At 37.0% G+C, this 142,949-nt stretch overlaps 7 protein-coding genes and 2 long non-coding RNA genes across 38 annotated transcripts; 4 read left to right on the top strand and 5 right to left on the bottom strand.

Annotated features, from left to right (window-relative positions):
• Nucleotides 1–23,935: 23,935 nt before the first annotated feature.
• On the bottom strand, nt 23,936–80,514 carry LOC127942360 (proteinase-activated receptor 1-like). 9 transcript variants are annotated; one of them, XR_008149290.1, is made up of 5 exons: nt 71,858–71,993; nt 70,811–70,906; nt 68,683–68,748; nt 66,951–68,400; nt 23,936–24,066 (listed from the first exon to the last, which is right to left on the bottom strand). XR_008149290.1 is itself a non-coding variant. In XM_052538053.1 (4 exons), the coding sequence occupies exons 1-4, from the start codon at nt 80,423–80,425 to the stop codon at nt 67,310–67,312; spliced, it is 1,317 nt and encodes a 438-aa protein (XP_052394013.1). In that variant the 5' UTR covers nt 80,426–80,497; the 3' UTR covers nt 66,824–67,309. The 9 variants fall into 9 exon arrangements, 8 of the variants coding, with proteins under 8 accessions (XP_052394013.1, XP_052394012.1, XP_052394018.1 ...); XM_052538053.1 differs by lacking the exons at nt 23,936–24,066; nt 71,858–71,993 and adding an exon at nt 80,362–80,497 and having other exon boundaries at nt 66,824–68,400; XM_052538052.1 differs by lacking the exon at nt 23,936–24,066 and having other exon boundaries at nt 66,824–68,400.
• On the bottom strand, nt 23,936–88,281 carry LOC127942362 (proteinase-activated receptor 1-like). Of its 3 annotated transcripts, none has more exons than XM_052538068.1 (3): nt 88,122–88,279; nt 51,025–51,120; nt 23,936–25,519 (listed from the first exon to the last, which is right to left on the bottom strand). In XM_052538068.1, the coding sequence occupies exons 1-3, from the start codon at nt 88,183–88,185 to the stop codon at nt 24,426–24,428; spliced, it is 1,254 nt and encodes a 417-aa protein (XP_052394028.1). In that variant the 5' UTR covers nt 88,186–88,279; the 3' UTR covers nt 23,936–24,425. The 3 variants fall into 3 exon arrangements, with proteins under 3 accessions (XP_052394028.1, XP_052394029.1, XP_052394030.1); XM_052538069.1 differs by lacking the exon at nt 88,122–88,279 and adding an exon at nt 52,080–52,232; XM_052538070.1 differs by lacking the exons at nt 23,936–25,519; nt 51,025–51,120 and adding exons at nt 84,001–85,094; nt 85,377–85,442 and having other exon boundaries at nt 88,122–88,281.
• On the top strand, nt 29,062–36,251 carry LOC127942355 (uncharacterized). Of its 7 annotated transcripts, none has more exons than XM_052538044.1 (5): nt 29,062–29,679; nt 29,862–29,907; nt 30,036–30,068; nt 30,161–30,586; nt 30,658–32,632. In XM_052538044.1, exons 1-5 carry the CDS (start codon nt 29,656–29,658, stop codon nt 31,293–31,295), a joined length of 1,167 nt encoding a protein of 388 aa, XP_052394004.1. In that variant the 5' UTR covers nt 29,062–29,655; the 3' UTR covers nt 31,296–32,632. The 7 variants fall into 7 exon arrangements, with proteins under 7 accessions (XP_052394004.1, XP_052394006.1, XP_052394005.1 ...); XM_052538046.1 differs by having other exon boundaries at nt 29,065–29,679; nt 29,862–29,903; XM_052538045.1 differs by having other exon boundaries at nt 29,069–29,679; nt 30,661–32,632.
• LOC127942363 (uncharacterized) lies at nt 52,961–64,258 on the top strand. 5 transcript variants are annotated; one of them, XR_008149292.1, is made up of 10 exons: nt 52,961–53,226; nt 53,525–53,555; nt 53,647–53,789; nt 53,889–54,241; nt 54,341–54,391; nt 54,648–54,819; nt 54,963–55,088; nt 58,058–58,268; nt 60,485–60,565; nt 61,832–64,258. It is a non-coding gene; the product is annotated as an uncharacterized LOC127942363 (long non-coding RNA). The 5 variants fall into 5 exon arrangements; XR_008149294.1 differs by lacking the exon at nt 54,341–54,391 and having other exon boundaries at nt 53,889–53,939; nt 54,099–54,241; XR_008149291.1 differs by lacking the exon at nt 54,341–54,391.
• Nucleotides 69,965–93,746, top strand: LOC127942364 (uncharacterized). 3 transcript variants are annotated; one of them, XR_008149297.1, is made up of 6 exons: nt 69,965–70,049; nt 87,633–87,666; nt 90,555–90,645; nt 91,085–91,290; nt 93,027–93,083; nt 93,310–93,746. It is a non-coding gene; the product is annotated as an uncharacterized LOC127942364 (long non-coding RNA). The 3 variants fall into 3 exon arrangements; XR_008149298.1 differs by lacking the exon at nt 69,965–70,049 and adding an exon at nt 78,479–78,544; XR_008149296.1 differs by lacking the exon at nt 69,965–70,049 and adding an exon at nt 86,663–86,743.
• LOC127942361 (proteinase-activated receptor 1-like) lies at nt 88,751–118,754 on the bottom strand. 6 transcript variants are annotated; one of them, XM_052538065.1, is made up of 4 exons: nt 118,500–118,753; nt 99,842–99,937; nt 99,600–99,716; nt 88,751–91,427 (listed from the first exon to the last, which is right to left on the bottom strand). In XM_052538065.1, the coding sequence occupies exons 1-4, from the start codon at nt 118,561–118,563 to the stop codon at nt 90,457–90,459; spliced, it is 1,248 nt and encodes a 415-aa protein (XP_052394025.1). In that variant the 5' UTR covers nt 118,564–118,753; the 3' UTR covers nt 88,751–90,456. The 6 variants fall into 6 exon arrangements, with proteins under 6 accessions (XP_052394025.1, XP_052394023.1, XP_052394026.1 ...); XM_052538063.1 differs by having other exon boundaries at nt 88,751–91,275; nt 99,448–99,716; nt 118,500–118,752; XM_052538066.1 differs by lacking the exons at nt 99,600–99,716; nt 99,842–99,937 and adding an exon at nt 91,667–91,762 and having other exon boundaries at nt 88,751–91,541; nt 118,500–118,754.
• LOC127942357 (uncharacterized) lies at nt 102,543–107,971 on the top strand. 2 transcript variants are annotated; one of them, XR_008149289.1, is made up of 8 exons: nt 102,543–102,781; nt 103,646–103,863; nt 104,172–104,334; nt 104,484–104,564; nt 104,653–106,068; nt 106,188–106,320; nt 107,037–107,080; nt 107,869–107,959. XR_008149289.1 is itself a non-coding variant. In XM_052538050.1 (8 exons), exons 2-8 carry the CDS (start codon nt 103,648–103,650, stop codon nt 107,918–107,920), a joined length of 2,034 nt encoding a protein of 677 aa, XP_052394010.1. In that variant the 5' UTR covers nt 102,543–102,781; nt 103,646–103,647; the 3' UTR covers nt 107,921–107,971. The 2 variants fall into 2 exon arrangements, 1 of the variants encoding a protein (XP_052394010.1); XM_052538050.1 differs by having other exon boundaries at nt 106,188–106,249; nt 107,869–107,971.
• On the bottom strand, nt 110,399–116,993 carry LOC127942356 (uncharacterized). 2 transcript variants are annotated; one of them, XM_052538049.1, is made up of 17 exons: nt 116,156–116,993; nt 115,879–115,993; nt 115,622–115,757; nt 115,225–115,296; nt 114,689–115,069; nt 114,490–114,591; nt 114,187–114,419; nt 113,920–114,098; nt 113,381–113,471; nt 112,950–113,297; nt 112,701–112,818; nt 112,449–112,540; nt 112,256–112,373; nt 111,867–111,971; nt 111,577–111,777; nt 111,264–111,437; nt 110,399–110,878 (listed from the first exon to the last, which is right to left on the bottom strand). In XM_052538049.1, exons 2-17 carry the CDS (start codon nt 115,948–115,950, stop codon nt 110,661–110,663), a joined length of 2,640 nt encoding a protein of 879 aa, XP_052394009.1. In that variant the 5' UTR covers nt 115,951–115,993; nt 116,156–116,993; the 3' UTR covers nt 110,399–110,660. The 2 variants fall into 2 exon arrangements, with proteins under 2 accessions (XP_052394009.1, XP_052394008.1); XM_052538048.1 differs by having other exon boundaries at nt 115,879–116,993.
• Nucleotides 118,755–121,458: 2,704 nt separating the features above from the next.
• Nucleotides 121,459–131,638, bottom strand: LOC127942359 (proteinase-activated receptor 1). The gene is made up of 4 exons (XM_052538051.1): nt 131,314–131,638; nt 130,211–130,294; nt 126,492–126,614; nt 121,459–124,283 (listed from the first exon to the last, which is right to left on the bottom strand). The coding sequence occupies exons 1-4, from the start codon at nt 131,570–131,572 to the stop codon at nt 123,085–123,087; spliced, it is 1,665 nt and encodes a 554-aa protein (XP_052394011.1). The 5' UTR covers nt 131,573–131,638; the 3' UTR covers nt 121,459–123,084.
• Between the last annotated feature and the right edge of the window lie 11,311 nt (nt 131,639–142,949).

Raw genomic sequence — 142,949 nt, forward strand, 5'->3', positions numbered from 1 at the left:
AAATCACAGCTCTGTGAATGTAGAACCAAGATGTCAGTAGTCAATAATCACTTGGATTCAGCCGAAATGTTAGTTCAGGTTTTGTTAATTTGTTAATTAATTTATTAAGAGAAACAGGGGGTGACATGGGTGATAGATAGTTAGATAGTGTGACCATCAAGCCTTTAAAGATGAGAATAACCTCATGTGGGGTGACCATATAACACACACATACACAGACTAACGGTTAGAGTTTTTTTACAGGAATTTATTTTACTCATCAAGAGAGCATTTATTTGATCAAAAATACTGGAAAACATGTAATATTGTGAAATATTATTAACATCTTTCTATTTTAATATACATGAAAGTATAATTTATTCATGTGATGTGCAGCTGTATTTTCAGCATCATTCCTCCAGTCTTCAGTGTCACATGATCTTCAGAAATCATAATAATATGATGATTTATTATTAGAATTATCAACAGTTTTGCTGATAAATATTATTTTGGAATCTGTGATACCTTTTTCAGGATTCTTTGATGAATAAAGTTAAAAAGAAGAGCATTTATTTAAAATAAATAATATTTTCTAACAATATTCACTACAATTCAATAGTTTGGGGTCAGTAAATTTTTATACTTTCTTTTTTTTATAAGAAGTTGTATTCTTTATTAGATCTTAGAATTTTTTATTCAGGATGAGATAAGAAGTTATATCAAAGATTAATATTGTTAGAAGAGATTTATATTTTGAATAAACGCTGTTCTTTAAAAAAAAAAATACATCGAAGAATCCTGAAAAAAGTATCGCAGATTCCAAAATAATATTTGACTATTTGACTATTTGAATAATATAATTATTAATAGTTCTGATAATAAATCAACATATTTTCATGATTTCTAAAGATCATGTGACACTGAAGACTGGAGGAATGATGCTGAAATACTGCTGCACATCACAGGAATAAATTATATTTTAAAGGATATTAAAATAGAAACCATTATTTTATATATTTTATTTTGATAATTTTGAATTATTACTGAAATACAACCTTTTTTTGTTTCAAACAGTTCATTGAACAATAATAAATGAAGTACCTGAAGCTGACAATGAAGTAAATGTATAATAATTAGCAAAGATGATTAATTTAGCGCTGTAAACGCGCGTGTGAGGGAGGCGGAGACGCGCCGCGGAGCGTCAGACGCGCGTGAGGACCAAACACAGCAGAACGGTAGGAAACTTCACTCCTCTTATTATTTCACTTTTACTATAGCGATTTATTTTTAGATACGTGATCTGAGTCTTTCATAGAGTTGTAGAGTTATTAGAGTTAGAGAAATAGTTTTTTTTTTTACATTCTTTGGTAGAAGTTTTCAGATCGGCACTTCGGAGCCTGTTCGCGACTAGGTTGATTCAGATCGGCACTTCGGAGCCTGTTCGCGACTCTTTTGATTCAGATCGGGACTTCGGAGCCTGTTTGCGACTCGGTTGATTCAGATCGGGACTTCGGAGCATATTCGCGACTCGGTTGATTCAGATCGGCACTTCGGAGCCTGTTCGCGACACGGTTGATTCAGATCGGCACTTCGGAGCCTGTTCGCGACTCGGTTGATTCAGACAGGCACTTCGGAGCCTGTTTGCGACTTGGTTGATTCAGATCGGCACTTCGGAGCCTGTTCGCGACTCGGTTGATTCAGATCGGCACTTCGGAGCCTGTTCGCGACTCGGTTGATTCAGATCGGCACTTCGGAGCCTGTTCGCGACTCGGTTGATTCAGATCGGCACTTCGGAGCCTGTTCGCGACTCGGTTGATTCAGATAGGCACTTCGGAGCCTGTTCGCGACTCGGTTGATTCAGATAGGCACTTCGGAGCATGTTTGCGACTCGGTTGATTCAGATCGGGACTTCGGAGCATGTTTGAGATTTTTTTAAATTCAGATCTGGACATCGAAGCAGGAAGTGTTTGTCAAACAGTTAATTGGTGATGAATGGATATTTGGACTTGAGGCTTTTTTTTTTTTACCTGTCAATTCAGCATACATGGACACACACACAAAGGTGGACAAACTCTAGACTTAATCATCAGTAGGGCTCTAAACTTTTCATTCATTGTTATTAAGGACGTAGTGTCACGGATCACAAGAGGCGAAAAGTGCAGGCAGATGGGAAGACTTTAATTATACGTCACCAAAATAAACAAAAACACAACTGAAACCAGAGGAGCGTTCAAAGTTATGAGACATAGACTGAAGTCAGATTCCCAGTGAAATGCTCTCAGACAGCAAATGCAATGAGTTTGCATCCTTTTCTAAGAAGATCATCAATATCAGGAAGGCGATTAGCACATCCTCAAGTAATGCAGAGGTCAGACAGATTCAGCCAATATATAAAAAAGATACTATGTCTATTTTTGAACCAATTCTGGAAGACATAGTGCAGCACCTAAAATCTTCAACCTGCTATCTTGACACACTTCCCACATCTTTTTTCAACAGTGTGCTTAACTGCTTAGAAGCAGATCTCTTAGAAGTGGTGAACACCTCACTTCTTTCTGGGACATTTCCAAACTCCTTAAAGGGGGGGCGAAATGCTATTTCATTCATACTGAGTTTTTTACACTGTTAAAGAGTTGGATTCCCATGCTAAACATGGACAAAGTTTCAAAAATTAAGTTGTACGTTTGTTCCCAAAATACTCCTTCCGGTTTGTCACAAGTTTCGGAAAGTTTTTTTAGAGTATGGCTCTGTGTGACGTTAGATGGAGCGGAATTTCCTTATATGGGTCCTAAGGCACTTCTGCGGGAAGAGCGCGCGCTCCCATATAGCGAGGCTGAGTAGCACAGACATTTCACTGATCAGAGCGAGAGCGTCGTGAAAAGTCACAAAAGAAGTGTGTTTTTGGTTGCCAGGGCAAGACAACCCTGCACAGATTACCAAAAAAAAAAAAAAAACAGCATTAAGGGACCAGTGGATGGAGTTTATTTTTACAGAGCATCAACAGAGTTGTGCAAGTGTTTTTGTTTGTTCCCTGCCTGGATCTGATTCTGGATCATAAATAAACGGCTGAATCTGACTGTAAGCCATGGTTTGTTTTGGATGATGGGTTTTCCCTCACTGTAATGTCACAGCTTCCACATGCTCTAAACGCAAAAGCCTATTCGCGCTCCTGATTCTTTAGCTCCGCCCACACGTCCACGCCTCATCAAGACAGCATTTATTTGATCAAAAATACTGGAAAACATGTAATATTGTGAAATATTATTAACATTTTTCTATTTTAATATACATGAAAGTGTAATTTATTCATGTGATGTGCAGCTGTATTTTCAGCATCATTCCTCCAGTCTTCAGTGTCACATGATCTTCAGAAATCAGAATAATATGATGATTTATTATTAGAATTATCAACAGTTTTGCTGATAAACATTATTTTGGAATCTGTGATACTTTTTTCAGGATTCTTTGATTAATAAAAAGTTAAAAAGAAGAGCATTTATTTAAAATATAAGTATTTTCTAACAATATTCACTACAGTTCAATAGTTTGCGGTCAGTACATTTTTATCCTTGCTTTTTGTATAAGAAATTGTATTCTTTATTAGATCTTAGAATCTTTTATTCAGGATGTGTTAAATTGATAAGAAGTGATATCAAAGATTAATATTGTTAGAAGAGATTTATATTTTGAATAAACGCTGTTCTTTAAAAAAAAAAAATATATACAGCGAAGAATCCTGAAAAAAGTATCGCAGATTCCAAAATAATATTTGGTAGCACAACTATTCATAGTTCTAATAATAAATAATCATATTTTCATGATTTCTAAAGATCATGTGACACTGAAGACTGGAGGAATGATGCTGAAAATACAGCTGCACATCACAGAAATAAATTATATTTTAAGGGATATTAAAATAGAAACCAATATTTTATATGTTTTATTTTGATAATTTTGAATTATTACTGAAATACAACCTTTTTTGTATCAAACAGTTCATTGAACAATAATAAATGAAGTACCTGAAGCTGACAATGAAGTAAATGTATAATTAGCAAAGATAATTAAATTAGCGCTGTAAACGCGTGTGTGAGGGAGACGGAGACGCGCCGCGGAGCGTCAGACGCGCGTGAGGACCAAACACAGCAGAACGGTAGGAAACTTCACTCCTCTTATTATTTCTCTTTTACTATAGCGATTTATTTTTAGATACGTGATCTGAGTCTTTCATAGAGTTGTAGAGTTATTAGAGTTATTAGAGAAATAGAGTTATTTTTTACATTCTTTGGTCGAAGTTTTCAGATCGGCACTTCGGAGCCTGTTCTCGACTCTGTTGAATCAGATCGGGACTTCGGAGCCTGTTCGCGACTCGGTTGATTCAGATCGGCACTTCGGAGCCTGTTCGCGACTCGGTTGATTCAGATCGGGACTTCGAAGCAGGAAGTGTTTGTCAAACAGTTAATTGGTGAGGAATGAATATTTGGACTTGAGGCTTTTTTTTTTACCTGTCAATTCAGCATACATGGACACACACACAAAGCTGGACAAACTCTAGACTTAATCATCAGTAGGGCTCTAAACTTGTCATTCATTGTTATTAAGGACGTAGTGTCACGGATCACAAGAGGCGAAGAGTGCAGGCAGATGGGAAGACTTTATTTATACGTCACCAAAATAAACAAAAACACAACTGAAACCAGAGGAGCGTTCAAAGTTATGAGACATAGACTGAAGTCAGATTCCCAGTGAAATGCTCTCAGACAGCAAATGCAATGAGTTTGCATCCTTTTCTGAGAAGATCATCAATATCAGGAAGGCGATTAGCACATCCTCAAGTAATGCAGAGGTCAGACAGATTCAGCCACAATATCAAAAAGATACTATGTCTATTTTTGAACAAATTGATAGCAACATTCTGGAAGACATGGTGCAGCACCTAAAATCTTCAACCTGCTATCTTGACACATTTCCCACATCTTTTTTCAACAGTGTGCTTAACTGCGTAGAAGCCGATCTCGTAGAAGTGGTGAACACCTCCCTTCTTTCTGGGACATTTCCAAACTCCTTAAAAACTGCAGTTGCAGATATGCTCACTGAATATAAACCTAACAGAGCACTCAGATCACAACCCATGGTTGCAACCCATTAGGATCAAGTCCGTTAGAAATACCAAGGGTTCACACAAAACAAGGGGAATCTGCTTTTAGTTTCTATGCCGCTCGCAGTTGGAATCAGCTTCCAGAAGAGATCAGATGTGCTAAAACACTAGTCACATTTAAATCAAAACTTAAAACTCATCTGTTTAGCTGCGCATTTATTGAATGAGCACACTGTGCAATGTCCGAACTAATTGCACTATATTTTCACTGCTTTTTTTTATGTAAAATAATTTTGTAACTGTTTTTAAATTCATTTTAAGTAAATTGTTAAATCATTTTAAAAGTTTTAAAATAGCTTTTTTTTATTTTTGTTATAATTTTTATTTATGATTATTTTACTTTTTTTTTTGTAAAGCACTTTGAATTAGCATTATGTATGAAATGTGCTATATATATAAACTTGCCTTGCCTTGCCTTGCCTAGTGTGTTAGTGGGCGTATGTATATATATATATATATATAAAACACACATACACACACTACCGGTCAGAGTTTGGGATCAGAATGATTTTTAATGTTTTTTACAGGAATTTATTTTACTCATCAAGACAGCATTTATTTGATCAAAAATACTGGAAAACATGTAATATTGTGAAATATTATTAACATTTTTCTATTTTAATATACATGAAAGTGTGATTTATTCATGTGATGTGCAGCTGTATTTTCAGCATCATTCCTCCAGTCTTCAGTGTCACATGATCTTCAGAAATCAGAATAATATGATGATTTATTATTAGAATTATCAACAGTTTTGCTGATAAACATTATTTTGGAATCTGTGATACTTTTTTCAGGATTCTTTGATGAATAAAAAGTTAAAAAGAAGAGCATTTATTTAAAATATAAATATTTTCTAACAATATTCACTACAGTTCAATAGTTTGCGGTCAGTACATTTTTATCCTTGCTTTTTGTATAAGAAATTGTATTCTTTATTAGATCTTAGAATCTTTTATTCAGGATGTGTTAAATTGATAAGAAGTGATATCAAAGATTAATATTGTTAGAAGTGATTTATATTTTGAATAAACGCTGTTCTTTAAAAAAAAAAAATATACAGCGAAGAATCCTGAAAAAAGTATAGCAGATTCCAAAGTAATATTTGGTAGCACAACTATTCATAGTTCTAATAATAAATAATCATATTTTCATGATTTCTAAAGATCATGTGACACTGAAGACTGGAGGTATGATGCTGAAAATACAGCTGCACATCACAGAAATAAATTATATTTTAAGGGATATTAAAATAGAAACCATTATTTTATATGTTTTATTTTGATAATTTTGAATTATTACTGAAATACAACCTTTTTTGTATCAAACAGTTCATTGAACAATAATAAATGAAGTACCTGAAGCTGACAATGAAGTAAATGTATAATTAGCAAAGATGATTAAATTAGCGCTGTAAACGCGTGTGTGAGGGAGGCGGAGACGCGCCGCGGAGCGTCAGACGCGCGTGAGGACCAAACACAGCAGAACGGTAGGAAACTTCACTCCTCTTATTATTTCTCTTTTACTATAGCGATTTATTTTTAGATACGTGATCTGAGTCTTTCATAGAGTTGTAGAGTTATTAGAGTTATTAGAGAAATAGAGTTATTTTTTACATTCTTTGGTCGAAGTTTTCAGATCGGCACTTCGGAGCCTGTTCGCGACTCTGTTGAATCAGATCGGGACTTCGGAGCCTGTTCGCGACTCGGTTGATTCAGATCGGCACTTCGGAGCCTGTTCGCGACTCGGTTGATTCAGATCGGCACTTCGGAGCCTGTTCGCGACTCGGTTGATTCAGATCGGCACTTCGGAGCCTGTTCGCGACTCGGTTGATTCAGATCGGCACTTCGGAGAATGTTCGCGACTTGGTTGATTCAGATCGGCACTTCGGAGAATGTTCGCGACTCGGTTGATTCAGATAGGCACTTCGGAGCCTGTTCGCGACTCGGTTGATTCAGATTGGCACTTCGGAGCATGTTCGCTGCTCGGTTGATTCAGATAGGCACTTCGGAGCCTGTTCGCAACTCGGTTGATTCAGATCGGCACTTCGGAGCATGTTCGCAACTCGGTTGATTCAGATCGGCACTTCGGAGCATGTTCGCGACTCGGTTGATTCAGATCGGGACTTCGGAGCATGTTTGAGATTTTTTTTTTAATTCAGATCCGGACATCGAAGCAGGAAGTGTTTTTCAAACAGTTAATTGGTGATGAATTAATATATGGACTTGAGGCTTTTTTTTTTACCTGTCAATTCAGCATACATGGACACACACACAAAGGTGGACAAACTCTAGACTTAATCATCAGTAGGGCTCTAAACTTTTCATTCATTGTTATTAAGGACGTAGTGTCACGGATCGCAAGAGGCGAAGACTCATATGCAGGCAGATGGGAAGACTTTATTTATACGTCACCAAAATAAACAAAAACACAACTGAAACCAGAGGAGCGTTCAAAGTTATGAGACATAGACTGAAGTCAGATTCCCAGTGAAATGCTCTCAGACAGCAAATGCAATGAGTTTGCATCCTTTTCTGAGAAGATCATCAATATCAGGAATGCGATTAGCACATCCTCAAGTAATGCAGAGGTCAGACAGATTCAGCCACAATATCAAAAAGATACTATGTCTATTTTTGAACCAATTGATAGAAACATTCTGGAAGACATAGTGCAGCACCTAAAATCGTCAACCTGCTATCTTGACACATTTCCCACATCTTTTTTCAACAGTGTGCTTAACTGCGTAGAAGCAGATCTCTTAGAAGTGGTGAACACCTCCCTTCTTTCTGGGACATTTCCAAACTCCTTAAAAACTGCAGTTGCTGATATGCTCACTGAATATAAACCTAACAGAGCACTCAGATCATTAGGATCAAGTCCGTTAGAAATACCAAGGGTTCACACAAAACAAGGGGAATCTGCTTTTAGTTTCTATGCCGCTCGCAGTTGGAATCAGCTTCCAGAAGAGATCAGATGTGCTAAAACACTAGTCACATTTAAATCTAAACTTAAAACTCATCTGTTTAGCTGTGCATTTATTGAATGAGCACACTGTGCAATGTCCGAACTGATTGCACTATATTTTCACTGCTTTTTTTTATGTAAAATAATTTTGTAACTGTTTTTAAATTCATTTTAAGTAAATTGTTAAATCATTTTAAAAGTTTTAAAATAGCTTTTTTTATTTTTGTTATAATTTTTCTTTATGATTATTTTACCTTTTTTTTTGTAAAGCACTTTGAATTAGCATTATGTATGAAATGTGTTATATATATATAAACTTGCCTTGCCTTGCCTAGTGTGTTAGTGGGCGTATATATATATACGTGTGTTTTATATATATATATATATATATATATATATATATATATATATATATATATATATATATATATATATATATATATATATATATAAAACACACGAGCATTTATTTAAAATATAAATATTTTCTAACAATATTCACTACAGTTCTTTATTAGATCTTAGAATCTTTTATTCAGGATGTGTTAAATTGATAAGAAGTGATATCAAAGATTAATATTGTTAGAAGAGATTTATATTTTGAATAAACGCTGTTCTTTAAAAAATATATACATCAAAGAAACCTGAAAAAATTATCGCAGATTCCAAAATAATATTTGGTAGCACAACTATTAATAGTTCAAATAATAAATCATCATATTTTCATGATTTCTAAAGATCATGTGACACTGGAGACTGGAGGAATGATGCTGAAAATACAGCTGTACATCACAGAAATAAATTATATTTTAAAGGATATTAAAATAGAAACCATTATTTTATATGTTTTATTTTGATAATTTTGAATTATTACTGAAATACAACTTTTTTTTTGTTTCAAACAGTTCATTGAACAATAATAAATGAAGTACCTGAAGCTGACAATGAAGTAAATGTATAATAATTAGCAAAGAATAATTTAGCGCGTTTAAGACGCACGTGAGGACCAAACGCAGCAGAACGGTAGGAAACTTCACTCCTCTTATTATTTCTCTTTTACTCTAGCGATTTATTTTTAGATACGTGATCTGAGTCTTTCATAGAGACGTAGAGTTATTAGATAAATAGAGTTATTTTTTACATTCTTTGGTCGAAGTTTTCAGATCGGCACTTCAGAGCCTGTTTGCGACTCTGTTGATTCAGATCGGGATCGGAGCCTGTTCGCGACTCGGTTGATTCAAATTGGGACTTCGGAGCCTGTTCAGGACTCGGTTGATTCAGATCGGCACTTCGGAGCCTGTTCGCGACTCCGTTGATTCAGATTGGCACTTCAGAGCCTGGTCGGGACTCGGTTGATTCAGATCGGCACTTCGGAGCCTGTTCGGGACTCGGTTGATTCGGATCGGGACTTCGGAGCATATTCGCGACTCGGTTTATTCCGATCCGCACTTCGGAGCCTGTTCGCGACTCAGTTGATTCAGATCGGCACTTCGGAGCCTGTTCGCGACTCGGTTGATTCAGATCGGCACTTCGGAGGATGTTCGCTGCTCGGTTGATTCAGATCGGCACTTCGGAGCATGTTCGCGACTCGGATGATTCAGATCGGCACTTCGGAGGATGTTCGCCACTCGGTTGATTCAGATCGACACTTCGGAGCCTGTTCGCGACTCGGTTGATTCAGATCGGCACTTCGGAGCCTGTTCGCGACTCGGTTGATTCAGATCGGCACTTCGGAGCCTGTTCGCGACTCGGTTGATTCAGATCGGCACTTCGGAGCATGTTCGCAACTCGGTTGATTCAGATCGAGACTTCGGAGCATGTTTGAGATTTTTTTTAATTCAGATCTGGACATCGAAGCAGGAAGTGTTTGTCAAACAGTTAATTGGTGATGAATGAATATTTGGACTTTAGGCTTTTTTTTTTTAACTGTAGACTCAGCATGTAGCTACATGGACACACACACAAAGGTGGACACACTCTAGACTTAATCATCAGTAGGGCACTAAACTTTTCATTCATTGTTATTAAGGACGTAGTGTCACGGATCACAAGAGGCGAAGAGTGCAGGCAGATGGGAAGACTTAATTTATACGTCACCAAAATAAACAAAAACACAACTGAAACCAGAGGAGCGTTCAAAGTCACGAGACATAGACTGAAGTCAGATTCCCAGTGAAATGCTCTCAGACAGCAAATGCAATGAGTTTGCATCCTTTTCTGAGAAGATCATCAATATCAGGAAGGCGATTAGCACATCCTCAAGTAATGCAGAGGTCAGACAGATTCAGCCACAATATCAAAAAGATACTATGTCTATTTTTGAACAAATTGATAGCAACATTCTGGAAGACATGGTGCAGCACCTAAAATCTTCAACCTGCTATCTTGACACATTTCCCACATTTTTTTTCAACAGTGTGCTTAACTGCGTAGAAGCAGATCTCTTAGAAGTGGTGAACACCTCCCTTCTTTCTGGGACATTTCCAAACTCCTTAAAAACTGCAGTTGCTGATATGCTCACTGAATATAAACCTAACAGAGCACTCAGATCATTAGGATCAAGTCAGTTAGAAATACCAAGGGTTCACACAAAACAAGGGGAATCTGCTTTTAGTTTCTATGCCGCTCGCAGTTGGAATCATCTTCCAGAAGAGATCAGATGTGCTAAAACACTAGTCACATTTAAATCTAAACTTAAAACTCATCTGTTTAGCTGTGCATTTATTGAATGAGCACTGTGCAATGTCCGAACTAATTGCACTGCTTTTTTTTATGTAAAATAATTTTGTAACTGTTTTTAAATTCATTTTAATAAATTAATTTTTTAAATCATTTTAAAATTGCTTGTTTTACTTTTGTTATAATTTTTCTTTATGATTATCTTACTTTCTTTTACTTCTTTTACTTTTTAGTGTGTTAGTGGGCGTATATATATATATATATATATATATATATATATATATATATATATATATATATATATATATATATATATATATATATATATTAGTGCTGTCAAAATTAGCGCGTTAACGCATTCGATTAATTTGAAATATTTAACGCGTTAAAAAAAAATAACGCAATTAACGCGGTTGCAGTTTTTTTTTATTTCCAGTTGTGGCCTATGTGTGTTCAACGTGCAAAGAAATATGGATAAGACCAAGGAAGGACTTTTAGACGGAAAGTTTCAGTATAAAACTCTGCCGGATTACTCTTCAGTCTGCCACAAGAAACATTACTCTTCATTTAGTCTGCCACAAGAAACAGCAACATTAAAATCATGAACTCAAATGTCATTGTTTAAAAAAAAAAAAACAATGACTGTAACAGTGCGTAAATCAGACCTTTCTGTAACGCTAACGTTAATAAGCTTAAACAAAAATAACGAAATAATTGTGTAGCGGAGTATTTTTTGTACACAGTGCCGCGAACTGTCAATCACTCCTGTGCGCGTGCATCACTGTCCTCCTCGCAGCTGCAGCAACTTGCGCTCTCTCTCTTCATCAAGCTTTAAAACAAAAAGGGAACAAAAAGATCATATTGTCTTTGTGCATAGGCTATTGATTAATTAGATAAATTAATATCTAAATTTGTGCCTTGCCGTCTACGGTATTTGTTTAGAACTTAGAAAAAAGATGCTGCAGCCAATGAACAGCCAGCGGGGGCTGCATGACGACTCCACCTCCGCAGACAGTTTTTAATGTTTATCAGACAATAAATACTCAAGATTTTGCTTTAGTATAACTCACAACGAGTTTCACACACCTTCTCCGGCCACGTTGAGTTGTTGACACTTAACAGTGGGAAAAGCGACACATGCGCTATTCACTTGTGTAACTTAAGGGTGAATGGGTAATGTAGTTTCTGCTCTGGGTGGGATGAATTAGGAAGCTTGCATTGTGAAGGGCGCTCTGAAAATCGGCAGTGCAGGTAAAAGATTAAAACCTCTATTAAAACAGATATCCAAATGAGCGTACCGGTACGCTACAAGCACGTTCTGGGCGCACGGAGAGGTGGCCGTACGCTCAAGAGCTATATTTGGAAGTGGCTGTACTGAGTACCCGTGCATACCGGCCCACTTAAAGCACTGGCAATGACTATACTTTGGAATTTTTTTGCAGTCCACTTAGAATTCAACATGGAAATCATTTTTGTTTTTTATTGGCATTGATTGTTTTGAAATTCAAATGGTACTTACATGCCTGTGTTTTTATTTCTGTAATAAATATGGCTTTCAAGCCAACAGTTAATTTGGAGGATATTGATGGTTTATTGCAGGTATGTTGTTTACATGAGAAAATCTGTGTTACAAGTTAAACAAAAATTCCAATAAACAATCATATTTTGAATTTAAATAGTTTCTTTGTCTTGAGTTTACATTAATTATTTACATTTTACATTTACATATCCAAAAAGTTTCAGTCTTTTAATTGCGATTAATCGCGATTAATCGCGATTAATCGCGATTAATTTTAAAAAATTGTGCGATTAATTAGTTAATTTTTTTTAATCGATTGACAACACTAATATATATATATATATATATATATATATATATATATATATATATATATATATATATATATATATATTATATTATATTTATAGCCCCAGAGGATGTTATAATTTGGTTATATTTTTTTTATTTCAAACATCGCTGATTGTTTCTCAATTCAACTGATTGTTTCTTCAAGCCAACTGGAAAATAGTCCATGAGGCCAGAATCTGTAACAAAACACAGCACAGTCAATCCTTTAATTGGCTTTAGTGCAAAACAAATCCCATATGACAACAGATCTCATTTACTATAACAACTACAGATCACCAGGATAATAAATTACTGTATCACTATTTTACTGATGTATCTCTGACGTACTTAACGTTTAATGTAAGATCCGTAAATGAAGGAAATTCACTGAAGTCCACCATGATTTCTGATTAACTGTCAGTTTCAAGAATTGTTCAATTTAAAATCATCAAACTTTAGAATCTCTACATGGACAGATGCAGCCATGCAGTGTTGTGCTGAAGAAAGTGATTTCTTATGTGTGAAGATGGAAGGATGTGCTTTAAAATGAGGTGACATCACTGAAGTCTTCAGTGTGTGAGATGTGAAGACAGATGTTGATTGGTTTGGGTGTGACTTTCCCAAAAGTGTTACCAGAATCAATTCATTTTCTGCTCTGCAAAACAAACCCTCACATATTAATACATATAGTCAACTTGTTTCTATGTCTTTGTATTTATGATCAACAATATATTTTGTTTTTCTTGTTTTCATTTATCACTTTGATACATTTCAAAATAAATAAATAGTGGTGCAAATTTGCTCAGTCCATGTGTTTGTATATATATTGCATAGATCTGCAAAACATATTACACGCAGCACAAGGAATACTTAATGGACATACTATTAACAATAGCACTCCTTTTAACATTGCGCACTGAAAACAAATCTATAATAATATAAAACAAATCTATAATAATATAAAACAAAACTATAATATAAAACAAATATATAAATAATTCACAATGAAGGGGAAATTACACAATGCATTTCAGCGCCTTGTGGTCTGAAGATATGCACTTTCCTGACCATACATTGAAGCATGTGGTTAGAACACAAATGCCCACAGAATGTGTAAGAGCCCAAGTGATGTTGCATGTAATGAGCAGATCTGGAAACTTGAGGCTAATGATAGTTTCTTAGAGGAACCATTTATGTGTGATGGGAAATTTTCTTTTTGGGACATCCTGAAGTGATCTGCACGTTCGCAGTGACTGTGCACCAACACCAAGAAATTAGACAATTTCAACCAAAACTTTACAAATAATATTACATATAGTATCTGCAATTCATAGTGACTGACAGGAATGTAAAGTAGCTACTCTGTTAATTTGATAACAGATACACTTTGATGATAATTCTATACTATTATTACACATACTGTAAATAACTGATGTCTCTGCTATCCCAAACCAACCCAAACATGTTAAATGAATCGCAGCATAACTGTTCAACAAGGTGTATTTTATTAATTATTGGAAAATACCTCACAATAATAATAATAAAATAGATGAGCCAAATCAATATGTATTGTAGTATTGGGTATTCAATGAAAAAACTAAACAAAAAAGAGAAAACAATATTTAACTGTGACACTAAGAACTAACTGCTTGGTGACGATAATTTATTACGTGACGTAAATTATTACTGTTTATCAAAGTGGGATGAGTGATGAACGTCCCAGGACTCAAGCTCAGGTTGAAACACAATGAACTCATACGGCTTTATTATAACTAATGATGAATTACTCATGGCTTTGGTGTAATACATTTTAGGATATAGCTAATCTTTTAAGTTTAAAATGCATTATACACAATTGCATGTGTATTTACATTGATTAGACATATTGATAACCACCAAGAAGATTGCTTTCTCACAGCCTCTGTGTGACGACGCTTGTCACGATCATCAGCTGAAGTGCCCATGAACTCTAATAGAGGACACTCCACTCAGGACTATTGCATTTGGTGTCCATTCCCATTTCCAACTCCATTCCCCAGAATCCCATGGTTAGGGCTAATCGCCACCAGGTGTTCCCCATTATCAATCCCCTATATATACTGTGTTTGGACTCTCAATGATTGTGAAGTCATGTTTAGTTCTGTCTGGCATTTTCTGAGCGGTTTGTTTCTGAGCAGTTTGTTCCTTCCGTGTTTGATCTTGGATTGTGTACATGACTGTGATTCTCTGCTGCCTGCCCCGACCTCTGCTTGTTTCTGTTTTGCTGATTTTGGATATCCCCTGACATACCTGATGCTGTTCTCTGATCTCTGCCTGTTTGACCACTCTTTAAAATAAAGTACTCCATGTAGATCCGAACGTCTCGTAGAGTGCAATCAGTGATTAAATGGCTTTAGTCAAATGTTATTAAAGATTTTATTTATTTTTTATTTATATATTAATATAAATAATGTTATGTATTGAGCAATATTCTCCAATACTTCCACTGACACATAAATGGTACATATTGTTAATATATTTGTGCATACAGAGACAATGAACAGCTGCACTTTATTCCATGTTGGTTAATACTGGAAAATAAACAAGCAAACAAAGGATACAGCTCAGAATATAGATAGATGCTGTTGAGATCTGCTTCTCATTTAATTTTTTCCTGTGAAGCTGTAGTGCAGTGAGAAGTTTTTATGTGTGTGACAGCATTTTTGCTCTCTTTTTTGCTTTATTGCACCAAAACACAGAGCGGATCTGCTTCCTGCATTGAGACGAGCCGTAGTAGTACAACATAGGATCCAGAAAAACACTTGCACTCCCCAAACACACTGCCAACAGGTAAGCCGCATATGATGAATCTCGGTGGCCTCCATTAGCTAAACGATAACAGTGGTACAACATGATGCCATTGGTTGGAGCAAAGCACAACACAAACTCAGTCAGCACGGTGACAGCCATAATCACAGCTCTCCTTCGGCTGCCTGAAGATGAGGATGATGTAGTTAAGAGATCAGACTTTACACTTAGTGCATATATGATGGTGATGTAACTCACTAAGGTGATGACCAGAGGCAAGAAGAAGTAGAAGCAGGAGAGGATGGAGAACAGGTACACATAATACATTACTGTAGTGTAATTTTTGCGTAGCACATCATGGCACGTGATCCCCACATTTTCAGTCTTAACTGTTTGTCTCACTAAGAGAAGTGGCACTGTACCAGCGATCGCCAGCAGCCAGACCAGCACACATATGTATGTGGCTTTCCTTGTGCTCCTCCAGGTCAGAGAGGGGATGGGAAACACCACGGCCAGCAGCCTGTCCACACTCATGCACATCATCAGCAGTATGGAGCAGTACATGTAGCAGTAGTAAGCTGCACTGATCACACGACACGCTGCCTCACCGAACACCCAATTTGAAGCATTCAGCTGGTAGTGGATCTTCAGAGGCAGCAGAAGAGTGAAGAGCAGGTCCACACACGCCAGGTGAGACATGTAGATCACAGCTGGTTTCTTCACTCGAATCTTACAGGTGAATGCTACCAAGGCCAAAGCATTCAGGGGCAAACTAATGAGGATGATGATGATGTAGAATGAGGGCATAAAGCGTGTGACCTGCAGGCCTTTGAGAAAGTCAACAGCCTCGTCTGAGATGGACAATATGTCATTACTGTTCTTATTCTTAGGAGTGCCTGGAATCCCACCTGGACCATCTGAATTGTTTTGATGACCTGTAACCAACAAAAAACACCACAAGTTCTCAAACTACTACCAGATAATAACAAAATCAACTTTAATACATGAACAGCTACATATGTTGAATGACTCAAGGAATGGTGTGGTTTGATAATTAAGTCACTGCGCCCAGAATATTATAAACCTGAAAATGTAACTATTATATGAGCCAATTTTGTATGCATTTGTACAATGTTAATCATACAAAAACATAGCATTATTACAAAAAAGGTAAGTGTGCACACTTAAACATAACTGTCAGTGGTTATAGTTATGAATTGCTATAAGATTGTGTTGCATATTACTCTGTGTTAATGAAGAGTCCAGATTAACGATGTTTTTGTTGCAAGATGGTGGAACACAGCCAGAATCTGTAATCAACACAAAAGACCATTAGTGAAAGCTCACATATTACCATCAGACAATAATTAGGAGGCGACATTTGCTAAAAGGCTTTGATGGAATTTATGTAATATTAAAGTAATTGAAATTCAAGGTTCAGGATATTTATAGTGCATAAATACACTTTATGATACTTATGAGGGATGATAAATAAAATATGATACAGCAATTGGCAATGTTAAATGAAACCTTCACCACTAATAGAAACCAACTAACAATAGTGCTTTATTGTGAAATAAACTTTCTTCATGGCAAACAAAATCCAATGTAAAACATATTATCTACCTGAAAGTAGCTGTTGCTCTCATAATATATAAATGAAAATGAATAACTATTTCTATCACCAATCTATATTATATACAGCACAGTGTTGTTAATATATATAACTAACGTTTTTGTAACTGAAATTATACTGCAATAAAATAAAATCTAAATATTAGATGAACAATATAAACTAAGAATCTTAAAATGTGTTCACGACATGTAGTTTCACAGTATATTTCTACATTCAGATGATATTACAGGCAGGCTTGGCAAAAATGTATATTTCTTCATACAGAAATATGTAAGCAGAAAAGCTGCTTGTAACACAACCTGTAACAATAACACCAACAGTGAAAGTTCTTGTGAAACTGCATTGCAATGGAGTAGTTTATTGAAGGGGTAATCCACAAATGTAATCCAAAGGGCAGGCAAAGATCAAACACAAAGGCAAACCAAAACAATGACAGGATCAGGCTAATTCGGTTCTCTGAACACGTCTGTTGTTGATGATTAGTATAAAATTCAGTTTGTAAAAATTGATGCGTTTCAGAAGGCGGGTCATAGAGGAGAAACAGTAATGTACGATATGTCGAAAATAATGTGTTTATCGAACCTTAAACCACATAAACACATTTCATTACACCAAATAATGTTTTTTTTAGCAGCATCATATATAAAATGGGTTATATATCGATATTCAAAACCACAATTATCAATGCAGCAATTGGCTGGTGGCAAGACAGCAATGTAATGACAATATGTAATTAAAAAACTGACGAAAGACTTGACAAATTTGTAAACTTTTATAAGGAAACAGCCAAGCTCACAAAACTGCATAATGTTACAATAGATAAATTAAATGTGCACTTTTTTTTATTTTGATAATTTTACATGATTACCAAATATTTATCTATAGGCTATTTATGTTTTCTGTACAGGCTTTACATTTTTATTTCAATGTAGCAATTAGCAACTCATTTAATTTAATCTTTGAAACAGGTTTGTTTTGTGCCAGCATTAATTAAAGTTTCAAGGGTCAAGACCATGTTATCTGCATCTAAAATAAAACTGGCAGCGAGTAAAACTGGCAGGGTTTACAGTATTATAGGCTACATAATATTATTAGCATATATTATAAACCTGATTTGCTGTCAATAGTAGTGAGAACACCCAAAACAACATCAAAGTTGCTGCTAGTGTGAATGCAGGTTAATCCATAAAACAGGCAGAATAACAAAGACTATATATAACAGGCTTAAAATGAAAGATAACACATACAAAGCTTAGCAAACAATTCTTCTTCTTTCGGTTTTATGGCGGGTAGCACCAAAGTTAGGTGCATTATCGCCACCTACTGTGTGTACCAGAGTTTACCCTTTCAAAACGTAAAAAAAAAAAAAATTATTTAAACAATTAACCGACTGTTTTTCTAAATTCTGTTAATCAGCTCAGTTCTCTAAAGATACAAAATTAAACTCTCTTATCCATAAATAAATATTGTTTCAAGATTTGGGTTATCCCCTTCCATCTTTCGAAGTTCATTTTTCATCGTTTCTTATTCATTATTATATTTTTGACAAACACAAATAACATGATCTACTGATTCTTCCTTTTCACAATGCTCATAATCCTGTAGGATGTTTATTATTTTTAAGGTTTTATTCAGTTTAGTATGCCCAACCCTTAATCTTTTTAAAATATCTTCCTCTTTGGTGCTTCGTTTAGTTATTCTCACTACTCCTACTTCTTGTTGTATTTCATAAAGTTGACGTCCTGTATTTCCTGTATCCCATTTATGTTGCCACTCCTTAGTAGGATATGCTTTAATTATTGCTTAGCAAACAATGGCAGTGAGAACTGGGTTTATAGAGGGTGAGCTAACCATGCTAATGAGACACAGGTGCAAACAATGAGTGCTCATGAGACATCAGGGCTGTGTTCAGCACCCGACAAAACGTTGCACAACGTTTTTTAAACAGAAACGGTGATGAGTTGAACACACTGTTCTGATGACGCAAGTGTTGCAACTATTGCAGCTGAGAAGGCCATTCTTTGAAAAAAAAAAAAAAAGGCCATTATTTGTGTTCTTTGTGAAGAATTTTCGGAGCCATCTATTTAGCCTCACATACTGACTTTATTTGTAGTTCATACGGTTTTAATACCCTGTATTTTCTTTCTCAATTTTAGGAAAAACACTTAATTACCATTGTTTATTTCTATACCAAATGTCATACACTTGCAATGAAGCTAAAAATATAAACAACTACATCATTATGTTGATATCCTATATTTTTACAATAAAACTTACGACAAACATCTCTTCTAATATCCTCAGTTGTTGTGTATAACGAGCTGCAACGAACACATTTGTACATTATTTTCCTTGAAGCCATTGTGCGAGTTCACTTTAATACCGCGTGCTTTATATACATGTTGCTGCTGATTGGACTGCAGTTCTGACACAACCACCAAACAAGAGAAAACGCATCTCAAACCCCGTTGCACACCGGTCACATGACGTTCAATCCGGAAACCGTAGCAAAACGTTGCGCACCGTTTTGAACTTGAACATGCCCCAGAGGATTGTGGAGAATTAAGGAAGTCCTGGATAAAGCTGGGATGGAGTGCCCTCTAGTGGACAACCATGTAGAAGATTTCTTTATCACAGTTTCAGTGTTAAAGGGTAAAATGAAAATTCTGTCTGTATTTACTCACCCTCACGTAGTAAAACAACAACAACAACATATGTTTATTCATCTTCATCTTTTAATGATACCTGAGAGTTTTCTGTCCCTCTATTAGAAGTTCACACAACCAAAACTCAGAAAAGATCCAAAAAGCTCATAAAAGCATTGTAAAACTAATCCATATGAATTAATTTTCTGTATGTTGTAGGTTAGGTGTGGAATTTTAATTGGAGGTACAGAAACTCAGGTTAACTCTCAGGTTACAGTATTTTTTATTTTGTGTTCCACAAATTTATCAGTCTTTTGGGTTAGGAGCAACATGACAGCAAAATCTACCTGGTGACCCTGAACCGAGATCATCAGACATCTGCGTTGAAGACTCGCCGTCATCAGTTGGCTCATCAGTCTGTTCAAAGCTGCTTACAGAGCTCTCTGCAACCAAACATGTCAAAACACCATCAGTGAAAACACAGAAGCGGGAATTGGGTACCATTTGCAAAGAGGCCTTTACAATGTCAAGCTTAAACATTTCCATTAGCAGCCCATCTCTTAGCTTTTGGATCACTTTTAATTTCAGGCAGATTCTTTAACGATTCTGAAGACAAAAGAAAACAAACTCATAAGACAGGCAGACTCATAGAAAGCATTACTAAGACTTCACAGTTTACAGGAAATGACTAGATGTGACCCAAATGCAATGAAGCCTCTTTATGTAAAATATAATAAAAGCAACACTATATTTTTTTAATGTCAATGCATCATAAATAATTAATATGAAACTCTAGCATACATAACACATTCAAACAGCATGCAGAACTTGTCAGTGGCGGGACATTTAAAGGGATAGTTCACCCAAAAATAAAAAATCTGAAGATATTTTTAAGAATATTGGTAATCTAACAGCTACTGTTGACTTCCCTTGTATGGATAGAAATTATGACATTTCTCATAATATTTTCTATTTTTTTTTTACAGAAGAAATAAAGTCATACAATTTTGGAACATGAGGGTGAGTTGAAAGAAAAGTTGAAAGAAATTTTATTTTTTGGTAAGATATCCTTTAAGTGCAGTTTAACCTTGTTGTCCCAGGACAAATAACACCTCACTGGGATTAAATGTCAGTTTAAATTAGTTGTTTACACTTGTTTTATAGGTGAAGCACACCTATATTAACCTGTATACATAGAACAATTGTTACTATGTTTTTTTGTATAAAGACAATATGGTATTTGAAGTTAATATGGTAATTGGCGTACATAAAAACACCATATGGAAATTAAGCCAATTTAGATTAAAGTAAAAAATAGCATAGGAAATTAAAATGATACCATAATATATGAAAATTTTTGCCAATTTAAAGTATAAAATCAACACAAAACAAGCTTACACAGATAATATGGTCAAGGTTTCATCTGCACAGTTAAACACTGTCAAAAGACTGTAATTAAAAGGCAAACTTCTGTCATGCACAGCTGCACTCATGTACTTACCGTTAAAGGTGGCAGTATATGCATGCAGAAGTACAAAGAAAAACAAAATAGTTTTGATCCCCATGAATACCGACCAGGGTTCACTTTCAAACTGTAGATGAGTCTCAGTACAGACAGTGCTTCTTCACTCTCTGAGTGCTCAGTCTCTTCTGTGAAGACAGTCTTGGATTTAGATATGATGACATCACTGGACCCTCCACCCTCCACTGAGCCTATTTATTGCTATTCATTGCTACAACCTACAGAGAAAATGAGAAATCCAGCTTTAATTGACAGACATCACAGCTCCAAATGAGAGATAAACAAATCATAGTTTATTTGGGCCTTTTCTCTAAAGCTCCAATATTATTTCATTATATATTGCCTTGATGTGCCCGAAGGCCTTCAGTATTATCAGTTCATTTGGCTGCCAACTTTGTAATTTTTGTAATTTATATCAGCATCAGTATATGCAAATGCATTTTTAATCCAATTCTGTTTTTTATTTTTCCTTTTTTATTCCTAAATGTTGCTCCAGCACCCAGTCGTTCACATGCTGCCTGCACACATCTTGATAAACCTTCTTCATCAATATGATGGGTGTCTCTTGGCCAATTTTTAGCCGTTTTTCCATCTACTGTAAAGTTTTCGCTCTGTTTCACTGCACAGCTGATACCGCCAGCAAAAATCTAGCCCTCAACACATATGAACACATACTTTATAAAACGATCATGTATTTTCATTTGAAAATGTAACTTTAAAACATATTACAGTGCATGTGGCATTAACTACCAAACAGCCATGCACAAAAATGATTAAAGAAAGTGACTGAATGATAATTTTTGCTTGTTTTATAATGTTTTGAAAGTGAATCAGCATCCACATACAGTGTAGTTGAATCCATTGTCCATCCTCATAGCTGTTGTTTATATTGCTAATATGGATAATGAAAGTTATGTGCTGTTTTCTGGTAATTTGTTTCTGTTTGTACTTGAGCATAGAAAGAGGTTTGTAGAAAACAGTTAAAAATTCGTAAAAATTCATATAAGAATTCAGGAGATTAGTAAGCCATGAAAGTCATAGTAGACCTAATTTTAATTACTACTGATGTTCTTATCACATGTATGCACTAAAATAATAGAAAGCAAGAGAGTTTTGACCCCCATGAGCACTGATCAGATCTACTAGACTTTAATGTCATCAAATGTCAGAATCTGTAGATGGACCCCCTCTGGACTGTTTATTGTGGTTTCTCCCTCTGTGTCCATATTTGGTTGTTGCTGTTCTCATTATTAGTTAATCACCTCATTATGTTTACCTGTCTGGCCCTCATTATTTGCTCTATATTGGTTCCTATCTCTTGTGTTATAGTTTGTCGGTTATTAAAAGGATACTCCACCCCAAAATAAAATTTTTGTAATTAATCACTTACCCTCATGTCGTTCCAAACCCATAAAGCTTAGTTTCTCTTCGGAACACAATTTAAGATATTTTGGATGAAAACCGGGAGGCTTGTGACTGTCCCATAGAGTGCCAAGTAAGTTACCAGCTGTCAACAATTCCTTTTTTTAACAGTCTCTGGCTCTCCACATCACTCTAAATGCTCAGCTGCGCCACAAGGATGCACTGTTTCTATGTGTATTTATGCTTTGATTTGAAAGAAAACAGCGGATCCTTGTGGTTTGGCTATTATTATTTTTGTCTTCGTCCTCGTTCGTTCGTTCGTTCCCTCGTGCACCAAACCATTACAGAATAACCGACCAAAAAGTTGCGATACCCCTCTCAGTTTTATTTCCACTTTTCCACAGTGTTTTATTTTCAGTTATGGATTATTTAAAATCTCCTTCCCCTTCTTTAACTCTGACACTATCCAGATGTCCTCCTCCTGCTGGACCGCAACCTGGACAGCAGTCTCTGCGGATTCTTCCTGGCAAGCTTCAATGAGGTGTGGAGAGCATGGCTATCTGGAGGTGGACCTCGGGAATCATTCGCCGCTTTTGTGGAGTGGGTGCTGGTGAGCAACAAATCGCCTTTGAGCATCATTATCGCCAAGGAGCATCTCACCAGTCCCACTCCAGAACCAGAGCCCAGCAAACCATCACCCCGCTGTGCGGAGCCGAAGCCAGAGCCCACCACGACAAAAGAGTCATTACCGAAGAGAGCGACAGAGCTAAGGATTGCCTCTGAGCTTGAACGGGACGCATCTGACCAGGTGCGAGAGCCGGCAAATGAGTGTGCACCAGTGGCATATGCAAGGGAGCCTGAGGGCTTGGAGGAAAGCTTCGCCCACTGCACCACCACTGAGGGTGAGCTGTGCTGAACTCTGAGGAATCTATTGACTTTAACATGGATTTATTAACATGGTCCCTGACTCTGCCTCAGCCGGTCAATCCTTCGGCTCCGCCATGGCTCCTAGCTCCCTCGTCTCCACCATGGCCCATCAGTCCACCAGCTCTTTTTGTTAATGCTTAAAAACCAAAAAGATTCATATAGTCCCAATGCAATTGAAGAAAGTTATCTTATGTTTTACAAGTGTGACTGGGTTGCATGCAATGCCATATTTGCTAAAATGCTTAAGAATGTTTGTACTTTGTGTTTATCAGCAGCTTAGAACAATCAGATTTTATCCAAATATGATCAAAACATAACAGGATTCATTTATTATAGCTTTTGAGCATCATGTCAAGAAATAGGCCTATAAACAGGCAATTGTACCACTTTAATGAAAAAAAAAAAAACACCAGGTTGACATGCATTTAATACGTGTTTATACTTTATTTATTTTATTTTTTTCTCTATGCCAGATATATATATATATATATTTTCCCTCCACAAAGAAATCTTTATATGGACTACTATTTCACTTCTAGTTTGTGGAAAAAAGACCTCATTTTACATATCAACGCTTTTCGATTACGCAGCAACATTGCTGAATAATGACAGTGTAAACTATCACAGAGTACACATATTTACAAACAGACGTCTTAACAGTATAATAGCCAAAGCAACCCCCTGAAGTTTATAAATCAAAGACAGTGTGAAAAAATTACATGTGACATTAAAAAGTAGGGGAAGTACAACCTTAAGTTTTGCAAAAGACATCTATGATTAGGCAACAGTTACACATCCCTTCTGCTTTTGAACAGACAAACGCAACAAGTATTAGCATTTTAACAATTGATGCAAGATATATATCATATAATATATTCAAAATGCAATTTATGGAAACCACATACTGTACTTGATCAGTTTTTTTCACACTTTACCAAAAGCCTGTCTTTAGTAGCATCTGTGGATTTTGTCTGTGTATTACATGGTGAGGTTGTTTTTTCCCTCCTAAACACAGAGCTGATCTTCTGTCTGCTCTGAGACGAGCCGTAGTAGTACAGCAGAGGGTCCAGAAAAACACTTGTGCTCCCCAAACACACAGCCAACAGGTAAGCCGCATATGATGAATCTCCCTGGCCACTGTTGTTTCCAGTAGCTAAAAGATAACAGTGGTACCACAGGAAACCATTGGTTGGAGCAAAGCACAACACAAACTCGGTCAGCACAGCGATAGCCATAATCACAGCTCTCCTTCGGCTGCCTGAAGATGAGGATGATGTAGTTAAGAGATCAGACTTTACACGAAGCGCATATATGATGGTGGAGTAGCTCACTAAGGTGATGATTAGTGGCACAAAGTAGTATAGGCAGGAGAGGATGAAGAACATGTACACATAATACATTACTGTAGTGTAATTTTTGCTTAGCACATCATGGCACGTGATCCCCACATTTTCAGTCTTAACTGTTTGTCTCACTAAGAGAAGTGGCACTGTACCAGCGATCGCCAGCAGCCAGACCAGCGCACATACATATGTGGTTTTCCTTGTGCTCCTCCAGGTCAGAGAGGGGATGGGAAACACCACGGCCAGCAGCCTGTCCACACTCATGCACATCATCAGCAGTATGGAGCAGTACATGTAGCAGTAGTAAGCTGCACTGATCACACGACACACTGCCTCACCGAACACCCAATCTGAAGCGTTCAGCTGGTAGTGGATCTTCAGAGGCAGCAGCAGGGTGAAGAGCAGGTCCACACACGCCAGGTGAGACATGTAGATCACAGCTGGTTTCTTCTCTCGAATCTTACAGGTGAATGTTACCAAGGCCAAAGCATTCAGGGGCAAACTAATGAGGATGATGATGATGTAGAATGAGGGCATGATGCGTGTGACCACTGGGCCTTTGAGGAAGTCAACAGCCTCGTCTGAGATGGACAATATGTCATTACTGTTCTCATTCTTAGAAGTGCCTAAAAACGCACCTCTATGACGGAATTCGTTTTCAATACCTGTAACCAGCACAAAACAGCACAAGGAAAGTTATCACACTAATACCAGACAATAACGAAATCAACTTTAACACATGAACAGCTACACTGAATGACTCAAGGAATGGTGTGGTTTGATAATTAAGCCACTGCGCCCAGAATTTTATGAGGAGGCGATTTTGTATGCATTTGCACAATGTGAATCATATAAAAACATAGCATTATTAAAAAAAAAAAGTTAAGTGTGCACCCCTAAACATAACTGTCAGTGGTTATAGTTATGAATTGCTATAAGATTGTGTTGCATATTACTATGTGTTAATGAAGAGTCCAGATTAACAATGTTTTTGTTGCAAGATGGTGGAACACAGCCAGAATCTGTAATCAACACAAAAGACCATTAGTGAAAGCTCACATATTACCATCAGACAATAATTAGGAGGTGACATTTGCTAAAAGGCTTTGATGGAGTTTATGTAATATTAAAGTAATTGAAATTCAAGCTTCAGGATATTTATAGTGCATCAATACACTTGATGCTTAGGGGAAGTCGTGGCCTACTGGTTAAAGGATTGGACTCCCAATCGAAGGGTTGTGAGTTCTAGTCTCAGGCCGGACGGAATTGTGGGTGGGGGGAGTGCATGTACAGTTCTCTCTCCACCTTCAATACCATGACTTAGGTGCCCTTGAGCAAGGCATCGAACCCCCAACTGCTCCCCGGGCGCCGCAGCATAAATGGCTGCCCACTGCTCCGGGTGTGTGCTCACAGTGTGTGTGTGTGTGTGTGTGTTCACTGCTCTGTGTGTGTGCATTTCGGATGGGTTAAATGCAGAGCACAAATTCTGAGTATGGGTCACCATACTTGGCTGAATGTCACTTCACTACACCTCACTTGAGAAAATAAGAAATAAATTGAGAAATAAAATATGACACACCAATTGGCAATGTTAAATGAAACCTTCACCACTAATAGAAACCATGAATAATCAAATTTCTATCTCACATCTTTATTATATACAGCGCAGTGTTTTCAACTGAAACTAACATTAAACTATTAAAAAATATTTTTTGTTACTGAAATGAAACTGGAATGAATTAAAATCTAAATATAAGATATAAACTTAGAAATTTGACTGAAATTTAAGTTGAACTGGGAAAATAAATGAATAAACTGAAAAAAACCTAAAGATAAATATAGATATAATAAATAAAAAAAAAACACAGATCACAGTTGGTTTCTTCTCTACACTCCTTAAAGTGAACTTCAACTCCAAAGCATTCAGGGGCAAACTAATGAGATGAAGGTGTAGAACGAGGGCATAATGCGTCTGACCATCAAACATTCAAGGAAATCAATAGCCTCATCTGAGATAGCAAATGTGTTCAAGACATGTGGTTTCATTGTCTTTTTTTATATTCAGATGATAATTGCAGGCAGGCTTGAAAAAAAACTTGCATTTGTCCATCCTGATCTATGGAAGTAGAGCTACATGTACACTAACTAAACCTGTAAGTAGTTCTTATAATACAGCTTCTGTCATGATGATTTATGACTTTGACCTTTGACCTTTTGACAGGTTGAACTTCCGGTAACCTTATGATGGATGGGCGGAACTTTCCGACTTCAAGGGTTAACCTATGACCTTTCCAAGCATCGATCATGCGGTTTTGACAGAAAGTTTTACCCTATTGACCTGTTAGTTCTAAATCATGGTTTTGACGGCTAGTTTAAACGGAAGATGAAAGACTCCCCACACATCGATCATGCGCTTTTGACAGAAAGTTTTACCCTATTGACCTGTTAGTTTTAAATTAAAACGGTATATGAAAAACTCCCCAATCATCGATCATGCGGTTTTGACAGAAGTTGTTTGAAGTGTGTGTCAGTTAGTTTGTTTGAAGTGTGTGCCAGTTGTTTGAACTCTGTGTCAGTTAGCTTGTTTGAAGTTTATCACAGTTATAAGGTTATGTGTCTGTGTGTGTGTGTGTGTGTGTGGTTATAAGGCTTCTCCCCCTCCCATTACATTTATGAGCGGTGTATAAATGGGGTCGGTGTGTTCTACATTTTATATATATATAAAACATTATATAATTTATATAATCTCAAACAATTAAAGATTGAAAACACATTTTAATTATTTCACATTTATATATATATATAAAACATTATATAATTTATATAATATAAAACACATTTTAGTTATTTCACATTTATATATATATATATATATATATATATATATATATATATATATATATATATATATATATATATATATATATATATATATATATATAAAACATTATATAATTTATATAATATACATAATCTAAAAAACAATTGAACTAAGGTTGAAAAGCTTACTAAAACAATCCACCTACCTTATTTAGACAGAAGCTTCAGCTTTGTGAGAAACGGGACTCCAGCTCCATCTGTCGGACTCTCTCTGAATGATAGCACACGGTTGATCCGCGCTCGTGCCTCAGGAGAGATACGGAGAGATAGCGCGCCTGCAGGCGCGCGCTCGTGCCCCAGGGAGTGAGACAGAGACTTTGTAGTACAACAGTACAACAGACTTTCAAAACACGTAGTTCTTTATATAATATACATATTCTAAGGTTGAAAAACATTCTGTTCTTTTAAAAAAGGTTATAAATGAAACCGTTATAAAAAAATATACTGAAACCGACTGTTTTCAGATAAAACGAGATCCATGTTTAGAGAGCTGAAAGGAGTTGTTTTCACATCACCTTCCTGACCCGCAAGTATTCACAGCGTCTTCGTTTGCACGCTACACTTCACTTTCTTCCGAATTTACTACAAAATCATAATATCTTCAAAGACATTGCTAATTAAAACTAACGTATCTCACGAAGGAGTACCATGTTTTTGACAGTTTCTGACGGCTGCATCTGTGAATTACGGTGGGCGAGCGGCTAGCATCTCTTTGTACCCGTCTAATTTATGACGACTTGAGCGACCCTGGTTCAGTTTCCCACCTTTCGAACAAGTTCATTCATAGAACAAGGATGACACCTAGTGGTCACTCAACACCGATTTTCTTTCACAGCACCCCTTATAAACCTATTTATACGCGTTACAAACCATCACTTTGAAGCAGAAAAACTTTTTGGACGACTCTCCAAGACATTTGCTTTCCAAGACAACGGATCAAAGTGAGTATTTTATCATTTCATGTTATCTGATGGTAGTGATATTAATAAAAAAAAAAACAATTCATTGATCAAATTATGTTATGCTATCTTACAGTCTATGATGGTTTTAAACCATATTTCATGACATTCCTGTAATCTTCTTCATGTTAAGCAGATTACACAGACATCTGCTGATAGTGTTATTTTAAAAAAACTATTCGTCGATCAAAGCCTGTTATGTTATTTTAAAAAAACTATTCATCGATCAAAGCCTGTTATGTTATTTTCACAGTCTATGGTGTCTTATTATTTCATGACATTCCTGTAATTTTCTTCATGTTAAGCAGATTACACAGACATCTGATGGTAGTGATATTTAAAAAAAAAATTCATTGATCAAATTATGTTATCTTACAGTCTATGATGGTTTTAAACCATATTTCATGACATTGCTGTAATTTTCTTCATGTTAAGCAGATTACGCAGACATCTGCTGATAGTGATATTTAAAAAACTATTCATTGATCAAAGCCTATTTTTACAGTCTATGACGTCTTTATGTCGTCTTAATATTTCATGTTAAGCAGATTACGCAGTCACATGCTGATAGAGATATTTTTAACAATATAAAGTATGTGTTATTTGATTTAATATCATGAATGAAAAAAAAAAACGAAAAAAATACTTTTAATTTGCAAATATGACGCCATCCTGTTAAAATACTTTTATTTTGAAAATATGACGCCATCCTGTTAAAATACTTTTATTTTGAAAATATGACGACGTCCGGTTGACGCGCGCTTAGTTTTGCCTGCTTCAATGCTACGTATAGGATATCAGAAAAAACAATTCTGGTCCGTTAAATCTACGTTTTGCCACTCCGTTATCCGTTTGTCATCTATGAAGACGACATCGCGGAAGGTGTAAGCGTAACTAAGCGTGACTCAGAAAACCATTTTTCCCGTTTGCTAACTGTTCGCAGTGAAACGACATATGAGGATATGATTGTGAAATGGCTCCCCCCGGTGAGTCTGGATGAAATGACGCCGTTATAGTGAAAATTGCGCCATCTGCTTGCGGTTTAATGTTATGACATCACGATTTCTTTGTCACAGTGTGTGTATGTGTGTGTGCTCCATTAAACTGTAAAATAAAAACCCTCTCCATGTGTTTGAAATCATAACACTTTTTATATTTTTTATCACAGGTTCAAATATTGAGCGCCAAGCCTTTGACGCTATTAATACACGTAAGTACGTATTAACTATTCTTTTTATAAACTAAAATGAATGTATTTTAATTTTGTATATTATTAATTAATTTATTTATTTATTTATTATTTTTTATCATAATTTTTTTTTTTTTTTTTTTTTATTCACAGAGGCCGCGATTGATCCAGACAGCGCAGCCGATGGTAAGACAAGATCCGTCTCCATAATTTTTTATGAAAAATTTAAAATTTAAAATTTTTATGTTTATGAGGAATCTAATTATTTTATTTTTTAGATTTTATCCAATTCATCACACAACCCGCCTTTCAGACAGTTATCGATCTCACGCAAGATGGCGACGAAGATCCCACCGTCAACGTAACAGACAACATCCCGCCTGATTCCGCTCCGGCCCACATCGAGAATCCAATAGGATCCTGCGACGAATCACTCCCTGGACCCGCTGACGAACCAGCGAGAAAGAAGACTAGAAAAACGAATCGCCCCACCTCTCCGGGCAGTCCTGGACCGTGTGACGAACCACCAAGAAAGACTTATCGTTTTACTGCGGTGGTCCGACCTGAACCGAACGGCGAACTTCCGAGAAAGACTTATCGTTTTCCCCCGGCGATCAGTCCTGAGAGCCCTCCAGAGAGGAAAACTCTCTGTCCGGTACCACCGAACAGCCCGGCGACCAGTCCTGAGACCGATCTGTTTTATGGTAAGACTAACTACATTATTTGCATTTAAACCAGATGGTGTCAAACATTAAGATTTTTTTTTAACATCCAGCAGACTCGAGTAGAAGCCATAAGGATGACGTGACTACCTGGGGCATGTCTCAAATCGATGCCTGGGACCAGAGTTCTTGGACGAGCGAGCGTGACGAGGTGTCTACCACCAACGCGGGTCAAACGCCATATCCTTCTCCCTCACCGTCGTCGGAAGAAGTAGAAGTGGAAGAAGTGCCGGCGCCTCAGCCGGTTGACGAATCATTCGATGATCTGCCTCCGTTTCATAGCCCCATTAATTCGATTCAGTCATTCGGTCAAGTGTTTCGCGATGCGCAGGTTGACATAAACAACAAATATGTCGAACTCCGCGACGTACAAGATGATATTAACAACAAATTGATCGCGTTGGGCAACGAGTCTCGCGACAGACAAATCGAAACCCTTAGCAGATTAGACGCGCTGCACGGTGAGCTCCGTGCGTATCACCTCGAGACACGCAGTCGATTCGATGCTCAGGATCGCTTTATTCAGGATCTGGCCAATGAAATATTCCAACGCGTCAATGCTATGAGATCGACGATTGATCGGCAGTTTGATAGAAATGATCGTACGGTGACTCAATACCAAAGGGAATTGATGCTAATATTGCACCACCTCATTCTCACCATCGTAGATGAGACCGCGGAGTCAAACTGAATATAGACGTATTCAGAGTAATTCTTATATTCCGTCTATACTTTGTTTACATATAATCCGATATTTCAAGTAATTCTTATATCTCACGTCTGCTATGATTGTTTAAATATTTCATGTATGCTTTTTATACTTTGTTTTACATATATAATCCGATATCTGCTTTTATACTCTGATTTTGTCATATATGCTTTTGTATTCTGATTTTGTAATAGTTCATGTATGCTTTTTTATACTCTATGAAATGTGTAATAGTTCATGTATGCTTGTTTTAACTCTATGATTTTGTAATAGTACGTGTTTTGGTCTGAAATCAAAAAAAAATGGACGACTTACGTCAATCAGACCAATCCTCCACAGAACTGACGCCGGACGAGATCGAAATGCTAAGTTTACTTCCGGACTCTTTAGAACAGTATTTGTTTAATCAAGAATCCCCTCCTATTTTGGATCTTTTTGAATTAGCCGTAAATCCAAATATGAATTTGTTCGACCCTAGCTTAGCTATGCTTAGCCTAGACACCGACCCCATTGTACAACGCGGAGGTGTTTTAAACCCCCCACCGGCGCCGTGTAACGAGGCTGATCCTGACAACACAGACCACCCTGACGGTGATGAAACTCCGCAAGCGTCCACATCAGGTAACGTCGACCCTACTACACAGACTCGATTAAGCCGTACAGACGTTGACAGGTTGATTCGCGAGGGTGGCGACGTTAACGGATATCATGTTTTACCACGACCTCGTTTCAATAGCGTGACATTGAGAAGGACTACGAATCTGAGAGAGATTAACTCTACAGATTTGGCCTCTTACCACGCCCGCTTACACGACATGCTTACCGGAATTGTGAATTTCGCTAGGGAGTTTGACCAAAATTCTCCGGTGATCAATATCACATTGACGGCTCCCAGTTTACAGACCCCCGTTAGCGGGATTTTAACCCGCGGTAATAATTACGACGTGGATGGGTTTATGGATCAAATCGAAAGAGTTTTACAGAGCAACGACCGGTTACTATCTGACCAAACCGTAGAATTTGAAGCTTCCGTAGCCATGAACAGACAAGGCGGGGGTCGTCGTCGGAAACTCACGGACTTGGCTGTTGATGAGGTGATCAAAAGGAAAAAGACGAGTTTATTTTGTCCGATCAATATTTCAAATAATTTGTGCTTCTCCATCTGTCTCGCCCGTTTTCTAAACCCCCAACACCCCGAGAGCGAGTTAGAAAAACTGGCTTCCGTCATCCAAAACAGCGTCGGCTTCTCAATCCAAGACCGAATCGGTCTCGGCGACATAGCCTCGTTCGAACGAGCGCTAGACATTAAAATCGTCGTATTTCACAGATCTAACGCCATGATCTTAGAAACCTACAAAAATTCAGACGAACCCCATCCAAAAACGGTCTTTCTGTATCTCCACGACAACCACTATTACATGATAACGAGTTTGAAGGCGTTCCTCGGTTCACCATATGTGTGTCCATTTTGCTACAAATCTTACACCAGCCTCAGAGACCATCGATGTAAGCACGTCTGCAACATCTGTTTCGACGCGGGGTGTTACAGGTTCCCTGTAAGAATCCTACATTGCCCCGATTGTTTGCGTTACTGTAAATCGGCTTATTGTTTCGAAATGCATAAAAAAAACCCACCTCCCGGTCAGGAATACCCCGCCTGCGATATGATCAAATACTGCAAACTATGTAACCGACGTTACGACGTTAAACCGGGCAACCAGAAAACCAAACACATATGCGCCCCAGACAAATGTGTGCATTGTCGAGAGTCTCTGACGGACGATGGAGCACATCAATGCTTTATACAACCTCTAGAGCTTAAGGAACCGTGTGAAAAGTATATTTTTTATGACTTTGAATCGCGTTACGAAAACGGACGCCACGAGGCTAATTTTGTCTGTGCCATGACGTTCAAAGGTCAGAAATTTACCGCCTACGGCACGGACTGTATCGCTAAGCTAATCAAGCGCTTCAGACAACCCCGATACAAAGGCTACTGCTTCATCGCTCATTACGCCTCCAGATTTGATGCCTTTCTAATTCTGGAGTATTTTTGCAAAGCGGGGATCGTGCTCGAGGTCATAATGCAAGGGTGCAAACTACTCCTGATGTACGACGACGCATTTGCCCAACGATACATCGATAGCTACTCATTTTTCCCATTCGCTCTCGCCAAAATGCCCGCGGCGTTAGACTTGACGACGACTGAAAAAGGCTATTTCCCCCATCTTTTCAACAGGGTTGAAAATGAGAACTACGTCGGACCGTACCCTGACAAAAAGTTCTACAACTACGAGAACATGTCGGATAAAGCCCGAGAAAAGTTTGACGCGTGGTACAGCACGGTGAAGGGTGAGCTCTTTAATTTCAGGAAAGAACTGTACGACTACGGCGTTAACGACGTCGTGTTATTACGTGAAGGCTGTATGAAGTACAGGACGTCATTCCTACAGTGCACCCAACTCGACCCTTTTGGGTTCACGACGATCGCCAGCTGCGCAATGGGGGTCTTCAAAACACATTATCTCGCCAGAAACACGCTAGCCCTGACGCATAACAAAGCGTACATCCATCAGAATAAGTCCTACTCGAGCGGATCGATCCAATGGCTCGAGTATATAAAAAAGACGCGAAACGTGGACGTTCATCACGCCGTAAACCACGGCGAGGTATCGATCGGTAAGTACTTTTTAGACGGCTACTACGAGCAGGACGGCGTCAGGCACGGTTTAGAGTTCTCGGGGTGTGTTTTTCATGGACATTGCTGTCGCTTTGAACCCAATCAGACGCACCCCCTGTCCGGAGTACCCTACGGGGTTCTCAGGAACCAGTTTGACGATAAGATTGAAATTCTCCGGAACGCGTACGGTTTGCAAATCGAGGTTCTGTGGGAATGCGAATGGAATCGGATGAAAAAGACAGATCCCTCCGTGATAGAATTTATGGCCAATTATTCCGCCCCTGAGAGGCTGAATCCTCGCGAAACGCTCTATGGAGGCCGCACCAACTCCTATAAGCTATACCACAAAGTGAGCGGCGATGAGAAAATAAGATATCTGGATTTCACCAGTCTGTACCCTTTCTGTCAGGCCAGGAAAAGCTACCCGATCGGTCACCCCGAAATCATTTTCGCAGATTTCGAACCGATTGAAAACTATTACGGGCTTATCAAAGCCACCGTGTACCCTCCCCGCAACTTACTCCATCCAGTCCTTCCTTTCCGTTCGAACGGGAAGCTGACGTTCGCGCTATGTAGAACCTGCGCTCAAGACCAAAACCAGACCTCGAGCTGTACCCACACGGACCAGGAAAGATCGCTCTCGGGCTGTTGGGTCAGTATCGAGCTTTTAAAAGCCATCGAGAAGGGCTATGTGATAGCCAAGATAGACGAGGTTTGGCATTTTCCACAACGGTCAGACACGTTGTTTGCCGAATACGTAAAGACCTTCTTATGTTTGAAACAACAAGCTTCGGGCTACCCTCCGAACGTCGTCACGGATGCTGAGAAAGAGGCTTACATTAGTGACTATTTTGAAAAAGAGGGTATTCAACTCGACCCGGAAAAAATCAAGTACAACGCCGCCCAAAGGGCGATCACTAAATTAATTCTGAATAGTTTGTGGGGACGCTTCTCTTTAAGACCAAACTTACCTCAAACGATTCTGGTGCGCGAGCCCGAAGATTTCACCAGAATCGTTTTTGGCAACACCGACACCTTGACCTATTTCTCATTCGTCTCAGACGACGTAGCTCTAGTCCAGCATAAACCCGACAAGGACGATGTTTGCAAGGCGCGCGACGTCAATGTTTTTGTAGGCGCTTTCACTACAGCGCACGCACGACTGGAATTGTACGAATTGATGGACAGACTAGGCGAACGACTGCTATACTCCGACACCGACAGCGTCATATTCGTGTCTAGGGACGGCGACTGGGAGCCTCCTCTGGGTGATCATTTAGGGGAGCTGACGAGCGAATTGGACCCCGACGACCACATAACGACCTTCTGTGCCAGCGCTCCCAAATCATACGCGTTTGAGACGGTCAAAGGTAAAGTCGTCATGAAAGCTAAGGGCATAACTCTGAATGCTAAAAATTCCAAAGCTATCTGTCTCGAATCCCTGATTGGTCTGGTCGACAGGTATGTGACGTCTCACGATAGATCCAAATACATCCTGGCTCATACGGAAAACATTGTGAGGGATAAAAAGACTCTCACATTACAAAACAAATCAGTCGTTAAGAGGTTTAAGGTCGTCTACGATAAACGTCGGCTTTTAAGCGATTATACCACGCTTCCTTACGGCTACTGATCAGATGGCGATGCACAGAGGTTCTCAGGATGTGTCCGATTTTGATTTCAGACTTCAACACCCTTTCAGCTGCGTTGTATCTGGACCGTCCAATTCCGGAAAGTCTTATTTTGTGAAACTTTTGTTGGAAAAAGGTTTGAATATCATTTCGAAGAAAATTGAAAACATTGTTTGGTTGTATGATTGTTGGCAAACTTTGTACGATGATTTACTTCAATTGTATGACATTAAATTTATACAAGGAATACCCCAGAGTCTGAATGATGATGATTTACTGCCTGTTACCACCGCCAACCTTCTCGTCGTCGACGATCTCATGGAACAAGCTAGCGCTAACGTCGAACTGCAGCGCGTGTTCACTCAATACTGTCACCATCGTAATCTCAGTTCTATTTACATAGTGCAAAATTTATTCGCGCAGGGAAAGTCGAGTCGAACCATCAGCTTAAACGCCAATTATATGATCCTGTTTAAAAATCCTCGGGACGTCCATCAAGTGGCGATGCTAGGTCGTCAAATGTACCCCGGAAACACGAAATACTTTATGGAGTGTTATCACGACGCGGTCGACCGACCTTTCGGATATCTGATGATAGACTATAAAGCGAAAACTCCGGAGCAGTACCGTCTCAGAACAGGATTGCTTTCAGACCGTCAAGTGGTTTATATCCCGAAAAAAAGAAGAACGTGATCGCCATGTCCGCGAGGCTTTGTAAGCATCTGCCGGTGTTAAAAATGCTACATAAAGCCACCCCTAAACAACGACGGCTTATATTACAATCGGCGTCCGACGAATTCATTTTAGCGCTCTGCGAAGTGGCTCTAAACATCCTCTACGGGGTCATTCCGGTCAGCAGGCAACAGTACCAAAAACTGAAAAAGAGAAGAGCGGATATTAAATTTGTAGCCGATAAAAAAATCGGCATAGCGGCCAAGAAACGAGTCTTCAACCAGAAGGGAGGGTTCCTGCTGCCGCTCCTCAGCGTCGCCGTGCCGTTTCTCACGAGCTTGATAGCGAAACGTTAGGATGGAGTACGCCGAAAAGATGTATTTAGTCCCTCATCATCAACTGGATAAGCTCAAGAGTGAAAATGCTCGCGAGAACATTCAACAGACCGTGGAGAGCGATTTGGACGCCGCCATAAGAAATATTTTACGCCGCGACGATTTGAATCCTTATGAAAAAGTCAAACTTTACAGCCAAACCCTGAACAGGTTTTTGACCGTCGTTAAACAAGGGGATCGTGAGAGCGGTGTTTTAACGCTTTCGTTACCCCATCTTGACCCCGGTCCTAAAGACGAATCGCCGACTGCCGCTAACGTCGAAGACGGTAAAGCCGAGGAGACCGTCGTCGCCGAAGTTCTGAAGAATGTTCCGTCGAGAAGCGTAAAAAACAGCAGATACATATTAGACAAGATGTCTAAAGCTAAAGGACTAAGCTCGTGGAACGAATCCGGGGAGTTTGTGTTCAGGGGTAAAGTCGTACAAGGTTCGCACATGGTCGATTTGTTAAAAAATGTTACGGCTCCGCAAAACGTTAGGGATGAACGGAGACCTCCGGGATGGTCGGAGTTTCTACGCGCCTTTGGCGAATTAAACATCCCTTTTTCTACGGTGCCGAACCAACAGGTCAGACGTACGATTAACTCTCTAAAGAGTAAACCCTTAGAACCCCCATCACCGTCCGTTAGACCTTATAAAAGAAAAAAAGGGAGGAGATATTCACCTCCCTCGGGTGGAGATTTTGAAGACTCGCCGTTTAAATCGCCGACTATCGACCTACGACAATGGCTGGAAATGTAACGACTCCTTAGATCGAGCATTCATTCATTTGTATCTTATGATTAAATAAATAAAAGACGATGAGAAATATAATGGTTTAAGCTTTTTTTTATTTATACGTCAAACATGTCTGCACACAATGAACGCACGATAACATTTTATCATTACAGACATGCGGTCTCAATCTCTTCACAAAGAGGGACACCATTTTATCATTTCTAATATAATCATCGGTGTATAGTTTCATCACGTGGCTATAGTCGCGACCTCTGGCTAGATGATATAGAAAAAACACACAGTGCTGTCCGCAGGTATCCGATGAATAATCCTGGACGCGTCTGTCGGAGTATAATACGTCTACGTCGTTGACGTCTAGAAAGTTATTGATGCTGATTGGAAAGCGGGGGCTGTCGGGCGGATTGCCGAAGCTGTCGAAAAAACAAGCCGTCCCCTCTCGCGCTAAATAAACGGCTAGCCAATGCTCCCCCCGCGATCGAGAGGGGTGGGTATTAACGATGCAGAACGACGGTAAGACCCCCAACGGTTTTTTGGGTAGTTGATCGCTCGGCAGAACCCCGAGAAAATGAGTCCCGCACGCTATTTTATCCGCGATAGCTGTGAGTTGTAGCGTGTTCATCTCTCAGTAGTGATCGATCAGTACCTGTCTACGGTTAGACACTTCAATGAGGCTGTCGAATACGGCGTAGATTATTAAATTAACGGTATTCGGCAGAGCTTGTCTGAAACGAGCTTCTACTCTGATGTTCCCGGACTTGATGAGGGAAATGTGCTGACCGCAGTCCTCGTCCGGCGTCAGGTTAAATGCGTAGAGCGTGTATCCGTTCAGGAAATCATTCCTGCTGATACAGAGCGGTCGATCTTTAAGGTGTCTCCCGGTCGTCATCGCCAGCTGATAATATTCGCGCACCGCCAAACCGGCGTCGAAATTAGGTTGTAGGGGCTTGGCGGGAAATTGTTGACCGTCCACGTAGACCGCTAGGAATTCCAGATTGTAATGTTTGAACGCGAATGGATTTTTCTCGTAGGAGCCGGTGAATGCGTCGTTATCGACCATACCGATAACGATAGACTTTGGCAGCGTTCCTAGAAACAGATTTTCTTGATTGGAAACTCGAGAGCCCGCGGGTATGGAGAACGATTTTAGACAGACCCTGTCGATGGGGTACTTGGCCGTGGTCGAGAGCAGCGTTTGGGCGTGAGCCAGTCTCACCGGGGGTGATACGGAAACTTTTTTGACAAATAGGGACGCAGCCGCTATATGTAATTTGTAAGCCAAGTCGTCGGACCTCATCAGACAGAATTCATCCTTAGCCCGTATGAACCGTAATTTTAAATCCAATCCGTTAATTAAAAGTTTCTCTTGAAAGAATATATCGCTGTGTATGGGGGCTAACAGTTCCACCTCGCTGCTTCGGCCGGTGTAGAGCGATCTCTTCGTCAACCCCTCGTTACGACCTGCGGGGTCATGTACGTCCATGTGACCGGCCGTGTCTTTGTGAAACAGCCCGGCGCTGAAAATACTTTCCAACGTATCTTTACCGTAGTTGAGCAGACTTTCGATGATGCAGCGATACGGATGAGTTCCGGAGCTCTGAGATATCAGACGGTCGCCGAGGGTTACGTCGACCTGTGAAAACATGGTAGCTGCCAGGTAATTTATCGGTCCCACCTTAGCCGGGTGAGCGATATCTGCTCCGTCAGGCCCCGTGATTTTCACCCGTAGATAGAGCATCGTGTTGTTAAGATCCAAATAATCGTCGCCGTTGCCGGCGATAAAAAACTCCAACGGTGCAGAGTACGATATGGCCGATAATGGGGCTACTTCTAAATAGCCGTTTTTCTCAATAACGGTCTGCGTCAGCGGGACCGTAAATAGGTCCAACTCGGACTTGATGCACTCCCCCGACATGCGATGCAATAACGCCATGTTAGAAGATGGTTTTTACGACTCTCTTGATCGACGCCTTTCGTCTAACACCCGCCTTACGCTTTCTGCGTACGACTGAGCGTTTCTTCGGTCCGAGTGTTGTTTTCTTCTTTCCCCACTGACCACGCCTCCTCACACCGGGTGGTTTAGACATCCTCTTACGGGCCATGACCATCAGACCGGATCCGTCTTGAGCTTTATCGTTATGAGACCGCGTCAATACGTTTGAGACGACGTCGGATACTATATTTTTAGCGGCCGATTTTAGATGGGGTTTCGCGATGCTAAATCCTCTTTTTAACAGAGGTACAGCCATCCTGAACAGGCCTCTGAAAAGACCCCCTAACCCCGCTCCGTACATAACCCCTCCCCCGGCATAGCCCGGCAAATCCCCGCCGGCCTGATTTCGGTAGTAGCTGACGTAGTCGGCGGTCTCTCCGGGTCTATAATAAACCATTTTTCGGTTTAAAGTGTAGTTTTACGATGACTTTCCCGTAAGAAAATGGTACTCTGCGGTTTTGATCGTCCTTCAGCTCTATGGTGATGTCGGTGATGTGATCCTTGCTGATCGATGCGTAATGTGGGTTGTCGTATCTAGCAATGACCGAGTCGTTGCTTTTACCCGATATATGTACGCATCTCAAAAGAGGAACGTAAGAATCGCCGACCGTTTGATATTGGATAATATCCGTGTAGACGTACATCGTGTAGAACCCCCCGTTGATATCGCATTGATGAGGGGCGTCCGCGACGGCGTTTACGGTAAAATCTGGTTTTTTATGATAGTTTAAACCTCCTAGAGGTTTTAGCGTCGTTCCTAAAATAGTGGCTAGCCTCCCTCGAAAACTTATCGAAATGTTGGGTTTCGCGGTCAGATTCACCTTGTTTTTGAATTCGTCGAGACTCAAAACGGCCGCCGGTGCGGTAAGTTGATTTATAGCACGCAGGATTGTACGAATGTTTGCGTAGTACCCGCCGCTTATGTGTAATTTCGTAATTGCAGAAAAACCGCTATAAGGGCCTTTGGAGGTCTTGCTATCCGGGGGTTCCGGGACCGTATGTAGGAAGAAATGACCGTCTTCGTCATCAAAGTTGTACCAACTTCTAGGATATTCGATTTCGGCGAGTCCGACTTCCCATTGTCCTTTCAAGTCTATAGCTTTTGCTAACCTGGTCGTATAGGAGGATATGCGATTTTCAGGATAAACCGACGACGACGCATTGCACGGTAACGTGACGTAGAACCCGTGATCGTCCATGGCGGTCCTTCGCCGGTATGATCTCGTCCGTTAAACGACGGGGTGTTTTAAGTCCAGCAGAGTTTTTTTATCTATGTAACTATTAAATTTTGAAGGCCACCCTAGCCATTTCACTAAAACGAGCGTAGATTTCCCTTGTTTTTTCTGGCCTAAAATCTTTTCCACCTTAAAAGATTTGTTTTTACTCACAATTATTTTTTGCAGCTCTTTTTCGTAAAAAACCCCCTCGATGACATCGCCGTCATAATCGGTGAGTCTGTAGACCGGGGGTTGACGCGGAATACGCGAGGATACGGTGAAAAATTCCTCCGTGTAGTTCTGCTCATAACCTTTCGCGAACGGACCTCTCACTTTAGAAATCCTGACGACGTCGCCGACTTTGAAATTAAATACGGATCTCTCGGTCTTCTTTATATCGCCGTACAAGTTTTGAAACACTTGATCCTCGTTTACTTTACCGACGTCCACGGGTCTCATTCTGATACTTCGATGATAACTGGTATTGTACCCCTGCACGATGTCTTGTAAAACATCTATGTATCGACGGAAATTTGTAGCCGTTAAAAATCGCCACATACGACTTTTTAAGGTTCTGTTAAATCGTTCCACGACGCTGGCTTTCAAATCGGTAGCGGTAGCGAAATGATTAATGTCGTGCTTTTTCATCACATCTTGAAATTGTTTGTTAAAAAATTCCTTTCCCTGATCCGTCTGCAATTTCTGAGGCACGCGGCCCTCTTCGAGGATAGACTCGAACGCACTAGCGACCTCGAGACCGCTCTTATTCTTCAACACACGAACCCAGGCGTACTTGCTAAATACGTCTATGCACGTCAGCAGATATTTATGACCGTCGTTATCCTTAGCGTAGGCGATCATGTCGACGAGATCGGCCTGGAACTGAGTATCGACCCCGTACACGACCACTCTGTTTCGTTTGTATTTTATAGGCGCTGGTTTGTGTAATGTGTAAGCGTCCTCACCAGCCAGCCATTCTGAGACCTGTTTATCGCTTAGACGGACCCCGGTGTCTTTCAAGACGGCGTCTTTTAATCGTTTTTTACCGCCTAAAGAGCCAGGGTTGGAGGGGGTGTAATAAGCCTCTTTCATAAGCTCCGACATGGTGCCGTCGCAACCGTCAAAAAGAATGACGCGTACAAGCGGTTTGAATCAATCTTTTATTAAAAAAAAATGTTACAGGATATAATAAAAGATAGTAAACATGGATATAATAAAAGATAGTAAACATGGATATGATAGAAATACTATAAGTAAAATGGATATAATAAAAGATAGTAAACATGGATATGATAGAAATACTATAAGTAAAATGGATATAATAAAAGATAGTAAACATGGATATGATAGAAATACTATAAGTAAAATGGATATAATAGAGGATAGAAAAGATAGTATAAGTAAAATGGTATTAATACAACATGTAAAAATAATACATACTCTCTGATTAAAAAAAGAATGGGGTTAATACGATTCAACATGAAAAAATGGATATAATGATGTTACATACACAGACTAAAATGTACAACGGTTATAACAGGGGTGTTACAGGATACAAAATGGATTAATAATACCGTCAGTGGTAATCTAACCAGAAAAGAAAATCGCGGCAGGCCATCATGTTTTTGTCAAGGATGTAATCTACGTACATTACGACAATTTTGTCCACGTTTGTAATCACTTCGACGATTTTGACAACGTCGTCCTGATCATCGGAGTCATATTCTTTTGATTTCTTCATTAGCTCGGTGCAGACATCTGCCACGTAGGTACAAGTACTCAGCAGATCGGTGATCTCGAGCGGGGATCGTGATTCACACAACATATCTAGAACCTGTTTTATCATTACGATGGGTGGATCGTTACCGTCAACACATTTGTCCGTCAAATAGTCCCACGAGCTAACCAGTCCTCTTATATACGCCATATTTTTCTTTAGATTTGCCTCGCGCACGGTATCGTGACACGGAGTATCGGGGTGGGATGCGTCCATAATAATCTTGCTCACGAGATTCGTCATCTGCTCTCTGTAATGGTCTTTAAACAATAATTCCATACAGTACTTTAGGCTACAGGCTACACCCATGTTGGAGGCGGTTTGGTCACTGGCCATTCGCGTTTGGGAGATTTTCCCAGAGATCAACGACGTCGCCGACTATTTCCTTGCAGGGTTTGTCCAGAAGTCTCGCCCTGATTTCTTCCACCTTGGAGACGATGAATGGTTCGTCTTTTAATTCGCGCAGAATAGTCCCGACTGTTCCTTGAATACGATGGGGTTGAGATTTTAACCCGCACCGCTCCAGGAGGGTAGTGATGATGGAATGAAAAGAGGGTTTAAACAGCCTGCCCGAAAGTTCGTCAAAGTGTGTGTCGAAGTAGTAGTTGGGAGGGTCAAACAGACAGGAATGTTGCAGCTGACTAGGATGGTCAATCGCGCAACCCTCGCACTCGTCCTTCTGCTTATCGTTGATGAGATGTTGCAGTAAAACCACGGTCGCGGCTTTCACGATTTTGAATCCGACGTCGGTGAAACATCCGTCTACGACGTCGAAGTCAGGATTAGAATGAGGAAGGGTTCGGTCGAATGTAGAGGAGTCTTGCGATTGGACCCCTAAACTTTTGTCCCCTCCACGGGGGCTGGGACTCCCGATCATCAGATCCGAGTCTAAGCTACGTTTGATAGGTGGTCCGAAGTAGTTTTGGAGGTCCGAGGCTTCAGCGGTGACGATGTTGTTGGGAGCCCAATCGTTTTCAAGGCACGATTCTAACTCTATGCGCCGTCTGACCGTTTTAGCCGAGACCCAGTCGTTGTGGAGGCCCGATGGACCGCCGGCGTCAGTCGGAGTATGTAGGGTTGCGTCGTCGGGAGGGTCGAGAATGCTGTCGAAAGAGATACCGCAGCTGCATACGTGGTCTTTGGCCATGGTTTATAAATGATGCTCGGGAGGGTCGAGTCGCGGTATTTTATGATCGCTGTGGAAAAGGGGAGGGGGCGTTGGAGCGCTTCAGCCTTGATTTATACACGACGCTTGACGAGGTCCGACCGTGGAGCTTTAGAATGGTTGTAGTGAATGGGCGGGGACGGCAGAGAGTATGTGCTGCTCCGAGCACATCTCTCGGGGTGGAACAGTTGCACTTTAATTTTGTTGTATCCGTCATGCATGTCACACCATTTGAACATTTTGTTGATGGTTGAAAAAAGCCTATTCAGTAGATCCAGATCGCACCACTTGAACAAAAACTGCATTTCATACAGATCGTGATGCTCGTTAGGCAGGATGCGTCCAAACCGTGTGTTGTTGAGCTTTGTCTTGTCTTTACAGCAGAATATGTAAACAGAATCATTCGGTCTCTTTTGAGTATGGTCACCCACCACACGGTACCGGACATTCGGGGTCGTCCCATCCCACTCCGCCACGTACAAAGGCTCCTCGCCGCCGTCATTCAGATCATTCCAGACACGTTTGTAAAATAGAGACCAGTCTTTTTCAGGAAATACCAGACACTCGTCTTCCCCAGCCTGAAACTCACCGAGGCCGTCGGTGGTGTAGAGCGTAACAACTCGAGTTGGTTTGTGAAATTTGTATCCAAATACGCGGTTACTACGCATCATAAATTCACCTTTAGTCCATTCTGAAATTTCATGGAGAAAACTTGTCAAACGGACGTGTCCGAAAGGTTTTCTCGGCGCCATAGTCAGGCTATTCAACATCCTGTTGCTCGGCCCCAAATCTGCCGATTGAGGGGAGGATAAACCATCCATGCTCATGTAGCTCATGTTTCCCTTTCCGGTGATGGGTGTAGAACACACCGACCCCATTTATACACCGCTCATAAATGTAATGGGAGGGGGAGAAGCCGTATAACCACACACACACACACACACACACACACACATAACCTTATAACTGTGACTATCTACTAACAAGCTATCTGGCACAAACTTCAAACAACCGGCACACACTTCAAACAAACTAACGGTCAATAGGGTAAAACTTTCTGTCAAAACCGCATGATCGATGTGTGAGGAGTCTTTCATATACCGTTTTAATTTAGAACTAACAGGTCAATAGGGTAAAACTTTCTGTCAAAACCGCATGATCGATGTGTGGGAGTCTTTCATCTTACGTTTAAACTAGCCGTCAAAACCATGATTTAGAACTAACTAGGTCAATAGGGTAAAACTTTCTGTCAAAAGCACATGATCGATGCTTGGGAAGGCCATAGGTTAACCCTTGAAGTCGGAAAGTTCCGCCCATCCATCATAAGGTTACCGGAAGTTCAACCTGTCAAAAGGTCAAAGGTCAAAGTCATAAATCATCATGACAGAAGCTGTATTATAAGAACTACTCCTGTAACAAGAACACCAACAGTGAAAGTTCTTGTGAGGCACATCATATACAAACTTTTATAAAGACTTTAAATGAAATTAACAATGGTCATTGAACTGCAAAGTAGCAAGAAGTTAGAGAACACAAATAGTGTAGTTTGTTGAAGGGGTAATCCACAAACGCAATCCTAATAGCAGACAAAGGTCAAATATGCAAACCAAAAACAATTACAGAATAAGGGGCTGGAGCAAACGTAGTCATCCAGAAAACAGTAACACAACAAGACCAGGAACCAAGACACAGGAGAACAAGGCACAGAATTGCAGACACACATACATAGCAAGGTCTGCAAGTGAGAACCAGGCTTATATAGGCGGAGCTAACCATACTAATGAGACACAGGTGTAACCAATGATTGCTGATGAGACCATCAGAGGATTGTAGAGAACAAAGTCCTGGATAAAGTGGCAGAAGGCTGGGATGGAGTGCCCTCTAGTGGACAACCAGGGGACCTCAGCAGGTGATCAGAACAACAAGGCAATCAAAGGCTAGACTTACAGTATGTATAAACTCTGCCAGAGGATTTCTTAACACAGTTTCAGTGTTAAAGGTTAAAATGGAAATTTTGTCTGTATTTACTCACCCTCAGATGGTAAACAACAACAGCAACATACATTTATTCATCTTCATCTTTTAATGATACCTGACAGTTTTCTGTCCCTCCATTAAAAGTCCACGCAACCAAAACTTGGAAGATCCAAAAAGCTCATAAAAGCATTGTTAAACCAATCAATATGAATTTGTTTTCTGTATGTTGAGATTCAGGTGTGGACATTTATTGGAGGAACAGAAACCTCTCAGTGGCAGAGTGACAGTATTTCAAATACATGTTTTTGTATTTTAAATTCTTAAAAAAAAAAAAAACATCATGTAGTTTGAATCAGGGTATGGTCCGTGTATCATCCGATCATTCAATTATTCCATTTAATCTGGCAAACCAAAAACGAAATAACGAATCAATATTTTGTTTTTCTGTTTTTCTGTATGAACCAAATATGAAAAACTGACGTTTGTTTCATTGCTTTCAACTCGAAACGGGAAATATAATAAACAAGGAAACCAAAACGAAATAATGGATCAAATTTACGTTTTCTCAATTGTTCTTTATTTGTTGTAGTAGGTCTAACTATTTCCCACGGTGCCGTCCTGCTTGCTTTGCGCATGCGCAGTGGATAGTTTCAAAGGAATTGCGCTTACTTCCGCGTATTCATCGCGGGGATAAAGAACACGTTTTTTTTAACGATCCCAGGCATAGTTACAGTATGTCCAATAACAGTACAACACGCTCTAATAGATTATATTGGTTAATATAATATAATCAATCAATCAGAGATGGTTTAAATGTCCTTTGAAATCACGCTAACCTCTTGTTTTGGTATGTTTGGCATTTTAAGTAGATAATTAATTAAAACATTTATATTAGCAGATTATTTTATTAATAATGAGATCAATAAAAGCAATCAAAACGATATATATATATATATATATATATATATATATATATATATATATATATATATATATATATATATATATATATATATATATATATATATATTTCGTTTTGGTTTTAGGACAGCTTTGATTAAAAGATTTGATCCACTTCAAACGTTGACTACTTTATACACACACACACACACACACACATTACATTGTGTGACAAGTAGTAGTTTTCAGATGTGAATGGGTGGGGGGTATTTTCTTGACGTCATCAAACCAAAGTAATGGCAAGCGTAGACTTATGTATCATTCCTGAATCCTGATATGAATCAGTCTTTGAAAGACCTATTATTATAGACAGTTCAGTGACAAATTATTAAACATAAACACTTGAATTTATTCCTTAAAGAATCTGAATCTTGGACGAATAGATTGAATAAACGGCTTCTTTATTAACACAGTGACTTACCGACTTATCATAAAGTAGGCCTATCATTTCATTTTGTCATTACATATTTCTTTCTGTGTTAAAAATGTTGTATTAAACATTAATCTCATTTCATTATGCAGTTGTAATTGCTATGTAAAGGCATGTCTGATCAGCATTAAACTGTAAACAGGCCTAATACATCTAAAATCAACTTCAGAAGCAGCTATCTCTGAAGGCTTAATTAATACTGATTTAATTATTACATGTATTCCAATTTAACATTATCATTATCATTAAGAATTTAACATTAAGGCTGAGATAAATACAAACTCGATTCTCAAAAAGTTGGGACGCTGTACAAATTGTGAGTAAAAAAGGAATGGAATAATTTACAAATCTGATAAACTTATATTTTATTCACAGTAGAATATAGATAATATATGTTGAAAGTGAGACATTTTGGAATGTCATGCCCAATATTGGCTCATTGTGGTTTCATGAGAGCTACACATTCCAAAAAGATTGGGACAGGTAGCAATAAGAGGACGGAAAAGTTAAATGGACAATTTGCAACTTATTAGGTCAATTGGCAACATGATTGGGTATAAAAAAAGCCTCTCAGTGTCTCTCAGAAGTCCAGATGGGCAGAGGATCACCAATTCCCCCAATGCTGCGGCGAACAATAGTGGAGTAGTATCAGAAAGGAGTTTCCCAGAGAAAAATTGCTAAGAGTTTGAAGTTATCATCATCTACAATGCATAATATCATCCAAAGATTCAGAGAATCTGGAACAATCTCTGTGCGTAAGGGTCAAGGCCGGAAAACCATACTGGATGCCCATGATCTTCGGCTCTTAGACGGCACTGCATCACATACAGGAATGATACTGTAATGGAAATCACAAAATGGGCTCAGGAATACTTCCAGAAAATATTGTCGTTGAACACAATCCACAGTGCCATTCGCCGTTGCTGGCTAAAACTCTATAGGTCAAAAAAGAAGCCATATCTAAACATGATCCAGAAGTGCAGGCGTTTTCTCTGGGCCAAGGCTCATTTAAAATGTACTGTGGCAAAGTGCAAAACTGTTCTGTGGTCAGACGAATCAAAATTTGAAGTTCTTTTTGGAAAACTGGGACGCCATGTCATCCGGACTAAAGAGGACAAGGACAACCCAAGTTGTTATCAGCGCTCAGTTCAGAAGCCTGCATCTCTGATGGTATGGGGTTGCATGAGTGCGTGTGGCATGGACAGCTTACACATCTGGAAAGACACCATCAATGCTGAAAGGTATATCCAAGTTCTAGAACAACATATGCTCCCATCCAGACGTCGTCTCTTTCAGGGAAGACCTTGCATTTTCCAACATGACAATGCCAGATTACATACTGCATCATTTACAACATCATGGCTGCGTAGAAGAAGGATCCGGGTACTGAAATGGCCAGCCTGCAGTCCAGATCTTTTTTGTCGCATCATAAAGAGGAAGACCTAATTGAGCAACTAAAAGCCTGTATTAGACAAGAATGGGACAACATTCCTATTCCTAAACTTGACCAACTTGTCTTCAGTCCCCAGACGTTTGCACTGTTATAAAAAGAAGAGGGGATGACAAACAGTGGTAAACATGGCCTTGTCCCAACTTTTTTTAGATGTGTTGATGCCATGAAATTTAAAATCAACTTATTTTTCCCTTAAATTGATACCTTTTCTCAGCTTAAACTGAGAAATTGTATTCTGAAAAAATATATTTATATTTAGGCCTAATACTGTTTAACCTACATTCTGTTTAAATGGTTAATAAAAATGATTTGTGATAGAAAATGACACTGATAGAATAATTTCTGGTGAGTGCATGTTTAAAGTAAATTTAATTTCATTTTTCAGATTTCAAAATTAAATAAAAAAAGATGGGGATGAAACCCTGATTTAATGCTGATTCTTCACCAAAACGACAGTCTTCTTTAGGATATTCATTTATTTTATGTGAGAATTAAGAATAAAAAAGTCTGCTGGCAGAGTTTGGAAGAATACAAATCATTAAAGCACAAAGATCTGCATTTATCTTAAAGTAATTAGTTATTTTCCTACATAGCTGCTAAATATAATTTTTCACTTGCTGCCTTTCCAACCTAAGGAAAAAGTAATAGGAATAATTGTTGCCAATTCAGACGAGATCTGATAAAGCCATGGATTTACAATAGGCCTACTAAGTGTATAGTTATTTCAACCCTGATACTACATCAATAATTTGATAACTGAAGAACGGCACACAGCAGTAGATAAGCTGATGCTAGGTTAAGACATAACACAAGGAATAAATTAATTTGTTTTATTTGTACAGATTGCAATGTAACTGTAAAATAATGTAAACATTTAACTTCGTAGTTCTGTGCATACAGTATTTGTTTACATGTGCACTGTTTGTGTTTATTGCTACTAGAACTTACATTTCAGAGTACATCTGTGCAATAAAGGTGTTCTATTCTGTAAATTCAGTATAATGAAAGGGTATAATATATTTAACTGATACAGTAATTGTCAGGTAGAATACTATTACAAACATTATTACAGTATGTCAACCATTGCCTTTTGAATTACATTATTACCTTTAAAATTGTTATATTGCAAAGCTAAATATATATTACATGCAGTACATGCATCTTCAAGAAACATCTAAAAACACATCTCTTTCATCTTTGACCATCGAACTCTAGCACTGTCTATTCTAATTATATTTTAGCTAATTTGTATTTATTTATTCTAACTGCTAGTTTTTCATCCAACACTAGCTTTCTGTATTCTTTTTCAATTCTTTCTATTTGTTTTTTTTTTTTTTTTTTTTTTTTTTTGTATTGTGTGTGTGTATGTATTTATGGATGTGTGTTGTATATATATAGATAGATAGATAGATAGATAGATAGATAGATAGATAGATAGATAGATAGATAGATAGATAGATAGATAGATAGATTGTATTTAATAATTAATGATCTACTTAAAATGCAACAAGTGGTTAGCGTGATTTCAAAGTACAATTAGACCATCTCAGATTTTTATTATAGCGTGTTGTATTGTTATTGGACATTCTGTAACTATGCCTGTGATCGTTAAACAAAAACGTGTTCTTTATCCCCGCGATGAATACGCGGAAGTGAGCGCATATTGGTTACAGTATATCTACAGTATATAATGTTCCAGATATAATTGTTTGCGCTCTGTTTTAACACTGGGTTTTGTTATAGGCATAAAACATAAATATTTGACTGAAACTTGTCTATTAAAATCTGTTTGTATGAACTTTAACTTTGAAATATTTTAAATGTTGCCCCGCCTTTTACTTTTCAAACCTCCTATTTTCTAAGATATAATGCTGAGAAAACACGGAGGAACTTTGTGCTTCGCGAGCTACCCATTGTGTGTTGGGCGCTCAGCGACCTACTCCTTTGAAACTATTCACTGCGCATGCGCAAAGCAAGCAGGACGGCACCGTGGGAAATAGTTAGACCTACTACAACAAATAAAGAAAAATTGAGGCAACGTAAATTTGATCCATTATTTCGTTTTGGTTTCCTTGTTTATTGTATTTCCCGTTTCGAGCTGAAAGCTATGAAACAAAAGTCAGTTTTTCATATTTGGTTCATACAGAAAAACAGAAAAACAAAATATTGATTCGTTATTTCGTTTTTGGTTTGCCAGATTTAATGGAATATTTGAATGATCGGATGATACACGGACCAAGATACCCTGATTAGTTTGCATTTAAACTTTTAATCTGAGTATTTTTAAATTTTCAAAAAACAACAAAAAAAAAAGTATCAACCTCCTTAATAAACTGCTGATTTCCTGAAGGAATGGACAATATTACTATTTTGTATTTAAATAGCTTAAAAAAATCAAATTTATTTTGTATTTAAATACATTAATCTTAGTACATTTTAGTTTTTAGTATTTCTGTATACTTGATAAAGGTAATCAGAAGTCTGATTAAGTTTGGCAAAAAGTATTTGATGTATTTTGAAACTACAAAAATACTAAGATTAAATTTATTTATATACAAAATAGTATATTTTGAAATACTGCCCATCTCTTGTTACACTATACATTTTTTTTATTTTGTGATTATCTACCTGGTGACCCTGAACTGAGATCATCAGACATCTGCTTTGAAGACTCGCCGTCATCAGTTGGCTCATCAGTCTGTTCAAAGCTGCTTACAGAGCTCTCTGCAACCAAACATGTCAAAACACCATCAGTGAAAACACAAGCTACTAGACAATTTTCTACATTTGCAAAGAGGCCTTTACAATGTCAAGAGTAAACATTTCTGTTAGCAGCCCATCTCTTAGCTGTTGGATCACTTTTAATTTCAGGCAGATTCTTAAATGATTCTGAAGACAGAAACAAAAACTCATAAGACATGCAGAGTCAAAGCATTACTAAGACTTCACTGTTCACAGGAAATGACTAGATGTGATCTAAATGCAACGAAAGCTCTTTATGTAAAATATAATATGAATAAAGTGGCATAACAGCAACACTTTGATTTGTAGATATCAGTGCATTGTAAATAATTCATATGAAACTCTAGCATACATAACACATTCAAAAAGCATGCAGTACTTGTCAGTGGCGGGACATTTAAAGGGATAATTCACCCAAAAATAAAAAAATCTGAAGATATTTTTAAGAATATTGGTAATCTAAAAGCTACTGTTGGAACATCATGAGGGTGAGTAAAGTATGAAAGAAATTAATTTTTTTTGTAAACTATCCTTTAAGTGCAGTTTAACCTTGCTGAATTTAAATGTCAGTTTAAATGAGTTGTTTACACTTGTTGTTGTAGAAACACACCTATATTAACCTGTATACATAGAAATTTTTTTTTTTTTTTTTTTTTTTTTTTTGTATGGTGGCAATATGGTACTTGAAGTTAACATGGTAATTGGTGTACCATAAGAACACCATATGAAAATGAAGCCAATTAAAAAAAAATAGCATAGTAAATGAAAATGATACCATAGTATATGAAAATAAAGCCAATTTAAAGTATAAAATCAACACAAAACAAGCTTACACAGATAATATGATAAGGTCAAGGTTTCATCTGCACAGTTAAACACCGTCAAAAGACTGTAATTAAAAGGCAAACTTCTGTCATGCACAGCTGCACTCATGTACTTACCGTTAAAGGTGGCAGTATATGCATGCAGAATTACAAAGAAAAACAAAATAGTTTTGATCCCCATGAATACCGACCAGGGTTCACTTTCAAACTGTAGATGAGTCTCAGTACAGACAGTGCTTCTTCACTCTCTGAGTGCTCAGTCTCTTCTGTGAGGAGAGTCTTGGATTTAGATATGATGACATCACTGGACCCCCCACCCTCCACTGAGCCTATTGCTATTCATTGCTACAACCTACAGAGAGAATGAGAAATCCAGCTTTAATTGACAGACATCACAGCTCCAAATGAGAGATAAACAAATCATGGTTTATTTTGATATTTTCCCCAAAACTCCAAAATTATTTCATTATATTATGCCTTGATGTGCCTAAAAGCCTGCCTTCATACAGTATTAAATATTTTCAGTTTATTTGGCTGCCGGGACAACTTCTGTAATTTTTGCAGTTTATATCAGCAGTATATGTACATTCATTTGTAATCCATTTTTGTTGTTGTTCACAGGCTACCCACACACATCTTGATAAACCTTCTTCATCGTTTATGATCCATTGGTTGTTAACTAAATATTACACTATTCAGTGCACTTTTGCTGTAGGCCTATTTTGACTGTTTTCTAAAATATGATGTTGATGAAATGAGAACTCTCATGTTTTGTTTTATTTTATTTGTCACATTTATACAAATTGTAAGTACAGTAGATTATAAAAAGGGGAAGTTACACTCATCAGCATTGCAACATAATGAGTGTTTACATATTGCAAAAGAAAGCATGACTATACAAACTTTACAAACACCTTCATTTTTTAGATACAAACTAAAGGCATTTTAATAAAAATACAATTTTTTCAAATTTCAAAGACACAATATGATTGTACCCAGTCAGCACATGTACGTCTGGCCGACGTCGGCCCAATATCGAAACGTCGGCCTCTATACCTAAAACATCTATAAAACATCGGCCTGGCGGAGGCCGATATAATTTGGTCAGTGCTCTGCTCTCCAGCTCATCAATCGTCGGCCCTGAGTTGGTTCACGACTGCGGGCCGATGCCGCGCTTATCTGTGTGCGCGTGCCCAGTATTCGTCTCTTTTAGCCACCCAGAGAGAGAGAAGAGGATAATCCCAGCGACAACTGAGACTTTCAGGTAACGTTACGATTTCACTTCAGCTTAATTAGACAAAAAAATACTACTTTGTTAATTCTGTGACACTGAAAAAGTACTAGTAAGGCACACGGTGTGTTTTATACAGTCTATGGGCAGCTGAAGAGTCTGGCTCATTTTCAAATAATGTTACTATTAACTTTTTGAGTCAACGGTCACGGTAACATTAATGTTAACGCCTTAATGCGTTTTCAGAAGTTTCTCGGAGGGAAAATGTAAAAGCGGGTTATTAAAGAGAAGTCCTGACTGCTTTTTCACCGTGTTTTTCACTCTTTTACAGGCTTCCAGAAATAATCCGGTGAAATAATATGGTGAGCTATTGTTGCTTCTGAACTACAAAATGATTTTTAAATTTATTATTGAATGAGACTGTACATTATAAATGTAATGCTTTAACTCTAGATGTTTCTTTGTGTAAATGCTGTGTGTGCGTTGAGTCCTGCGAGAGCGGGGAGCAGAGTTGCCATGGAAACGGGGCATCAACACAAAAACCGTTACTGGCAAGCAGTAATCTCCGTCTCTTGCTGTAGTTTACACTGTTTTGGGTAAGTTTAGTCGCTAAGATCACACAAATATTATATACAAATGTTCCTGACACGTTTCTTGCTTGTTATTGACATGTTTCAATTAAATGTATTTTATAGAAACGGTTTAGTGTCTTCGGAAAAGTCCGTTATCACTTTAGCAGTTTTCAGGTAACGTTAGGCTAACGTTAACTATATAGATTGAGCTCTTGTTGATGAAACTCTGGGCTTTTAATCTAATCTTCGATTTGATTAAAACAAAAGGATTTTTAAATTAATTATTGAATGATTATTGAACGAGACTGTACATTATAAATGCTTTAACTCTAGATGTTTGTTTGTGTAAATGCTGTGTGCGCGTTGAGTCCTGCGAGAGCGGGGAGCAGAGTTGCCATGGAAACGGGGCATCAACACAAAAACCGTTACTGGCAAGCAGTAATCTCCGTCTCTTGCTGCAGTTTACACTGTTTTGGGTAAGTTTAGTCCCTAAAATCACACAAATATTACATATAAATGTTCCTGACACGTTTCTTGCTTGTTATTGACATGTTTCAATTAAATTTATTTTATAGAAACGGTTTAGTTTCTTCGGAAAAGTCCGTTAGCATTTTAGCGGTTTTCAGGTAGGCTAACTATATAGATTGAGCTCTTGTTGATGAAACTCTGGGCTTTTAATCAAATCTTCGTGTGTGTATGAGATATTTTGATGCCACTTTGAATGTTTTGCTGGTGATTTGTCAGTATGTTATTGGAAAAGGCTTATTTACTGAATCGATGACGTCACTTACAGTGAGAGTGTAATCGGCTGAAATCAAGTTCACATGAGTTTTGATATTTCATGATAAACAGATATTAATACAAATTGTTCTGTGATTTCAGGAGGACAGAAATAAACTCTACAGAACAGAAGTGAAGCTCCAAGATTTCAACATTTCTGAAGGGAGATTCTGACTTAGAAATACAGGTGACCTGAAGAAGCTCATGAAAAAACATGAATATGCCTTTTTCAGAATACATTTCACCAATTTTAAGAAGTCCCTGACATCATAACGTAAGTCACACTCAACCTAAAACTAAAAATATAGATTGTGTTATTTTAAGATTATATTTTTAGTAGTAGAATATGTATATTACATGTTATTATAATTGTTATATATTATTCTGTCTTTTATCTCCATTTCACCTCTACTCTAGCTTGTTTCCTTCTAATGAACCTGGAACTGTAGAGTAAATATTGTTGACTCTGTGTCAGATTGCTTGTTTTGTTCCTGGATTCTTCAGTGATGACGATCAGAGTCTGAGTGAACCTGCTGTCAGACAGTGAGTACCGTGAGGTTTCAGTCAGGGCCTTCAGTAAACAACTGTTAGATACCTGTACACATCTTACACATCTCTGTTACAGCCAGTGTTGGGTGTAACGCGTTACAAAGTAACGCGTTACTGTAATAATATTACTTTTTTCAGTAACTAGTAGTGTAAGGCATTACTCGTCTGAAAATGGTAATTTTATTACAGTTTTCCCAAGCTAGTTACTTGCGTTACATTTGCCAGTAGCACCTTCATCACACACACAAGGCACACAACACAGAGAACAGAAGGGAAGGGAAGGAGGGCGTGAATGGAACAGTGATTGGTCTGGGTTTGGCACGAGGTATCATTTACCATCACTGATTGGTCGACAGCCGGCAGCAGAGCGGCACGCTCAGACAGATGGGGAAAAATGGAAGCGTCAACAATGGCTAGCTCTTTTTCAGAGGAAGGTTCCCAGCAACAGAAAGCTAGTTTCGACGGGTGGAGATTCAGTAATTATTTTGTAGGAGTGCTCCGATCACGATCGGCCGATCGTTAATGCGCATCTCAGTAAAGCCGGTTCTCTAATCAGCGGTTTATTCCATCAGGTGCGTGAACCATATGTTCATAAAACCGTGCCAATAAACGCTGAAAATGAACTGGATTTGCGCATCTTCTCAGTTAATAACGGCTCTGTGTAGTAACAGCTGCTCTATGTGAAATCACGCACCTGATGGAATTAACCGCTGATTAGAGAACAGGTGTACTGACGAGCAGTAATATAAGTGAGTTGTGTAAACAGTGATTTATGTGACTTCAATTATTTCTTATTAAACTGAAATCGAAAAGTAAAAAGTATTTTTTTGGAAAAACCAAATCCTAGTGTTAGTCTTCATATGCTGATGAATAGTGTTAACACGGATATAGAAAAATAAGGAGTGCAAGAGATTGATTCCTAATGTCAGTTTATTTTTAATTAATACTATAGTAGTTCGGTTCCCTTTACATCTTTAACTACCCGTTAATTTATCAATTGAATGGGTGACCTATCCTCATTAATAGAGCAAACATTTGTCCCCCCTGAGAGAATTGGCAGGAGCCGCCACTGATAAAGACCCTAAAGAACACTCCTCCTTTGTATGTTCTCCCTCCATCTGATGCATCTCAGGCAATCATAGAGTAATTAAGAAAAAAAGATGTAACTAGTAATATAACTAGTAATATAACTAGTTACTTTCTCCAGGGAGTAATAAAGTAAAGTAAGGCATTACTATTTTTGAGAGTAATATGTAATATGTAATATATTACTTTTTTGAGTAACTAGCCCCAACACTGGTTACAGCTAACTCAGCCATATGTGTAAAGGTGTGGTCACACTAGCCTTTGAACGTGCAAAATTATTTCGGACGCCGCTGCGAATATGGGCGGGAGCAAGATATAACGGTTTCCCCTTATCACAACATGGGTTAATCTGTGCTTTTACTGTGTCTTTGGCGATGGCGTCGAAAGCGTCTTATTATATTGCACTCTGTCTCTCTCTCTCTCTCTCTCTATAAATATACACACTAAACAATAAAAAAATATAGAACGTGTCCTCATTCAAATGTGCCATCTGTTTCCATTGACACTGCGAACCATACAGATTCTTTTTTAATTATCTTTTAAATATGTATTATATAAAATAGGATGCTGCGCTACGGCTAAAATTAGCACTTCATTTTTTAATTTCTGTACAGAGAGGTCACGCAGTGACGTATCATTCATCTACTGGTCCCACGACTTCACGTGATGCGAATTCGCAGGTCAAAGTTCACCAAACTTGAACTTTCGAATGCAGCGAAATGCGAAAATTTTCGCATGAGCCTGCGTTTCCGGTCTGACGCATTCGCATGCGTATGAATGGAAGTCAGTGGAACGAAAAGTGCAGTGTGACCGCCCCTTAATGCACATATTATGCCCCACACAGGCTCTCAACAACAATGACGGGGCTGATCAACAACTTCAGCAGTAGGCTAGATTAGTGTGGGTTAAAGGGATAGTTCACCCCAAAATGAAAATTTGCTGTTAATTTACTTTCCCTCAGGTCTTCCCAGGTGTGGGTGACTTTTTGGTAACAATTTATAATAAAGTTCAGTTGTAAGTCACTTTTAAGTGAGTAGTTAATGATGAACTAATCATTTACAAAACATTCATAAGCGCCTAATAAGTGATATACTAATAATTTGTCTTTTTGTAAATTCATTTTAAAAGTCATTTACAAGTAATAAGATTATGATTAACTAATTATTTACAAAACATGATTTAAAAAAAAAAAAAAATCACGAAAAAAATCAAACAGATCCTTAATTTTTAATAGTTACTAGTTAATATATTATGAATCACTTATAAATCATTGAAATATCAACATTGTACTATTATCTCAATAAACATTATAAATCATTTACAAAGCTTTCTGCACCCCCCAATCTAAGGTGTAAACTACTCATCAGTTGTAAATGTTTTACAACACACACACACACACATATATATATACACACACACACACACAAAATCAACCAACCTGTAACCGGAAAGTTTACATTTACAACTGATGAGTAGTTTACACTTTAGATTGTGGGTGCAGAAAGCTTTGGAAGTTATTTATAACTTAATCTACAGAACATAGATAAAAATATTAACATCACTTATTAATCATCTATGAACACATAGTCATGTTTTGTAAATGATTAGTTTACCATTAGCTAATTACTTTTATTACATGGCTCTGTGGGTACTTGATTCTGATTGGTCAGTTGCGACATTCCGATGCATGTTATCCCTGGATAAAAACCTGTAAAATGTAATAACACAGGCTCATCCGGGTAACAGTAGTTGGTGCTGTACTCTTGCTTTAACTATTTTTTTTTATTGGTGGAAGCTGTGCATTTGTTTAGCTAATAAATTATAAAAACTGTGTACAACAGTTGTGTACAATTGTTTAATTATGTCATCCTGGTTAGGGTTGGCCTGATTGACGATGCCATCGTCCATCGCCGATGGCTGATAGACATCACGATGCTGCGCCGGAAACAGCATCATCAGCTCCAGTATCTCGCCCGTGCATCTGTTGTCATGCGACAGAGAAGTCACGTTCTATAGACAGTTTCTATAGACAGTTGTGAACGTGCTGACAGCTGGTTGCCCAGGCTATGGATTAAAGGTAATACTGTTGTAAGTAGTGTTCATTTTCTCCTAAATACCGATCATTTCGCTTCATTAGACCTCAATGTATCACCAGTAGCCACCGGTATTGATTTGGTCTTTTTTTTTTTCTGGACATCCACACAGCACCACAGTATTATCAACTAGAGATCAACCGATAGTGGATTTTTCCAATACTGATAGCTAGTTTGGACCACACTGGCCGATACCGATTTATAAACCAATAGTTTTTAAAATGAATACTGAACAAAATGGATACTGAATGAGAGCAGCGGTCTGCGGTCACGCTGCGGGTTCCCGGGTTTGTGTCCGTTTTCGAACCATTCCATGTATTTCAACTGTAGAAAAGGTTGTTCCGAGCCGAAACTGACTTCTTTCATATTTGTCGACCAATATACAGAAAACTACATCAGTATATCATCATAAACACAAACTTTTTTGTCTTACATGAATGTAAACAGATGAGAAAGAAAACACACACGTACAGTATTTTTGTTTAAAGAGACAACAGCCTAATAAACGCGCTGTTTGTCATTAATGTTAATCAAAGAACAAAAGAAACAAAAGAAAATCATTCACTGATCTCGACTGAATATATTTAATAACTTTAATTGATTATTCTTTATTTTATTTATAAAAAGAAAACTATGCAGTGTTTTTAAACTTTTAATTACAGTTTCTGTACCTGAAATTTTGTTTAGTTGTATTTAGGATATTGCTAATTGATTTGTTTGTTCATGTCTTACTACTGACTGGTTACTTGTCTTTAACACTTTAATATTTTTATTAATTAATTGTTTTTGCTATGGTATTTTTTTTTTTTTAAGCACAGGCAAAATTCCTCTTGCAGTGTTTTGTAAGCTGATGATTTTTGCTCATGTTATTCAGCTGCAACAGAATGCTTTGTAAAAAGACAGAAACATGTTTGACATCTAAATGTTTGACTCAATTTTTTTATATTGGATTTTTTATCTTATTGGAATCGAAACTAGGAATCGATAAGCAGAATCGATAAAATCGATAAAATTGGAATCAATAAAATTCAAACGATACCCAACCCTACACACCGGACGCGTCACATTTTATTTGCTGCTATTTTTTTTAGAAGTGACAGTTATCACACACACCGGATGCGACACATTCAATTCAAGCAGCTGTCTAAAACTGTTTATTTAATCACCAAACGGACATAAGTTTGCTTCAGGAATGAACTATGTGGCACATGTGTTTAAAGTTCAGTGTTAAAAAAAAAAAAGAGCAAACGGAAAGAAAACGCGCAATCTGTATTACAGCTTTCTATATGAAGCATACAGACTGTATTAGAGCCACAGAAAGACCAACGTTTTTGCTGTAAAATGCACAATACATAATTCATAGCCTAAGGTGAAGTCATTATGTAAATTTACAATGATTTGAGATTAATATAATGTTATTTAATAGAAAACTATGTGAACGGCTGCATTTAAACTCGCGTATGAAGTTTCCCACTCTGTGCAGCGCACAGTGTCACATGGCAAAACAAACGCAACACGGAAAAATATCTCCATGGATTTTGCAGATAACCGATAGTTCTACAAATCAACTATTGGTGCCGATTAACCAGCAAAACCAATTAATCGGTCGACCTCTGTTATAACAATGTGCATGATACAATACTCATCAAATAATAAAGAACTCTTTTCATGTCCCTTGACTCAGATTAAAAAGTAATCACGGCCAACAAAATAACTTGTGCTTGGTGTAAAAATGTTGCTGGCCTTCAGTTTAGGTGTAGGTCTTCCTTTCTCAGTTGTAGGTCTTCATTTCTCAGTTATTCTCTTTTTTTCTGCAAAATAGCACCTTAAAAAAGCATTTTAGTAGATTGGCAACCAGGTCTGTAGGCTGTATTTTCTTTTCATTGAATTTCACTTTCGTACTTTGGAAATCCCTGACTAAAAGGGCAGTCTAAGTCACGTCTCTAGACCCAGAGGGTGTGCTGTCATTGAATGTCAAAATTTGATTGGCTGATGATTCTGTCACTAATGTTCGTAACAAATCAGATGTGACTTCTTTCATCAAAAGGGTAGCACAATCTGTAGTGCTGGCCATAGACTTTTTTAATGTAGGATATTCCAGGTCAACCTCAACTAAACTAATCACAAGCAATGTGTGAACATTACACAAATGTAAATGATAACTAAATAGTCTTTAAAAGCTTTTTTCACACAATTTTGTTTTTTTTATAGGGCCAGCAGAGCCCTGCTCACCCTGACGGCCCACTGCTGCTGTCAGACAACATCTCCAAGATGCTATAAACTGCAGGACCAGTAAGTACAATCTTGAACATACACAACTGTATCATAAGTTTGGGAAGGTATGGTTTTTTGTGTTTTTGAAAGTCTTTTATGGCAACCACAGTTTAATTTATGAAATGAATACAGTTCACTACAATTTAAAATAATAGTTTTCTATTTGAATATATTTAGAGAAGTAATTTATTCCTGTGATGGTAAAGCTGGATTTTCAGCATCATTACTCCTGTCTTCAGTGTCACATGATCTTCAGAAATCATTCTTATATTCTGATTTGCTTCTGAAGAAACATTTCTGACTATTATCAGTGTTGAAAACCGCTGTGTTCCTTCATTTTTTCAGGATTCTTTGATGAATAAAGTTTTAAAACAGTACAGTGTTTGAAACAGAAATGTCTGTTTTAACTTTTGATAAATGATAAGACCGTGATAATAATTAAAAATGTTTATTGAGCAGCAAATCAGAATGATTTCTGAAGGATCATGTGACACTGTAGACTGGAGTAATAAAAATTAGCTTAGATCACTGAAATAAATTACATTTCACAATATATTCATGTAGAAAACTGTTGTTAAATTGTAATATTTCACAATATTACAGTTTTTTTACTTGCTTTTGATCAAATAAAGGCAGCCTTGGTGAGCAGAAGAGATTTTTCTCAAAGAAGTAAAAAAAAATCGTACTGACCCCAAACTTTTAACGGTAGTATAAATTACAAATATAATGTTCCACCTTCCACCACTGAAATGTATATTCCATTCTAAAGAGATGCCTGTTCCACAAATATTACATTTACAGGGATCACATGAAACACTTCATCAATAAACTGATTTTTGAGAGCATTAGTGGCAGTGTGTCGATTTTTGTTTATTGATTGGTTAATTGGAAGTGGATGTGCGTTTATTAAACCTACTTGTGATTAAATCAGATATGTACATAGCAAAATAAGCTCAGATTGAGGCAGCAGCATCTATGGTGCATGGCCTGTAGTGAGGTCACTAAATTCTAACACCAATAATTTATCAAAGTCCACTAAAGGAAGTAAAACCTATTGGTATTTTACTTTGAAAATAGCCTTCCAAATAATATTTGGGGCTCGGACACACTTTTTTTTTGTTGTTTAAATTAAATTAAAATACATAGTTTAGAATTCACACAACACATCTAATAACCATGCACTCCAGTTATATGTGATTAAATAAATAATATTTTGTCTGAAATAATATGAACAGCAGCAGCTATTCTAAACTTTCTCCTTTTTATTTCCTGTCTCTATCTCAGGATGGCCACCGCAAGGTTTCTAGAGATTACAGCAGCTCCAGACTGAATCCAAACTCACTCGTGAAGACTTCAGATGAGACCAACGCTCACAAAGACTACAGACGACAACTGTACATGAACACACAAAACAAATATTATCCTTATTTTGCCTATAAGGGTAAATTTGATGATTTTCAAACTGCTTTATTGTAACGTCTCTTATATCTGTAAATGAACAATATTTACTCTCTGAGTTATGTGGACCTACATGTCCCCTTTTATTTGTAAGCATCACTTTAAAAATGTTGAAAGATAATGTTAATGTTAACTGAATACAAAACTAGAGACTTGTTTAGTAAGATTTTATCAGAAAATATTTTTGAACTTTTATCATGCAATTTAAAACATTTTAATTGCTTAATTAGTATTGTTTGCCTGGTTTTATTTTGTGTTTATGTAACTCTTTTTAAAAAGTTCTTGGCATAAAGTTAGCATGCGATGCTGACAGCACTGAACACATGACTTTTTATTATGAACTAGATGGTCTTCTCAGTGAGTCTCAGTCATCTCTGGCTTTTTAAACTGTAACCTTGAAACATGCATTTCTGTAAACCTACTTTGAAATAAGTATTGTCAAAAGGTGCTATACTCATACAACATTTAACCAGAGATGTATAGTAACGAAGTAGAACTACTTCACTACTGTACTTAAGTACTAAAAGGCGGTATCTGTACTTTACTAGAGTATTATTTTTTTCTCCTACTTCCACTTTTACTTCGGTACATATTTTCGCTGAGTTTAATACTTTTACTCCGATATTTTTTTTATGTGCTGCATCGTTACTCGTTACAATTATAATAATGTTACGAATCATTCCATTACAAACCACTGCCAGAACTGTAGATGGCAGGTTTGATGAAGCTGCCACATCATTGAGCGAATCAAGCGAGACTGCGCGTGCTGACTGAACTGCTGTGAAGAGAGAGATGAACACCGAGCCGAGCCAGATAATTTCTCGTTCACGAGTCAAGAACCGGTTGCATCGGTTCTCGGGTGACCAGTAACGTTAGTTCTTTCTGACAGTTCGATTCAATAAACCAGTTGAAGAAAACAGTTCACCGATTCTTTTGCGCTCGATGCAATGGCGTCATTGGCGTTGTCTGCACATGGGCTCATAACATTAACACAGAATCAGTTCAGAATCAATCACCAAAAGAATCAGTTCGGTTCCAGACGCTCTGTGTGTCGGTTTGCTTCACGCTAAATCACACATGCGCAGTATCATCAGCTCCTCGGTTCACGAATCGGACGCGTCTGACAGAAACGGTTCTTGACTCGTGAACGAGTCATTATCTGGCTCGGCTCGGTGTTCATCTTCAGTTCTCTCTTCACATCAGTTCAGTCAGTCTACTGTTTGAGTCAATGAATTACTCCGGGATATTGGTTTGTTTTAACTCAGAGGGAGTGTCAGACACATTAAACAAGTTAACAGCTTAATTCATCTGTGGATTAATGCGTATTGGAAACGCGAACCGTTTAAAACGATTCAGTTCGATTTGGTGAACTGTTTCAAAAAGATCCGGTTACATCGAATGATTCGTTCGCGAACCAGATATCACAAACTGCTTTGTTTTTAACTGTCTTACAACAGACACGGAAGAGAAGACAATGCTGAATAAAGTCATAGTTTTTGCTATTTTTGGACCAAAATGTATTTTCCATGCTTCAAAAAATTCTAAATTACCCTTCTGATGTCTTATGGGTTTGAAACAACATGAGGGTAAGTTATTAATGACATCATTTTGCAAATTGGGCTAACTAACCCTAGTAACAGTTTTTTGTTTACAAGAAGTTACAGTCAAAGGATTTGTGATTGTCCTTTAGGTTAATCATTTGAAATAGTAAAAACAAAATGTTCAAACTTTTGACTTCTTTCTTTAATAGCTACATAACACAATACTTCTACTTTTACTTTCAGTACTTGAGTAGTAAATTTTAAAATAGACTACTTGCAATACTTAAGTACAAAAAATGTTGAATACTTTAGTACTTCTACTTAAGTGTGGTGCTTAAAGAGCACTTCTACTTCTACTCAAGTCACTTTTTTGATAGAGCACTTGTACTTTTACTCAAGTATGGTTCTCTAGTACTTTATACATCTCTGCATTTAACCATGCAAGTACTGTAGTAATGGTTATTTTTGTTTTTAATATGGGTTTACTGCAAAAGCTGTAGTAAAATCATGGTGATTGTAGTAAAACTATGGTTGATTTTGTTTTTCTATGGTTTTACTGCAAAAGCTGTAGTAAAATCATGGTTAATGTTCAAAAGACTACAAATAATCCCGAATTATCCACTTTTGATCAAAGCATCTGGTAAATGTTATTGTATTTGTACATGTAATATGAAATAAATGAAAATATTAATAAAGTTGCGTCTGTTCTTGAGAGTGGTGTGTATTGTTTTATTATAAACCAGCGGCGGTAGCCGCGGGTGGTCCGTAAAGATGAGCAAAACGCCGGTGAACCGCGTCCACGCAGAGCGGCCGGGATGTATCGTACCAGCATCGGCCGGAGAGCATATCCGATCAGAGGCCGACGTCGCCGAGACATCTTGCCTATTAGCAAACGCTCCCTGAGCGATATCGTCCCGATGGAATTTTGTAGGTCGGCTCGACATCGGCACAACGTATGTGTGCTGTCTGGGTATATATGCTATAGGATATATTATTGTACACAGACAAATATTACAAATATTCATATCAAGCAGTCATTTAAAACTGGCACTTGAAGACACTGAACATCAATTATCTGACATTTTTTAATTAATCTTTAGAACAAAACAATAACCATCATATCCCAGCTTAAAGTGTTCAGCTCAGGTTAGAGGTTTTTTTTTTTGACTAGTTGTGTTTGTTGGTATAGTTGTGCTTTTTGTCTTTCTCCAGCAAATCAGAGAGCTTTCCCCTCCTCGCTGCTGCCTCTGGTGGCTAAACAAACACATTGGTACAGCAAGATGCCATTGGTTGGTGGTGCAAAGGACATTACAATCCCATCAGCACAACTATAGCTGTAATCACAGCTCTCCTTCGCTTGTTTGTGGATGATGTTGCCAAACAATCAGACTTTACACATAGCACATATATGATGGTGGAGTAGCTCGCTCAAGGTGAAGCCCAGTGGCAAGAAGAAGTGCAGGCAAGAGAGGATGAGAACAAGTACACACACAGACGTGTGTGATACAGTGTTCATTTAAAAAAAAAAAAAAATGTGATTTAGTTTTAGTCATAGGCTTTTGACAAAAATGCCATATAGTTTAAGTCATATATTAGTCATAAATCTACAGTAAATTTAGTCGGCTAAAATCTAATGGGTTACAATGCAATTATTAAGCATTTCTCTACGATTGATAAATTCATTATATAGGTTTAGTGATTTATCATAATAGACCGTTTTAACTGTGGTGACACACAACATGCCTTTATGTTAAAATGAAATAAAACCACTTCTCATAAAGATCAAGAAGATGTTCTTCCAGATGAATGAAACACCAATGGTTATACAGGCTAATTATGCACACTTTATAGCAACTTGTTTATCATATTCTTCATTCTTTCAAGCAGACATATTCATTTATATAAATACATTTAGATTAATCTTTAGGGCTACTAAATTTCTTCAGTCAAGAGCAGCGTGTGATTTTCTTTCTTTCTTTTGTTGCTTGATTAACATAAATTATTATTATTTTTTTTCCCCTCCACGAAGAAATCTTTACATGGACTACTATTTCACTAGTTTATTAAAAAAATAAATCAAGACCTCATTTCTTTGAAAATCATTTGACCTTCCCTCATTTTACATATCAATGCTTTTCCAGTTCTCAGCAACATTACTGAGGAATGACTACAATCAATGTAAACTACAATCACAGAGTACAGATATTTACGTATATAAGTCTTAACAGTATTATAGCTAAAACAACCTGCTGAGGTCTGAGTCAAAGATCGTGTGAAATAAAAATTAAGTGACTTTAAAAAATAAGGAAGTTAAACCATATCTAAGTTTTGCAAAATACATTTATGGCTAGGCAACTGTTACATGTTCCTTCTGCTTTTGATCAGACAAACTCAACAAGTACAGTAGTAGCATTTTAACAATTCATGCAAGATATCATTTCATTATAAAACATCAAAAATGCAAGTTATGGAAAACAAAAAGCCTGATTTTAGTAGCATCTGTGGATTTGGTCTGTGTGTTACATGATGAGGTTGTTTTTTTCCTCCTAAACACAGAGCTGATCTTCTGTCTGCTCTGAGACAAGCCGTAGTAGTACAGCAGAGGGTCCAGAAAAACACTTGTGCTCCCCAAACACAAAGCCAACAGGTAAGCAGAATATGATGAATCCTCATCCTCACTGTTGTTTCCAGTTGCTAAAATATAACAGTGGTACCACAGGATGCAATTGGATGGAGCAAAGCACAATCCAAACTCAGTCAGCACGGCGATAGCCATAATCACAGCTCTCCTTCGGCTGCCTGAAGATGAGGGTGATATAGCTAAGAGATCAGACTTTACACGGAGCACATATATGATGATGGAGTAGCTCACTAAGGTGATGATTAGTGGCACAAAGAAGTAGACGCAGGTTAGGGTGAAGAACAGGTACACATACAGCTTGTAATGGATCTGCACATCATGACAGGTGATGCCCACATCCTTGATCTTGAATGTTTGTCTTATTGAGAGAAGTGTTACTGTACCAGCGATCGCCAGCAGCCAGACCAGCACACATACATGGGTTGCATGCAATGCCATATTTGCTAAAAATGCTTAAGAATGTTTGTACTTTGTGTTTATCAGCAGCTTAGAACAATCAGATTTTATCCAAATATGAACAAAACATAACAGGATTCATTTATTATAGCTTCTTAGCATCTGGTCAAGAAATAGGCCTATAAACAGGCAATTGTACCACTTTAATGAAAAAAAAAAAAAACACCAGGTTGACATGCATTTAATACGTGTTTATACTTTATTTATTTTTTTTTTTTCTCTATGCCAGATATATATATATTTTTTCCCTCCACAAAGAAATCTTTACATGGACTACTATTTCACTTCTAGTTTGTGGAAAAAAGACTTCATTTTACATATCAACGCTTTTCGATTACGCAGCAACATTGCTGAATAATGACAGTGTAAACTATCACAGAGTACACATATTTACAAACAGACGTCTTAACAGTATAATAGCCAAAGCAACCCCCTGAAGTTTATAAATCAAAGACAGTGTGAAAAAATTACATGTGACATTAAAAAGTAGGGGAAGTACAACCTTAAGTTTTGCAAAAGACATCTATGATTAGGCAACAGTTACACATCCCTTCTGCTTTTGAACAGACAAACGCAACAAGTATTAGCATTTTAACAATTGATGCAAAATATATATCATATAATATATTCAAAATGCAATTTATGGAAACCACATACTGTACTTGTTCAGTTTTTTTCACACTTTACCAAAAGCCTGTCTTTAGTGACATCTGTGGATTTTGTCTGTGTGTTACATGGTGAGGTTGTTTTTTCCCTCCTAAACACAGAGCTGATCTTCTGTCTGCTCTGAGACGAGCCGTAGTAGTACAGCAGAGGGTCCAGAAAAACACTTGTGCTCCCCAAACACACAGCCAACAGGTAAGCCACATACGATGAATCTCCCTGGCCCCTGTTGTTTCCAGTAGCTAAAACATAACAGTGGTACCACAGGAAACCATTGGTTGGAGCAAAGCACAACACAAACTCAGTCAGCACAGCGATAGCCATAATCACAGCTCTCCTTCGGCTGCCTGAAGATGAGGATGATGTAGTTAAGAGATCAGACTTTACACGAAGCGCATATATGATGGTGGAGTAGCTCACTAAGGTGATGATTAGTGGCACAAAGTAGTAAAGGCAGGAGAGGATGAAGAACATGTACACATAATACATTACTGTAGTGTAATTTTTGCTTAGCACATCATGGCACGTGATCCCCACATTTTCAGTCTTAACTGTTTGTCTCACTAAGAGAAGTGGCACTGTACCAGCGATCGCCAGCAGCCAGACCAGCACACATATGTATGTGGCTTTCCTTGTGCTCCTCCAGGTCAGAGAGGGGATGGGAAACACCACGGCCAGCAGCCTGTCCACACTCATGCACATCATCAGCAGTATGGAGCAGTACATGTAGCAGTAGTAAGCTGCACTGATCACACGACACACCGCCTCACCGAACACCCAATCTGAAGCGTTCAGCTGGTAGTGGATCTTCAGAGGCAGCAGCAGGGTGAAGAGCAGGTCCACACACGCCAGGTGAGACATGTAGATCACAGCTGGTTTCTTCTCTCGAATCTTACAGGTGAACGTCACCAAGGCCAAAGCATTCAGGGGCAAACTAATGAGGATGATGATGATGTAGAATGAGGGCATGATGCGTGTGACCACTGGGCCTTTGAGGAAATCAACAGCCTCTTCTGAGATGGACAATATGTCATTACTGGTCTTATTCATAGTGCCTGGAAACCCACCTGGACCAGGGAAATTGTTGTCATTACCTGTAACCAGCACAAAACAGCACAAGGAAAGTTATCATACTAATACCAGACAATAACGAAATCAATTTTAACACATGAACAGCTACACTGAATGACTCAAGGAATGGTGTGGTTTGATAATTAAGCCACTGCGCCCAGAATTTTATGAGGAGGCGATTTTGTATGCATTTGAATCATATAAAAACATAGCATTATTAAAAAAAAAAAGTTAAGTGTGCACCCCTAAACATAACTGTCAGTGGTTATAGTTATGAATTGCTATAAGATTGTGTTGCATATTACTCTGTGTTAATGAAGAGTCCAGATTAACGATGTTTTTGTTGCAAGATGGTGGAACACAGCCAGAATCTGTAATCAACACAAAAGACCATTAGTGAAAGCTGACATATAACCATCAGACAATAAATATGAGGACACATTTGCTAAAAGGCTTTGATGGAGTTTATGTAATATTAAAGTAATTGAAATTCAAGCTTCAGGATATTTATAGTGCATCAATACACTTGATGCTTATGAGGGATGGTAAATAAAATATGACACACCAATTGGCAATGTTAAATGAAACCTTCACCACTAATAGAAACCATGAATAATCAAATTTCTATCTCACATCTTTATTATATACAGCGCAGTGTTTTCAACTGAAACTAACATTAAACTATTAAAAAATATTTTTTGTTACTGAAATGAAACTGGAATGAATTAAAATCTAAATATAAGATATAAACTTAGAAATTTGACTGAAATTTAAGTTGAACTGGGAAAATAAATGAATAAACTGAAAAAAACCTAAAGATAAATATAGATATAATAAATAAAAAAAACCACAGATCACAGTTGGTTTCTTCTCTACACTCCTTAAAGTGAACTTCAACTCCAAAGCATTCAGGGGGAAACTAATGAGATGAAGGTGTAGAACGAGGGCATAATGCGTCTGACCATCAAGCATTCAAGGAAATCAATAGCCTCATCTGAGATAGCAAATGTGTTCAAGACATGTGATTTCATTGTCTTTTTTTATATTCAGATGATAATTGCAGGCAGGCTTGAAAAAAACTTGCATTTGTCAATACTGATCTATGGAAGTAGAGCTACATGTACACTAACTAAACCTGTAACAAGAACACCAACAGTGAAAGTTCTTGTGAGGCACATCATATACAAACTTTTATAAATACTTTAAATGAAATTAACAATGGTCATTGAACTGCAAAGTGGCAAGAAGATAGAGAACACAAATAGTGTAGTTTGTTGAAGTGGTAACCCACAAACGCAATCCTAATAGCAGACAAAGGTCAAATATGCAAACCAAAAACAATTACAGAATAAGGTGCTGGAGCAAACGTAGTCATCCAGAAAACAGTAACACAACAAGACCAGGAACCAAGACACAGGAGAACAAGGCACAGAATTGCAGATACACATACATAGCAAGGTCTGCAAGTGAGAACCAGGCTTTTATAGGCGGAGCTAACCATACTAATGAGACACAGGTGTAACCAATGATTGCTGATGAGACCATCAGAGGATTGTAGAGAACAAAGTCCTGGATAAAGTGGCAGAAAGCTGGGATGGAGTGCCCTCTAGTGGACAACCAGGGGACCCAGCAGGTGATCAGAACAACAAGGCAATCAAAGGCTAGACTTACAGTATGTATAAACTCTGCCAGAGGATTTCTTAACACAGTTTCAGTGTTAAAGGTTAAAATGGAAATTTTGTCTGTATTTACTCCCCCTCACATGGTAAACAACAACAGCAACATACATTTATTCATCTTCATCTTTTAATGATACCTGAGAGTTTTCTGTCCCTCCATTAAAAGTCCACGCAACCAAAACTTGGAAGATCCAAAAGCTCATAAAAGCATTGTTAAACCAATCAATATGAATTTGTTTTCTGTATGTTGAGATTCAGGTGTGGACATTTATTGGAGGAACAGAAACCTCTCAGTGACAGAGTGACAGTATTTCAAATACATGTTTTTGTATTTTAAATTCTTAAAAAAAAAAAAAAAAAAAAAAACATCATGTAGTTTGCATTTAAACTTTTAATCTGAGTATTTTTAAATTTTCAAAAAACAAACAAAAAAAAAGTATCAACCTCCTTAATAAACTGCTGATTTCCTGAAGGAATGGACAATATTACTATTTTGTATTTAAATACCTTAAAAAAAAAATCAAATTTATTTTGTATTTAAATACATTAATCTTAGTACATTTTAGTTTTTAGTATTTCTGTATACTTGATAAAGGTAATCAGAAGTCTGATTAAGTTTGGCAAAAAGTATTTGATGTATTTTGAAACTACAAAAATACTAAGATTAAATTTATTTATATACAAAATAGTATATTTTGAAATACTGCCCATCTCTTGTTACACTATACATTTTTTTTATTTTGTGATTATCTACCTGGTGACCCTGAACCGAGATCATCAGACATCTGCTTTGAAGACTTGCTGTCATCAGTTGGCTCATCAGTCTGTTCAAAGCTGCTTACAGAGCTCTCTGCAACCAAACATGTCAAAACACCATCAGTGAAAACACAAGCTACTAGACAATTTTCTACATTTGCAAAGAGGCCTTTACAATGTCAAGAGTAAACATTTCTGTTAGCAGCCCATCTCTTAGCTGTTGGATCACTTTTAATTTCAGGCAGATTCTTTAATGATTCTGAAGACAGAAACAAAAACTCATAAGACATGCAGAGTCAAAGCATTACTAAGACTTCACTGTTCACAGGAAATGACTAGATGTGATCTAAATGCAATGAAAGCTCTTTATGTAAAATATAATATGAATAAAGTGGCATAACAGCAACACTTTGATTTGTAGATATCAGTGCATTGTAAATAATTCATATGAAACTCTAGCATACATAACACATTCAAAAAGCATGCAGTACTTGTCAGTGTCGGGACATTTAAAGGGATAGTTCACCCAAAAATAAAAAAATCTGAAGATATTTTTAAGAATATTGGTAATCTAACAGCTACTGTTGGAACATCATGAGGGTGAGTAAAAAAAATTTTTTTTTTTTTTGTAAACTATCCTTTAAGTGCAGTTTAACCTTGCTGAATTTAAATGTCAGTTTAAATGAGTCGTTTACACTTGTTGTTGTAGAAACACACCTATATTAACCTGTATACATAGAAATTTTTTTTTTTTTTTTTTTTTTTTGTATGGTGGCAATATGGTACTTGAAGTTAACATGGTAATTGGTGTACCATAAAAACACCATATGAAAATGAAGCCAATTAAAAAAAAAATAGCATAGTAAATGAAAATGATACCATAGTATATGAAAATAAAGCCAATTTAAAGTATAAAATCAACACAAAACAAGCTTACTCAGATAATATGATAAGGTCAAGGTTTCATCTGCACAGTTAAACACTGTCAAAAGACTGTAATTAAAAGGCAAACTTCTGTCATGCACAGCTGCACTCATGTACTTACCGTTAAAGGTGGCAGTATATGCATGCAGAAGTACAAAGAAAAACAAAATAGTTTTGATCCCCATGAATACCGACCAGGGTTCACTTTCAAACTGTAGATGAGTCTCAGTACAGACAGTGCTTCTTCACCCTCTGAGTGCTCAGTCTCTTCTGTGAGGAGAGTCTTGGATTTAGATATGATGACATCACTGGACCCCCCACCCTCCACTGAGCCTATTTATTGCTATTCATTGCTACAACCTACAGAGAGAATGAGAAATCCAGCTTTAATTGACAGACATCACAGCTCCAAATGAGAGATAAACAAATCATGGTTTATTTTGATATTTTCCCTAAAACTCCAAAATTATTTCATTATATTATGCCTTGATGTGCCTAAAAGCCTGCCTTCATAGAGTATTAAATATTTTCAGTTTATTTGGCTGCCGGGACAACTTCTGTAATTTTTGCAGTTTATATCAGCAGTATATGTACATTCATTTGTAATCCATTTTTGTTGTTGTTCACAGGCTACCCACACACATCTTGATAAACCTTCTTCATCGTTTATGATCCATTGGTTGTTAACTAAATATTAAACTATTCAGTGCACTTTTGCTGTAGGCCTATTTTGACTGTTTTCTAAAATATGACGTTGATGAAATGAGAACTCTCATGTTTTGTTTTATTTTATTTGTCACATTTATACAAATTGTAAGTACAGTAGATTATAAAAAGGGGAAGTTACACTCATCAGCATTGCAACATAATGCGTGTTTACATATTGCAAAAGAAAGCATGACTATACAAACTTTACAAACACCTTCATTTTTTAGATACAAACTAAAGGCATTTTAATAAAAATACAATGTTTTCAAATTTCAAAGACACAATATGATTGTATATATGCTATAGGATATATTATTGTACACAGACAAATATTACAAATATACATATCAAACAGTCATTTAAAACTGGCCCTTGAAGACACTGAACATCAATTATCTGACATTTTTTTAATTAATCTTTAGAACAAAACAATAACCATCATATCCCAGCTTAAAGTGTTCAGCTCAGGTTAGAGGTTTTTGTTTGACTGGTTGTGTTTGTTGGTATAGTTGTGCTTTTTGTCTTTCTCCAGCAAATCAGAGAGCTTTCCCCTCCTCACTGCTGCCTCTGGTGGCTAAACAAACACATTGGTACAGCAAGATGCCATTGGTTGGTGGTGCAAAGGACATTACAATCCCATCAGCACAGCTATAGCTGTAATCACAGCTCTCCTTCGCTTGTTTGTGGATGATGTTGCCAAACAATCAGACTTTACACAGAGCACATATATGATGGTGGAATAGCTCGCTCAAGGTGAAGCCCAGTGGCAAGAAGAAGTGCAGGCAGGAGAGGATGAGAACAGGTACACACACAGATGTGTGTGATACAGTGTTCATTTAAAAAAAAAAAAAAGTGATTTAGTTTTAGTCATAGGCTTTTGACAAAAATGCCATTTAGTTTAAGTCATATATTAGTCATAAATCTACAGTAAATTTAGTCGGCTAAAATCTAATGGGTTACAATGCAATTATTAAGCATTTCTCTACAATTTATAAATTCATTATATAGGTTTAGTGATTTATCATAATAGACCGATTTAACTGTGGTGACACACAACATGCCTTTATGTTAAAATGAAATAAAACCACTTCTCATAAAGATCAAGAAGATGTTCTTCCAGATGAATGAAACACAAATGGTTATACAGGCTAATTATGCACACTTTATAGCAACTTGTTTATCATATTCTTCATTCTTTCAAGCAGACATATTCATTTATATAAATACATTTAGATTAATCTTTAGGGCTACTAAATTTCTTCAGTCAAGAGCAGCGTGTGATTTTCTTTCTTTCTTTTGTTGCTTGATTAACATAAATTATTATTTTTATTTTTTTTCCTCCACGAAGAAATCTTTACATGGACTACTATTTCACTAGTTTATTAAAAAAATAAATCAAGACCTCATTTCTTTGAAAATCATTTGACCTTCCCTCATTTTACATATCAATGCTTTTCCAGTTCTCAGCAACATTACTGAGGAATGACTACAATCAATGTAAACTACAATCACAGAGTACAGATATTTACGTATAGAAGTCTTAACAGTATTATAGCTAAAACAACCTGCTGAGGTCTGAGTCAAAGATCGTCTGAAATAAAAATTAAGTGACTTTAAAAAATAGGGAAGTTAAACCATATCTAAGTTTTGCAAAATACATTAATGGCTAGGCAACTGTTACATGTTCCTTCTGCTTTTGATCAGACAAACTCAACAAGTACAGTAGTAGCATTTTAACAATTCATGCAAGATATCATTTCATTATAAAACATCAAAAATGCAAGTTATGGAAAACCAAAAGCCTGATTTTAGTAGCATCTGTGGATTTTGTCTGTGTGTTACATGATGAGGTTGTTTTTTCCCTCCTAAACACAGAGCTGATCTTCTGTCTGCTCTGAGACAAGCCGTAGTAGTACAGCAGAGGGTCCAGAAAAACACTTGTGCTCCCCAAACACAAAGCCAACAGGTAAGCAGAATATGATGAATCCTCATCCTCACTGTTGTTTCCAGTTGCTAAAATATAACAGTGGTACCACAGGATGCAATTGGATGGAGCAAAGCACAATCCAAACTCAGTCAGAACGGCGATAGCCATAATCACAGCTCTCCTTCGACTGCCTGAAGATGAGGGTGATATAGCTAAGAGATCAGACTTTACACGGAGCACATATATGATGATGGAGTAGCTCACTAAGGTGATGATTAGTGGCACAAAGAAGTAGACGCAGGTTAGGGTGAAGAACAGGTACACATACAGCTTGTAATGGATCTGCACATCATGACAGGTGATGCCCACATCCTTGATCTCGAATGTTTGTCTTATTGAGAGAAGTGGCACTGTACCAGCGATCGCCAGCAGCCAGACCAGCACACATACATGGGTTGCATGCAATGCCATATTTGCTAAAATGCAAGAATGTTTGTACTTTGTGTTTATCAGCAGCTTAGAACAATCAGATTTTATCCAAATATGAACAAAACATAACAGGATTCATTTATTATAGCTTCTTAGCATCTGGTCAAGAAATAGGCCTATAAACAGGCAATTGTACCACTTTAATGAAAAAAAAAAACACCAGGTTGACATGCATTTAATACGTGTTTATACTTTATTTATTTTATTTTTTTCTCTATGCCAGATATATATATATATATTTCCCTCCACAAAGAAATCTTTACATGGACTACTATTTCACTTCTTGTTTGTGGAAAAAAGACCTCATTTTACATATCAACGCTTTTCGATTACGCAGCAACATTGCTGAATAATGACAGTGTAAACTATCACGGAGTACACATATTTACAAACAGATGTCTTAACAGTATTATAGCAAAAGCAACCCCCTGAAGTTTATAAATCAAAGACAGTGTGAAAAAATTACATGTGACATTAAAAAGTAGGGGAAGTACAACCTTAAGTTTTGCAAAAGACATCTATGATTAGGCAACAGTTACACATCCCTTCTGCTTTTGAACAGACAAACGCAACAAGTATTAGCATTTTAACAATTGATGCAAGATATTTATCATATAATATATTCAAAATGCAATTTATGGAAACCACATACTGTACTTGTTCAGTTTTTTTCACACTTTACCAAAAGCCTGTCTTTAGTAGCATCTGTGGATTTTGTCTGTGTATTACATGGTGAGGTTGTTTTTTCCCTCCTAAACACAGAGCTGATCTTCTGTCTGCTCTGAGACGAGCCGTAGTAGTACAGCAGAGGGTCCAGAAAAACACTTGTGCTCCCCAAACACACAGCCAACAGGTAAGCCGCATATGATGAATCTCCCTGGCCACTGTTGTTTCCAGTAGCTAAAAGATAACAGTGGTACCACAGGAAACCATTGGTTGGAGCAAAGCACAACACAAACTCAGTCAGCACAGCGATAGCCATAATCACAGCTCTCCTTCGGCTGCCTGAAGATGAGGATGATGTAGTTAAGAGATCAGACTTTACACGAAGCGCATATATGATGGTGGAGTAGCTCACTAAGGTGATGATTAGTGGCACAAAGTAGTATAGGCAGGAGAGGATGAAGAACATGTACACATAATACATTACTGTAGTGTAATTTTTGCTTAGCACATCATGGCACGTGATCCCCACATTTTCAGTCTTAACTGTTTGTCTCACTAAGAGAAGTGGCACTGTACCAGCGATCGCCAGCAGCCAGACCAGCGCACATATGAATGTGGTTTTCCTTGTGCTCCTCCAGGTCAGAGAGGGGATGGGAAACACCACGGCCAGCAGCCTGTCCACACTCATGCACATCATCAGCAGTATGGAGCAGTACATGTAGCAGTAGTAAGCTGCACTGATCACACGACACACCGCCTCACCGAACACCCAATCTGAAGCGTTCAGCTGGTAGTGGATCTTCAGAGGCAGCAGAAGAGTGAAGAGCAGGTCCACACACGCCAGGTGAGACATGTAGATCACAGCTGGTTTCTTCTCTCGAATCTTACAGGTGAATGTTACCAAGGCCAAAGCATTCAGAGGCAAACTAATGAGGATGATGATGATGTAGAATGAGGGCATGATGCGTGTGACCACTGGGCCTTTGAAGAAGTCAACAGCCTCGTCTGAGATGGACAATATGTCATTACTGTTCTCATTCTTAGAAGTGCCTAAAAACGCACCTCTATGACGGAATTCGTTTTCAATACCTGTAACCAGCACAAAACAGCACAAGGAAAGTTATCACACTAATACCAGACAATAACGAAATCAACTTTAACACATGAACAGCTACACTGAATGACTCAAGGAATGGTGTGGTTTGATAATTAAGCCACTGCGCCCAGAATTTTATGAGGAGGCGATTTTGTATGCATTTGAATCATATAAAAACATAGCATTATTAAAAAAAAAAAGTTAAGTGTGCACCCCTAAACATAACTGTCAGTGGTTATAGTTATGAATTGCTATAAGATTGTGTTGCATATTACTAAATGTTAATGAAGAGTCCAGATTAACAATGTTTTTGTTGCAAGATGGTGGAACACAGCCAGAATCTGTAATCAACACAAAAGACCATTAGTGAAAGCTCACATATTACCATCAGACAATAATTAGGAGGTGACATTTGCTAAAAGGCTTTGATGGAGTTTATGTAATATTAAAGTAATTGAAATTCAAGCTTCAGGATATTTATAGTGCATCAATACACTTGATGCTTAGGGGAAGTCGTGGCCTACTGGTTAAAGGATTGGACTCCCAATCGAAGGGTTGTGAGTTCTACTCTCGGGCCGGACGGAATTGTGGGTGAGGGGAGTGCATGTACAGTTCTCTCTCCACCTTCAATACCACGACTTAGGTGCCCTTGAGCAAGGCATCGAACCCCCAACTGCTCCCCGGGCGCCGCAGCATAAATGGCTGCCCACTGCTCCGGGTGTGTGCTCACAGTGTGTGTGTGTTCACTGCTCTGTGTGTGTGCATTTCGGATGGGTTAAATGCAGAGCACAAATTGAAAAAAAATGACACACCAATTGGCAATGTTAAATGAAACCTTCACCACTAATAGAAACCATGAATAATCAAATTTCTATCTCACAACTTTATTATATACAGCACAGTGTTTTCAACTGAAACTAACATTAAACTATTAAAAAATATTTTTTGTTACTGAAATGAAACTGGAATGAATTAAAATCTAAATATAAGATATAAACTTAGAAATTTGACTGAAATTTAAGTTGAACTGGGAAAATAAATGAATAAACTGAAAAAAACCTAAAGATAAATATAGATATAATAAATAAAAAAAACCACAGATCACAGTTGGTTTCTTCTCTACACTCCTTAAAGTGAACTTCAACTCCAAAGCATTCAGGGGCAAACTAATGAGATGAAGGTGTAGAACGAGGGCATAATGCGTCTGACCATCAAGCATTCAAGGAAATCAATAGCCTCATCTGAGATAGCAAATGTGTTCGAGACATGTGGTTTTATTGTCTTTTTTTATATTCAGATGATAATTGCAGGCAGGCTTGAAAAAAAACTTGCATTTGTCCATCCTGATCTATGGAAGTAGAGCTACATGTACACTAACTAAACCTGTAACAAGAACACCAACAGTGAAAGTTCTTGTGAGGCACATCATATACAAACTTTTATAAAGACTTTAAATGAAACTAACAATGGTCATTGAACTGCAAAGTGGCAAGAAGATAGAGAACACAAATAGTGTAGTTTGTTGAAGTGGTAACCCACAAACGCAATCCTAATAGCAGACAAAGGTCAAATATGCAAACCAAAAACAATTACAGAATAAGGGGCTGGAGCAAACGTAGTCATCCAGAAAACAGTTAACACAACAAGACCAGGAACCAAGACACAGGAGAACAAGGCACAGAATTGCAGATACACATACATAGCAAGGTCTGCAAGTGAGAACCAGGCTTATATAGGCGGAGCTAACCATACTAATGAGACACAGGTGTAACCAATGATTGCTGATGAGACCATCAGAGGATTGTAGAGAACAAAGTCCTGGATAAAGTGGCAGAAGGTTGGGATGGAGTGCCCTCTAGTGGACAACCAGGGGACCTCAGCAGGTGATCAGAACAACAAGGCAATCAAAGGCTAGACTTACAGTATGTATAAACTCTGCCAGAGGATTTCTTAACACAGTTTCAGTGTTAAAGGGTAAAATGGAAATTTTGTCTGTATTTACTCCCCCTCACATGGTAAACAACAACAACAACATTTATTCATCTTCATCTTTTAATGATACCTGAGAGTTTTCTGTCCCTCCATTAAAAGTCCACACAACCAAAACTTGGAAGATCCAAAAAGCTCATAAAAGCATTGTTAAACCAATCAATATGAATTTGTTTTCTGTATGTTGAGATTCAGGTGTGGACATTTATTGGAGGAACAGAAACCTCTCAGTGGCAGAGTGACAGTATTTCAAATACATGTTTTTGTATTTTAAATTCTTAAAAAAAAAAAAAAAAAAAAAAAAAAAAAACATCATGTAGTTTGCATTTAAACTTTTAATCTGAGTATTTTTAAATTTTCAAAAAAAAAAAAAAAAAAAAAAGTATCAACCTCCTTAATAAACTGCTGATTTCCTGAAGGAATGGACAATATTACTATTTTGTATTTAAATACCTTAAAAAAAATCAAATTTATTTTGTATTTAGATACATTAATCTTAGTACATTTTAGTTTTTAGTATTTCTGTATACTTGATAAAGGTAATCAGAAGTCTGATTAAGTTTGGCAAAAAGTATTTGATGTATTTTGAAACTACAAAAATACTAAGATTAAATTTATTTATATACAAAATAGTATATTTTGAAATACTGCCCATCTCTTGTTACACTATACATTTTTTTTTATTTTGTGATTATCTACCTGGTGACCCTAAACTGAGATCATCAGACATCTGCTTTGAAGACTCGCCGTCATCAGTTGGCTCATCAGTCTGTTCAAAGCTGCTTACAGAGCTCTCTGCAACCAAACATGTCAAAACACCATCAGTGAAAACACAAGCTACTAGACAATTTTCTACATTTGCAAAGAGGCCTTTACAATGTCAAGAGTAAACATTTCTGTTAGCAGCCCATCTCTTAGCTGTTGGATCACTTTTAATTTCAGGCAGATTCTTTAATGATTCTGAAGACAGAAACAAAAACTCATAAGACATGCAGAGTCAAAGCATTACTAAGACTTCACTGTTCACAGGAAATGACTAGATGTGATCTAAATGCAATGAAAGCTCTTTATGTAAAATATAATATGAATAAAGTGGCATAACAGCAACACTTTGATTTGTAGATATCAGTGCATTGTAAATAATTCATATGAAACTCTAGCATACATAACACATTCAAAAAGCATGCAGTACTTGTCAGTGGCGGGACATTTAAAGGGATAGTTCACCCAAAAATAAAAAAATGTGAAGATATTTTTAAGAATATTGGTAATCTAACAGCTACTGTTGGAACATCATGAGGGTGAGTAAAGTATGAAAGAAATTAATTTTTTTTGTAAACTATCCTTTAAGTGCAGTTTAACCTTGCTGAATTTAAATGTCAGTTTAAATGAGTTGTTTACACTTGTTTTTGTAGAAACACACCTATATTAACCTGTATACATAGAAAATTATTATTATTTTTTTTTTTTTGTATGGTGGCAATATGGTACTTGAAGTTAACATGGTAATTGGTGTACCATAAAAACACCATATGAAAATGAAGCCAATTAAAAAAAAAATAGCATAGTAAATGAAAATGATACCATAGTATATGAAAATAAAGCCAATTTAAAGTATAAAATCAACACAAAACAAGCTTACACAGATAATATGATAAGGTCAAGGTTTCATCTGCACAGTTAAACACCGTCAAAAGACTGTAATTAAAAGGCAAACTTCTGTCATGCACAGCTGCACTCATGTACTTACCGTTAAAGGTGGCAGTATATGCATGCAGAAGTACAAAGAAAAACCAAATAGTTTTGACCCCCATGAATACCGACCAGGGTTCACTTTTAAACTGTAGATGAGTCTCAGTACAGACAGTGCTTCTTCACCCTCTGAGTGCTCAGTCTCTTCTGTGAGGAGAGTCTTGGATTTAGATATGATGACATCACTGGACCCTCCACCCTCCACTGAGCCTATTTATTGCTATTCATTGCTACAACCCACAGAGAGAATGAGAAATCCAGCTTTAATTGACAGACATCACAGCTCCAAATGAGAGATAAACAAATCATGGTTTATTTTGGAATTTTCCCTAAAACTCCAAAATTATTTCATTATATTATGCCTTGATGTGCCTAAAAGCCTGCCTTCATAGAGTATTAAATATTTTCAGTTTATTTGGCTGCCGGGACAACTTCTGTAATTTTTGTAGTTTATATCAGCAGTATATGTACATTCATTTGTAATCCATTTTTGTTGTTGTTCACAGGCTACCCACACACATCTTGATAAACCTTCTTCATCGTTTATGATCCATTGGTTGTTAACTAAATATTACACTATTCAGTGCACTTTTGCTGTAGGCCTATTTTGACTGTTTTCTAAAATATGACGTTGATGAAATGAGAACTCTCATGTTTTGTTTTATTTTATTTGTCACATTTATACAAATTGTAAGTACAGTAGATTATAAAAAGGGGAAGTTACACTCATCAGCATTGCAACATAATGCGTGTTTACATATTGCAAAAGAAAGCATGACTATACAAACTTTACAAACACCTTCATTTTTTAGATACAAACTAAAGGCATTTTAATAATTCCTAATTTAATAATAGTTTTCAAATTTCAAAGACACAATATGATTGTATATATGCTATAGGATATATTATTGTACACAGACAAATATTACAAATATACATATCAAGCAGTCATTTAAAACTGGCCCTTGAAGACACTGAACATCAATTATCTGACATTTTTTAATTAATCTTTAGAACAAAACAATAACCATCATATCCCAGCTTAAAGTGTTCAGCTCAGGTTAGAGTTTTTTTTTTTGACTAGTTGTGTTTGTTAGTGTAGTTGTGCAGAGAGCTTTCCCCTCCTCACTGCTGCCCCTGGTGGCTAAACAAACACATTGGTACAGCAAGATGCCATTGGTTGCAAAGGACATTACAATCCCATCAGCACAGCTATAGCTGTAATCACAGCTCTCCTTCGCTTGTTTGTGGATGATGTTGCCAAACAATCAGACTTTACACAGAGCACATATATGATGGTGGAATAGCTCGCTCAAGGTGAATCCCAGTGGCAAGAAGAAGTGCAGGCAAGAGAGGATGAGAACAGGTACACACACAGACGTGTGTGATACAGTGTTCATTTAAAAAAAAAGTGATTTAGTTTTAGTCATAGGCTTTTGACAAAAATGCCATATAGTTTAAGTCATATATTAGTCATAAATCTACAGTAAATTTAGTCGGCTAAAATCTAATGGGTTACAATGCAATTATTCAGCATTTCTCTACAATTTATAAATTCATTATATAAGTTTAATGATTTATCATAATAGACCGATTTAACTGTGGTGACACACAACATGCCTTTATGTTAAAATGAAATAAAACCACTTCTCATAAAGATCAAGAAGATGTTCTTCCAGATGAATGAAACACCAATGGTTATACAGGCTAATTATGCACACTTTATAGCAACTTGTTTATCATATTCTTCATTCTTTCAAGCAGACATATTCATTTATATAAATACATTTAGATTAATCTTTAGGGCTACTAAATTTTTTCAGTCAAGAGCAGCGTGTGATTTTCTTTCTTTCTTTTGTTGCTTGATTAACATAAATTATTATTATTATTTTTTTTCCTTCCACGAAGAAATCTTTACATGGACTACTATTTCACTAGTTTATTAAAAAAATAAATCAAGACCTAATTTCTTTGAAAATCATTTGACCTTCCCTCATTTTACATATCAATGCTTTTCCAGTTCTCAGCAACATTACTGAGGAATGACTACAATCAATGTAAACTACAATCACAGAGTACAGATATTTACGTATAGAAGTCTTAACAGTATTATAGCTAAAACAACCTGCTGAGGTCTGAGTCAAAGATCGTGTGAAATAAAAATTACGTGACTTTAAAAAATAGAGAAGTTAAACCATATCTAAGTTTTGCAAAATACATTTATGGCTAGGCAACTGTTACATGTTCCTTCTGCTTTTGATCAGACAAACTCAACAAGTACAGTAGTAGCATTTTAACAATTCATGCAAGATATCATTTCATTATAAAACATCAAAAATGCAAGTTATGGAAAACCAAAAGCCTGATTTTAGTAGCATCTGTGGATTTGGTCTGTGTGTTACATGATGAGGTTGTTTTTTCCCTCCTAAACACAGAGCTGATCTTCTGTCTGCTCTGAGACGAGCCGTAGTAGTACAGCAGAGGGTCCAGAAAAACACTTGTGCTCCCCAAACACACAGCCAACAGGTAAGCAGAATATGATGAATCCTCATCCTCACTGTTGTTTCCAGTTGCTAAAATATAACAGTGGTACCACAGGATGCAATTGGATGGAGCAAAGCACAATCCAAACTCAGTCAGAACAGCGATAGCCATAATCACAGCTCTCCTTCGACTGCCTGAAGATGAGGATGATGTAGTTAAGAGATCAGACCTTACACGGAGCACATATATGATGATGGAGTAGCTCACTAAGGTGATGATTAGTGGCACAAAGAAGTAGACGCAGGTTAGGGTGAAGAACAGGTACACATACAGCTTGTAATGGATCTGCACATCATGACAGGTGATGCCCACATCCTTGATCTTGAATGTTTGTCTTATTGAGAGAAGTGGCACTGTACCAGCGATCGCCAGCAGCCAGACCAGCACACATACATGGGTTGCATGCAATGCCATATTTGCTAAAATGCAAGAATGTTTGTACTTTGTGTTTATCAGCAGCTTAGAACAATCAGATTTTATCCAAATATGAACAAAACATAACAGGATTCATTTATTATAGCTTCTTAGCATCTGGTCAAGAAATAGGCCTATAAACAGGCAATTGTACCACTTTAATGAAAAAAAAAAAAACCCAGGTTGACATGCATTTAATACGTGTTTATACTTTATTTATTTTATTTTTTTCTCTATGCCAGATATATATATATATATTTTTCCCTCCACAAAGAAATCTTTACATGGACTACTATTTCACTTCTTGTTTGTGGAAAAAAGACTTCATTTTACATATCAACGCTTTTCGATTACGCAGCAACATTGCTGAATAATGACAGTGTAAACTATCACGGAGTACACATATTTACAAACAGACGTCTTAACAGTATTATAGCAAAAGCAACCCCCTGAAGTTTATAAATCAAAGACAGTGTGAAAAAATTACATGTGAAATTAAAAAGTAGGGGAAGTACAACCTTAAGTTTTGCAAAAGACATCTATGATTAGGCAACAGTTACACATCCCTTCTGCTTTTGAACAGACAAACGCAACAAGTATTAGCATTTTAACAATTGATGCAAGATATTTATCATATAATATATTCAAAATGCAATTTATGGAAACCACATACTGTACTTGTTCAGTTTTTTTCACACTTTACCAAAAGCCTGTCTTTAGTGACATCTGTGGATTTTGTCTGTGTGTTACATGGTGAGGTTGTTTTTTCCCTCCTAAACACAGAGCTGATCTTCTGTCTGCTCTGAGACGAGCCGTAGTAGTACAGCAGAGGGTCCAGAAAAACACTTGTGCTCCCCAAACACACAGCCAACAGGTAAGCTGCATATGATGAATCTCCCTGGCCCCTGTTGTTTCCAGTAGCTAAAACATAACAGTGGTACCACAGGAAACCATTGGTTGGAGCAAAGCACAACACAAACTCGGTCAGCACGGCGATAGCCATAATCACAGCTCTCCTTCGGCTGCCTGAAGATGAGGATGATGTAGTTAAGAGATCAGACTTTACACGAAGCGCATATATGATGGTGGAGTAGCTCACTAAGGTGATGATTAGTGGCACAAAGTAGTATAGGCAGGAGAGGATGAAGAACATGTACACATAATACATTACTGTAGTGTAATTTTTGCTTAGCACATCATGGCACGTGATCCCCACATTTTCAGTCTTAACTGTTTGTCTCACTAAGAGAAGTGGCACTGTACCAGCGATCGCCCGCAGCCAGACCAGCGCACATATGAATGTGGTTTTCCTTGCGCTCCTCCAGGTCAGAGAGGGGATGGGAAACACCACGGCCAGCAGCCTGTCCACACTTATGCACATCATCAGCAGTATGGAGCAGTACATGTAGCAGTAGTAAGCTGCACTGATCACACGACACACCGCCTCACCGAACACCCAATCTGAAGCGTTCAGCTGGTAGTGGATCTTCAGAGGCAGCAGAAGAGTGAAGAGCAGGTCCACACACGCCAGGTGAGACATGTAGATCACAGCTGGTTTCTTCTCTCGAATCTTACAGGTGAACGTCACCAAGGCCAAAGCATTCAGGGGCAAACTAATGAGGATGATGACGATGTAGAATGAGGGCATGATGCGTGTGACCAGTGGGCCTTTGAGGAAATCAACAGCCTCGTCTGAGATGGACAATATGTCATTACTGGTCTTATTCATAGTGCCTGGAAACCCACCTGGACCAGGGAAATTGTTGTCATTACCTGTAACCAGCACAAAACAGCACAAGGAAAGTTATCATACTAATACCAGACAATAACGAAATCAACTTTAACACATGAACAGCTAAACTGAATGACTCAAGGAATGGTGTGGTTTGATAATTAAGTCACTGCGCCCAGAATTTTATGAGGAGGCGATTTTGTATGCATTTGAATCATATAAAAACATAGCATTATAAAAAAAAAAAAGTTAAGTGTGCACCCCTAAACATAACTGTCAGTGGTTATAGTTATGAATTGCTATAAGATTGTGTTGCATATTACTCTGTGTTAATGAAGAGTCCAGATTAACGATGTTTTTGTTGCAAGATGGTGGAACACAGCCAGAATCTGTAATCAACACAAAAGACCATTAGTGAAAGCTCACATATTACCATCAGACAATAATTAGGAGGCGACATTTGCTAAAAGGCTTTGATGGAGTTTATGTAATATTAAAGTAATTGAAATTCAAGCTTCAGGATATTTATAGTGCATCAATACACTTGATGCTTATGAGGGATGGTAAATAAAATATGACACACCAATTGGCAATGTTAAATGAAACCTTCACCACTAATAGAAACCATGAATAATCAAATTTCTATCTCACATCTTTATTATATACAGCACAGTGTTTTCAACTGAAACTAACATTAAACTATTAAAAAATATTTTTTGTTACTGAAATGAAACTGGAATGAATTAAAATCTAAATATAAGATATAAACTTAGAAATTTGACTGAAATTTAAGTTGAACTGGGAAAATAAATGAATAAACTGAAAAAAACCTAAAGATAAATATAGATATAATAAAAAAAAAAAACACAGATCACAGTTGGTTTCTTTTCTACACTCCTTAAAGTGAACTTCAACTCCAAAGCATTCAGGGGCAAACTAATGAGATGAAGGTGTAGAACGAGGGCATAATGCGTCTGACCATCAAGCATTCAAGGAAATCAATAGCCTCATCTGAGATAGCAAATGTGTTCGAGACATGTGGTTTCATTGTCTTTTTTTATATTCAGATGATAATTGCAGGCAGGCTTGAAAAAAACTTGCATTTGTCCATCCTGATCTATGGAAGTAGAGCTACATGTACACTTACTAAACCTGTAACAAGAACACCAACAGTGAAAGTTCTTGTGAGGCACATCATATACAAACTTTTATAAATACTTTAAATGAAATTAACAATGGTCATTGAACTGCAAAGTGGCAAGAAGATAGAGAACACAAATAGTGTAGTTTGTTGAAGGGGTAACCCACAAACGCAATCCTAATAGCAGACAAAGGTCAAATATGCAAACCAAAAACAATTACAGAATAAGGGGCTGGAGCAAACGTAGTCATCCAGAAAACAGTTAACACAACAAGACCAGGAACCAAGACACACAAGAACAAGGCACAGAATTGCAGATACACATACATAGCAAGGTCTGCAAGTGAGAACCAGGCTTATATAGGCGGAGCTAACCATACTAATGAGACACAGGTGTAACCAATGATTGCTGATGAGACCATCAGAGGATTGTAGAGAACAAAGTCCTGGATAAAGTGGCAGAAGGCTGGGATGGAGTGCCCTCTAGTGGACAACCAGGGGACCCAGCAGGTGATCAGAACAACAAGGCAATCAAAGGCTAGACTTACAGTATGTATAAACTCTGCCAGAGGATTTCTTAACAAAGTTTCAGTGTTAAAGGGTAAAATGGAAATTTTGTCTGTATTTACTCACCCTCACATGGTAAACAACAACAACATACATTTATTAATCTTCATCTTTTAATGATACCTGAGAGTTTTCTGTCCCTCCATTAAAAGTCCACGCAACCAAAACTTGGAAGATCCAAAAATTGTTAAACCAATCAATATGAATTTGTTTTCTGTATGTTGAGATTCAGGTGTGGACATTTATTGGAGGAACAGAAACCTCTCAGTGGCAGAGTGACAGTATTTCAAATACATGTTTTTGTATTTTAAATTCTTAAAAAAAAAAAACATCATGTAGTTTGCATTTAAACATTTAATCTGAGTATTTTTAAATTTTCAAAAAACAAAAAAAAAGTATCTCCTTAATAAACTGCTGATTTCCTGAAGGAATGGACAATATTACTATTTTGTATTTAAATACCTTTAGAAAAAGTCAAATTTATTTTGTATTTAAATACATTAATCTTAGTACATTTTAGTTTTTAGTATTTCTGTATACTTGATAAAGGTAATCAGAAGTCTGATTAAGTTTGGCAAAAAGTATTTGATGTATTTTGAAACTACAAAAATACTAAGATTAAATTTATTTATATACAAAATAGTATATTTTGAAATACTGCCCATCTCTTGTTACAGTATAATTTTTTTTATTTTGTGATTATCTACCTGGTGACCCTGAACCGAGATCATCAGACATCTGCGTTTGAAGACTTGTTGTCATCATTGATATTTTTTACAATGTTGGTAATCTAACAGCTACTGTTGACTTCCCTTGTATCGATAAAAATTATGACATTTCTCATGATATCTTCGTTTATTTTTCCCAAAAGCGAGAAAGCCGTACATGTTTGGAACATCATGAGGGTGAGTAAAGTATGAAAGAAATTTTTTTTTTTTTTGTAAACTATCCTTTAAGTGCAGTTTAACCTTGCTGAATTAAAATGTCAGTTTAAATTAGTTGTTTACACTTGTTGTTGTAGAAACACACCTATATTAACCTGTATACATAGAAAAAAATTTATGTTTTTTTTTTTTTTTGTATGGTGGCAATATGGTACTTGAAGTTAATATGGTAATTGGTGTACCATAAAAACACCATATATAAATGAAGCCAATTTAAAAATAAATAGCATAGTAAATGAAAATGATACATTAGTATATGAAAAAATCAAGCCAATTTAAAGTATAAAATCAACACAAAACAAGCTTACACAGATAATATGATAAGGTCAAGGTTTCATCTGCACAGTTAAACACCGTCAAAAGACTGTAATTAAAAGGCAAACTTCTGTCATGCACAGCTGCACTCATGTACTTACCGTTAAAGGTGGCAGTATATGCATGCAGAAGTACAAAGAAAAACCAAATAGTTTTGACCCCCATGAATACCGACCAGGCTTCACTTTCAAACTGTAGATGAGTCTCAGTACAGACAGTGCTTCTTCACTCTCTGAGTGCTCAGTCTCTTCTGTGAGGAGAGTCTTGGATTTAGATATGATGACATCACTGGACCCCCCACCCTCCACTGAGCCTCTATTTATTGCTATTCATTGCTACAACCTACAGAGAGAATGAGAAATCCAGCTTTAATTGACAGACATCACAGCTCCAAATGAGAGATAAACAAATCATGGTTTATTTTGATATTTTCCCTAAAACTCCAAAATTATTTCATTATATTATGCCTTGATGTGCCTAAAAGCCTGCCTTCATACAGTATTAAATATTTTCAGTTTATTTGGCTGCCGGGACAACTTCTGTAATTTTTGCAGTTTATATCAGCAGTATATGTACATTCATTTGTAATCCATTTTTGTTGTTGTTCACAGGCTACCCACACACATCTTGATAAACCTTCTTCATCGTTTATGATCCATTGGTTGTTAACTAAATATTACACTATTCAGTGCACTTTTGCTGTAGGCCTATTTTGACTGTTTTCTAAAATATGACGTTGATGAAATGAGAACTCTCATGTTTTGTTTTATTTTATTTGTCACATTTATACAAATTGTAAGTACAGTAGATTATAAAAAGGGGAAGTTACACTCATCAGCATTGCAAATGCGTGTTTACATATTGCAAAAGAAAGCATGACTATACAAACTTTACAAACACCTTCATTTTTTAGATACAAACTAAAGGCATTTTAATAAAAATACAATGTTTTCAAATTTCAAAGACACAATATGATTGTATATATGCTATAGGATATATTATTGTACACAGACAAATATTACAAATATTCATATCAAGCAGTCATTTAAAACTGGCACTTGAAGACACTGAACATCAATTATCTGACATTTTTTAATTAATCTTTAGAACAAAACAATAACCATCATATCCCAGCTTAAAGTGTTCAGCTCAGGTTAGAGGTTTTTGTTTGACTGGTTGTGTTTGTTAGTGTAGTTGTGCTTTTTGTCTTTCTCCAGCAAATCAGAGAGCTTTCCCCTCCTCACTGCTGCCTCTGGTGGCTAAACAAACACATTGGTACAGCAAGATGCCATTGGTTGCAAAGGACATTACAATCCCATCAGCACAACTATAGCTGTAATCACAGCTCTCCTTCGCTTGTTTGTGGATGATGTTGCCAAACAATCAGACTTTACACAGAGCACATATATGATGGTGGAATAGCTCGCTCAAGGTGAAGCCCAGTGGCAAGAAGAAGTGCAGGCAAGAGAGGATGAGAACAGGTACACACACAGACGTGTGTGATACAGTGTTCATTTAAAAAAAAAAGTGATTTAGTTTTAGTCATAGGCTTTTGACAAAAATGCCATTTAGTTTAAGTCATATATTAGTCATAAATCTACAGTAAATTTAGTCGGCTAAAATCTAATGGGTTACAATGCAATTAAGCATTTCTCTACAATTTTTCTAAATTCATTATATAAGTTTAATGATTTATCATAATAGACCGATTTAACTGTGGTGACACACAACATGCCTTTATGTTAAAATGAAATAAAACCACTTCTCATAAAGATCAAGAAGATGTTCTTCCAGATGAATGAAACACCAATGGTTATACAGGCTAATTATGCACACTTTATAGCAACTTGTTTATCATATTCTTCATTCTTTCAAGCAGACATATTCATTTATATAAATACATTTAGATTAATCTTTAGGGCTACTAAATTTTTTCAGTCAAGAGCAGCGTGTGATTTTCTTTCTTTCTTTTGTTGCTTGATTAACATCAATTATTATTATTATTTTTTTTCCTTCCACGAAGAAATCTTTACATGGACTACTATTTCACTAGTTTATTAAAAAAATAAATCAAGACCTCATTTCTTTGAAAATCATTTTACCTTCCCTCATTTTACATATCAATGCTTTTCCAGTTCTCAGCAACATTACTGAGGAATGACTACAATCAATGTAAACTACAATCACAGAGTACAGATATTTACATATAGAAGTCTTAACAGTATTATAGCTAAAACAACCTGCTGAGGTCTGAGTCAAAGATCGTGTGAAATAAAAATTAAGTGACTTTAAAAAATAGAGAAGTTAAACCATATCTAAGTTTTGCAAAATACATTAATGGCTAGGCAACTGTTACATGTTCCTTCTGCTTTTGATCAGACAAACTCAACAAGTACAGTAGTAGCATTTTAACAATTCATGCAAGATATCATTTCATTATAAGTTATGGAAAACCAAAAGCCTGATTTTAGTAGCATCTGTGGATTTGGTCTGTGTGTTACATGATGAGGTTGTGTTTTCCCTCCTAAACACAGAGCTGATCTTCTGTCTGCTCTGAGACGAGCCGTAGTAGTACAGCAGAGGGTCCAGAAAAACACTTGTGCTCCCCAAACACAAAGCCAACAGGTAAGCAGAATATGATGAATCCTCATCCTCACTGTTGTTTCCAGTTGCTAAAATATAACAGTGGTACCACAGGATGCAATTGGATGGAGCAAAGCACAATCCAAACTCAGTCAGAACGGCGATAGCCATAATCACAGCTCTCCTTCGACTGCCTGAAGATGAGGGTGATATAGCTAAGAGATCAGACTTTACACGGAGCACATATATGATGATGGAGTAGCTCACTAAGGTGATGATTAGTGGCACAAAGAAGTAGACGCAGGTTAGGGTGAAGAACAGGTACACATACAGCTTGTAATGGATCAGCACATCATGACAGGTGATGCCCACATCCTTGATCTTGAATGTTTGTCTTATTGAGAGAAGTGGCACTGTACCAGCGATCGCCAGCAGCCAGACCAGCACACATACATATGTGGTTTTCCTTGCACTCCTCCAGGTCAGAGAGGCAACGGGAAACACCACGGCCAGCAGCCTGTCCACACTCATGCACATCATCAGCAGTATGGAGCAGTACATGTAGCAGTAGTAAGCTGCACTGATCACACGACACACCGCCTCACCGAACACCCAATCTGAAGCGTTCAGCTGGTAGTGGATCTTCAGAGGCAGCAGAAGAGTGAAGAGCAGGTCCACACACGCCAGGTGAGACATATAGATCACAGCTGGTTTCTTCACTCGAATCTTACATGTGAACGTCACCAAGGCCAAAGCATTCAGGGGCAAACTAATGAGGATGATGACGATGTAGAACGAGGGCATGATGCGTGTGACCACTGGGCCTTTGAGGAAGTCAACAGCCTCTTCTGAGATAGACAATGAGGAGGAGTTGAGCTTTGCTTGGTCCAGAGTAGAAATATTGTCTGGTCTAGTAGTAAAACTGCCAACACAGTTGACTGCAGATAAACATACAAAAGCACATCACCATTATTGAAAGTTACCAGGGCTATGTGGTTATGCCAGGATGTTATACAGGCAACTTTCAACTATTCAATGTAAACAGATGCTTCAGCAAAAGTACCTGGTGCTCCTGAACCAAATTCATGAAACGTCTGGTTTGAAGACTTCTTGTCATCAATTGGCTCATCAGTCTGTTCAAAGTTACTCACAGAGGTATCTGCAACCAAACAGGCCAAAACACCATCAGTGAAAACACACAAGCTACTAAAGATAACTGGGTCTCATTTGCTAAGTGACCTTGATTATGATGTGAAGCTAAGTAATTTCCTATTAGCTCTATTAGCAGCACATCTCTTAATTGGATCTCTATTCATTTCATGCAGATTATTTAATGATTCTGAGGGGAAACAGACTCTTAAGACATGCAGGTATATAGAAAGCATTGCTAAGAGTGCATGTAGTTACCTTACTTCTATGCACGAACATAATAGAAGGAAAAGAGTTTTGAGCCCGATAAGCATTGATCAGATCTAACTTTATACTTTAAAGTCATGCACTAAAAACATGTCAGCTGCAAATGTGAATAATAATATATTTTTTGGATCTGTGACCGCAGTATTTTCTACAGCCTGAGTCTGGCTGTAGAGTCCGGGCCATTATTAGCAATGACTCGGCTTGCTTCAGTCATAGGTGGTTATATTAATATAGCAATAATTAACATAAAACTGTTTTAAACTTGACTTAGGACCTTTACAGTATCTTATAGCCTAATGTTAACTACACCTTAAATGTCATGAATCAGTCAAAAACAAAATATCTGCAATAAAATGTACGTAAAATACGTGACAGTGAAGATTTGATTTTGTGTTTATAAGGTCGTTGTTTTCAAATAACCTCAACTAAATACGTAAGCTAGTTTCAGTTATTTTTATGATGAGAATGTTCTGCAGTCATATATGCATCAGTATTTCTGAGACCATCTGCTGTAGCTCTGTCCTGCCAAATACATGTGACTACAACACAAACACAGAATCACTTTTGTAGCTACTTTAATTGTTTCTTTACTCAGAGACACACAGAATTAACTGATTATTTCCCTTAACATTCTACAAATTAATTTGAATATTTCTATGTTTTGTAGTAATCAAGAGTGATCTCTGAAGGAATGGCAGATGTTTCTCAGACACCTGTAAACACAGAGCAGTGGTTGTAGTCCAAGACAGTGGACATCATCTTTGTTATATTTATCATATAACCATGTTATTTTCTGCAGTCATTGCAGGGAATATTAACTGAAGAGACATGATCAACAGCAAGCTTTGGATCTACTGAATGTGTATTTTTCAAACATTTTATTGCGGTGTGCAGTGTTATTTTTCTGTATAGTGATGACTGGTAAAAAAGTGTTTATTCATTTACTTCAATGTATAGTTATCCAGAATTCTGTCCATTATGTTTTACCAAATCTCTGACTTCTGCAGAACTCAAAAGAAGATACTTTGAAGAATGCTGGTAATCAAACCCAAGAAATTTGTCAGGTAAATGAGCAACATGAAGGAAAGTAAATGATTTTAATTTTTTGGGTGAACTCTCTTTCTAGTATGCTACACTAAATATGAATCATGCTGGGGATAGCCACATATTGTGTCATTACAGTTAGTGCTGCAAATAGTCTATCAAACAACAGGTTCATTGCTACAACATACATTTTATAGTTCATGTTGATGCCTTTACATTAGAACTTTACTAATAGATACTTTTTAGATACTCTTTACAGGTGCAGAAATGAAAGCTTCCAAACAAAGATGTAACTGGATTAAGATGTGGAAAGACATGTTACAACACCGCAAACAATAAATCCTGAGCGATTTGGAAATAGGCAACAACCAAGGAAAAAGTACTCATTGTTTCACTCAAAAATGATCCATGGTAATAGTTGTAAATTATAAGATAAAGTACAAAATGTGTTTAATTTTAAGTTTTGGTGTCTCTTTAAAATAAGGTATCATTAGTAAACATTAGTACATTTTGAAATAACATTAAATAAGCAATAGTTTTGTTACAATTTGCATTCATCTTTGATACTGTTAAAAAATCAACAACTGTTCTTTGTTAGTTCATGTTACTGTAGCTCAGATCAATTAATGTCAACAGGCACAACGTTTGTAACCTTATTTATAAAATGTAAAGTGTCACCTAGGTGTTTAATGTTTATACTTGTTCAATTTTAGTATCCAAGTATAAATAGATGCAAAGGTAATTTCGTTAAATGTTATGTATACTTTCTATATATCTTCAATATATACATTTTATTTTTGCTGTAATTGCTTAATATTGTAGAGTGTTGTGTAATTTTTATTTCTCACGCCAATTTAATCAAGTGAGTTCTTTACTTTAAAAATGCGTTCATCATAATGAGATGTTTATATCTGTATAATTAAAATGAAAGTAAACGTTTTGTCTGCATATCAATTTTAAATGAAAGATTAATGAACAGTAAAGTAGATATTAAAAATGAATCCGGGCCACGTCCTGCGCGCTGTGTATAGCCTACTTTACTATCTGGGATAAACCCATTGCCTGGTTTGTCTAACAATCCCTTGGATGCAACATCTATTGGATACTTTAATTGGCTTTGATTTTACCTTAACTTTTTTTTCTTCGTTTTTTTCCTTTCTTCTTTTAACATCGCATCTAATAACATAATCGAACATAACATATGGTCCAGCTTTTCACATGAAAGTTGAAGTGACGTAGGCTATACTTACCATTAAAGGTGGCAATGCATGTATGGGCGATTACAACTAAAAACAATAATGTTTTGATCCCCATGATGATTTGCCTTTCAACTCCAGATTTTTACTCCAAAATCTCTAGTCAGATAGAATCATCCGATTTAGCGGAATCTTTTCACTGAATCAGTTGAACCGGTTGAACCGAGCTGAGCACAGCTTTTCAGTCAGTCTGCCAAGATGATGAAAAACTGAAGTAGATCTCTCAACATTGTCAACCAAAAAAAAAAAAAAAAAAAAACGCTGGGTAAAAAAAAAAGGTAAACGCCTGCTGAGGTCAGACGATACGCGACTCATAAACGACTCATTTAAAATGAATGATTCGTTTGACTGTTGCTGCTTCAAAAGCAGATCATACCGGTGTAATGAGACCCATGCGGCATTACAAGTCCCAGTGGTGAAAATATTACTAATACAGTTTTGAATGCAGGTAGTACAATTTGTTTCAATAAACAGCTATCTATTATAATATATATATATATATATATATATACATATATTAAACAAAATAGAACACAGTTAACATTAAACTAGGCTAGCATTACGTAATGACGTAAATGTGTTGCTGAATGTGTTGAATAGGTTCCTTCAAACGAACTTTTAAAAAGAACCATTTTTTATTTTTATTATTATCCTACAAAATTAGTACAAACATATTCATCTCGCAACAAATATAAAAATATGCAAAATGGTATAAAAAAACGTATACACAAATATGTAAAGAAAAATATATTTCCCAGGGGTGCAAATGTAGCCTAAAACATTGAATTAACCAAATTTAAGTGACGTAGTTCTTGATAATTCTTTTCAGCATTTTTGTTTCTAATATTGTGTAAATATTAGGCTACCTTACAGTTAAATTTATTTTTATAAAATTATCGAAATTTATCTTAGCTTTAGCCCATTTCTTTACATAGATGATGAAATACAAGTAAAATGATTTGTTGTGTAAGAAAAGAGATTATAATTTTAGAATCAATGGTATCTTAATAAAAAAGGTTACATCATACATTTCAATTTGAATGTTTCGAACATCCTAGAAATGAAGTTAGAGACATAGCTATAGCAAAATAATCTTACACAACACTACTAAAAGGCCACAAAAGTGTTTTTTTCCCTCTCACCCTGGACACAACCTGTTTGCACTTCCCCTCTCAGGCAGATGCTACAGGGGCCTGGGGTCTCACGTATAAAACTTTCCTTAGATTTCATCCTAAAACTGTAGCCTATGCACAAAAGCTAGATTCAGGCCCCTGATGTATAAACTTCGCATTCGCACAAAAAAGGCACTGAAACTTGCGTACGATGTTTTCCACGTACGTATTACAATTTATAAGAAATAAATAAATAAACGACGTAAATATGTGTGCAGGGTACGAGTACTCTGACATTACATAAAGTAATTATTCAAAAGTTATATTAAACATATGCATTTAGATATTTAGACTCATTTGTAGTGGATGCGCTGTTTTTGAGTTGGAATACATCAAGCCCTGCACCGATACTGTCACTGTGGACAAATACATCCGATCTATCCCAACACAAAGCCCTGGATTACAAAAAAGGTGCTCCACCTGCTCAGGGAGAGGGACACAGCCTTCAGGTCAGACGATCAGGTGCTATATAGTGTTGCAGGGGCTGATCTGAAGAGGAGGGTCAAAGAAGCGAAGTCTGCCCAGAGGAGGAGGATCAAGGACTGCTTCCAGAGTAACAACCCCAGGCAGGTGTGGCAGGGTCCAGCATATGACCAACTATAGACCAAGCAACCTCTAGGCCACCGCCATTGACACCTCACTGGCGGAGGAGCTGAACCACTTTCCCTTCGCCCGCTTTGGAGGTGGAGCCAACAGGGATCACCAAAACACATCCACCAGCCCACAGCAGCCACATGCTCATGGTGGAGGAGCATGAGATGTGTCGCAAATTGAGGGCTGTGAACCCAAGGAAAGCTATTGGTCCTGATGGTGTCTCGAGACAGGTGCTGAGGGACTGTGCGGGCCAGCCGGAAGGGGTCTTCACCAAGATCTTTAACCAGTCCCTCTCTCAGGCTGTTGTTCCATCCTGCCTGAAGACCTCCACAATCATCCCAATCCCAAAGAAGAACACCATCAGCTGTCTGAATGACTACTGGTCTGGAACCACATAGTCTCAACCCTCCCACCCAGCTTCGATTCTTACCAGTTCGCCTATAGAGCCAACAGGTCCACGGAGGAGGCCATCGTCATGGCTCTCCACTTGGTTCAATGCCACCTGGAGTGACGGGGGAGCTACGCACGGCTGCACTTTGTGGACTTTAGCTTCCCTGACAGACTGGTGACCAAACTGCTAGACCTGGGAATATCTTACTTCATCTGCCTGTGGATTAAGGGCTTTCTGTCTGATCGCCCGCAGAAGGTGATGGTAGACCGACACCCCTCGTCATGCCTTAGCCTCAGCACCGGCTCTCCCCAGGGCTATGTGCTAAGTCCTCTTCTTTTCATCCTATACACCCATGACTACACCCCCACCCGCTCCAGCAACACCATCATCAAGTTGCTAACATCAAGAAGGCACACCAGAGACTGTACTTTCTGTGAACTCTTACGAAAAAATAACAAAACTGTTTATGTCCTTCTACTGCTGCTCCATAGAGAGCATCCTCATATACTGCATCTGTGTGTGGTTTTCCAGATGCACAGTTTCAGAGAGGAAGGCACTCCAGAGGGTCATCAAAACGGCCCAAAAGATTATGGGTCACCCCCTCCACTTCCTGGAAGACCAGTATTGTTCCCACTGTCTCAAGAAGTCACAAAATATTCTATTGAACTGCTATTGTAATTTAACAATTTTTTTTTTTTTTTTTTATCTGGCTGGATGAATAAAAAAACTTAATTTGTCTGTTTCACCCCAATTTGAATGGTGCTGTATAGAATTAGAAATTAGTACAAATTCACAAAGTAATTCAAGAAGATTAGCAAGCCATGAAAGTCATATTAGGCGTACTTTTAGTTAATGATGTACTTACCACATGTATGCACTAAAATAATAGAAAGCAAGATTCTATTATTAAGTTTCTATTACACTGATCAGATCTAACTCTAGACTTTAATGTCATCAAACGTCAGAATCTCTATATGTACCAACACCTGCTCTGTGTTTGTCTCTTTTTTTATACCAAGATATGATAACTATCCAGTGAAAAGAGGTGTTTCAGAATATGTTGAGCATCACCCTCAGGAGTTCTGTGATGTTTGCCATTCCTGTTGAAATGCTGTTTTAAATATGAAGTTGTGTGATTTTGATGAACACAAACTATAACCATTAAATCAACATATAAATTATAGATAATACATTTAAAACTAGCTAGGGTTATTTTGTGTTCAATAACAGTTTACCAATATTAAATATTAGTTCTCATAGCAAAAAAAAAAAAAACAAGACACTTTCACATATCACAAAAGAATGATATAAGATGTTGTTTCATTTGGGTGTATCTCCTCTTACTCGGAATGACTGAATGAAATTAATTTATAATTGATTTTGCACAATTACCATTAGTGGCCATTATACATCCATTAAACAAGAGTAGAAAATGATGCATGTGATTGTGTGAGTGTTTGTACTTTATATGCGCAGCCATCCATGCCCCAACCCAATTTATGTTAAAGCTTAAAAACCAAAAAGATTAATATAGTCCCAATGCAATTGGAGAAAGTAAACTTATGTTTTACAAGTGTGAATGGATTGCATGCAATGCCATATTTACTAAAATGCTTAAGAATGGTTGTGCTTTTTATCATCAGCAGCTTAGAACAATCAGATTTTATCCAAATGTGAACAAAACATAACAACAGGATTCATTTATTATAGCTTATGAGCATGATGTTAAGAAATATGCCTAAAGAATAATCCAATAATCACAGGCTTTAGATACCACACGCAATAGTACCACTTTTCATCCACAGCAACATTACTGAAGAACAATCACAGAGTTCAGATACTGTATTTATATTTAGAAGTCTTAACAGTATTATAGCTAAAACAACCTGCTGAAGTCTATGAGTCAAAGATAGTGTGAAAAAAATTACATGTAACATGAAAAAAAGGGAAGTAAAACCATATCTAAGTATTGCAAAAGACATGTATGACTAGTCAACTGTTACATGTCCCTTTTGCTTTTTGTCAAACAAACAACAAGTAGTAGTATTTTAACAACTAATGCAAGATGTACATTCAGAATAATACATTTATAATATAATATACCGAAAAATGCAATATATGGAAACAAAATACATGATCAGTTTTTTTCACACTTTACCAAAAGCCTGTTTTTAGTAGCATCTGTGGATTTGGTCTGTGTGTTACATGATGAGGTTGTGTTTTCCCTCCTAAACACAGAGCTGATCTTCTGTCTGCTCTGAGACGAGCCGTAGTAGTACAGCAGAGGGTCCAGAAAAACACTTGTGCTCCCCAAACACACAGCCAACAGGTAAGCTGCATATGATGAATCTCCCTGGCCACTGTTGTTCCCAGTAGCTAAAAGATAACAGTGGTACCACAGGATGCAATTGGATGGAGCAAAGCACAACACAAACTCAGTCAGCACAGCGATAGCCATAATCACAGCTCTCCTTCGGCTGCCTGAAGATGAGGGCGATGTAGCTAAAGGATCAGACTTTACACAGAGCGCATATATGATGGTGGAGTAGCTAACTAAGGTGATGATTAATGGCGCAAAATAGTAGAGGCAGGAGAGAATGAAGAACAGGTACATGTACAGCCGATCTGCAGAATTGACATAGATCAGCACATCATGACAGGTGGTGCCGACATCCTTGATCTTGAATGTTTGTCTTATTGAGAGAAGTGGCACTGTACCAGCGATCGCCAGCAGCCAGACCAGCACACATATGTATGTGGCTTTCCTTGCGCTCCTCCAGGTCAGAGAGGGGATGGGAAACACCACGGCCAGCAGCCTGTCCACACTCATGCACATCATCAGCAGTATGGAGCAGTACATGTAGCAGTAGTAAGCTGCACTGATCACACGACACGCTGCCTCACCGAACACCCAATCTGAAGCGTTCAGCTGGTAGTGGATCTTCAGAGGCAGCAGAAGAGTGAAGAGCAGGTCCACACACGCCAGGTGAGACATGTAGATCACAGCTGGTTTCTTCTCTCGAATCTTACATGTGAACGTCACCAAGGCCAAAGCATTCAGGGGCAAACTAATGAGGATGATGATGATGTAGAATGAGGGCATGATGCGTGTGACCAGCAGACCTTTGAGGAAATCATCAGCCTCGTCTGAGATAGACAATGAGGAGGAGTTGAGCTCTGCTTGGTCCCGAGAGGACAAAATGTCTGGTATAGCAGCAAAACTGCCTACCATAAATTTCTCTGCAGATGAACATACAAAAGCACATCACTATTATTGAAAGTTACCAGGGCTATGTGGTTATGCCAGGATGTGATACAGGCAACTTTCAACTATTCAGTGTAAAGAGATGCTTCAGAAAAAGTACCTGGTGCTCCTGAACCAAATTCATTAAACGTCTGGTTTGAAGACTTCTTGTCATCAACTGGCCCATCAGTCTGTTCAAAGTTACTCACAGAGCTCTCTGCAACCAAACAGGCCAAAACACCATCAGTGAAAACACACAAGCTACTAAAGATAACTGGGTCTCATTTGCTAAGTGACCTTGATTATGACGTTAAGTGAAGTAATTTCCTGTTAGCGCTATTAGCAGCACATCTCTTAATTGGATCTCTATTCATTTCATGCAGGTTCTTAAATGATTCTGGGGTGAAACCAGAATCCTACATATTAATGGAAAATGATCTGACTTATATTACTTTCTTTGGATATATAAATTTTTTTGTGCTCTCAGACATTTGCAGTTTTTCTTGTTTTCATGTTCTGTGCTTGCTTTTCCAAATGTTGTTTAATGTTTCCAAAAGTGTTTAATGCAAATCAGGGCAGGCTTAGGTGTCATCTTGGTCCACTAGTTCCACTAGTTCTGGAGCTGTCAATCTAAAACCAGTGAGCCAGTGATGACACAAGACCGCCCTGATTTACATGAAACGACCACAACATTTGGAAAAGCAAGCACTGAACAAGGAAACAAGAGTGAAAAGAAAAAGAGCCAGTGCCAGCCCATGGGTTTTTGGGCCTAACCTGATTTTACCAAGTGAGACATGTTCCTGGGACAACATCGTTGTTGACCCTGGAACAACATTGTGATTAACCAATCAGATTTGAAGAACCAGTTTATAGATTTTGTGAAGTTTATGCTTAAAATCAGTGTTTGGTGCTTGTACATCAGTGTCATTCATCTATCATTTCCTCTGATTTTAGGGATTACTCATGGTTAAGGTTAGGTTTAGGTGTAGGGATATGGTTAAGAATATATTTTTGGAGTAAAATGTTGTTCCAGGGTCAACAAAATATGTTGACCTAGGAACACATCGGACTTGGCAAAATCAGGACGTGCGGTTTTTGGGGCCCTAGGCAAGATAATGAAAATGGGCCCCATCAATACTAACCATAATATTACAATTAACCCCTAAAAACATGACAATTGCAAACGTGAATAATAACTTCATGTCAAATATTCACATAAACAATTCATGCAGCAAAATGAATGTAGGCTACATAGAAAATGTGCACAGATATGTGAAAAAATGTAATAAGCTAAAAATCTGCGAAACCAAAGTAATTAATTAAGTAATTACAAATTAATTAGCATATTTAACATTAAATAATATAAATAGGGCCCACATTTAAAATAAATTAATAAACGTAATACATACAACAGTACGGTGCCCGTAAAGTGACTTGTTCGGTTTGCTTAGTCTTGTCGTGGCCACGAAATAATACAACCCGGTATCACGACAAGACGTGAAATAATCACGTTGGTCCACTTTGGAAAACGTGTAGATGTCACAGTTTAACAACCTCAGACGTGAATCTTACACGTTTGCGTTAACACGTTCCCGTGGAGAAATACCCGGATGTTCACTTATTTTACTCGCCATTGCTGTAAGCTCTGCCATAACGATCTATTTTAGTTTTCATTAAATCGAGAAAAATGGCATTCTGTTGTATTGACGATCACTGAGAAATTTTCTATTTAATTATTTAAAATGTAAAAAACAATATTTTCAAGGTGAAAAGCATTCATTTGCCTTGTTCCATGCCGAAAAAAAACGTCTAAATGTCACATTTTTATTGAAGTAATGAGTAAAACGTCTATCTTTATTGCTTCCTCCAGCTCCTGAAAGCTAAACAACATGTTATATCAACGTTAAACCATGTTAACCATAACCTTTTAAATACTTAACCTTTCGTTGCTTAGCAACTACGGGAAACAATTTTTATTATTTTATTTTTTTTATTTTTTTTTTTTTTTTATTGAACCTTAACAAAAAAAGGCATTCGAAGTTTCAGATTTACAATCAAACCTGAGCGTACATACAAATATTACAACACAATATACATATTCACATCAGCAGGCAAGAAAAGTTGAAGCCTAGGTGAAAATAAAACTAAAAGAAAAAGAAAAAATTTAAATAAAATACAAATAAAATTAAATGAACAAATAAATATATAAAGTAGGGGAGTAGGACAATATTCAATTTATAAAATCAAAGTCTTCCAATAAGGAGTACAAATACACTGCTTTAGGACTTTTCATCCTTCTCACGGTCTCCAAATATACTTTAAACTCCTCCTTAAAAACCACTAATTTTGGAGGGATTTTGAAAAATTTACATTTGTGTATATAAAATTTCAGCAAAAGCAACACATTATTAATAACATAGGATACCTTTTTATCCTTTATTAATAGCCCAAATTTAATAAATTCCCACGACAGTATCAACCTTACAGGTATTCTTTGTTGCATCCATCTCAATGCATCATTCAAAAATTTGTTTACCAAACTGCATTGAAAAAACAAGTGTTCAACCGTTTCTATCTCTACCTTACATATTTGACATAAATTTGAATCCCCAACATTAAATCTCGTTCTTAAAAATTCTTTTGTTGGAACTACGGGAAACAATTAACTCCAGCACCTGAAGATTATTATTATATATATATATATATATATTTTTTTTTTTTTTTTTTTTTTTTTTTTTGCTGTGTATGGTAATACATTAATAGCGCATACCCTTCCCAAACGTGAGAACAACACGATAGAAAGATTTTAAAAAATACCCGAATGTAATACGTCACGTGACGTCACCATAATTTGCTAAAATTTAGTTTAAAAAAGAAATTAAAAAAAAAAATTAAAAAAAAAATTAAAAAATTCACATGATTAATACTCTCAAATGTGAACCTTGTATGCTTGCATCCAGCTGTGGAAATTCTGGGAAAATACCCGTCAATGCCCGTTAATGATGACGTTATATTCCCGCTTGCAACCACGACTTCCTCCTTTTCGGACTTCATCAAGCAGGTAAGACGCGTTGACAACAATATGCACAACAATGTAATTATATAAGAGCTATTGCCATTTGCAATATTAATGTATTAAATAACTTATTTAATATTTGTATGGTGTTCTTTGGTCACTCTATATATAGTTATATATAACATATTATAGCCAAAGCTATAAAATTTCTATGTTGACCTAAATGTAACCTTAATTATTTGGGTTATTAAGGATTTACAAAGAATAAATGGACTATTCAATGAGAATATGGATATTGGTGAATACAGGCCTAATAAATGAATAATGTTGCTTAATGCAGGCCTTATTACAGACACATTAGTTATTTGTTAATTGCTAATGCTTATTCCCTAAACTAAAGTGTTACCATAATTTCATCAATCAGTTCAACTTAAATATATTATCAGTTAATCATTTTAAACATTTCAATTTATTTGATCAGAGCGCTTGTTTAAAACTGATCAATTGGGCACATCAAAAATGTTCTATGATTGGCTATGTATAGTGTCTCTTGTATTGCTAATTGGGCTAACTTTAACAATCCCTTTTAAGTAGAAAGTAGTCTATAAACTCATCATCAAAATGATTATTTGAGTTATAGACTAACCCCCCACCCCCCACCATTTGTTAAGCAAACTTAGGTACAATGAAAGGCGCTATATAAGTTCAAGTTGTTATTAACTATGCTGTTAGGTATAGTGCCATATTTAATTTGACCCCCCCCCACCCCCAAACAATAAAATGAAAATTGCCTGAGACACCGTGCCCTGATGTTCGTGTCTTACCAGCCAAAGACCAGAAAAATTTGCCAATTTTTATATCATTTCATTGTATTATTATTATTATGAATTTATGTCTCTTTCCATACAGATATGCCAGGACCTGGTTCAACTACTAAGAAATGTGCTTCTTGTTCTATGCCACTCAATGTGGCTTGCAAGACGTGCAAGTACTGCAAAGCAGTGCAGCCCCACAATCTGCGTTTGAAAAAAAAAATAGAAAGATTTGATTTGAAATCAGAGACATGGGCCCAGGCCCAGAAAAAGAATAACACTTCATCCCACCTGATGGATGACGCTTCTTTGTTGGTATGTTACAGACTATTATTATTTTTATTTTTTTGGCTCGCATACATAAGTAATCAAACACCTCTATCTTTTAGTTTTAGGTTTACACTTATTGACACATCTTCTTAATAAAAAATCTCTGTGTAAAGCTTCTAATTGCTGATCCCAAAATTCTAAAGACTGTTGTTGCAGCGAAATAGTTCTTATGAATATGTATACATGCAGCATATGTCATTATGTTAGTATACTAAGAACTTCCTTTAACTGACTCTGAAATTTACCATAAATGTTCAGAAATAATGTAGATTTTGCTTTACTCTTGTTGGAAGCTGGAAAGGTTTCAGGCCCTTGGCTCCAGGGGTGTGTTATTTATATCCCGCCCTGGAACTAAATCATGGACCTGTGAGGTTCTTCTGCCCAGATGTAAAGTCACTGAATCAGCATCTGCCTGCCTAAAGAGGATGGAGGCGTTGTTTGAATTTGTTGTGCAAGGTATTGTTGTATGTTAATGTAAAACAAGACATCATTAGATAAATAGTACGTTTTTTTTATAGCAGTCATGCCATATTGAAATCAATTAAACCCTTTAATTATATGGTGTTATTTAATTTATTTTTTTGTTTGACTTCTGTTAATACTAGGTTGGAGTCAGTCAGAGAAAGTAGCAGCCTCAGCAGCAGAGATCCCACAGCCTCCTGTAGACAACTCACTGGCCACATCAAGTAAGTGTTGCATAGTTACATAATGTACTGATATTCCACCCTAGATGCTGTTTATAATTCCAAATTTTGTATTACTGGTTGCTTTTAGGTTATTATGGAGCCCCTGCTCTTCCCATTCCTTCCCCTTCAGCTCCTAATCTTGCCAGTCCTACCCCTCCAGCGCCTACCCTTTCCATTCCTACCCTTCCAGCCCCTACTCTTTCCTTTCCTACCACTCCAGCTCCTACTCTCCCCATTCCTACCACTCCAGCTCCTACTCTCCCCATTCCTACCACTCCAGCTCCTACTCTTCCCATTTCTACCACTCCAGCTCCTACTCTTCCCATTTCTACCACTCCAGCTCCTACTCTTCCCATTTCTACCACTCCAGCCCCTTCTCTTTCCATTCCTACCCTTCCAGTCTCTACTCTTTCCATTCCTACCACTCCAGCTCCTACTCTTTCCATTCCTACCCCTCCAGTCTCTACTCTTTCCTTTCCTACCACTCCAGCTTCTACTCTTCCCATTCCTACCACTCCAGCCCCTACTCTTTCCATTCCTACCCCTCCAGTCTCTACTCTTTCCATTCCTACCACTCCAGCTCCTACTCTTTCCATTCCTACCACTCCAGCTTCTACTCTTCCCATTCCTACCCCTCCAGCTCCTACTCTTCCCATTCCTACCCCTCCAGCTTCTACTCTTCCCATTCCTACCCCTCCAGCTTCTACTCTTCCCATTCCTACCACTTCAGCTTCTACTCTTCCCATTCCTACCCCTCCAGCTCCTACTCTTTCCATTCCTACCACTCCAGCTCCTACTCTTTCCATTCCTACCACTCCAGCTTCTACTCTTCCCATTCCTACCCCTCCAGCTCCTACTCTTCCCATTCCTACCCCTCCAGCTTCTACTCTTCCCATTCCTACCACTTCAGCTTCTACTCTTCCCATTCCTACCCCTCCAGCTCATACTCTTCCCATTCCTACCCCTCCAGCTTCTACTCTTCCCATTCCTACCACTTCAGCTTCTACTCTTCCCATTCCTACCCCTCCAGCTCATACTCTTCCCATTCCTACCACTCCAGCTTCTACTCTTCCCATTCCTACCCCTCCAGCTCCTACTCTTTCCATTCCTACCACTCCAGCTCCTACTCTTTCCATTCCTACCACTCCAGCTTCTACTCTTCCCATTCCTACCCCTCCAGCTCCTACTCTTCCCATTCCTACCCCTCCAGCTTCTACTCTTCCCATTCCTACCACTTCAGCTTCTACTCTTCCCATTCCTACCCCTCCAGCTCATACTCTTCCCATTCCTACCCCTCCAGCTTCTACTCTTCCCATTCCTACCACTTCAGCTTCTACTCTTCCCATTCCTACCCCTCCAGCTCATACTCTTCCCATTCCTACCCCTCCAGCTCATACTCTTCCCATTCCTACCACTCCAGCTTCTACTCTTCCCATTCCTACCCCCCCAGCTCATAATCTTGCCATCCCTGCTCCTGGAGGAAACAAGAGGAAGAAAAATAATGGTGGGTGTATATGTTTTTACAAACATGTATCTAATTTATTTTTGAGACAAACAATCTAGTGGTTGTTTTACATTGGAAAATTAATGGACATTTCACCAAAAACAAATTGTGTATTTCAGATTGCTCTCACAGCAGCCAGGAAGTATTCAAGGGAGATATTTTGAAGGAACGAGTTAAAGAGGTTGGTCAGCCATTACCTGATATGGATAAAAACTAGGCAGTAGAACATTAAAGAATGGATGTTAATGCAAGGTTAGAACTGAACTTATTAACACACAAGACTTATCTACATTGCACATAATGATATGACATATTATTTTCCACTATTATTTCACATATGTTTTACATTTGTGGTTCAAGATTTTATTTGTCACATACACAGTTATATAGAGAATATATAATCAGCAGTGAAATGTAAAACAGGTCGCTCCATGCAGAGTGCCATTATTATCATAATACAAACACAAGAAGAAATCTGAATATATATGTATATATATAATCTAATTGTGTACAGAAGTATTAGACTAATGCTTCTTTAGGTGAACAGAAATGTACAGAGATACTTACATAAATATTTGGGTGAACAGAAATTTACAAGACGTGCAATGAAGAACAGGTTATTGTATATACTATATGTAGACAACTCAAAATACAGTCCAAAATAAAGAGGCTTTTATTTATGAAAGTGTATTGTTAGTTATTTCACGTATAAGCCTACTTAACTAATGTACTTTAATTGTAGACCTACAGATTACGTTTCTTACAGTTATTAGGTTTTTTAACACTTTTGCTTCATCATTAGGGGGTTTTGTGTGTAGATTGAGGGGGGAAATTATATTAAACTATTTTAACACAAGGCTGCAGCAGAACAAAAAATGTGAAAATAGTGAAAGGGGTCTGAATTCCTTAGTTGTGTAGCTGGCAGTATTGACAACAATCAAACTAACTTAATATTCTGTTTTCATTAGGGAAGGAAGGAATACCTTCTGAAATGGCACCCTTGCAGTTTATGGTATGCATGGAAATCTTTACTCTTTACCTCCTTTTTGTTTTCAGTGCTGTTTGTTTGTCTTTAAGCAGGATTACACAAAAACTACCAGCATGAGTTTCATGAAAGATGTATCATGGGTCAAGTAAGTACCCATGACATTTTAGAGCGGATCCAAGTCACGGGGCAAAGTTTCACATTCGCTAGTGTTGTGCCATACAGCATTTTCGCATAATCATTCCTTTCTTTTTATGGCCCTAATTTGTTGGTAGTTTCAGTAGTTAAATACACAAAAATGGCAAAAATTTAATTTAAGTATTTGAATTAATATACAAATAAGAATGCATTTGAACTACTAGGAAGCTACAGCAAATTCAGTCAAATTAATAATTTAACTGTTTGTAGTTCACGACTCCCCAACACTGGTAAACATTATTACCAGTTTATTATTTTTTCTCAAAGGCCCCAAGTTATTAATTCATTAGCCAACATATATAAAAAAATGTGGGCTACACAAAGTTATATTGGATAAATATTTCGGGATGATTATAAGATTTTATTTCAGTTTATCTCTTTCTGTAGTGTTTATAAAATTGCACTCTACTTAGTAAAAAAGCTTGACAAAGTATGTAATACTTATCCATGTTTTTTACATAACATTCAGCCATTTTTGTCACCATGTAAGTGATAATGAATCAAATGTGTCAAATGACAACACCCTTCTTTTTTTTAAGTAGTTTTGTAAGTTCTTGAACTCTTAAAACAAATACTTGTTACACATAACATGCATATGTTCTCTGTTTTCATTTCAGTGGAAAAAAATGGAGAAGCACCTGGGTGGAGGAGGATTCCTTCCTTATGTAGTGTGTGTGTGTGTGTCTGTGTGAGTGTTTAATAAACCGTTGTTATAATGCCTTCGTTGGACTGACTCTTTTATGCACTTTCACATACAACACATTCTGTCAACGTGTTAAGCTAAGGAAAATAAACATTGTGTGACCTCAATAAAAGGGTCAAATCTCTTGTTGGTCTTAAGGGTCATGTCAGTAATTTCTTCACATATCAGCCTATGAAACATACGTTATACAGGACATAAATACACAATTATTTGTCAAATTTGAGACCTCTAACTGCTTGTGCGTTGCCAGGAGGCGGAACCAAAGCGTGGGAAAATTACATTCCTACGGGTGCTACAGAGTCTGAGATTGTGCAAGGTGTAACTTCACATCTCTCCCTTTACATCATAGTGGGACATTATATAACAAATTTCATCATTCTATGAGGTCTTCTTGTTAGAAATGTCAACCCTAGGTCTAAGCTTAATATCGAGCCTATGAACGGCATGGGTCAAACAGGCCTCATATCAGCAATGGAAACATATGTGATATAGAGAATAAAGACACACTTATTTGTTTAATTTAAAAGTTCCTTGTTATCTTAAATGGCATATTTTAAAGATGGCAAAGGTAGTCCATATCATCTGGTGTGACCAATATAAAGGCCTGTTTGAACCATATGCATTTTATGGGTATTAAACTTATAGGTTTACCATTTCTAACTGAACAATGAAATGTTGCATTAAACCGTTACATATGATACAAAACAAGGGAGCAAGTCGAAATCACACCTCATTCATTCATAGACCGTTTTACACCCTAAATCTATTTTTTCAGATTTGTGGCTCTGCCTTCTGTGAACTCAGAACCAGCTAGGGGTCTCACATTTCACAAATCAAATTTGTCACCAACCCCTGTATCAATAAATGTCCCATGCCAACATTTCCTAATGTCAATTTAACCAAAATCTAACAGTCTGAATAGTAAATGTGAAGGAACAATGCAAAGTCAATGCAAAACTGGGTGGGTCTGTGGCAGATAATTAATTGCACACAGATTTTATTTTATTTTTGAAGCACATATGACTTATGTTGCATTAATAAGAGGCACAAAATAATACAGAATCCTTTCACCGAACACGTCTGCAGTTGGATGAGCTTAAACAAAAACAGCATTATATATTAGACTGATGTACAAACCCGATTCCAACAAAGTTGGGGCACTGTAGAAATTGGGAGTAAAAAAGGGATGGAATAATTTACAGATCTCAAACTTATATTTCATTCAAAATAGAATATAGAGAACATATAATTTTGGATTTCATGAGGGCTACACATTCCAAATAAGTTGGGACAAGTCCATGTTTCCCACTGTGTTGCATCGTCTCTTCTTTTTCTAACAGTCTGCAAATGTCTGGGGACTGAGGAGACAAGTTGCTCAGGTTTAGGAATAGGAATGTTTTGCCATTCTAGACTAATACAGGCTTCTAGTTGCTCAACTGTCTTAGGTCTTCTTTGTCGCATCTTCCTCTTTATGAAGCACCAAATGTTTTCTATGGGTGTAAGATCTGGACTGCAGGCTGGTCATTTCAGTATCGGATCCTTCTTCTACACAGCCATGATGTTGTAATTGATGCAGTATGTGGTCTGACATTGTCATGTTGGAAAATGCAAGGTCTTCCCTAAAAGAGATGTTGTTCTAGAACTTGGATATACCTTTCAGCATTGATGGTGTCTTTCCAGATGTGTAAGCTGCCCATGCCACACACACTCATGAAACCCCATACCATCAGAGATGCAGGCTTCTGAACTGAGCACTGAAAACAACTTGGGTTGTCCTTGTCCTCTTTAGTCCGGATGACATGGCATCCCAGTCTTACAAAAATAACTTTATATTTTGATTCATCTAACCACAGAAGTTTTCCACTTTGCCACAGTCCATTTTAAATTAGCCTTGGCCCAGAGAAAACACCTGTGCTTAAATATGGCTTCTTTTTTGACCTATAGAGTTTTAGCCAGCACCAGTGAATGGCACGGTGGATTGTGTTCACCGACAATGTTTTCTGAGAGACACTGCCACTCTGAGAGGCTCTTTTTATACCCAATCATGTTGCCAATTGACTTAATAAATTGGTCCTCCAGCTAACTTTTCTGGCCTCTTATTGCTACCGGTACCAACTTTTTTGGAAATCCAATGAAATCCAAAATGAGCCAATATTTGGCATGACATTTTAAAATGTCTCATTTTCAACATTTGATATGTTATCTATATTCTATTATGAATAAAATATAAGTTTATGAGATTTGTAAATTATTCCATTCCTTTTTTACTCACAACTTACTTTTTATGGAATAGGGTTTGTAGTTGCTATAATATCCATAAAGTAGTCTTGGAGGTAGTCATTCAACAACTAACTGTCAGACTATGAGAGACTGTGTGAGAATGTGGTGCAGCAGGAACAATAAAGCCTAGCATACAAAGCAGATAAAGAATAACAGCAGAAAGATCACTATACGTCAGCTTTTATTTATAGAGTTAGTACCAAGTACATTAATTTGATCAGTTACAGGGCTGGTGGGTGGGGACTCTTCATCTGACACAGAAATAATTTTGCTAGTTTATTCATCACAATAAAGGCAATGGTATTTATGTAAATTAAATAAGGGAGACTATCTATTGAAAAAGGGTATGTCCAAAACCACACCCTCCAAACAAAAAAAAAAAAACCGGCAAGCAAATGCAAAAACACATGTCAATTCACAAATTAGTTAGACATCTTCCAAATCACTGTACTCTGAGCTCTCGTATTCAAGTCCTTTATTCTCATCCGGTATCTCCGGTATCTCCTCAGACCAGTCTTCAGGGAATAGAGGTCCTAAAGCCAAGCTGTATCTTGAGGAAACGACTTTAATCTTCTCCTCCACATCAGCAAGCCTTTCCTGTAGAAGACACTGTAGCCCACAATGCCCCTCGTCAGTTAAACTGCCTAGGAGGAAATATAAAATGAAAAAGGCACACATTAATTCTTACCTGTTTAGACCCTTAACTTGACCCAGTTGAGATAGCCAACATACATTTCCATATCTGAACAGCATTGTAACATTCAATTCAGTTAACTTTATTTATCCCCGTAGGGCAATTCAATTTTAGCCTACCAGTCATATCAACAAGACAACACTTAATCAAGCATTCAGAAACACTGTCAATGACATCATATTGCATTTGGGCACCAAAACAAAAAATACACAGGCCACAATACATAGACTAAGCAGCAACCAAAGTTCAAGTAGATAAATAAATAGATAAATAATAAGAATAAGTAATAAATAAATAATAAAAACGGCACTTCAGTGTTAACCCCATGTTCTTACCACGGTTTCCTCCAGACATTTCTGCAATCAGCTTCCTAATGCCATCAGCCAGCCCTCTGAGGTAGGTGCAGTGCTGTCTCATCTCCCTAAGAATTAGGATCTTCTCTTCTTGCAGCCGCATCTTTGACATGTATGCATCGAAAATCTTCTTCTTAGTGAGGATGTTTGTGGATTCTAAAGTCATACAAATGAGCCAGTCAACAGGATTGACCTGTAAGCTGCAATATAGTTGTATAGCATACATGCCCATTAAGCTGCGTCAACATCTGTTTGCTCAATGTAATCCCTCTCCCTCACAGAAGTTGTTCCATACCAGCGCTGTGAACCTCCCATGGCCATATTAGACTGTCCTCCCCACTGCCATGGCCCACCATAGAGAGTCGGCTCTCCACCATCTGCTCATTTATGCCCTCCTCCTCTGGCACCTGCTCATTGTATCGTTTGATTGCTTCAAAGAGTTTCCTTTTCTCTTCCCCCAGTTTCCGTCGCCGCATTTGTCGAATCTTGTTGCTGTCTATAATTTCCAAACACATGACAGAAACATAAAATCTAGACAAGAGATTCACAAGTCATGTAAATAAAATAGATAATTCAACAACATACCTGTCTGATTATAAAGGCTTGCTTTTTTTTGATAGACACCCATACATATGTGCTCTATCGACCGCTGAAGGCTATGTTGGTCATCCTGTCTGACATCTATAGAATCTTGGGAGGAGACAAAAGCATGAATAAATAACCACTTTGGAAAGGTCAATTTACATTTCTGATAAAATCTACCTGACAGTGCATCAATGGCACTATATCCATTAGCACTATGCTGTATGTGCAGTTTGCAACAGTGGCTAAAACACCTTAAATATGATATTCATTTAGGAACGTAATGTGTTACAAAATAAAGTAATGTAATTACAGTAACACGTCCTCAACACTGTCGAGCACACTATGCTGTAACTGTAAACAGCCTATTATTTATAACGTCAATACTGTACCATCAGTGGCCCACTGTCTGACGTCATGTACCCACTGCTGGACCATGTTCTCAGGACACCCAAGTTCACGGCTCAAGTTCTCCAGCCTCTGGGACTCAGCCTCAGCCTTTCGGACGGTCTTCAATAAAAATGCAAACAAACAATTGCCTTTGCCATCTTGGACCAGATTAATTCTGTGTAATATGGTCAATACCTTGACATATCTGTTGGACAATGCAAGATGAAGGCCATCATGCTTGCGTCTATTCCACCCAATTGCATGTACAGTCAGCATGTCATTGCGAGCTTTTAGAAAACATATTCAAATGTTACTGGATGGCCTATTCAAATTTAATTAAAATAAAGGTTTCTCTTCTGTATTTTTGTATAAAGAATGAAAGACTAATGAAAGAATAGCTGAAAGAACAAAACATTTGTATTAATGTAATAAAGGAGAATCACATACCAGGTTTGGTCATGTACTTCGTTGTGAGAGCACAACGAGAGAGGAAACTGTTCACCATTTCCACCTCTTCCCCTGCAGTTGCGCCAGCACCCTCCTGATTCCTACCACTCCAGACAATCTAACAAATGTGTGAAAAAGTTATTGGTTAGGGATGCACCAATCTCAGTTTTGCAAAGACATAAATTGTGCATTCCCATTATCAATAATTAAATTAAATAAAAATAGTAAATAGTATAATAAAGACAATACCTCACACTTAGTTGAATGGGCCTTGGCGTGCATGACTGACAGAAATGGTCTCATTTGAAGAAGAGGGCTCAGTTCAGGCATAGAGACTGACATCTTCTGAAGATAGGGCCAGTACTTGCATGAGATGTCAGTGCAGTAGAAATGTATGTTTGTGGCTGCCTGAAGCTCCTTCTGCAGGAATAGGGGATACGCAAAGATCTCCCCCCTGTACATGTTGAGACCCTTTAATATCACCCCATGCCTGCAAACAGCTACCTCAAGACCCTCTTCATCAAGTTTGCTAGCTCTTCTGGCAGTCTCCCTGGCAGCAGACCACTGAGTAGCACCACAAGTGCCTTTTCCTGGAGTCTGCATGAAAAAAAATTATAGATATATTAGATGACAAAAATACTGCATTTACACAGCAGGGCTACAAATTCTGAATTACTAACACTTTTCGCTTTACTCCTGATTTCTTCAACGAAAGAGGATACGTCCACATCTTTGGCAATGAAGATGCCCTCAAAGTATGGTTCCTCTGACCTCAATGAAAGCAGAAAAAAGGCATATTCAGTGGCAGAAACCATTTGTTCAGTAGGTTTTAAAAGTTGTAAAACAACTTAAGCAAGGCGCACAGCTGCAAAATACAAAATTATCACCACATGGTTCTTCGTACTGGATTTTAAAGTGTGGCAAATTTATATTTATATCTGGTATCAAATGTGTCATGTTGTTGTAGTGTGGTGATGTATGACAATTCTATAAAATGGTGCAGAGTAATGGCCAATGACAGCAAAAGAGGAAACCAGGGAGGAAGCAGAAACAAGTACAGCAGATCATGGAACTTTGAATAATTATCTCATTAGAAATAGAAGCGTCTGTGTTGTGATAACATGAGCTACTATGATGTAGTGCCCCTGTCACAGAGTGATGTTGTGCAGTGTATACTGTACAGCAAAGCCATGTAGTGTGGCATCTTGCCTTGCATTACCCTTTAGAGTGTTGAAACCTGTACAGTTTTCTGTTGCCGTCTGCAGAAACCGCAAGCATGTTGGGTGTACATGCTGGGCAGGTGAAGTGCTCCACATTTGCCATTTTCTCACATAAAAACTGGCAGAAAGTGTATTCCACAAAGCTCCTTTGAAATGCATCTCCATGTATTTTACCGCTCTGTAAATGTGCAAAAAGTTAAGAGAAAAGTAAAATGAAATAGCCAATGGTCTCTAATTAAGGAAATCTTCATCCACACAGAACATACCCTTCCAAACTGCTCTGTCCTCTGCTCTAACAACCGCAAAAAGCCTTGTCTTGACAAACCCGGAGCAACGGTTTTCATCTCCTCAAATGTGCTGAATACATCCACTGAAAACAATGTTTCAGAATTTACAGATGCTGGCCAATACCCACTTCTTATGAGGTCGCTTCTGTCAGGTGTCCATTGTGATAGACACACTCTGCACGCCAAATTGGGCAAGTACAAGTCATAACGACCTAAAAAGAATCAAACGTATGAATATCTTGTGACCCTTAACTGCAAAACCAAAAAATAAAGCCTACCTACCATTTATGCAAACCAAAATAGTTACTCTTCCAGCAGATTCTGTGATGTTTGTTGGGTCACAGGTGCACAGTCGGTCAGGTCTCACTGTAGGCAACAGCCGAACTAAAAAGAAATTGCAGAAATTTTGAAAAGAGCTTAAAGGATTGTCTGATTGAGAAATGTAAATACTACAACACACACACAATAATCAGAGCAGTACCTTGATTTTTTAATGTACATCTGCCATTTTCTTTCACACAGCACACCGTTGGCGGAATGGGCCGGTAAAATCCATCAATGCACGACTCCCTGTTATGGAGTACCAGTTTTTTGTGGCAAATTATATCACACTCCATACACAGCCACTCTTCAGGCATGCAGTCTCTGCAACGAATAATGGCAGGAGATGAGCACTGACTGCATTTATTTTCCTTGACCACCCTGGAGAACAACAAGCAGTCCAGGTGGTAGGGCCTTGCTTTCTGCCACTCATCTTGGGCTGCAGACTGTCGCAAGCTCCATGATGATGATGTTGAAGGAGGACCATCTGAAGCTTCAACAGTTGTTGCCAGAATCTCCTGCAGTTTCTGCATCTCACTGTCTGAAAGAGGGACATGAAAAAAAGCTCCTTATGGATTCTACAAAGACCCCATTGTGGTTCTGGAAAAATTAAACTACTTGGCTACAATATAGTGAAGTAACAATAATTTTACACGGTTCATTTGATTAAAAAATGTCAATATGGAGTCATCCTACCAAGTAAGTGTTGAGACATGTTTTGTTCTGTCACCATGGATACCTCCTCAGCTGGGTCACAAGGATTCAGGACTGAAAGATATTGGGGTAAAGTCTCCCTTAAATACTTTTGCAGTTTGGTGCATGTAAGTAAATCAGACATAACACTCTACCAGAAAGAAAAAGAACTACCGTACTGCATCACTCCTTGATGCAATGGTCAGACTAAGTTTGTTTGGAAACATTACTTGCAAGGGGGCATAGGCATCCTGGAATGTGTGGGGAATGTAACAATCAAAAGCAGTGAAGTTATAGGCTATATTTACAGGTGATTTAACCAGAGAAGACATAGACCAACCTAGCCTGGCTCCACACACACCTATTCAGAATATACAGTAGGATACAGATGACGACCAACCTGTAGCTGAAGAACGCATACGCGTTTTTCCGCTTCTGCTCTTTCTTTTCAGCAGTGGACGACCTTCACGGTCTCTCTCAATCCACTGAAATTTACTCTCCCGGTTGGGGGGGGCACTTTTCTCATCTTGTTTTTCCTTGCACCAGAGAAAATCAACATTACATGTAAACACATCAGCAGTGGGTTTTCTCCCATTTTTACTCACTGTATGAATCCCATTCATTTGCAAATTGAGCTGTATAACTAAAGATACTCACTTTCATTTGAGCCAAAAGCAGGTCTGCATGGAACATAGCATCCTCTGCTGCACCAATGTCCTGCTCAGCCATCTTAATTGCAACTAAAGACAACTAAATTGCTGACGTTAAAAGTCTATTGGAAAATTAAGACATTTACTGAGTGACCAAAGAACACCATAAAAATATTAAATAAGTTATTTAATATATTAATATCGCAAATGACAATAGCCCTTATATAATTACATTTTAGTATATATTGTTGTCAACGCCTCTTATATTAATACGCCTCTCTTACCTGCTTAATGAAGTCCGAAGAGGAGGAAGTCCTCTTGTTCTGCCTTTATTTGGCGATACGCAATCTCGCATCGATTTTGCGCATTACCGCCACCTACTTGTAAGGAGAATGTCTAACGTTAGTTGCAAGCGGATCATTAACGTGCATTAACGGATATTTTCCCCGAATTTCCACAGCTGAAAAAAAACATGCAAATTTCACATTTGAGAGTATTACTCCAGTGACGTTATTTCAGTGTTTTGTTTTCTTTAAATTAAACTTTAGCAAATTACGGTGACGTCACGTGATGCGTTCGGGTATTTTTTTTTCTGTCGTGTAGTTCTCACGTTTGGCAAGGGTATCCACTATTAATGTATTCTACCATACACAGCAAAAAATATATTTTGCTGGTTATGGTTAACATGGTTTAACGTCGATATAACACATTGTTTAGCTTTCACCTAAACGAGGAGCTGGGGGAAGCAAGAAAAATAGACGTTTTACTCATTACTTCAATAAAAATGTGACATTGAGACGTTTTTTCGGCATGGAACAAGGCAAATGAATGCTTTTCACCTTGAAAATATTGTTTATACATATTAAATAATTAAATAGAAAATTGCTCAGTGGTCTTCAATACAACAGAACGCCATTTTTCTCGATTTAATGAAAACTAAAATAGATCGTTATGGCAGAGCTTACAGCAATGGCGAGTAAAATAAGTGAACATCCGGGTATTTCTCCACGGGAACGTGTTAACGCAAACGTGTAAGATTCACGTCTGAGGTTGTTAAACTGTGACATCTACACGTTTTCCAAAGTGGACCAACGTGATTATTTCACGTCTTGTCGTGATACCGGGTTGAATAATAACTCGTGGGAACGTGATAATATGTCGTGGCCACGGGAGATTGATTTGTGGGAACGTCATATTAACTCGTGGGAATGTCATATTATGTCGTGGCCACGAGATCATTTTGTCGAGGTAACGGCATCCTTATGTCGTGGCCTCGAGATGCTATGTTGAGGGAACAACATCCATTTCTCGTGGCCACGACTTCTTATGTTGAGGGAACAATATGTTTTTCTCGTGGCCACGAGTTTAATGCGTAAACAAACCTGCGTGACTATAGAAACCCAGGATTATCAGAAATGGATTCATTCATATTTTATTTTGATTTAAGTAATTATTATATTAACCATTTGCTCTGGCTACTGGGCTGTATTACATGCGATCGTCAGCATTCAAATGAAGTTTATCATACATAAATATGACATGTGCATAATAAAATATAAAAACTTTTTTTTATCCATCCTACAGTCTTGTAAGTCCATTAACTGATAGTACTTCCCACGTAATATGTGTACATTATTAATATTATTAGCCTTATATTGTTGTTTTTTTGTTTAGTTTTTTTCGTTTATATACATTTTTTTGCTTCAATTTCGATCTCTTTACTTAACATTCTGAATACTTTTGTAAATAATAGCATACTGTAAATGCTCGATATTAACATAAAATGTCATAAATGCATACATTTTATATGTATAAATAATATAATAATTTCTTAATTCAAAATAAAATATGAATGAATCCGTCTCTGATAGGCCTAATCCTGGGTTGCTATGGTCACGTAGGTTTGTTTACACATTAAACTCGTGGCCACGAGAAAAACACATCGTTCTCTCAACATAAGAAGTCGTGGCCATGAGAAATGGATGTTGTTCCCTCAACATAGCATCTCCAGGCCACAACATAAGGATGTCGTAACCACGACAAAATGATCTCGTGGCCACGACATAATATGATGTTCCCACAAATTTATATCTCGTGGCCACGACATATTATCACGTTCCCACGAGTTATTATTTCACGGCCACGACAAGACTAAGTAAACTGAACAAGTCATTTTAGGGGCACCGTAGATTTCCGTTTGTGATCAAGTGATTTTCAGTTAGGAGCTACTGCGATGCATTTTAAAGCATTATACAAATGTAATGCTAATTAAATTTGTCTTTATTTTAATGTAATAAAAAATATTTTTTGTCAGTAATGGAAATGTAATTTAAGACGTGTACGCAAGTTTAGTTTGAAAAACTTTAATAGTAAATACACAATTAGACATTTTTTTAATTAAATAATAATAATAAGAAGAAATATTTAAAGTTATCTGCAACAACTGATGGAGTGCTGAGTGATGCAAGCATGTGCAGTGTTGTCAAGATAACCTTAGGTCAGTAATTTCCTTCGTCAAGGGAGTTCCAAATGCTTAAACGAGACAGTAATGTTCGGCACCCTTCAAAGAACACACTTCAAGGGCTCTGATGAAACATAATTTTGTGAAGTCAGGTAGGCTAAACTTACCATTAAAGGTGGCAATGCATATATGTGCGATTACAACTAAAAACAATAATGTTTTGATCCCCATGATGATTTGCTGTCCAACTCCAGATTTTTACTCCAAAATCTCGTCAGATAGAATTAGTCGTACTAGCGGAATCTTTTCACTGAATCAGTTGCACCGGTTGAACCGAGCCGAGCACAGTTTTTCAGTCAGTCTGCCAAGATGATGAAAAAGTGAAGTAGATCACTCCCATTGTCAACCAAAAAAAAAAAAAAAAAAAAAAAGGTAACCGCCTGCTGAGGTCAGACGATACGCGCTCATGTAATAACTGTCTCATAAACGACTCATTTAAAATGAATGATTCGTTTGACTGTTGCTGCTTCAAAAGCAGATCATACCGGTGTAATGAGACCCATGCGGCATTACAAGTTCCTGTGGTGACAATATTATGAATATAACATAACGAGCTGTATTACAATTTTACATGCATGTAGCCTAATTGGTTTCAAAAAACAGCATTTTATTAATATATATATAACTAAATTATATATATATATATATATATATATATATATATATATATATATATATATATATATATATATATATATATATTAACAAAATAGAACATCATTTACATTTAACTAGGCTGGCATATTACCTCATAGCGTAAATGTTTTGCAGGATTTGCTTTGAATAGGTTCCTTGAAACGAATTGTTCAAAAGAACTAATTTCTTTTATTATTATTATCCTGGAAAATTAGTCCAAACATATACATATCGCAACAAATATAAAAATATGAAAAATGGCATTCAAAATACCTGTATAAACAAATGGCATGTACATATAAAACATTTCATTAACCAAATTTAAAGGTGCTGTAGGGAACTCCTGTAAAAAATTTTTTTTTACATATTTATTAAACCTGTCATTATGTCCTTACAGTAGAATATGAGATAGATAATCTGTGAAAAAAATCAAGCTCCTCTGGCTCCTCCCAGTGGTCCTATTGCCATTTGCAGAAACTCCATCGATCCCGGTAAAAAATAACCAATCAGAGCTGCGGTACGTAACTTTGTTTGTGTTCAAAATGTAGAAAAATGTATATAATAAGTGAGTACACCATGAATCCATTTTCCAAACCGTGTTTTTGGCTTGTCCTGAATCACTAGGGTGCACCTATAATTAGTGTTTATATTCAGACTATTTTAGATTGCTTCGGGGGTACCGCGGCGGAGTAATCCAGTACCTTTGTGATTCTTCATAGACATAAACAGAGAGAAGTAGTTCCGGCTACGATGTTCTTCCGCAAGACGCAAGCAGTTCTGTTTATTAACCGCTAGAGCGTCAAAAGTTCCCTACTGCAGCTTTAAGTCACGTAGTTCTTGATAAGTCTTTTCATTTTTTTTTCGGATATTGTGTAAATATTAGCCACAATCTTACATAACACTATTTTCAGAGGTTGTAACAACAGAGGTTGTACTTCCTTCCTCAACTGAAAAAAGGCGCAGATGACAGTTTTACATTCTGTTTTGGGGCAGCCAGAAACGGGCTTTGTTTATACTTAAGTTAAATTTTTTTAGACTGAAACTCGCCAATTTCCTTATCAATAGTAACAAACTGCAGATGTAGACTACGAACGATGCAAGTGAGAGAATAATTTAACATACCAAGTATGGGCATTGGTCATAAGAGGAATTATGAGTGCTTAAGCTAGACTGACTGTTCTCTTTAAGAGTGTGTTCTTTCCATAGACAGTAAAAGAAATGGACACAGCGACCCCATTGGAACTCAATTGAGACAAGTGAAGCCCATTTTTAGCGTTTTTTAGCACTTCCGTTTCTGACGCGCAGACTCAAACGAAGCTTGACGACGTCAGCAACCTGTCTGACAGATGTAAATCTTCTAAGTGGCTGTGCGTGCAAACTGCAATCGTTAATCTTGCAGAGACCGCGAGCTCGAGCGGGGAGTTCTTTGGCGTGAGTGAGCAGGAGTAAGTATTCTGATTAATTATTCTGTATAGTATTTTAAAATGTAACGCCAGTACGCCATATTAAGTTAATTGCCTGCGAGCTTCTCCTCCTGTCTGTACGGTAATGCGACAGAGAGACGAGTGGTTATGACGCAATCGTTAGCCTATTTTTTACAAAAACTGTTTATACGGGGCCATAATGTAACATAGAAGGTAATGGAGCCCTTTATCATTGTCGTGTATCTCTAGAAATAAATAATGGACAAACGGAGTCTTTAAACGCCTCAGATGTAAAGTTATTCGCTGTCAAAGTGACGCCAAAATGAATGGGAGTCAATGGGAATGCTAACGCAAGTGAAGTTCTGCTAAAAGATGGCAGCCCCCACCCGACTTCAACTTCCGGTCGAGTTCTTTGCCCCCTGGTTCTTTCACTGCATGATTCAGTATAATAACCTAGCCTATTATATAATTTCATATAGTTAATCAATATCACACGACGAGTGTTTTTTTCCCACAAAAATCACAAATGTAATATTGATTTTATACAACAGTTAAATAAAAAAAAGTTAAAGAGACTTACATTTTAGACACCATATGCTTATTTTTGCTCCATTTTACCAACAAAAATGGTTCTTCACTGATTTGTGTCCGTTTCTTTTCTGAATGAATCAACCGTTTAAATTATTCGGTTCAATCGCAATGACTTATTAACAGCTGCCAATTGCTGCCACCTATTGGCAGTTTTAATTTCACATTTAAAGTACCTTTTCATTTTTTTTTTTTTTTTTTTACATTTTCAAATACCAGTATTAACGTTTTAGGATTAAAGTATCAAAACATTTATGCATTTGTAACTGAAGGTTAAATGCATTCATGTCTTGCATTAAACAGTGTCTATCAATGAAGTGATTATTTAGTACACCTAATTCTATGATCATCGTAAAATAAACCCTTATAAAGTTTATAAAGAGGACAAGACAAGACAAAAAAAAAAAATTGAATCATATTTATACAAAGCTATATTTATTTTTTTGAAGGGTGCATGGGGGTGGGGGATTTGGTTTGGGATATCCCCAAGAGCTTTGACACAATTCGAACACTGAAAGTTCCTCTGTTATGGATTTTTGAAAATGACATTTCATGCAATGTGTAACACACAGCTCTAAGTGAATGAAAACATTCTGCAAAGTTTTAAATCTGAAAGTGTATACTGTGTATAAAATTATTGTCTCTCAAAAGCAAGAGTCAACTGTGAATCATTGAAATAAGTCCCAAGCCTTTTCAAATTGACGTCAATGTTATTTATGGAATGGGGAATTTATGCTTATCTGTACATCAGATAAATACAATGTGACAGAACATGGCTAAGCTTGTCTCTGCTGTAAGACAAGATTTTAGCATTTCCATTTTGCCACGACCTGAGAAAAGAATTATATACAGATACTTCAGCAATAAAATATGATATAGGGGAGAACAGGGCAAGTTTTTACACTTTTTACTCCAATCAAATTTTCATTATATTTCTGAGACCAGAATGTAAATGTTTGAGAAAATAATATAATAAAATAAACTTTTTTGACAATTAACCCCCATATTACAAATATAAAAGCTAAGATCAGTTATAAAATATAATTATCTTAGAAAATGTGCACAGATTATCCATATATTATTCATATGAGCATATAACTGAATATGCAGAATTATTTACACATTCGAGCTGTTGGTTAAAGATAGCAATTTAATATAGTGGAGTGAACCTGTAAAGCAAGATAGGTTATATCTTAAATGAATACAGAGATGGAAAAAAAGTATACATTTAAAAAAATATACTCAAATATACAAAGATAACATGTCTGCATGCAAAAAAATTCTTACAATGGCTGCAGCTTAACTTTTTGCCTCCAGAATTACAAAACAGTCAATATCATGTTTTTTCCACCTACACACTCTCTGGGATTGACTGCTTTAATATTTGCTGTATTTTGACTGCTGGCATGTTCCACAAATAAGGCACTGAATAGAGCTTGAAATGTTTTCATTATATCTTTCTAAACAAATATTTAGTGAAAACAGGTGTTTAACTTTTAGAAAATGCTGATTAATATTACAGAAAATATTAAAATGATCTGTTTTATTATCTATTCATTTGTAAAAAAAAAAAAAAAAATTGTCTAAAGCCCTTATTTGTATACTTTTGTAATTGTCTAGCAATTAAAATTAAATAGATGTAACTGTATCAAATAAATGTTAAAATAGCATATCTTTAAAAAAATATCTGCTATACAATATTCTGTTATGTTTAAGACAGATTTACTGCCACTTAACTCCAATTTCTTTAGCCTGAAAAAATGGTATCTAAAAAAGTGATCTAAACATGGCGATGTAAAATGCTTTCAGTAACACTGTGTTCCTCACATTTCCAAGTCACAAACAGGAAATGGAGTCTCTTAAGCAGTGAATAGGTTCAATCAATTTGACCTGAATGCTGGATTTTACAGCAACAGCATGGAAGGGATATTCATCCCACTTTAACATGAATCAGGATTCCTGGCCAAAAAAGAGATAACTTTGAATTCCATATTCTTTCAATGGCACATTATATGAATATACAACTGCTGAAATTTCATTAGCTCTATGTTGAAACAATTCCCACCTTAACGTGCGCCTGGCTGTACTCACAACTCACAAAAGAGGATTTTGTCTCAGTGTTTGAATTTGATAAGGTGGTTTTCCCCAATCTCCACCAAAACACAGACTTGATCTTCTGTCTGCTCTGAGACGAGCCGTAATAGTACAGAAGAGGGTCCAGAAAAACACTTACACTCCCCAAACACACAGCCAACAGGTAAGCCGCATATGAAGAATCTCCCATCTTGGTGTTGATTTCAGGAATAGTTGCCACATATGATGAGTCTTCCTTCCTGCTGTTCATTTGAGCTAATTGAACACAGTGGTACAACAGGATGCCATTGGTTGGAGCAAAGCACATCACAAACACCATCAGCACGACAATAGCCATAATCACAGCTCTCCTTTTTTTATCTGAGAGTGATGAGGATTTAGTAAATTGATTAGACTTGGTACGGAGCGCATATATGATGATGGAATAACTCACTAAGGTGACAATAAGTGGCACAAAGTAGTAGAGGCAGGAGAGGATGAAGAACAGGTACATGTACAGCTGATCCGTAGGGTCATCATGTATCAGAGCATCATGGCATGTGACGCCCACATCCGTAATCTTGAATGTTTGTTTCACTGAGAGAAGTGGCACAGTACCAGCGATCGCCAGCAGCCAGACTAATGTGCATATGAATGAGGCATTCCTTGCTTTCCTCCAGGTCAGAGAGGCAACGGGAAACACCACGGCCAGCAGCCTGTCCACACTTATGCACATCATCAGCAGTATGGAGCAGTACATGTAGCAGTAGTAAGCTGCACTGATCACACGACACACCGCCTCACCGAACACCCAATCTGAAGCGTTCAGCTGGTAGTGGATCTTCAGAGGCAGCAGAAGAGTGAAGAGCAGGTCCACACACGCCAGGTGAGACATGTAGATCACAGCTGGTTTCTTCTCTCGAATCTTACAGGTGAATGTCACCAAGGCCAAAGCATTCAGGGGCAAACTAATGAGGATGATGATGATGTAGAATGAGGGCATGATGCGTGTGACCACTGGGCCTTTGAGGAAATCAACAGCTTCTTTTGAGATCTTGAGTATCAGGACTAGAGTCTGGTTGCATTTTGTTCCATTCAGATCAGTGACATTACATGGATGTCCTCCTTTATTAGATAGGGACGCTTGTTGGCGTGTCTCTGTAACCCGACCTACAAAAACACAACAGCATCAGTAATAGCTCTCACTAAACAAATGAATATGACTGAGAGGCCTCGATGAAGATGTTTAAGGCATTCACACCAATAATGATGACTAGCATTCACAACAACAGGCGATAACGTTATGTTTATTATAAAGGTGCATATCAGTAAATTAGAATATTGTGGAAAAGTTTATTTATTTCAGTAATTCAACTCAAATTGTGAAACTCGTTTATTAAATAAATTCAATGCACACAGACTGAAGTAGTTTAAGTCTTTGGCTCTTTTAATTGTGATGATTTCAGCTCACATTTAACATAAACACACCAATTCACATAATCTCAACTAATTAGAATACTTCATAAGTTATTATAAGTACATTTTTAGTGAATTGTTGGCCTTCTGGGAAGTATGTTCATTTACTGTACATGTACTCAATACTAGGTAGGGGCTCAGTTTGCTTTAATTACTGCCTCAATTCAGCGTGGCATGGAGGTGATCAGTTTGTGGCACTGCTGCGGTTGTATGGAAGCCCAGGTTTCTTTGACAGTGGCCTTTAGCTCATCTGCATTTTTTGGTCTCTTGTTTCTCATTTTCCTCTTGACAATACCTATTGCTGGCCAGTCAAGCACACCAACACTATGGTAATTTAACCAATTTTTGCTGCTTTTGGCAGTATGGGCAAATCCAATTAAATCAGCATCTTCATAAAGCTGGTCAGCAGAAGGAAGCATGAGAAGGAAGCAGTGCTCCAACATTTCTCTTTAAATGGGTGCAGTGACTTTGGTTTTCAAAAAACACAATGTACCATCACCAGCAGATTTCATTGCACCCCAAATCAGCACAGACTGTGGAAAATTAACACTGGACTTCAAGCAACTTGGGCTATGAGTTTTCCACCCTTCCTCCAGTCTCTAGGACCTTGGTTTCTAAATGAAATACAAAACTTGCTCTCATTTGAAAAGAGGACTTTGGACCACTGGACAACAGTGGAGTTCTTCTTCTCCTTAGCCCAGGTAAGATGCCTCTGACATTGTCTATGGTTCAGGAGTGGCTTAACAAGAGGAATACGACAACAGTAGCCAAATTCCTTGACATGTCTGTGTGTGGTGGCTCTTGATGTCTTGACCCCAGTCTCAGTCCATTCTTTGTGAAGTTCGCTCGAATTCTTAAATCGATTTTGCTTAACAATCCTCATAAGGCTGCGGTTGGTTGTGCATCTTTTTCTTCTACACGTTTTCCTTCCACTCAACTTTCTGTTAACATGCTTGGATACAGCACTCTGTGAACAGCCAGCTTCTTTGGCAATGAATGTTTGTGGCTTACCTTCCTTGTGAAGGTGTCTTCTGGACAACTGTCAGCAGTCTTCCCCATGATTGTGTGGCCTATAGTGAACCAAACTGAGAGACTATTTTGAAGGCTCAGGAAACCTTTGCAGGTGTTTTTAGTTGATAAGCTAATTTACATGTATCCATATTCTATTTTGTTGAGATTTGGAGGGTTTTTGGTAAATGTGAGCCAAAATCATCACAATTGAAAAACAAAAACAAAGACTTAAACAACTACTTCGGTCTGCGTGCATTGAATTTATGAAATACACAAGTTTCACAATTTGAGTTGAATTACTGAATTAAATTAACTTTTCCATGACATTTTAATTTATTGAGATCCACCTGCAAATTCAAATATTATTTTTGTCGCCTGCCACTTTAAATGCTCAAGCTCATTAAAAGCAGGATTCTGATTGATTGTCAATATTTATATAATTCATCGGTTGGAAGAAACCATTCTGCAGTGTTGATATCCTTCCTCTGTGTTGTTATTGCTATAGTGTGAATTTTATATTCATAGAATTAGAATGAGTTTTAACACTTATCGTTATTGTTCTCGTTGTGAACAGTTCTTTATACCACAACCCCAATTGCAGTGATGTTGCAGTATAAACAGTGTTAAACATACCTCTGTCCCAACTATTTTGGAGTGTGTTGCTGCAGCCATCAAAATGTGTTTATATTTGCAAAACCAAATTAAGCTGGAAAGTGTAAACACTGGATTTGTTTTTTGTACTGTAATCAGTTAAATAAAAGTTAAAAAGTATGAACAAATAACATATTTTGATGGCATTTCACAAGACATCCCAATCTTCTGGAATTGGGATTGTAAAGCCTCAAAATCCAAAAACAAAGACAAGGTCTGTCTGCTGGATATTGTACGTACCTTTACGAGTTTCATTTGGAAATAAATAAGAGTCAGGCGATGTCTCATCCATATTGAAGTCAATCGGCTCATAAGTCTGGGTTTCATAGTGACGCTGAATATGAAAACTGCGTCCAGAGGGGCCTGCAACCAAACACACAACCATCACTGATGGCTCTCATAACCCATCCTGATAAGGAAAGAAAACTGGGACACATTTGTCTTTATAAGTTACTCCTAGCCAAAGAAAAAACTCTGTGCCATTTTCTTTACAGTAAGAACTCTAGGAGCAACATATTTAGCATATTGTTGCCTGTGTATTTTACAATTTAAAACTGGATATTTCATTAAAGTGCCCCATTATGGATTTTTGAAAATGACCTTTCATGCTGTGTGTAACGCAGCTCTAAGTGAACAAAAGCATCTTGCAAAGTTTTAAATCTAAAAGTGCTCCATTTATAAAGTTATTAAGCTTTTTTTGCATACATTTTTGGCCATATGACAGAGATCTGATATTATATTTGATTTATTTGTGTTTTGCATAAAACTGAAGAATATTCGGTACATCCTATACTGTATTTTAAAATGACCTGATATTAACTTTTGCATGGATTTTATAGAAAAGAGCTTAGGCTCATGCCACCAGAAGTTTTAAGAAGTATGAATATTCTTTTAAGTTTTTCTTGCCTCGTGGGTTTACAATATTCTAAACAAGCAAAGCAATTCAACATTAATTTCCAGGTGTGTCTGTGAAACACAGAGGAACCATTATAGTAGTTTTGTGCATGCATGAACATCATTTAGGGTGACCATATTTTAGTTTTCCAAAAAAAAAAAAGGACAGTGGGTATGGGCAGGGCGGGGGACTGGGGTGTGATTGGTTGGTGGCTTTTGTCCAAAGTGCAATGACCATATCCCCAGTATCAAAACTGAAAATGTCATTTCCATACCTAAAATACATATGTTACAGTCACTGTTATGAATATGTTAATTATGCAATATTAGAATGTTTGCAGGGAGCGAGCGGGATTGGACAAAACAGAAAAAAAATCTGAAGACCACACAATAATGGTCAGAAATTCAGTGGGAGCAGGATAAAGAAAAAAGTCCCTCGCAGCACTTTAATACAAAAACGCACTGGCGACTGTAGAAAGCAAAAGCAAAAGGTCCAAACAGAGGAAATGTCCCGGAAAAAGAGGAAAAATGGTCACTCTAACGTCATGGCAACATACAACATAAAGTATCTCACGTGCGAAACACTTACTACGTAACCGCGTAAATGCACGTAACTAATGGTAATCAAGCAAGATTCTATGCATAGACCACAAATTGTTGGCGTAATAACACATTAGTGGAGGGAATAATACTGATTTTTTTCCAGAAAACATCTTGCACAAAATAAATTCAAGCACTTTCAATGACCTGCATCAATGTATGTTTATTTTCAAAAACTTTCCAGGGCCTTGTGTTTTTTTTTTTTTTCAGATTCACAAACTTTCAAGGATTTCAAGGACCTAATGGAACCCTGTTTAAGACATACCCTGTCTTTTCATGCGCATCGCAGAGCTAGACAAGACAAGCAAAAAGTTTTTTCTTTTTTTTTGACCGATTGATTCATTATATAAGTTGCGACTGATAAATGATTTGCGACTGAAGAAAGGGAGACTTGAACATCTTGGATCTATGGATGAATAGTGAATGTTTGTCATTGTTATTACTTGTAGTTCTGATAAAGAATAGAGCAGTAAGTTGGTGTACAAACTGCAGTGCTTTATCAATACATTTCTGGTTTGGGCTCATATAACATGGCTGTTTGAGTGTTTACCACCGAGCTGTGGGCTAAGTAACAGTGATGGGCATTTTGTACTACTGCACGTAGTAGACCAATCATGACAGACTGGGTAATCAGACCAATCACCGCAGTTTAGCATCACACAAAGGAGGTGTTTGGAAAAATGAATCATTAAACGAATCATGTGGGAGTCGTTGAGTAAAAAAAGGAAAAAAATAAATATATATTTTAAGACTATGAAAGTGTCTTTTGACCTTGCATGCATTTCAACCTGTTGTTGGGGACTCCCAAAAACAAAATATGAACCTTTCATTACCCATAATAGGGGCACTTTAAGTCCTACTGTTAACATATACCAAAATCAGAAGTTTTTCCAAACTGTAATACATTATAGATTACTTGTTAGAGTCATTTAAAAGTAATTCCTTACATTACAATATTACTGTCTCAGAATTGTAATGTGTTACATAACTCCTGTATTACTTTTGAGTTACTTTCACCAAAATAACTTCAGAAGCAGACCTGCCAACCTTGGAAAAGACTTTTTGAGTACCATCAGTGTTGAGGGGTGGGGGTTTGGATTAAACAGATTACAGTTTACTGTTTACCATACATGTTTATTTATTTATTTTGCTATTTAGTTGTTTTATGCTATTTTTAAAAAGAAAAGAAAACTCCAGCACACTTCTGTATAGGGGTGGCTGATATGAAGAAAAATGTATATCTCTCTATTTTTTGTCTGATTTGTGGTATGGTAGCCTATATCTCGGTATTTTGTATTAAACAAATAAAGTGAATGTAAGCATCTAGGCATATATTATGTACAAAAAAGGGTTAAAATCACATTACATTGTAACACTGCAATCTGATATATATATTAAAGCAGAAGTTAAAAATAAAATAAAAAGCACAGACTGAGTAAAAAGGCTTTTTTGATTACCCCATTACACTTTACAGTTAGTGCTATCATACAAATACACTTACGTATAGGTTTAAAATTCTACATATGTCACATTTAATGTCCAACTGTAAATATTTCAGCAAAATGTTTACATTAGAATCATTGTGTTCCTATTTCACTGAGCCATGTGTGTTTGGCGCGCATGCGCGTGGTGGCGCTTGATTAGCAATTGGCATTGTAATTGAATAGCTAAAGCAAAAGCTCATGCACTTCTGACAGTCAAATATAAATATTTCCATTGTTTTTTTAACATTTACAGATGGAGAATATACCTGTGAAGTGCAAGTTATGCATTAAGATAAACAGCAACATCTTGAACACATTAAACAGCGTGTCTCTGTCAGCCTCACATGCAGCCTTTCTGTCAGAGCTTTGAACTGAAACTATAAACTAGGCTACTAGGAGAGAAATAAAACGCAGAAATTTAAATGCAAAACAAACACCACAAGCAGCTATTGACTGACCACGAACCGGAAATAGATCTTATTTGCTTCATTTTTGTTTTGTTAATGTCTTGCGTATTTTTATTTTTTTTTGGCTAAAAGTGTGTTGTAACGCAAGCGTTACTGAACATGTAGCGAGTAAAATATTACTGAAAATGTATTACTAATGGCTTACACTACTGTGTTATGGCAAAAAGAAATATGTTACTGTAATGCATTACTTTTGTAATGCGTTACTCCCAACACTGATAAACACCATATATGGTAAAACACAAAGACAGAATACCATCAGGGTAACAACACACATGGCACAAGAATAATGCAATAAACATAGAGAACATAAAATACAGAAAATGTAACATAAAACAATGTTTAATATTTTTTATATATATAAAATATAATAATAAATTATACTTTATAGTTTTTATGTGCAAAATGAAAATGTTGACAGATTTTTTTACAGTAAAATTATATAAAATGTGATGTTATATATATCATGTCATTGCTTCATTTCCGGTTTATAAATGTAAGACAGTAACTATACCATTTCTGGGTTTCTCATGAAGATCCTGTGGATAAGCCGGCTGAACAATTGTTGTATTTTCAGCTAAACTGTCTTCAGCACTAACTGTAATCAAACATACAAAAGAAATACAAGTAAATTCCTATGTAACATTACTAGATAAATACAAGAAAGCAACCATATCTGAGAACTCCATAATGCTAATAATACTTTCAACCAAAACACAGGGACATTTAGGAATGCAGTGATCAGCCTCTTTATCAGAGCCTGTTGCTTTTGATGTGCCTGGAAGGATTAAGTTTGAGTATAAACTTTTTTGACAGCTTATATTTCAAAGACTTGTTGGCTGGTGCTAGTAGCTGTGTTTTGGAACATGGTAGATGCTTTCTAGCTGATCTAAGATGGGGATTTAGTTGGTCTATTTTCCATATCTAGGAAACACAGGATGAATAACCGATGGATAGAAAAAAAAATTAAAGTCTACGTCTTTATGTGATTTAGCCTACATAAACCAGCCTCTTAACATCTACATGTCTCCACTTAATATTCACTTTATCAGTAAGATATTCATCATTCTCTCACATTGACATACTGAAAGTGTCAACCTGTTTGCACATTTGCCTCTTGTGCATTCCTGTGTATCTTAATATTAAGACTACAGTATAATGTACATATGCACATTACCTCTTGTACATCCCTGGGTATCTTAATATTTAAGACTATAGTCTACTTTCATGCACATTGTTTTCTATTCTATATTCTAAAGAGTAAATTTTTTTTACGTTATATTCTTATATTTGTATTGTTTACTTTTATTTCATTCTTTCATAGCTATATTTATATATATTTTCATCTGTGTTGTATTCTTTAAAAATTGCACAGTCCATGGATCGGCCCTGACTCACACTTCACTGCTGGTTATATATGATCTATATAATTGTGTACGTCACGAATAAAAATCTTTAATCTTTAATATTTAATCTTGAACATGGCGATGGAGAGAAACAGAGAGAGCGAGTAACAATTAATAATAAAATGATAAAAAGTAACTTTCTTCAACTCCTCCCATCAATTATTCGCGTAAGTTAAAGCGCACCAGAGAAAACACCAGAAAATCAACTTACCGTTAAAGATGGCAGTGCATGTGTGCGCATTTAGAATTACAAACAAGATAGCTCTGATTTCCATAACGTCCGTTTCTGCTGCCCGTTTGTAAAACAAAAAGTATAATTTAGTTCGAAAGTAAAACAAACTCTTCAAACTGAAGAAAGCAGTTGTTTTGAAAAGTCGTGAGTCGCTATATGAACATATAACAGCTCGGTCTGCTCTGAGGTGTGCCTCGAGCGCGCGAGGAGGATGTGCGTTCCAGTGTGATGATGACATCACCACCCTGAGTCCCTTAGCTGCTATTATTAAACCCAGACATTGCGTCTGAGTGTCCCACAGACAGGTCTCTGTGGTTGATATGCTAAGCGATATGTTATGAATATGAGGGAGTGCTAAGAAAAAAAAATGATATGATGACGGCAGAGTTAGCCTACTTCATAAAGAAATTATCCTAAAGCAGGCCTATAAAAAATTCTGAGGGGGCACAGCACAGACATCAACACCGAACCGAGCTATCCTTCACCTGAACGAACAAATTCAATTCGCAGTTTAAACAAACAAACAGAAAAGACGTGAAAAATCCCACTTCGGCTACATGTCTAAAGTGCTTCAACACCGAATTTTGCCTCTTCTTGCTTCATGTAACGACAAATAGCTACATAAAAAAATTATGTCAAAATACCATTTTTGGAGAGTATTTTCGAAAAAAACTGCCTGTTATGTCTAAAGTGAAAGTAAAGAGTGGAGAAAGAAATCGGATGTCTTCTATCATTATAATGATGCATCTTAAAGTGACCGCGCGGTTAATTTACCATCTGCTGTCGGTGTCCTTAATGTTAATTCAAATGAAAGAAAGTAAACCACTAACTGCTCTTCACTGAATTAATTTGTAGTTTTAACAAGAAATAATCCATTCAAACCAAAATATTCAGACACTTTGACCTGACCATGTTTTGCTTAAGTATTTTTTTACACCACAGACGGAACAAAATCAAGCATTGCATGGAAATTGATGAAAGCCTTGATAGTAGTATTGACAGTTGTGTTAATATTGTCATACTAACAGTTGTCTGAATTTTTTGGTTGATTGTAATTCATTACATAACTTTCTATCAAAGTTATCTGATATTATCAAGATGAATTTGCTCTGACAGTTTCTTGTTTTATCACCATTTTCTAAACTACAGCAAATAAACTGTGATAATGAGAGAAATGTTGAAGGTGTCTGAATAAATTTTGGTTTGACTGTATATTTCATTTTTACAGTAAAGACTATGCAGTGCTATTTTACATTTGATTATTCGGGTTCGGTAACTGGACACCTACAAACTTGAAAAAACATAAACATTGTGTAAACAATAGAAGGAAATAAGTAGAAGGAACAAACAAATTACATAATTTCAAACAGGGTCTACTGGTATAACATGCACCGGGGCCCCGCAAACCCCAGATACGGCCCTGTTTGCTTATTCATGTGAGACTCTAGACTTCCGGCAGATTAAGATAACAGACTCTCTTTCTTTCTCAGTGGACATTTCCGGTTTATATACGGGAAAACCTTTGCTGGGCAGGCAAAGACATGTCCACTGGAAAATGGAGGAGATCAGTATCTAATTGCTGTGTTATTCCAGTCAACTAGCTTTTTTAAAACAGTGTTTCGTTTCTGACTGTGAACACGTTTACAGACTGAATGTCTCATTCATCATGCTCATTTAACTAGTAATTGACACAGATTACTGTCAAATGTGGCTCATTTTAAAGAGATTCACTTTATGTATTTCAAATATGTATACTGTATTTATATTCACAAGGTTTGACATAGACAAACATAAATAGATACAAATAAAAATAAATTAGACAAGAAGAGAGGTATTCCAGAAGGTAATACATAAAATGGTTAGTGCAAGATATTGTAGTGCAAACTAGAGCAAATTAAACAAAAATAACAGTACAGAATACAGTATACACAGTATTGATGTATACTATAGGAATGTATATCAGTATGTATGACTAACAAACATAAGTGTAACAGTACAAATATAACAGTATATTTTGGGTAAATCTAACAGGTCTCAATATATTGTTTGTTCTAGAGCAATTTTTGGCTAATGGCAAAGTCTCATAACATTATATTTGAAAACTTTTAAAGTGCTGTCTATCGGAGTGGTGCTTTTGTTCTTTTGACTGAATTGCCTAGCAACTTTTATGATAGCAGTTTTTTATTATTTATTTATTATTATTATTCAATAAACAATATTTTATAGAAATAATTGTAGCATTTAATAATTGTATTTAGTATTGGGAAGCGGTGTGTGTTCATGATGGTGTTTTAGTTACATTATTCCACCATTAAATGGTGAAAAGAGATTGTTCTTCTGAGTGAATCAACGGTAAAGAGTCAATACTTTTATACTGAAAGAGACTAAAACGGTTGTAAACAAGAAAGTCTTTTTAATTTTCTACAACAGCTTGTAAAACACAGGCAACACACAGATGAAAGGATAGTATGACAAAGATATCGCTTTCCTCAGCGGACATTCAAACTAATGTTTTATTGTATATGAGAATGAGCTGAATAATGAATCCTGTATCAGATGCAGGGAATCACACTTGCTCAGTACATCTCTCATAATACTCTACTCTATATAATACAATTAGCTTTTAATTAAGCAAAAGTGGCATTTTTGAATTAGTAACGGAGGCTTGAGCTTAGCTGTTAAACTGTCAAACTGACATTTGTATATGTGGTGAAAGAAAATAGTTCTGCACATAAGAGAGTTTTGTATATAAGTGTATATACATCAAAGTACCGCGAGAGTAATTAGAGAGCAGACTCTTTAAGTTTTTGTATCGCTCTCTCAGCACTTTTTTGTCATATGCCAATCGGTCTGTGCAGCGCTGATGCATCTTAAACAAGCCTAAAGTTAAACTCATTCTATCGACTTATATACAGGCATATGGATATGGAAAAGCAGATATTTCAATTGAACTTTTTTATTAACACTAAATTCAAGTCTAATGATTTTACTGAATAGAGAAATCTGAAATGTACATACAACAAATATTGAGCTTTGTCTTGGCTCACGTGCATGTTTTCAAAAAACCTTGATCTGGAAAAATATACACAAATTAATCACCATCTGTCCAGAGTAATACTGGTTTTATATGAATGCATAGTCACATTCCATTCGCAGTACTCAGAATGTGGAATGCTGATGATATAACACACACACACACACACACACACACACACTCTCACACGTGGTTACTGAGACAAATGACTAACTATAAAGTCTTTTAAAACTTGAAAAAAAAATATTTTGTTGCATTTTATTGGAAAAGATTCAGTAGGAACAAAATAACCCTGGGATCTCTGTCCTCTGGAGAGTTTGTTTGAGATGGCCATCTGTTGTTTATCCTACTTTACTGCTTATATATACAGTCTAAATAGTTCCCCTCATCACACTAGGCTAAATATTCTGAACAACTAAGCTCATTCAGTTATTTAAACAGAGAAAATATAATTTTCATTTTAATTGTATGCCATAGTAAGATTTTGTTTTATTGTACTTCATGCTTAATAATTTATACACTCAGATCAGAGTTGTTTTAACTGTCATACACAAAAGATCTTTGTGACTCTACAGTGACAGTAGGATGAAAAAAATGATGAATTCTATAGAAAGATTTGTTTATTGTAATATGTTTGTCTCTCTGATTATTCCCAAATGACTGTTTTCCCCTAGATGTGTTAGTATGAAGTAAGCAAGGGGAAGTTTTTTTTGTAAGCCTATGTTTGAACTTAGAGCTTAAAGAATATGTGTTTTTTGTTTTTTGTTTTTTTCAAATCATGAAATTAGTAGTACTTTTAAAACGTTCAGAATAATTCTAATGTAATGCTGTCTCCTCGCCACAAGGCGTCAGTATAAGTCCACTTGATTGTCACATCGACTAATGCAACACAAACATTACTGAGTGCGCCTTTCACTTAAGCTTTTGGGTTTATCGTACATCACGTAATATTAATTTAGCTTGAAGCAGAATAAAGGTTACAGAGAGATTTATTTGTAAATCGCATTCCGAGCGCAGCACTGTGATTCCTCACACTTGATTTTAGCTGAGATGTCATGTTAGGCTTCTTTAATAACGGCATTCTCAGACTCGACTCTCGAGCTATTCAAAATTAATAATGCACATTCCATTAGTCATAATGAAATATATAGCAAGCCATATTCACTGATTCACTGAGTAATACAAATGAAACGGGGACCATTTTTAAGGTCATAAATTATTTTCCTGCTTGTAGGTAGGATATTCTTCGTTGTGAATTATTAATTATAGGGCTGTCCATTTAACTCGTTCATTTAGTTTTGTTATAAAAAAGATAAAAGATTCATATTTCTTGTCTTAATTGTATTCCGTGCTATTATCTGCCTAAATAAAGCTTCTGAATTATCTTAATTTTTATCAAAAACAAAATATGTAATCAGTTGTGATTACATATTTTGTTTGATAAAAATTAAGATAATTCTTAATTCTTAAGAAAATTATGCAATCTTAAATTTCCTAAACTTTTCCTTTCCTTAGTTCTGAATACACTCAGGTCATACTGAGGAAATACTGAGGTGCCATTTGTATCCGAAAGTTAAATCATTTTATTTGAAATGGTTACTGCAGTATGTTCAAGTACACTGTAACCACAATATAAAAAAACCTCTCTAGATAGTAAAACTTTTATTAAGCAAGGATGCATTAAATTGATCAAAAGTATTTTTTGTGTCTGTTTCAAATTAATGCTGTTCTTTTGAACTTTTGATCCATCAAAGAATCTTGTAAAAATTATTGTAGTTTAGATACAAATATTTAACAGTATTAAACTATTTTCAACGTTAATTATTAGAAATGTTTTAAATAAAATGTATTCAAATAAAACAGTTATTTTTAAATGTGGAGTGCCACAAGGATCTGTCCTAGGTCCTCTGCTATTTACAATATACATATTGCCCCTTAGTAATATTTTTAGAAAATACGGGGTTAGTTTCCACTGTTATGCTTGATGATACTCAACTATATCTCAACGAGACCAGATGAAACTTCTAAATTATCTAAGCTAACAGAGTGTGTTAAAAAGGTAAAAGATGGGTTGACCAATAATATGAACTAGCTTTTCTGCATTAGAAACAGGTAATATATTTCGTTTTCATAAACCACACACTTCAGCTCTAAGTAGAGCTAGATCTCCAATAAGAGCGTGTGGATGAGTAAGGAAGAGGAAGGGAGGTGATATGTTCTTGCTACTGATATTAATTATAATGATCTAATTCAATAAACATCTGCCAATAAGCCAAAGCACATGCACACAACACATGTTTTTTCTTTCTTTTAAAACTATCTGTCTAGTGGAGTGTGGAGTGGAGGATTGGTAAAGAAAGTGTGATGCTCAGCAGAAATTTAGGTTAAATATGTAGAATATGCAAAATTCCAAGTACAACAATGGAAGAAGAAACAAATATGTATTAATGTCAGTGATTCATATAAGATACCATGTTTGAGCAGTCGCCCAATGTTGGAGAAGCACTAAATTGATTTCTTCTTTTAGCTTATCAGAGACACTTAGACACAGCAGTTCAATAGACATGTGATTTGACTGCCAGATATTGTCAATGCTGTGTGGAGGGGTGTTTGTGTGTGTGTCGTACAGCTGATCTCTGAGGAAAATATCTATATAACTACAGACTTAATATACCCTTTTATTCACATATTTACATTGATCAGTGAACGTAAACAGAAGCTTTGTAACATATGAGTATGAAGCCCTGCACATGGCATGCATGAAGAAAATAGTAGGTTAAATCGTGCGCACAATTTATTAATTCGTTCTCTCGATTTATAAATTGTGCACAAGATTTACTAATTAATTCCCTTGATTTACTAAATCATGCACATGATTTCTAAATCAAGAGAAAGAATTAGTAAATTGATTTAGCAAGTCAAGGGAATGAATTAGCAAATTGAGGGTACAAAATAGCAATCGTGTGCACGTTTTAGTACATAGAGGGAACAAATTAGTAAATTATGCGCACAATTGATTTATTTTTTCTTGCATGTTGTGGGCGGGGCTCTGTACATAAGAATGAACCTCAATCAGCATGCTTGAGCTTACGTTTGCCATAACTCATGTGTGTGTTGATTAATGTATAAAAGCCTAAATTAAATTTGTCCGTCATATAACGCAATTGAGAAATTTGACTTAACCGCTCAGTTCCTATGGATTAGTTTTACAATCTCTGTGTGAACTTTTTGAATCAGTGGAGGGAAAGAAATCTTTCAGATTTCATTAATAATATCTTAATTTGTGTTCCAAAAATGAACGAAAGTCTTACGTGTTTGGAATGACATGAGGGTGAGTAAATGTTACATTTTTGGGTGAACTACCTCTTTAAAATTATGCCAAAATTACACGTCACTTTTTGTAGTGCAGGATCAGCATTGCTGAACAGCTTTGTTCTGTTTACACATTCATAATCGGGTTGATCCAAATGTTTCCTTTTCTTTTCTTAACAGTCTTAAGTCACTTTCCAAATCCCTGTAATGATTTTCATCTGTTGCTGCATGAAAATAAACATGGCCTGTCTTCCAAAAGCGTGTCTCAACCACTGTACATCCTTGTGGGCGTAACTGCAATGACAGTTTTCCAGCAGAGCCTGAAACGGCCAGCATTTACAGTTACAGTTAATGCCATGACAACCCATTCTTTGATTTTGTTTATATTCCATTACTCTTGGGTGCAATTGTTCCCTTATAAAACATTTTCCACAGCACTGACCACAGATGTGAGTCTGTTTTTCCTTAACTCCTTAACTGTGGCCCTGACCCAAATGGCACACTTCACCTGCACTTGTGGACTTACAGTGCATTGGCGGCCACATACGTGTGTCCACTAAGTCCATAAAACCAGGGTGTCCAATTTGTGATTTCAAATTTACTACAATATTTTGTCTTCAAAATTTTTGACAAAACACATATCATAATGTCTGAAGTCTTAAGGTTCCATATCTGGTAACTATTTTGTGATAAAAGTAATATTGCAAAATAAATAATTTTTTTTACAAATTCATCGGCTCAGTGGAGTTTGGGGTGTCTCCTGGTGGCTATTTTTGGTACAGCACCTAAACAAAATCACAGTTAAGACTCGAGGTTCAATAACGAAGCTCATCCTGAAGCATGGTTTAATATACTTCGTCTGTTTAGATGTTCTATCATTCTAACCCTGTTGAGTTGTCTGTATGTTCCTCAGTAATCCAGGGGTTAAAAGTCAAGTCTATAGGTTAATGGGATTGACGCGCTCCGTCTCCCTCTCTTTGTGTTTCTCTTGGAGAATATCTCTGACCTTTCTATCCCTTTGAAGACTGGAAAATTTGAGGAGAATTCGCTGGAAGAATGAGTGGGAGAGAAACATAGTGGGGGTGGAATGTCAGTCGCGTCCCATGAACCCGGTTATACACAGTTTCTTGGACAGCTATTTCTGCATTATTCTAATAAACCATGCAAAGGTCAGTGATGCTCTCAGAAGCAGACGGTGATAAAAAAAAAAATAATAATAATAAAAAAAAATATGAACAGCATTAATGTGTTGCTAAGTGAATTATCCTTATTATTTTTGTTTTTGCATGGAGACACAAATGAAATAAAAAAAATAATTAAAAAATATGTATACATAGAATTTATAAAAAATATATATAAAACAGTATATAAAGAATTTATTTAAATTAAAACTTTAAAAATAGCTAAAAAACTGAAATAAGTAAAGTAAAGTTACAAATAAAATAATGATATTAAAAAAACTGGAAAAATGCGTAAAATGTAAAAAAGAAAAATACAATTTAAATTTTGTTAAGTATTAAAATCAAACCTAATCCAAATATATATACCAAATAAATATTTCAAATATACGTACACTTTCCATCTGTGTGTGTGTGTGTTTTATATATATATATATATATATATATATATATATAAAATACTTGTGTAGTTTTATTTTATTCAACTTTTATGATCTCATAGAGACATTGAGAATATTTGTTTAATATGAAGTTAATTTGTCAACCAGGACCTTTTTAGTGTAGCCAGTAAAAATGCAATATATACACTTTCCATGTATACACTTAATGGAACAGATACATATACTTCTTAATATTATGTTATATGCACTGTGTACGATTATATGGTTGTTTGCATTTTTTTTTTTTTTTTTTTTTTTTTGCATTTAGCATGACATTAGTAGTTCTCTGATGCAAGTGTTCTAAACTCTGCAAGTGTTTTTTAAAGCAGACCCTGAGAAGCATCTGGTTTGTGTGACTTGAGCAAAAGCACTTAACCTGTGCCCTAACCCTGCCATAAATGCACTGTAAGTCACTTCAGATGAGAGTGTGGTTTGTACAGTAGTACTCTCTCTCTCTCTCTCTCTCTCTTGCTCATAAATACACACTTTGATCTTACGCTAAGGTTGATGACCTTGTGGAAAACCAGAAAACATGTTCCACATTCAAGTAGCAGTTCAAATGTACTGAGCAGACCCTACAGTATGCGTGTATGTGGGTGAAGCGTAAGTCAGACTGATGTTTGTGCTTGGTTAGCTTGGGCGATGTAGATGCTCATGCTTTCCCAGCATGCTGTCGGTCTGGAGGGCATCAGGTGAATGACCTATGACTTCAGAATCAGCAGGTTTATGAGTTAATGACCATCATCACCTGATCCTTACTTCTCTTTCACACACACAGAAAGCAGCTGGTCATGTGCCTGTAAAAATCTGTGAAAGTTACAGTAAAAAAAGGCTGTTTTTGGCAGAATTTTACTGTAAAAATATGGTAGCATAGTTTTTATGAACTGAACATGAATCAAATTTCAACACAAGTAGCTTTTCACAAGCTGAGGAAAATACTAAGATACAGAAGGTGCCCACAAATACAAAACCCCATCATAGTAACACCTGACACAAATAATGCAATAAATATTCATTTAACAACATAAGATTACAAAACTAATGCACATAAATGATAATAAATCAGTAAGAAGAACATATGAAACTGTCTAAAATAAAAAGTCAGCTAAAATCCCCATATAATCAGGCTTGTTTTCGGATGTTATGGTGCCTCAAAATGATAATTCTCATTATGGGCTAATGACTTCCTGTTGATTTGCATACCTTGTATTTAGAGCACTGTATGCAGTGTACAGCTTAAAAAAAAAAAGGAATTTCTCATTTATTTTTTCATTCACATATCCAACATATTGCTATTAAAATGAGTGTGAGATGCATCAGGCAATAAATACACACTCTGGCTTCCAGAGAAGGAAATTCCCCTCACTACGCCCAATTCACTGGGAATCCCCCAATGTTGCCTTTCAACAATGGAGTATCTCACATTTCTTAAATAAAGCCTCTTTGTTTTGGCCAAAACATGCATGTACAATTGATTTGAAAAATGACAAATCCTTTTAGTGTGACATGATATATGATAACCGCCCTTTCCAAATCATGCAGCTCGCTTCTAATTGATTAGTTTTGTTGACAAAGGTTTTCTTCTGGGGATTATCTAATTGATAGATTGATCTTAAACTATTTTGACTAGCCAATTGCTTTACAAACCTTCACCCACAAACACATACCTCAAACGCTTTCCAAACACACCCATGTCAAAATCAAAAGCCAGCACGGAGCCCAGAATCTGGCATGTGTCACATGAATGCATGACTGTAAACAGAGCAAAGGGGTTTTTTTTTGGTTATGTTTTATGACAAATATATCAAGGAAATTTAGACTCAGTTTAGTGTCATAGAATTTTTAAACATGCTAAATAATTCTGGCTGATGTTTGAAAGAGGAAAGCTTTTTTTTTTTTTTGGTAAAATAATAATACATTTATATTTTATATATGTTTTCATTTTATATTTTGGTAGATATAATATTGCAATAAACTCCATCAAATTGCTCATTATTATTCTTTTTTAAATAATGTCAATATCAATATCAGTAGACAAAAAAAATAATATGAACACTAAACTAAATGTTGCAAAAAACCAACTGCATCTGTATTTCTGAGGACATCATTGTTGCAGTTATTGGCTGTTGGTTACAAAGCCCCGCCCATTTGAAAGCACAACCAATCACCATACATTAAAGAGTAGATGGGCTTCCCAGAGGAAAAAATGCATTGATTAAAAATCCTGTGATAACAATCAGATCATTTTACCCATGCAAACAGCGCTCATGATGCTCAGTTGTTACCCAGTGAACACTGATCTTTGCTCCATTGAAATTAATGCTACAAGTTTCTGCCATAGTGTCCTATTTAAACTCAACCTTACTCCTAAAATGAGTTTTGCATGATGCTCAGAAATACTAATAGTTAAGGATTAGGAATGCATGTCAATAGCACTTGCTAAACACTTTCTGTATTTGTATTTCAGTTTTTAGCTGTGTGCCTTCCTAGCTCTACACGTGTTCAGCAGCTTTATAATGGCATTTGTGTGCGTGTGTGTGTGTGTCCAGGATCTTAAATGATTCCTTCATATTAATTAAAGAAATCAAGTACGGTCTCAATCAAATAAGTTAATTTCCCATGAAGCAGGATGTAATAAAATAGAAAGAGGTTTATTTTGGGTTATGTATATGTTAAAAGCAGCAGATGTCCTCCAGGCAATGCAGAAAAACAGTAACAAGAATCATCTGCAGCGGATATAACTCACTCTCTTCTGCTCACTCCACTTCTGCAGCTTCTCCTGCAGTCTTTCTGCCACTCTGTTATCAGGCTTGATTCTGTGATTAATCATTTACTGTCAACTGAAGTGATGATGCCACAAAATTCATACTGATAATAATTATCAACAAAATTGCAATATAACCTGGGTGCCATTCTGTTGTTGTCAGTGCTTTGGACTTGTGTTTCCTTGTTTTAGCCCTGTCTTGGTTCCTGTTTCCCTTTTGTGGTCATGTTTCCTGTTCATGTCCTCATTATGTTTATTTGGTTCCAGCTGTGTTTTCCCTCATGTCATCATGTTCATTATTTCCAGGTGTTCCCATCTTAGTTTCCTTGTCTACTTAAGCCCTGTGTTTCGTGTTGGCTGTTAAATGTCATCATTAAGTTGTTGTTGTTATTATTGTTGTTGTTGTATACCTTTGCTTGTTGGCTTAAAGTCTCAATTGAAGCATTCTCTTGCGTCTCCTCATTCCTTCCCCGAGTGACCTTGACAGTTGTAGCTTTTATCGATGTTTCATTCATTTAATTCTTTTACTCTCTTGGTTTACTAGGAAAAGTTTAGGTACAAAATAATTTTCAAATTTTAATAAGGTTTAATACAATATCCCACTATATATAAGACACAACCTCTATTTCTGGAGACAACAGCTGGCACACAGGAGGGAGAATGGCCAGCGTCCAGACACATGCATAATTTATCTTGCTATAATCGAACATTTAGATTTTGATTGATGATATATAGTGTAATTTTATTACTTTTTTTTTTTTTTTTTTTTTTTTGCTGTCAGCTACGTAAAGTTAAGCCAAAGTGCATATATGCTAGTGTGTATTAAAAGTCAGTGACATTTTACATGTTTGTGTATTTGGCAATCTCTCCGCAAGCCTGTGTTCATT

This window comes from Carassius gibelio, chromosome A21, assembly GCF_023724105.1.
Source record: "Carassius gibelio isolate Cgi1373 ecotype wild population from Czech Republic chromosome A21, carGib1.2-hapl.c, whole genome shotgun sequence".
NCBI lineage: Eukaryota > Metazoa > Chordata > Actinopteri > Cypriniformes > Cyprinidae > Carassius > Carassius gibelio.

Excerpts from the sequence above, each read along its gene's own strand:
- LOC127942355 (XM_052538043.1), top strand. The coding sequence starts at position 31,616 with ATGGACGACTTACGTCAATCAGACCAATCCTCCACAGAACTGACGCCG.
- LOC127942360 (XM_052538053.1), bottom strand. The coding sequence starts at position 80,425 with ATGGGGGTCAAAACTATTTGGTTTTTCTTTGTACTTCTGCATGCATAT. Across the intron at positions 70,907-80,361 it reads ATATACTGCCACCTTTAACG|AGAGCTCTGTAAGCAGCTTT; the intron begins GTAAGTACATGA and ends GTTTGGTTGCAG. Across the intron at positions 68,749-70,810 it reads TCTCGGTTCAGGGTCACCAG|ATTCTGGCTGTGTTCCACCA; the intron begins GTAGATAATCAC and ends TGTTGATTACAG.
- LOC127942362 (XM_052538068.1), bottom strand. The coding sequence starts at position 88,185 with ATGGGGGTCAAAACTATTTGGTTTTTCTTTGTACTTCTGCATGCATAT. Across the intron at positions 51,121-88,121 it reads ATATACTGCCACCTTTAACG|AGAGCTCTGTAAGCAGCTTT; the intron begins GTAAGTACATGA and ends GTTTGGTTGCAG. Across the intron at positions 25,520-51,024 it reads TCTCAGTTCAGGGTCACCAG|GTATTGAAAACGAATTCCGT; the intron begins GTAGATAATCAC and ends TGCTGGTTACAG.
- LOC127942357 (XM_052538050.1), top strand. The coding sequence starts at position 103,648 with ATGCCAGGACCTGGTTCAACTACTAAGAAATGTGCTTCTTGTTCTATG. Across the intron at positions 104,565-104,652 it reads CAACTCACTGGCCACATCAA|GTTATTATGGAGCCCCTGCT; the intron begins GTAAGTGTTGCA and ends GGTTGCTTTTAG. Across the intron at positions 106,250-107,036 it reads TGAAGGAACGAGTTAAAGAG|GGAAGGAAGGAATACCTTCT; the intron begins GTTGGTCAGCCA and ends TGTTTTCATTAG.
- LOC127942356 (XM_052538049.1), bottom strand. The coding sequence starts at position 115,950 with ATGGCTGAGCAGGACATTGGTGCAGCAGAGGATGCTATGTTCCATGCA. Across the intron at positions 111,778-111,866 it reads AAGCCTTTATAATCAGACAG|ACAGCAACAAGATTCGACAA; the intron begins GTATGTTGTTGA and ends TGGAAATTATAG. Across the intron at positions 110,879-111,263 it reads AATGTCTGGAGGAAACCGTG|GCAGTTTAACTGACGAGGGG; the intron begins GTAAGAACATGG and ends ATTTCCTCCTAG.
- LOC127942361 (XM_052538062.1), bottom strand. The coding sequence starts at position 118,563 with ATGGGGATCAAAACATTATTGTTTTTAGTTGTAATCGCACATATATGC. Across the intron at positions 99,934-118,495 it reads ATTGCCACCTTTAATGGTAA|CTCTGTGAGTAACTTTGAAC; the intron begins GTTTAGCCTACC and ends GGTTGCAGAGAG. Across the intron at positions 99,717-99,841 it reads ATTTGGTTCAGGAGCACCAG|AGAAATTTATGGTAGGCAGT; the intron begins GTACTTTTTCTG and ends GTTCATCTGCAG.
- LOC127942359 (XM_052538051.1), bottom strand. The coding sequence starts at position 131,572 with ATGTCATCATCACACTGGAACGCACATCCTCCTCGCGCGCTCGAGGCA. Across the intron at positions 130,295-131,313 it reads ATGCACTGCCATCTTTAACG|TTAGTGCTGAAGACAGTTTA; the intron begins GTAAGTTGATTT and ends GTTTGATTACAG. Across the intron at positions 126,615-130,210 it reads TCATGAGAAACCCAGAAATG|GCCCCTCTGGACGCAGTTTT; the intron begins GTATAGTTACTG and ends GTTTGGTTGCAG.